The sequence below is a fragment of the Armigeres subalbatus genome, chromosome 1 (assembly GCF_024139115.2).
Source record: "Armigeres subalbatus isolate Guangzhou_Male chromosome 1, GZ_Asu_2, whole genome shotgun sequence".
Classification (NCBI taxonomy): Eukaryota; Metazoa; Arthropoda; class Insecta; order Diptera; family Culicidae; genus Armigeres; species Armigeres subalbatus.
In genome coordinates, this window is record NC_085139.1 from 157,964,077 (window position 1) to 158,108,255 (window position 144,179).

The 144,179-nt window shown below is 42.1% G+C and overlaps 1 protein-coding gene across 1 annotated transcript; it reads left to right on the plus strand.

The window, feature by feature from the left end:
• Positions 1 to 30,708: 30,708 nt before the first annotated feature.
• Positions 30,709 to 120,903, plus strand: LOC134207833 (homeobox protein slou). Its single transcript, XM_062683788.1, has 5 exons — positions 30,709 to 31,908; positions 41,413 to 41,707; positions 119,901 to 120,057; positions 120,131 to 120,254; positions 120,323 to 120,903. The coding sequence occupies exons 1-5, from the start codon at positions 30,985 to 30,987 to the stop codon at positions 120,536 to 120,538; spliced, it is 1,716 nt and encodes a 571-aa protein (XP_062539772.1). The 5' UTR covers positions 30,709 to 30,984; the 3' UTR covers positions 120,539 to 120,903.
• The last annotated feature ends 23,276 nt before the right edge of the window (positions 120,904 to 144,179 follow it).

Genomic DNA, 144,179 nt, shown 5'->3' on the forward strand with positions numbered 1-144,179 from the left:
GATGATTCAACGCGTTGAATATTTGCCATGTGATAGTTCAGTCGGCAGTGACCTGTCAAGGCCTTGACTAAGACACTGCAATTCTGTTTAGACAGATTAGCTAAATAGCTTGCTACTACCGGAGATGGCTCCCGGATGTACAATTTTGTTTGATGACATGAATCCAGACTACTCCAATGCCATTTGTGCTGAGTGACAGCCCAAGAGTTGATCAAAAGCTTCACCCAACACTTGGATATTGGCATAGCTGGCTCAGGACCAATAAAGTCATGCGATGCTCCATTACGAGCTAACTCATCAGCCAATTCGTTTCCAGCTATGGAAGAATGGCCAGGTACCCATATAAGGAGTAAAGTATTAACTGAATTCAGTTCCTCAATTTGAGTTCGACATGCGATTACTAACATCGACCTTGAGTTGACCGAGGCGAGAGCTTTAATAGCTGCTTGGCAATCTGAACAGAAGTATACTACTTTGCTCATAATGCGTTGCTGCAGTGCAGATTGCACTCCACACATGATGGCAAATATTTCCGCTTGAAAGACAGTGCAGTGTGTACCCAGTGAGTGTGACTGTTCCAATCTCAGCTCAAGCGAATAGACGCCTGCACCTGCTCTACCTTCGAGGAGGGAGCCGTCAGTGTAACAAACAATGCTGTCCGACATACTTCTCTCCAAATAGCCAGATGTCCACTCATCCCGCGAGGGGAATTGTGTTGAAAATGTCCTATAAGGAAAACTACTAACGTGTGTGAGATCACTTGGAGCAAGGAAAATTTTGTCCCAATTAACCATAAGCGGTAACAACGAAGTGTGTGTAGAACTGCGGTTTACAGGATTCTCTTCCATAAAACCGAGTACCCATAGTCGGTAAGTACAAGAAAATGCTTCTTGTTTGAGATGTATGTGTAGTGGGGCCACGTCGAAGAGAACTTCGAGAGCAGCCGTGGGAGTTGAAGAGAACGCATCAGTCATTGCCATTAGGCACATCCTTTGAAGATGGACTAATTTAGACTGAATTGTCCTCACTTCCCCCTTTTGCCGCCACACAAGATATCCATAAGCCAAAATTGGTCGTACAACTGTTATATAAATCCATTTGATATATTTGGGTTTAAGACCCCAAGTTTTACCAAAGGTTCGTCGGCATTGGCCGAAAGCCATACACGCCTTTTTGATTCTGAACTCAATGTTAGGAGTCCAGGAAAGTTTTGAATCCAAAATTAGACCCACGTACTTTACTTGATCAGTTACATTGATTTCAGAACCAAAAAGATGTAATGGACGAATACCATTACGATTACGTTTTTCCGTGAAAAGAACAATAGATGTTTTATTCGAATTGACCGAAAGGCCATATTGGCGACACCAACTTTCAACTACCTGAAGAGCATTTTGCATCAGGTCGAATAAGGTAGTAATGCACAAACCCACTATCAATGTAAGATAGTCGTGGGCAAATCCATAGGTAGGAAAACCGCCATTATTGAGTAACTTCAATAGCGTATCTGCAACGAGATTCCACAAAAGTGGAGATAATACTCCCCCTTGAGGGCATCCGCAGACACTTAATTTCCTAATCGCTGCTTGACGTAATGTCGAGTAGAGATGTCGGTTTTTAAGCATCTGGTGAATCCATTTGGTAATTATATTAGGTAGCCCATGACAACGTGCGGCTTCCAATATTGCATCGAAAGACACGTTGTCAAAAGCACCCTCAATATCTAAGAACGCACCCAAGCATGATTGCTTTTGAGCAAATGCTTTTTCGATGTCGTAGACAACCTTGTGTAGAAGAGTCACGGTGGACTTTCCAGATTGGTAAGCATGTTGATTAACATGAAGAGGCATGTTTGCCAAACAGTCATCACGAATGTGATGATCGATAATGCGTTCTAAGCATTTCAGAAGAAATGAGGTCAGACTGATGGGTCTAAAACTCTTTGCTTCTTCATACGAAGCACGTCCTCCTTTTGGGATAAACTTTACAATGACATCCCGCCAGGATATGGGAATATACCCAGTAGCAAAACTGCATACTAAAAGCTTTTTCAAAACATGTTTGATATGTTCAAAACCTCTCTGAAGTAGAACGGGATAAATCCCATCCTCCCCTGGAGATTTGTAGGGAGCAAAACTGTTAAGTGCCCATTGAATCGATTCAGTAGTTATGATTCTACGTGATTGAGCCCAAGACCCATAGCTACATGAAAAGACATCAGGATCATCCGAAGATGTTATATCGACACATCCAGGGAAGTGCGTATCAAATAAGTGCTCTAACGATTCTTCATCAGAAGAAGTGTAGTCGCCATTTGGCTTGCGAATTTCGCCAACTTGGAAATCCTTGGATCTCGCAAGAATTTTATTCAAACTTGAAAGAATCCGTCCCTGCTGAATGGCGTCTGTTCCAACTCCTTCTGCACTGTTTCCTTAGCTTAGCCAAATCGGAATTCCACCATGGGGTTCCTCTTGAGGTTTTTACAGAACGTAAAGGGCAAGCTTCTTCGAAAGCTTCCACGATGTGCAACGTTGTAGTATCAACTGCATCATCCAAGTCGGTAGGAGTTTCTATAGAAGGTAGATATCCATGAAATTTGGTAGAGAGCAACTCTGTGAAAAGATCCCAGTTTGTTGAACGAGGATTTCTAAAACGCAAGGTCTGCGAATTAACATTCAAATTATCAAAGTAAATGTAGCGATGGTCAGATATCGATTCCTCATCTGACACATGCCAATTCGTCAACTCGTGACTGGTTCTATTGGAGCAAAGGGTTATGTCTAACACCATACCATAAAGTTTGGGCGATTGCCTATGTTAAGTAAACTAAGTTCGGTACTACTTAAGTATTCCATCAAGCTGGAGCCTCTCAGATTGATATCCGGGCTACCCCAGATGATGTGATGAGCATGAGCATCACTGCCGACAATTAGCGGAAGGGCTTTTGAAGTGCAATATATGGCAACTCGTTTGAAAGCATCCGTAGGGGATGGTTCATCATGTGGTAAATAAACCGAACAATAGACGTATTTCCTGACGGGGGTTTCGCCAGTTGCATCAATTGTAACAGCACATACATCTCTGGTTGTTAGTTCAGAGATAAGTGTAGCAACAATAGCATTGTTAACAAGCACACATGCACGCGGCATTGATCGAGAGTTTGCCATTTCTTTACTGAAAGCAGCAAAAACCGGGTTCACTAGGTTACCTAGGTAGAAGCTACCCTTGCGAAAATAGAGTTCCTGCACCAAAGCCACTTGGGATTTGCCATTTTGCATAAGTCTACAAAGATTAATCGTTGCTGTTCTTTTATGCTGAAGATTGATTTGAGCTATCTTAACTGAAGCCATTGCAAATTAAGATAATGCACTCCACAACTTCAGCATTAATATGAACAGCAACGATGAAACCAAATTGGTATCTTTTCAAGAAAGTCAAAGACGAAACACAGAGTACAATGTGTATAACGCATAAAGCGAATCCATATAGGTGACAATTTGTTGAAAAACTAAATAAAAACATGCTCATAATCCCACCCTTATTTAACCTCAAGTTGAGATTGAATAAGAGTAGCCGATTATTTCGGAGAAGCAAAAAGTCAACTACGCCATAGCTCCGGTTAGCGCAGTAAGGGCTAGATACTGTGAAGGGTGCCCTGGTGCTTCACAGGCTCCGTTAGCGGTTAGGTTCTTTTTAGACCCCCCTAACCATTCATTCATAGGCACGGTAAGCATAAAGCCGCATCACACCAAGAATTTGGGGTCACCTGTATGGTGGATTTCTACCACCGGATCAGGCAATCCGTAGCGTTATTCTTAGCCAGATAACTGGCTGCCGACACCACACAGCTAGATGTTCCGTAGGACCAGCAGAAAAATCATTGTACTTAAAACATGTTCTCATCTCAACGATAGTATATATCCCCTTCATTATTTTCCCGAGAAAATCACGTTGTTATCATATTTGTTGGTTTCAATATAACGGATTTTCGGAATGTTGTGCTTTTTAATACATGTGAGTTATCGTGTTATGAAAGTTGAAACGAGTCGCGGAAGGTTGAATATCAAATCATCTGAATTTCAATGAGATATTTTTCTCACCACTCATAGATGACCAACGCTACTAACCACCCACACGCAAGTTTATCAGCTTCATTTTTTTTAAATCTTGTATTTCCTAAACTCAGCAGAAGTCATTGATGACGGACGTCGGACACATTCAGCTGGTGATATCAAATGTTATATTTGCAGTAGCCAATTCTAAATCCAGGAAATCCAATTAGCCAGAACAAAAGAAAGCTCTTCCAACCAACAACAAATAGAGTGCCCAAGCCAAACAACAGCCCGCATTTTGAGACAACCCATACTTCAAGGAAATGGAGCGGAGGAAAACCACTTTCGGAAACATTCTAATAAGTTGTGCACACAACTGTCGGAAATGGGAGAAAAAGCTCATTAAATTAATCCCACAGAATCGTTTCCATTGTTCTTGCGAGGGATAAAATAACCCACTCTTCACTAGTCTGCAGGAGAGGTGATGTGTGACTCCACTCCATCTAATGGGAGCCATTCGGAGCAAGTGGGGTAAATTGTTCTTGAAAATTGACCAAAGGAAACAGAACAAGCATCAAAAGCTCTTTCGAAAGCAAAACATTAAGGCATAATAGCAGGCACATGTACACAAAGGCGCTAGCGTTGTTCCAACGGCATAGGTTCTATATTGAAAAGGCTACTTCACTTCCAGTCTTTTCATAGACTAGAGTGCTTTTCTTAATAAAACTTTTTTTCAATCAAACAAATATTTTAGAATTATGCTTCTAAGCATATTGTGATTATCTTGGTAACTTACAATTAACTTAATTTCATGTAGTTATTGGTCGTAAAATTCAACTTTAATAACATATTCAAAACGATTAAATTTATCGACATCCCACGATCCATCTAACTAATCTAAGCTATCTCCACTAACATGCTGTGATAAAAATGTCTCCTATTTCGTTTCCCGCCAACCAGAGCCGTTTATATAAAAGCCTTAATAACTATGTCAAATACGAAATCTCTCCTTCCCAATCACCGACCACTCGAACACCCTCAGCAACGACAGTCCCCATTTCTCTTCAGGACTAAATCAGCACCACGATGTCATGCCATCCCGGTCGACTAACGAACGCTCACGTTATCCAAAAATATCCTATTATATTTTAATATCCGTATGCATTTATCGTAATTTGAATCTAGAGTAAATTGCTCTGTGGAAAATTATGACGCCAAACTGAGCGGAACGTGCCACCGACGAGTGAATATGAGAGCACTGGCGACATTTGGGGACACCATCGGTGATGATGGCGGTAGGGACCAGCAGCGGCAAAAGTACTCACGGGATAATAGTCTACGGTCCAGCAACATCAAATACGAACGGAATCTGCCATCCTGCCATGCGTTTGTGTCGCAGCTAGTCTGTGGCATAGTCGAACAGAATGAACGAAACAGCAAGGAATGCGAATTGAGCCATGCGCAGAACATTCTGGGACCAACACAGCGATAGCACAGCTGTTGAACCAAATCATAGCGAAAAGCGTGCTTCGGACATCGAGCAAATTCGCCCGACGAAGTTCGATTTAGGATAGGAAAATGCGATTCGATACAATGCCAAACAGTACCTACTATAGTATACCGAACAAACTGACAGCAGGGGAATTTCTAGGTTTACCGATATAATCAATATTATAATTAGCAGAAAGCAGTATTTGATGTTTGGGAATACTGATTTTCAGTAGTTTACGTTGCTAATTTCGTTATAATCAGCATAAAGTAGCCGAGTATACTGTAATTGAATAGTTTTGACGACCATTTCAGCTTTAAAAAGTACCGAACATCGACTCAGTAATTAAGTGTGAGCAATCTCCAGAACAGGAAATAAATTTCCTTACCATTTCCATTTCAATGCTGTATCTTCAACTTGATTAGTCTAGCAGTAACTGTTAGAATTAGAAATGTAGGAAAAACTTGTTTCTTGTTTACTGAATTCCGAAAATATTCACCTTCATCGAAACAATATTTGAAAAGTGTAGAAGAGAACACCTTCCTCCCTACTTGGCACTAAATATTGTTTCGCGAAATGATCCTGATTTTAAGCAAACCTGCGTTTTGAAATCTTTCGCAATTTATTTATCATTTTTTTATTAATTAATTAATTTATTTATTTATTCATTTATTTATTTATTTCATGTATTTATTTATTTATCTATTTAATTATTTGTTTCAAATGATCTATTCGGACAAATATTCTTTTCAGCCGAATGGCCCTTTCGCCCAAATGACCATTTTGGGCAAACAACCCTTTCGGTCGGCACGCTTTCGGCCAAACGACCCATTCGGCCAAATGACCCTTTCGGCCAAACGTCCCTTTCGGCCTAATGATCCTTTTGGCCAAATGACCCTTTCGGCCGAACGACCCTTTCGGCCAAATGGCCCTTTTAGAAAAACGACCTTTCCTGCTAAACGACCCTTTCGGCCAAACAATCATTTTGGCCAAATGACCCTTTCGGCCAAATGACCTTTTCGGCCAATTGACCCTTTCGGCCTAATGACCCTTTCGGCCAAACGATCCTTTCGGCCATATGACACTTTCGGTCAAATGACCCTTTCGGCCAAACGACGCTTTCGGCCAAATTACCCTTTCGGCCAGATGGGTTTCGGCCTAATGGTTTGTTCGTCCAAGTGGCATTCGACCAAATGGCTTTCGACCGAATAGGTTTCGGCCAAACTACCCTTCCCGCGTAGATGATCAGGGGTCCGCGACGTTAGGCATAAGGACGTTAGGCATAAGTACGTTAGGCATAAGTACGTTAGGCATAATGGACGATAGGCATAATGAACGTTAGGCATAATTCTGCCTTCTTTATATCATAGGATGTTCTTTGGATCATTTCATGCCTAACGCACATTATACCTAAGGTCCGTTATGCCTAACGTCTTTATGCCTAACGGGGTATACCGATGATCAGGATGAGAAAGTTTTGATTACATCAACATTCTTTGCGCTCCAAAGTTGAAGGAGAATTTGTTTTGAGTATCAAAACTTGCAAAGATAAATGTAATAACTGAAGTCTATAATGAGCAATTAAAATGTTTATATTTGGAAGGGAGATAATCTCGACTGCTGAAATTCTGAACGGGCTTTATGCGTTGAATTTGTGGAAAGAAAATGTGTTGTTAATTGCAGTTATTCGAGGCACTATGGTACAAGGGTTTCATAAAAGCCCGAAGCCCCGTGAAATCATCGGGAAAGAAATCAAGCCGAAGAGACATTCTACAAATGTCGAGACAGGAGTGAAGCTTATGAATTTTTGGAGACAGTTGATGTTGAGGAGGAGTGTTGGAGGAACCAGCCATTAATACAACATCAAAGTGGTGCTACTAACGACAGTATGCAAACGAGAATGGTGGCTACGGATAACCGATACCCCGTGAACGATTGCCATAGGCAACAATCTCAGCCACCTACTTAATTTAATTTAGTTTAGTTCCTTCACTTTCGAATGAAATTCTATATCTCTTGTAGAAGTAGTTTAGTCTTGTAGAAGTACGCACGTGTTTTGTTCTTTCTTCCCGAACCTGATCCAGACTCTGCTAGATCTCGAACAATCATCGTGCCTGAAAGTGTCCAAATGAAAGTAGAAGGAAAAGGTTGGTGGAAGGAGGAATAAAGAAAAAGGTAAAAAAGGAGGAAGAAAGAAGAAGACGAAAGAAAAGAGAAGGAAGGAGGAATGAAGAAGGAGGATGAAGGAAGAAGGAGGAAGAATAAAGAAGGCAGAAAGCAGAATAAATTAAGAAGAAATAAAAAGGAAGGAGAAGGAAGGAAGAAGAAGGAAAAAGAAAGGAAAAAGGAAAAGGAAGAGGAAAGAAGGAACAAGGAAAAAGGGAAAGGAACAAAAGAAGAAAAAGGAAAAAAGAAAGAAGAACAAAGAAGAAGAAAGACTGAATAAGGAAGAAAAAGAAGGAAGTGCAAGAAGGAAAAATGAAAAAGAAAAAACTACGAAGGAACAAGGAAGATGGTAGACGGAAGAAGGATTTTTTGTCTTTATTAGGGAGACTTGCATACCTAGGCTGGCTCGTCTTTATGGAAGAAGGAAGGAATAAAAATTAAATTCTCAGTATAAACTATCACATTTTAATCTCACAGCACTTCCATTTTCGCCATTCTCAAATCCCACTTCCATTTCTTATTTCTCACTTCATTTTTCTCTTTTTTCATTTTTCACTTCCTCCAACTCACTACTCGTACTTTTCGCTTATTTTTGCTCACTTCTCACTTCTTACTTTTTATTTCTCATTTTTTATTTCTCGCTGCTTATTTCTCTCTTCTCATCTCTTATTTTTCACTTCTCACGTCTCAATTCTCACCACTCTTTTCTCACTTCTAATCTCTTATTTTCTTTTTCTTACTACTCCCTTCATTCTACTCACTCACAGTCACTCTACTCACTTTTAATTTCTCACTGATCACTTATCACTCACCGTTCATCACTTTTCTATTTTATATTTTAATTTCTCACTTCTCACTATTCACTTTAAACATTTAAATTTTCAATTCTCACTTCACATACGTTACTTCTCATTTCCCACTTCTTACTTCTCACTCCGCAGTTCACTTCGTACTTCCCACTTCCTATTTCTTCTGTTAGGTGAGGAATATCAAATTTCTCACTTCCCGTTTGACACTTTACAATTCTTATTAGTCACATTTCTCACTTTCCTCTACTCGCCTGAGGATATTTTTTCAACTATTCGGTAAACGGCAAACGTTCGGCTAAATGGCCCGAAAACGTTGAAACGCATCAAAAAATCCATGAAGTTGAATGGATTTTCTGCGCCTGGATGGTCAGCAAAAGATTAAAATTAAAATTAAAATGTTCAAGAGCTGCTTAACCATGTCTGTGACCTTCTCACTCACCGTTAAATGCGATGGGAGTAGGTCGTCCCTGTCCAAGTTCCCGTCCAGAGGACGAATACTTTCGACCGAATCAACACTAGACCAAGAATGTTCAACGGGTCGAATATCTTGTACATCCATTGGGCTTCGATCCGCTAGGTAAGATCCCTTGCGTATTCGAGAACTTTGAATCGGAACATATAGGACTCAGGATGCCACAGTAGACCGGCACAGCCTCGGACAACGTCTACTTTCACAATCGACCATTTCTCTTACAAATCATCTGGAGTATGGAACAGTACTACACTGTCATTCCAGTTTGTGACATACAGACGTGCTTTTTGCTCAAAGTCAAAAGTCAAAAAAGGACAGTACTGCACTTGAGTTGGAACAACAGATATTTTAGTTAAAAGATAAAGATTGTCGCTTCGGTTCCCTTTGTTCTGCTGTCCGCACTATCTTGGATACCGAACTATCAAATCGTATGTATTTTTCCTTCATTGAATAGCACCCTATCCTCGCCAGCAACACGTCGGACAACGACGACAGCAACAATCTTTATCTTGTAACTAAAATATTTTTTGTTGAAACACTTCTTGAGTTTGAATCCTTGCTGATCTTCAATGGGATGTTCCAGTTGGAACATTGGAGATATCGTTGGAGATATCTATCGATCGTATTTTCTGAAGTATTTTCAACACATATTTTACCGCATCTAAATATCACTCAAAATTTATATTTTATCAAACACTTTTTCTCATACTCAATGATTTAATATAGGTATTGAAGATGATCGAAAATTATTCCACGAATTAAATTCATAAACAAGATCTTATTTCTACTACCCTAATAAAATTACTTATCAATTCCTCCGGTCCAGTGGAATCCAGTGGAAGTAAACAATTTTCACCGTAAAGCAAATGTAGCTCTGTCTTCAATTTATATCCGTCGGCATTCACATTTGCATCCAATGTTTGCTTGTTCTAAAAAGGAAAGATGAAAATCATGTTTGCTCTACCATGAGTGAAATCTTCTTCTGTCCTTAGCAATAGCACAACGCACAACTAAGACAAATATGAGTCACAAGCAATCGTCCTAAATGCCGGACCGAATTTTCTTTTCCCAATTGTGCAAATAACACCAGCAACAGAAAAGAAAAAGCTAAATTGAAGCCGAAAATCGCTTTCCTCTTCAGTGTCCCTTGTCCAACCGCCACTCCAAACCGCAAAGCAATGTTTCCAAAATTGCTCGTAAAACTTTCGCACAGCATCATTAAGTGAAAAGAACCCAACCACGTCGTCCTTTGCGCGTTCGTTGGCAACGTCGCCGGGCGACAACGGAAGGACTGGTAGCGGCAGCAACCGGAAAGGAGACGTCCCTCAAGCTATAAACGAATTGGAAAGTAAATATCGCAAATTGGTCTCCACGCACACGCCACATACTTTCCAGACAGCCAATGCAACTTTCTTCTAGTTAACCCACACAGCTGCATACAGCTGTAATTAATGTTCCCCTCGTTACGATTGGTTGACCTTCAAGAGGTGGAGCTAAAACCAGATTTTTTCATCCCCACTACTCGCAACGTGATCTCACCAATACCAATTAACCAGAGTATTCGAAAGCGAAGCTAAACAAAGTAACCATTTTCACTTCCCTCTCATTTCCACAGCATCCTGCGTTCCACTAGGAAGCGAGCTCTTGCTTTATCGCCTGCTCCGTTTGCCAGCAGACCGAACCGGGAGGCGGTAGAGAGCAATTTTCCGAATGAGTGCGTTCAATGCCCACCACTACACAGTGCAATGCGGGTGGAAGCCAAAGCCGTGCGGAGGATATCATATGGAGCATATCATCGTGCACTTTTGTTGATGAGGTTATGTAGTTACTCGTAATTTGCTGTCGTTTACCGCTTTGGCACACTTTCCCACTCTTTACGGGTACAATCCATATCAACGCAAATTGTTCAATTGCCGTCGCTGTTGCTCTGTTTTCACCACAATATGTGGATCCAAACGGTAGATGAATGCGTTATTACTGTACTTTGTAGCGATAATTACCACTCTTTGCACACGGCAACCGTCATTAATCGGCGACAAGTGTTCAATGTTGTTAATTCAGCGTTTAATTTGCTGTCAAGTGTCTATTGAATGCATTCGGTTGTTGATTATCATTCCGCTAAATAACTTAGTTCGAATCATTTGTAATAAGAGTATTTTTTACTTATGTTAAAAGCACAGAGACATGCCAACCAAGAAGGGCTACAAGTATCTCAAATAAAGACATAAAATAAGGGGGTTCCGTAGCGTAATTGGTTACACGTTCGCCTTACAAGCGAATGGTCATGGGTTCGATTCGCTGCCCCTCTTCCAAACCCTCGTCAGTCGCCGGATCCGCAGCCCATACGGTGGCCCATACGCGCCTTACCGGTCACGGCTGCCTGATGACGACTGACAACTTGTTTTTCTCGGAGGCTTTCCTCCAATGTTACCCGGATAAAATGGCAACCGAACAACGCAACGATCATTGGATACACGACACGGACAAAACAGACACAATGGACTCACGATTAAATGGACTGGCAATGAAAACAATAATGAGTAATAGAAATCTAAAAATAGATTCTGTGTGGATTCTGTACAGCAGAATATCACATTAGATCTCGGCACAGTAGTGGTTGAGTAACACAAAAGTGCCTAACAAATAAATAAAGGAATAAATTGAAATAAAGACATAAATAAATAGAATTGCCAAAATTTGTTTGGACCAAACAAAAAAAAATATGGTCTCCAACATGAAATGAGCGAGAACAACGCGATTTATCAAACCTCCTCGGGCCTATCCGGAACAAGTTTTTTCCAACTTGTATACAAGTGCGATAGTTTTGAGTGATATTCTTGCCTACTTCCTGCAATTTGTCCTTCCGAGGAGGGGAGGGTCTCATAATACACCTAACCTTTTTTGTCGCTTCAGTGCACTCTTTGATTCTAACTAGTTTTTTTTTATTGTCTTGATGTACATTTTTAAATAATGTAAATTGGAGCACCAGTTTCTTATTGGGAAGCCATCTTCTGCCAATATCTCCGTCACTTCTCGTTGTCATTTCACTGCATGCTCTTCCGTATCCGCGCCGGACAAAAAGTCATCAACGTACACATTTTTTTCTTTTAAGCTAATCGAACCAAGCACCTGGTCGCCAAATAGAGTGCAGGCGATGTCCCATACGTCATCGTTTTCAACACAACTGCCGGCGACCCTTTGGTCAATTCACACCCTTCTTGTTCAAGGCTTTGCTTTTTCAAAAAGTGTATTGTTTTTCGTAGCTTGCAAGTTTCGCTGTACAAGGCTGAAGCAAAAATGTGTAGCACAACCAACACAGACACCCCCGATCCCCAGATCCTGGCCGTGGAACTGCTAATTTTCGATGTCTCGTACACTCGTCGATCAGCTCCTGGAGTTTTTTCAATGATATCTTCGCTACTTTATAAAGATGCAATACTTTATAACTTTATAAAGATCCCTTCTTTATATAGTTTTATTCTTTATTCTTCTATCCCATACTTTATAAAGATCCCTTCAATAAGAATATCGATGATCCGTCGCTTGTTTTCGAATTGCTCTTGAATAATTCTCCAGGCGTGCAGGTAATTTTTTGCCCTGGATTGTCTTGGCATCCAAGATACCTTTAGCTACTCTTACGAGGGCTTTCTCATAAGTAGGCAATGGCGCTTTCAACAACTGTTGATTATTTTCATGAATAAGGGGTGTGGAGGAGCCCTTGCTGCCTTCAGACCCATTTGTGGCCCCCAATAGAAAATATGAAAAAGGAATTCTCAAAAAAAAAAACATGTTATTGTACCATATACATGTTTCCTGATCATTGGTTTTCTACCAGATTTCTTCTAAAGACAATCGATATAAATTTCGAGTAATATAAATTATTCATATTTTCTTTGTTAATCACGCGTAAGCTCTCACTCACTTTTTGTACATACACACACTATTTTTTTCTTTCTCGAGCTGGGCAAAATTGGACACCGCTGTAGTTCAGTAAAATTGAGAACTGAACTTAACAGAAAATTTGGCTTATTACTGATTTTAGGCAAAATATTGACCGTATCTCAGCAACTGGAACGTCACTTTTACTGAGTTCACGGCAAAAATCATGTTTGCTGAAACTTGGTGGTGCCCACCTAGAGAAAATAAACAAAAATGCTTATTTTCGAGAAAAAATTATCAACGAAAAAAATTAAGTTTGTAAGAAATTTCTTCTGCATCGCGTAATTACATTTGGGCTTAATGATTGACCATGCTCAAAAACAAGACTGTTTAAAAAAAACTTGCTGTTCTACAAAGTTGCCAACTAAACTAAGGCCAGTTTTAAAAGAAGCGGGAATATTTTTTGACACAACTTAATAAGCGATTATAGGGGTGACTATTGCTTCCGTATCTGTTAAGCCCTAAGCTCATTTGCACTTAAATCTGGCCAATGGAAATTCAAACAAACAATCAACTAGATGATTTATATTATAAGTTTTATTTCGGAAACCCACAATGCGTAATCACAGAAAATTGAAACTTACAGCTACAGTTTTTCTTCGCTGAGTTTCCAAAAACGCAATTTGATCAGGTACCGCCAAAAGCAAAACTGAATTAATTTCAACTACACAGTTAACGATCTTACACAGCAACGTGTTCATACTACACGGGATCTTGGCATCGTGCTAGATACAGCTCTTTCCTTCGAATCACATTATTCGGATGTTGTTACTAGAGCTAATAAACAATTGGGGTTCATCTTTAAGATCGCTGATGAATTGCGGGATCTTTTTTGCCTGAATGCACTGTATTGCATACTAGTTCGATCAATTGTCGAATTTGGCTCAGCTATTTGGAGCCCATATCAGAGAGTTTGGGCATCGAGACTGGACCCGTCCAAAAGAAATTTGTTCGCTATGCCCTACGCCATCTTCCTTGGATGCTGTTGACCTACCGCCTTATAAACACCGATGCCAACTGCTGGTATTAGATACTGTGGAGCATAGAAGATCAATGACTCAGGCTGTTTTTGGGGGAAATCGATTATCCTGAAATAATGCTTTCTGTTCTTCAAATATTGTTACCGAATGAGTTAACAATGCAGGTTCCTTCCAAAAAAACCAACCCCTCCACTTACAAACCCCTGGACATCTTCCACAACCGGAGAAATGAAATCAAGCAACCGGCATTTCGGGGCGAAAAGGCGACAACCCGAATATGAACGAAACGAGGAGAGATGAAAAAAATTTAGATTGAATCGTGGACAGTTGAAGCGTAGAGAACAAGAAGTGTAGTCCGCCGCCCCATGGAAAAACGGGCTTACGAACCCGTCGAACATTAACCAAGCCAATAAAAAATGATTTCGAGTCTAACCTCTGCTTCGAAGAACGGGCCAACGAATCTGTCAGACGCAAGTCGGCAAATCCAACCACCGCTCCGGGAAACGCACCATCGAACCCGTCGGACGCCAACCAAGCCACGAAAAGTCTTCGAGTCCAACCTCCACTTCGAGGGACGGGCCAACAAACCCGTCGGAGGACGTAAGGATGTCCAATCCACAGACGTGAGGACGTCAACGGAGGTTGTTACAATGTATGCACCAGAACGAGCACTACGGACAAGAAATTTACACTTTCCACCACGTGAAGCCAATTATGGGCTGCACGATCCTGTTCGGTACATGTCATTAAGCTTCAATGAGTACTACATCAGCGCTTTCGACTTCAATTCCACGGTCAACGCCTTCCGACAACGGCTGGAGCGTATGTTACGCAACGGATCAGGACTCTATTTACGCTTATGTTGTTGATGTATCACGTATTGTGATTGACCAGGGGGAATAACTCCCATCAGCTGGTGGTACTGCTACTTTTGTGTGAGCATCGAGAAACGTTTCTATGGTCACCCAACTAACATTTAATGTCAATGTAAATGTTATTTCAACTCGTCTATACGGCTTCAAGCTGAATATGTGTGCTATACATATGATCAAGAACTTCTATTCAATTCTTTCACCAGCAAATCTGGCGAATCTATTCAGCTGTTTTTGACGTGCCTGCACAACTACTTTACAGCATGTTACACAATTTTTTTTTTCAATCTTTACTAAACCATTTAGTAATATAATTCGTTTCAATGGCGCTTATTCAGATTTTTTGAATCTGTTGAATAAGTTTTATACAGCCACTGAATTCATTTTGATTAAATATTATTTGAGAGAAGAGTAAATTTCGAAGTTTATTTTGATGTTTTTTTTTGTTGTGAAAACTGAAATATCAATTTTGTTGCTACCTAGATTTGAACTCCTGATCTGCTGATTCAATGGCCGCTGCTCTGTCATCACCGTCACTTCGACATATGTAAATAACAAAGAAAATGAAGGACGTGCTTCTTCGCATACCCTATAGGTTATTTTACTAACGCTATTTTCAGATTCATGCTGTAAGAACGTTAGAAAGAGGCCTACATGCTGCTTTTAGCACATAAGCTTAAAAATTATGCTTTCAGCATTATTTAAACCATTATTCAAACATCTATCAGCATGCTCTGTTGGCTAACTTTTATGCATCATCAATCGCTGAAATTGTTTTTAGGCAACATTTTCTCGATCTGTAAAGATGTTACTCTGCTGCTAATCGTTTAACAGTAGCCGTCAACAGAAATATCGCTTCTAAATGGCTTGCTTTCTTACACTATCTGCTAGCATTAATGACAGCGCTTTGTCAGTTGCTATAAGAGCCGGTGAATACTTTGTAGCTGCATTACAGAAATCAATAGCTCATACACAGCCCCGGCCACAAAAATCAAAAGTAAACATTGCGGTTGAGACATTCCATACTGATAAGCTATTTAAAGCAGCAGTATAAGGTTTACTTAAACGTTGTGTAATCTTCAAAGATACAGAAGTTGCTTAAAAGCTTCGTTAGTTCATTTATAGCGCTATTTCGCAATATTGTTAGTGCTATAACAACAGCGAAAACGTTTTCATTGTGAATGCTACTTACCGTAATATGGGAAGTTGCTAACAAGCAACTCAATTACATACATGAGCTCTTAACCGATATGCACAGACTGTGCGATAAGCTTTGTTGCTAATTCAGACAGAGCTGTTTTATAACTAGGGGGAATGACGGCTTTGGCAGGTTTTGTTCTATTATTGGCAGGGGTTTTTTCATGACTGACTTGGCTCAAATTTGGCCTAAACATTCTTTGCATATCAAAGAATATTGTGGCCAAATTTCATAAAATTTGGTCGACAAAAACCCCCTGCCAATAATAGAACAAAACCTGCCAAAGCCGTCTTTCCCCCTATATGAAAGCTGCATAAACGATAAAGCATGAAATATATTCGGCACAAACTGACTAGCTGATAGATATTTGGGTAATAGTCGAGTTGAAGTTTAAGGAATTATTTGGGAAGGCTTTTCCTTTATTCGGCATTGGCTACTTTTATTCAAATATTATACAGCCAAAGGCTAGAAGTTGAAGCTTTTAGCACCAAAATTGTTAGTTGTGCGCAAGGGTGTTATTGTAGAGCTAATCGAATTCAACAAGTTTCCCTTCGTGCAGTTCCGCTTGTTCGTCTGGAGCTAACGAGATGATCTTATCGTGAATATCATTTTACTCGAAGTAAATACTTTCCAACATTTCGTGCATGTACTCGTAGTTCCTACTGAGATAATGTCAACTCCAACTCAGTTTTCATTTCTGCCGCTCGGCAATAACTCGCCCAGCAAAATATAAACTGATATTCCGGCATATGTTATCCACGTGAAAGACAGTCCAGATGCGAGCAACTTTTATAGCGTTTCGAATTGTTACAATACTTACTGAATTCCCCATTTCAAAACATAGAATCGCCTCAAAACAGACCGTAAACTAGGCTCTCGCATTCATGTTCCGATTCATAATCTTTGGAATATTAATCACGATTTCGTGATTTTGTTCTCCGCTTGGTTCCCAGTGTGCCGTTACGCATGCGTTACATACGTTTAGAGGAACATTGTTCGTGATGTCATGATTTTTATTCATGGTGTACATTCGTAAAATGAAATTTGAGTTGTTCTGGAATCCATGGCTGGATGTTGACAATATTTTGTAACATTTACCTTAGAACCCTATTAAATTATTTAAATCTATTTCGCCTTCAATTATACTATAATCGTAAACGACTTAAGCTACTCGAACCTACCAATACTTTCCCATCCCAAACTGCTCGATAAGAATAGTCCATATGTGTAGGCAAGAGAATTGAAACTAGATCTAAAACTTTAAAGAGCACTAAAAGAGGCCAAATAATCGTTCAAGGACACGATCGAACAATCTATAGGTACAAATTTTTACAACACAAATACATTTGGTTGGTGGATCCAAGGTCATGGGACCCTAAAAGAGAAGCCATTCGAAGAACAAAATAACTTTTATTGGAGTGCTTGGATAGTTCGGTATCGCAGATTATAAATTTTATTATTCGCAGTGAATAGCTGATGGTGAAATTCAATTCTAAAAATCAGTTGTAAGTGCCTAGTAGCTAGAAAACCTGAACCTAATAATGTAAAATGTTATTCTTCACTAGCCTAATTAGACGCTAAATCCTTAATTGTCGAATAAGAATAGGCACAAGTGTAAAATAGTTAGGTCAAGATCGAGGTAAGACCACATGGTGTCAAGATTTCCGAATATTTCCGAAAAGTAAGACCCTAAATCACGTAAACAGGTTTCCCATTAACGTGGGTGCTCGGTCGGAGCCCATTGCCTCTAGGAAAGAGAGCGGGAAAGGCTAGTCGTCGGTGAAGTTTTTGTGAATCGCCTTCGTGAAACCGTTTGGGAAATCGGTAACCCGTACTACCCTAGAAGGGAGAAGCTTTCAAGGCAGCCTCGTCGAATTGCCACCCCCCACCCGACGGAAAACTCGATAGCTTAACGTTAAGCTCGATTGGCGGCTGATTCTAACCTCTCGTCAACGGACCGAGAGTAACCGAGTCGTGCACGTGTAACGCATGCAAAGCTTCCTAGCCAGAACCTCAACCAGCCTCAGGTGTCGCATCATCGCCCGTCTCGCCGTAGAGGAAAGCTCACCGAATGCATCGGCGTGGCGTTAAATATAAAGGGTATCGGAAATCAGGTCAGTGATCACTGTTAACAAGAAAAATGAGCTCAATAAGTTAAACTGAAACAAATCCCGGGTTAGGTATTGAATAGATCCATGAAGTAAATTCAATGTGAATACGCGAATCGATTAAAGCCTTGTGATTTTATTTTGATTAAAGTAAGTTTTGCAATCCTATACGAGTAGTTTGCGTTAGTAAAAATTTAAAATAAAGGTTTTCGAAAATGAGCTTGATTGAGATTTTCAGTTAGTAGTTCTACGAAATTGGTAAGAAAGCGTTTCGATTGACTCGCCCACAGATTGGGAGTTTCAGGCCGGGCATCCCTGAAAAAAATCTCCGCTAACGACCTCCTTTAGGAGTGGCGCGTAAGTCGTTTGCAGGTTCAAAAGAAACTTTTCCCTCCGTTATTTAGCAATGCAACGCTCAGTCCGTAGGTAAAAGGTGAGCGTTACAATTTTAGGAACGGATTTTTTTGCGTGCATCGTTTGAGCTCCCTTTCACACTTACTTATGGGTCCTGTACAAAGGGCCGACTTGAAAGATCTCCATCCTGAGCGTTGCCCGGCTATCGCTTTAACCTGTTGCCTGGTTAGATTTCGGTCGACTTCTTTTATTTCTTTATTGAGGCTTCGCCGCCATGAGCCTCTGGGTCTGCCTCTTCTGCGATGCCCCGCTGGGTTCCAGTCTAATGCTTGTTTACAGATTTCGTTTCCGCCCCTACGTAGAGTGTGGCTGACCCAGCCCCACTTCCGATCCCGAATTTCTGTTGCTATTGGCCTCTGGTGACAACGACGATGGAGCTCGTTGTTTGAGATCCAGTTGTGAGGCCACCAGGCCCGAATTATATACCGCAGGCATCTGTTAATGAACACCTGCAGCCGTTGAGTGTTCTCCACTGATACACACCATGTTTCGCTAGCCTATAACAGCACAGATTTCACGTTAGAGTTGAAAATTCGTATTTTTGTGCGTTCACTTATCTGCCTGTTTTTCCAGATATTTCTTAAACTCGCAAAGGCAGCCCTTGCTTTCTTTATCCGTGCGCCTATGTCGATCTTGGTACCAAGATATTGGAAGCTTTCAACATTCTCCACTGGTTGCCCGGCTACTGTGAAACTGGAAGGAGTTACCGTGTTTACATCCAACGATTTGGTTTTGTTGACGTTGATGACTAAACCTGCCGAAGAGGAGCGCTCGGCAAGGTCGTTGAGCTTACTCTGCATATCAGAGCGCCGTTGCGCGAGGAGTGCAACATCATCCGCCAATTCGAAGTCATTTAGGTGCTCCATGGTTATAGGCTGCCATAACAGCCCGCGGTTTGGTTCACGGTCAATCGCATCTACCAGAATCTCGTCGATTACGACGAGGAACAGTAACGGTGATAGAATACATCCTTGCCTCACACCAGCTACGACCCGGATAGGGTCGGACAAGACCCCACTGTGCAGGACTCTACACGAGAAGGCCTCGTACTGTGCCACGATGAGGCCGATGATTTTCTCAGGAACTCCCTTGCGTCTCAGGGCGCCCCACATATTCTCGTGATTGAGACGGTCGAAAGCTTTTTCGTAGTCAATGAATACCAAGTAAAGGGACTCTTGGAATTCGTTGACCTGCTCCAGAATGATGCGGAGCGTGACAATATGGCCCACACAGGATCTTCCGGCACGGAATCCGGCTTGCTGCCGCCGGAGAGTCGCATCGATCTTCTCCTGAATCCGGGCTAGGATAAGCTCCCTTTCACCCATCTTGGATTTCTTCTCCTACTTCTTCAATGTTGGTGTGTCTTCTCCGGGTTCCCCAGCTCGGAATGCTTTTCCTGCTGGCAATTTTCTTGACCCGCAACATAGGTATAACGGATTGAGGACGGAACTACCTTCAGCCATTGGAACGTAAGACAAAATCCTATTCGTCAAGGAATGTCCATGCCTTGTAAACTTTTTGAACAAAATGGCGGCTCTTAACACACACACGACGCCTTTTACACTCGCGCTGTGGTTAGCGCTGTGTGTAGGCACGTACGAACACTCGAAATACAAGTTCCCATAACCGGCACTACTTATCGAAAGAACCGACGTCATTTGACATGAATTCGGATCGATTGGACCAATTTTGTGGTGAATTCACAGCTACGGGATGAGTACACCGCCAGCTTCCGGAGGGGAACAGTGATCAATTTCAGAGGTCCTTGGGCAAAGCTTACCGCCTCTAAACGGTCGAGTTGTAGGCCGGATGCCCAAACGACAAACCCAGGTCACGGTCTTAACACCGAAGGGGGTGTGGGCATTCGCGTAAATGGGGGGGAGCAGGAGGGGCCTGGCCTTCCCAAAACCCACTTGTGCCCCATCATAGAAAATTTGAAAATACCAAAATAGTAAATTTTCTTGTACCACAAAAATATTTTCTCACTCCGCATTGCATCGTATGTTTTCTATGATAAATTTTTCGACAAAGTACCAAACTTGTTATTTCAATTTGTATTTTTTTTTAGATTTTTAATGCCAATCACTTCTATTGCCATTAATTAATTAAGTGTTTGCAAAGTGTTTATTGATTATACCAAGTAAAAAAACAAGATTGTTAAAAAATATACATTCCTGTTCTGACATTCAACTAAAGTTAGATTTAAACAAAGTTGGAACATTATTCGAGCAGAATTTAAAAAAAACTATCCAGTATTTTGCGCTCGGTAATGGCGGCGTGAGTGCCATACAGTTTGACGTTCAAGAGGTAGAAAACATTGGAACTCATCTAGTTTGCTCTGGATAATAAAAAAATCAGAGAACAACAAACGTCAACCAACATGAACAACCGCAAGGATTACCGCTTGGATTTGATTTTAGCTAAATGACTTTTATAATTACCTACATTTCTTTTCATTTCAGGCATAAAATAGGACAATCAACGACCACTTTATGAACGGCCCCTATGAAATATATGCATATTGTGGGTGAAATAGTTAAGGGTTCTAGACATGCGATTACGCCTGCATCTTAGTATGATTGAGCTCCATAGTTTGAAAATAATCAGCCGTTGAATTGTTAGAATATCCTTATGAACATTTTCAAGTCACAAAAGAAGACAATTCACACAATTACAGTTATTTGCTTTTTCTCTGTTCTTGCCTTTATCTGTACAGGAATCCAAATATATGATAATATATATAATAATACGCCGCCATTATTAGCGCAAAATACTGGATAAATGTGACTGTCTACGTATATTATTGCTCTCATACTTGTATACTCCTAAATCCAGCCAATGAGAGTTCAAACGATAATTCATTTGTAAACCTTTCCAAAAAAAGAAGTTCAAGTATGCTGCAAAATAGTTGATCAAATTATTTATAGTAGAATGTCCTTACAAGTCCAGATGATTAGTTTTCACTGTTTAACAAAACTCGGTCTCTTGTAACCTAACAGATATGCATTTGAACCGTATGCTTGAGAAACTGCATATGTAACATTTTTGGACAAAATGAGATTTTTATATAATCTGAATCCTCTTCCAAAAATACATATTCTGGCAAAAAATACGAAAAACAAAATTTTGTTCAGGAATGTATGAATTTTTTTTCGTTTGTTTGAGAAACTACATATGTCCACGTACTTTGAAGAGCAATTATGGAGTACTGCTTTTAGTTTTTGCACTGGAAGTGCCCCAGGGTGTTGAGTTTTGCCAAAAACTATTGATCTGCATTGAAGAAATCGAAAGGTTCGGTGCCAATTTGTTCAAAAACAGTTTTTTGTTGTTTTCTCGAAATTGTGTAAAATGGACTTATGCAGTTTCTCAAACAAATGATTCATTTTTTATGCATGGATGAATAGTAACAAACTTATACAACAATAGAAATTACTCTAATTTTAAAAAAATGTTGAATGATTCCAATAGTTATTTCTCGCGCTTAAAATCATAGGGGAGAAACTGCATTAATCGATTTCTCTTCTTCGATGTTTTCTTTTTATTGATGTGGCGAATTGCGGTAGTGGCGAATTGCGCAGATTTTACTGTATGGTGTGATAAAGGTTGATTGCATCTTGCACTAGAATCAACAATCACGGTTGTAGACCGTAGACAATTGAGTAATTAATAAAATATAAAATCGATAATCGGGGCCCTCCTTAGCCGTGTAGTAAGACGCGCTGGTACAACGCAAGACCATGGTGGCTGGGTTCGATTCCCGGTGCCGGCAATTTTCGGATTGGAAATTGTCTCGACTTCCCTGGGCATAAAAGGATCATCGTGCTAGCCTCATGATATACGAATGCAACAATGGTAACCTAGCTTAGAAACCTCGCAGTTAACAACTGTGGAAGTGCTTAATGAACACTAAGCTGCGAGGCGGCTCTGTCCCAGTGCTTTCGGAGTGTTTGTGGGGATGTAATGCCAATAAGAAGAAGAAAGAAGAAGATAAAATCGAATAAGAGGAATCGATGAACACAGTTACGCCCCTATGATTCTTGGCGCGAGATTTGTTCATTTTAGGGTCTTTTCGAATTTTACTATATTTATGCGCCTGATTTTCCAAACCACCTAAATCGATTTTCCAGCTGTCTTCAAGACGCGCATTGTGATTTTCCAAATCACAATCAATTTCCAGCGGTAAAGACGCGTTTTTTGATTTTCCAAACCAGAATCCATTTTCCAGTGGTCTTCGAGACGCGCTTTGTGATTTTCCAAACCAGAATCCATTTTCCAGCGGTTTTCGAGACGCGCTTTGTAATTTTTCAAACCACAATCCATTTTCCAGCGGTCTTCGAGACGCGCTTTGTGATTTTTCAAATCACAATCCATTTGCCAGCGGTCTTCGAGACGCGCTTTGTGATTTTCCAAACCACAATTTATTTTTCAGCGGTCTTCAAGACGCGCTTTGTGATTTGCCAAATCACAATCCATTTTCCAGCGGTCTTCCAGACGCGCTTTGTTGCAATACAAACCACGTGCCTTGTGATTTTTTTCAATCCATCCAATATTTTAACACATTAGCACATCAGCGTCAGGATCCAAAAAAATAACCTGGCAGGATCACCAAAATGTGTGGCTCCAAATGGCTGGAGCAAAATGTGTTTATTTGTTTATTTGTGTATTCTAATTCAGCTGACAAAAATAGTCTCAATGAATAAAACTTAATTTAAAATTAAACTAATTAGTCACGATTAACAATACGGTAAATGTCAAGTAATCGCTGTCGTAGTGCGTCAGTTGATAAATGGAAATCGAACACATGATAATACTCGTTGGCACGGCAAATGCTGGGTAAAGCGTACCATTGGTACTTCGCGTACCTGAAGGAATAAATAAGACCCCATCTCGCGTTCCTTAGCCTCTTACCCTGCAACTCCTATCCTTATCTCCCCGTGGTGCTGGCCGGGATACGAGCAACCTTAGGGAAGATCGGGTAACCAACCCCGGTGGGAACTATGGTCGTATGCTGACAGGGAAGGGGTTTGCTCCTCTCCGGAGGTTCAAATCTTATTGAGCGTCTGTTCTCCATGTCAGGATCGGCTCACAACAGCGTCTGTTCTCCATGTTAGGGGCGGCTGATCATCGTCCGAGTGCCAGCGAGGGACTCTAAGTGAAACTGTGCACCATGGTCCACCGGAAATAAGGAGGAATGGTCCTCCGGAAATTTAGGGGTTTGTTGTCAGGCCCTGCAAGCCAGCCAAAAAAAAACTCACGCAACGAATAATCAACAAGAGAGTACGGACCAGAACCATCGGCGAAGACCACTGCGACGAAAAGGGACTAGCAATTGGAAACTCGGTTCGTGGAACTGCAAATCTCTCAACTTCATCGGAAGCACACGCATACTCGCCGATGTGCTCAAGGACCGTGGATTCGGCATCGTAGCAGGAGGTTTGTTGGAAGGGATCAATGGTGCGAACGTTTAGAGGTAATCATACCATCTACCAGATAAGGACGCATTCTACGCGCAGCTGGAACGTGAGTACAATAGCTACTCAAGCCACGACGTCAAAATCATCATAGGAGATTTGAACGCTCAGGTTGGCCAAGAGGAGGAGTTTAGACCGACTATTGGGAAGTTCAGCGCATACCGGCTGACGAACGAAAACGGCCTACGACTAATTGATTTCACTGCCTCCAAGAATATGGCCATTCGCAGCACCTACTTCCAACACAGCCTTCCGTATCGGTACACCTGGAGATCACCACTGCAGACAGAATCACAAATTGACCACGTTCTGATTGATGGACGGCACTTCTCCGACATTATCGACGTCAGGACATATCGTGGCGCTAACATCGACTCTGACCACTATCTGGTGATGGTTAAACTGCGCCCAAAACTATCAACAATGTTCGGTACCGACGACCGCCGCGGTACGACCTAGAGCGACTGAAGCAACCTGATGTCGCACTGCATACGTGCAGCATCTCGAGGCAGTGTTGCCGGAAGAGGGTGAGCTCGATGGGGCCCCTCTTGAGGACTGCTGGAATACAGTTAAAGCAGCCATTAACGACGCAGCGGAGAACAACGTCGAGTATATTTGACGAAGTCGACGGAACGATTGGTTCGACGAAGAGTGCAGACAGATTCTGGAGGAGAAGGAAGCGGAGACAGCAGACCCGCCTTTTTCAGGAGAAAAAACGCCGCCTGGAAGAAGCGGAGTGCGAGGAAATGGAACAGCTGTGCCGTTCTCAAGAAACACGCAAGTTCTACCAGAAGCTCAACGCATCCCGCAAAGGCTTCGTGCCGCGAGCCGAAATGCGCCGGGATAAGAAAGGGAGCATCTTGACGGACGAACGTGTGGTGATCGAAAGGTGGAAGCAGCACTACGAGAAACATTTGAATGGCGCTGAGAGTACAGGCAGTGAAAGTCAAGGCAGCGGAGGAGATGACTACGTCAGTTCAGCGGACGATGGAAGCCAACCAGCTCCCACCTTGAGGGAAGTTAAGGATGCCATCAAACAGCTAAAGACCAATAAAGCAGCTGGTAAGGATGGTATCGGAGCTGAGCTCATCAAGATGGGCCCGGAAAAGCTAGCCACTTGCCTGCACAAATTGATAGTCAGAATCTGGGAAACTGAACAGCTACCGGAGGAGTGGAAGGAAGGGGTTATATGCCCCATCTACAAGAAAGGCGACAAGCTGGAGTTTGAGAACTTTCGAGCGATCACCATCCTTAATGCCGCCTACAAAGTGATATCCCAGATCATCTTCCGTCGTCTGTCACCACTAGTGAATGAGTTCGTGGGAAGTTATCAAGCCGGCTCCGTTGACGGCCGCTCGACAACGGACCAGATCTTTACTGTACGGCAAATCCTTCAAAAATGCCGTGAATACCAGGTCCCAACGCATCATCTGTTCGTTGATTTCAAGGCGGCATACGACAGTATAGACCGCGTAGAGCTATGGAAAATTATAGACGAGAACAGCTTCCCTGGGAAGCTTACCAGACTGATCAAACCAACGGTGGATGGTGTGCAAAACTATGTGAAGATTTCGGGCGAACACTCCAGTTCGTTCGTGCCTGTTGTTCAACATTACGCTAGAAGGTGTCATGCGGAGAGCCGGGTGTAACAGCCGGGGTACGATTTTCAAAAGATCCAGTCAATTTATTTGTTTCGCGGATGACATGGACATTGTCGGCCGAACATTTGCAAAGGTGGCAGAACTATACACCCGCCTGAAACGTGAAGCAACAAAAGTTGGACTGGTGGTGAATGCCTCAAAGACAAAGTACATGCTTGTGGGCGGAACAGAGCGCGACAGGGCCCGCCTGTTACGATAGACGGGGATACCTTCGAGGTGGTTGAGGAATTCGTCTACCTCGGATCCTTGCTAACGGCTGATAACAATGTCAGTCATGAAATACGAAGGCGCATCATCTGTGGAAGTCGGGCCTACTACGGGCTCCAGAAGAAACTGCGGTCAAAAAAGATTCGCAACCGCACCAAATGTGTCATGTACAAGACGCTAAAAAGACCGGTTGTCCTAAAGCCTAGTTGTCGATTAGCTGTGGCGATCATATCGTTATAGTGCATCCTGAAAGTAAGATCGCTATCCAAGAGCACACCAAGATCCTTGATGTGCTGAACACGAACGAGGCAATGTTCGAAGAGAACATAGTCGAATAAGATTGGTTTATGTTTGCGGTGATACGAAATTGTGTTGCATTTTTCGATGCTTAGGCTCATCATGTTTATAGTGCACCAGTCAGCAAAAATGTTCAGTAAATTCTGCAAATCACAACAGTTCGACAAAGTTTTCACTATTTTGAATATTTTCGTATCGTCGGCGTAGAAGAGACGGCAACCGGATGGCAGCCACAGGGAAACATCATTCAAAAAAATCGAAAAAAGCAGCGGGCCCAGATTGGTGCCTTGTGGAACACCTATTCGAAAAAAAAAACATCTGATTCAGTAGTGCCAATTTTAACTAGCACAGAACGGTTCGTCAGATACGATCTAAACCAAACAACACTAGTTGTAGAGGCGCCGAGTTTCATCAGTTTAACAAGTAATATTTCGTGGTCCAGGAAACTCGCACTGTTGTTGGGAGAGGCTGAATAACTTTAAAAGCGGAATGCAGAGGCTTCCGGCACAGTGTTTTAAAACAGACGACGGGATGCCATCCGGACCAGCAGCATATGAAAGCTTTAGCTTGCGTGTAGCGGTAATTACCATGTCGTCTGTGATGTGAGGCAATTCAAAGCTAAGCATGTTGACAGCAGCTCTCCGTCGGTTCGCGTGCACGCCACCAAGATCTGACAAGAAGAGGTCGAGTCATGGCTTGCTGCTCACCGATTGACACCGATAATCACACGCTGGTGGTTACTTACTCAAACCCCACAGATAGGTCAGACGACAATATGCCGGGTGACGACTGACGATGGGCCGGACAACGGCTACGAGGCATATCAGATGGTCAATCAATGCAGGATGATAAAACTTTCGACGGCGTGGAGCTTGATGATCGGATGGATGGTGAACTCGCCTCGCCCTCGAGGAAGGGTATGGCTGACGACTTACGATTTGTGGCTTCTGGGTCTCAACGTAGCAAGCGTCTCCCGTACTAGTTCGCCACCGCCAATGGGCGAGATCGAGTTCGGTGATTTGTGCACTCGAAGAAAGACGGCTCCGGTACCTGCGTAAACCGCACAAAACAAAAAACCTTCGTTTGAATGTTTAGCCTTCAAGCGAAACACTTCTATAAGCCATTAATAACAAACCAACTATTACCTTGATTAATTTTCGTTTGATAACACGTTTTAAGGTCACTCCTTACGGAATCCAAGTTTCAAAGTGCTCGCGTTTTCGGGGGCACACCACTCGATACGGAAGCAACGCACAACTGTCATTTTTATTTTTGAACGACGCAGCAAAGCTAAATCAACAAAAATGACAGTTGTACGCCGCCTCCGTGTCAAATGGTGTGCCCCCGAAAACGCGAGCACTTTGAAACTTGGATTCAGTGAGGAGTGTCCTTAATATCTTCAGATCACTTGATTTACGTACGACTACCGATCACCGTAAGTGAGACGCATTGAATCTTTATTCGAGTCTATTTATAATCTACGGCATGAATACCGTAGATAATAAAGAAAAGGATTGGCCAACTGATGAGGCTTACCAGATCATTAAAGCCTGTCCACGTTAAATTTCGGACACCCATAATCCAATGCGATTTTTGAAAATTTTCATAAACCACTGAGAAGATCAATTTACATGACAGCTGAATTTTTTCGCTTCATGTGATACTTCCAGCATGTTTTCATTTTTGTCCAAATTGATAAAATGGCTACAAATCAATTGGACATTGTCTCAGTGCCTATTTTTTTATGTAATTTGCTGTGTTTATTTTTATTTGTTGTTTATTTTTTTGATGTGATTTGCTCATGAAACATGTTGTGTTTGAACGTAAGGTGCTGCGAACAATACTCAGCGGTTAACAGGACAACGGTATCTGGCTGTGTCCCATGAATCACGAGTTGCACCAGGCCAACTGACGAGGGCTGGATATTGTTAAGCTTACGGCAGACTACGGTTTGCTGGACACGTTGTTCGTATGCCGGAAGAACGTCAAGTGAAGATAACATTTAGTAGAGAACCCGAAAGAGGTCGTAGGTTTCGTGGAAGGCCCCGTACACGCTGGCTTTTTGCAGTTGACGAGGACCTGAGGGCGCTCAATGTTCAGGGCGACTAGAAGCGATTGGCCCAGGATCGAGTCCAGTGGAGAAGGATACTTCATTCGGCTTATGTTCATCGAAGAGCTGTAGTCCATTAAGTATCAAGTAAGTAATTTGATACGCAAATAACTATTATACGCAGCACAAGTAGGGTTGGAGTCTCAACTAGAAAGGGCACGCTAGTGAGCAGCTACCGTAAAGGTAGTGTTCGTAGCCGCCGATTAATAGCATCGGTATCTGTACTTCGTTGGGAAAACATGTTACCAAATCATACTGTTATATAATTCCGAATAAATGAACTGAGAAAGCGAAGTACTTGTCCACGAACAATTCACTTCACTCTTTCAGAGATATCCTGAGCAATTCGTTCTTGATCCATGTATCACACAGCCACATATATTTTATCAAAGACATCCCCGTATAGAAACTGCACAAACGATTTCGCTCTCTAAATTAAGAAATACACTTTATTAAAGGTCACCAAACGAGTAGATTTAAAACTGCAGATCACTTAAACTTTTTTCTTGTAGCACTTGCAAAATATATACATCGACCGAATATTTTTTTTTTAGTGGCCGTGTGGTTAACGATGTCAATCGTCAAGACGCATGGGTTATGGAGCGTGGGTTCGATTCCCGCCCCGGTAAGGAGAAAACTTTTTTGTGATTGAAAATTTCTCCACCGGTCCACTGGGTGTTATGTGTCCTGTCCGTTGTATAGGTGTTAAGTGTTCAGTCTGTACGACCTTTGGTCAAAGACGGTGTTCCTGTCTTTTTAATTATTTTCTTGCGGGAACGAACATACTACGTGACAGCAAATACAAAGGCAAGCATCCGCGCGAATGGCTTGCTGCGATCACCATCGCATTTCTTCAAAAATACCAGTTCCTCAAAAATAACATTGCCCGAAATAACTGGCCAGGCAATTCACCAAAGAAGGAGTCACAAACGCTTTTAACATTCGGAGATATTGCATTCGAAGATTTGGTTTTCGTCTAACATTGGTGCATTTCATGCCATTCCATTATGCAACGTATTTAAGCGTATTTATAGCGTGCCTACATGACCATTCCCATTTTTTGTTATACAATTATTACTACATTGTAAGTGATCAGCGTTTTGATTATGCATTTGCTTTTGTCTATTACTTTGTTACGCTTCATACTATAAATATTTCATAAAAGTTTCAAAAACTCATAATAATCCCTTAAATAATTAGAATATGACCCCTCACGAGATCAATTATATTGTATACTCATCACCTTTGATACCCACAATGGATTAGTGTAATGCGAACTATCCGCATCGTTTCATAAACATTACCTATCTATTCCGATAAAGGTAACATCTCCTTGAATAAAACAGCACTTCGTTATCATCCATATTTAGCAGCATAAAAATCTCGCCCATGCAGATAATAGCACAAAACAGAAAGCTAAATCATTTTTCATTTCCATAAAAGTTATCTCAACGCTTAAATACCACATTGTATCAATTACAGTGAGTGGCACTTTTTCATTGCGGAGCTAATTAGGAACAGCTTCGTCTTTACTGTTGATGCCGATGGCAAACAAAGCTCTATTTCTCTCCCGCAATCTCGAAGCTATAAAGTCAAATAGGTATGTTGGCATACACATTAAGGCGAAGGTGAAGGTAATGCAACGACAAAGACGAATCGTTAATTTTAACGAATCGTTCTGTTTTCTCCATTGGCTGCTCCTCAGAATAAATAATAAAAAGCCAAGCGACGGCACCGCCATATTCATCGTTTATAACGATGATGATGATTATACGGGGAAAATTGTCGTGCCAAGAACACACCGAGAATGAAAAACACGGAACGGGTGCCAACCATCGGAGCTCCATCGCAGAGGGGCCGAAAGGAAGGGCATGGATGGAGAAAGCTTTTAAATCGAGTAGCAAGTAAATAGAGCAAATTGCTCTTCAATCCCTCGAAGCTGCGGATGGCCAACCTATGGCGGACCGGGATGCACCGAAACCGGGAGTGCCTGGTGACGCGGGGAAAATAATCTCTTAAGAGAAGCGTATATATTTTAATTACTTATCGTACTTAATTTGATGTAGACATTTTCCGGGCAAAGACGACGATGCCTGCCCAGGAAAATGAAAGTATATCATCACAGCAAGCCGACGTCGCAATTTAGTATGTTGACACAAGTGAGTTTGAAGTGGTTCCTAATAGCTTTACTCTTCGACATAGCAAAGGGTTGCTGTGTATTGGTGAGGCTTTTCCTCGACGAGGAGAAGGGTGGGCGTGGCTTACTGCGCATTGCATTTCAACGTGTTGAGGAGAGAGATCCAATTAGAAATTAAAAATGAAACACGTGCTCATCTGTATTGGTGTGTTACTGAGCACACACTCTCGTACTGTGTGGTTGGAACTGCATGCAGGGAAATTGAGTTTTCCCGATTTTTCAAGGGGGAATGAGACATGAAAATTGTACAAACAGTCAGTCTTCTTTCGGTTATCGCTTGGGTGTAATGCTTCCGGAGTTCTCTCGATTTCGATAGGAACGGATAGTGCGTATCGAATGATTCCAACGAGCGTGAATATTGAAGTGAACATACAGTGGAAATTCGAGATATGTTATCTGTGATTGCTCGGAAATAATGGATGAAGTATTTGTTATTGTGTAGATGATTTCATTTATTTTTCAAATAAAGCTGTTCAAGTGAATTCGGTGTAGTGCTAGTAAACAGTTGTTCCAACTGAAGAGAATAGCTTCAATCGGATACTATGGTTATGATGCAATCTCCAAAATCTGATTCAGGACAGGCGGAAAGCCCGTCTCATTCACAACCCAACTCTCCCCCATCGCCAGCCGAGTCGAATCAAATGAGCCTCGATAAACTATCCACGACATTACTGAAAAGTGCCCCTTTACAAACACCCGTCGCTAGTCAGTTGGAGCACCCGTCGGTCCGGTCGCCTCCACTTCTGCCGAAGTCCGACGGTCTGTTGATTCGATTTCAAGAGCATCCAATGCCCGACGGAAAGCATAATCTTGAGTTGAGAGGGAAACTGCCCACCTTCTCCAAAGAAAACATTACCCTGCGTCAAGTTAATGGTGACCATATTATCTACGCGAAAAGTGAACGTGAATTGTTAGAACCAAGTGCAAAATTTTCCATTGAACGCCTCAAGCAATTAGCCGATCACAACATCAACGCCCGTCTCAGTCCATCCGATTTAGACAAGACTCCATCCGGAAAATACTCGATCGACCACAGTGTGAAATATACCATTCCCAACGAACCCAGTTTACCGCAACCCCACTCGCAGCACTTTTCGCCGTCCCATCCTGTGCCACTGATGCCGACACCGGCGGGACTTCCCGCCTTGCAAAACTTGGGACAACATGCAGCCCTTTCGGCAGCTACCGGCGGTCAGCTCCCAACCTCGACACATCATCCTCACCTACCGCATCATCCCCAGCTGCAGCATCCGTTCGCTATCAAGTATCCGGCGGGCAGTGCGTCACCGCCCGATTTGGAGATCGAACGGTTCAAGATTGCTCGATCGATCAGCAACGGGAAGGAGCTTTCCGACTTTGGCTTCAGGATACAACTCGGTGGCCTGTCGGCCAACTATGCCCACAGTGATACGAGCGAGGAGCTCATAGTAGACGGGAATGAGGATAGTTCGCAGGATGCCGCATCAGTAAGTATTGTTTTTGTTTATAGCAATAGTATACAAGTACAAGTAGCTTTAAAACAATAAAAATAGGGCAAAACTGCTGGAGGATTTTCATTCTAGCTATGTTGTATATAAAATGTTTTATGTTTGAAGAAGACGTTTTATGTTTGTAGACGAAAAGGATTTTATGTTTTTTTTAAATTCCACCAAACGTGTTAATGAAGCAGTTTAGGATAACCACCCATAGGGAAATATTAACGGTTCCGTGGTAATAGAAGACAACTCTTTTTGCTGGCCCGGAGATTCATAGTAGAATTTACGCAAAACATACTTTTGCGTATAAACAATAATGAATGATAGATAAGTGGTCGGGGTTCAGCCAAAACGCACCAAGCGCCAACGAAAAATTACCGATTTTTCTGCTCAAACTTTCGTTTAGCAGATTTTATTGATCGTAAATCGTATCGGATATCCCTCAACCCAATAACTGAGGATATCCTACTGCAAATGTACGTTTAAATTGATATGAAACTATTTCCGTTGTCCTTTTACGAACAAAATTTCACAAGTCAGTCGAAAAGCCGTTTGGCTGAACCCCGATAAGAATGATAGTCTTAGTATACAAGAAAACCAAAAAAAAACGAAAAATGATTCGAACACCTGATTGTTCCGTAGACCATTTTGGAAAATGATAAGTAGGGGAACGGTTCGACACTTCATCTCATAGCTCCTATTTCCATCCCATCAAAAACAAAGTAATGAAATTAAGAAAATTATTTTGAGCTTTTTAGTAGAATGTCTTCACTTGTCATAAGATGAGTTTGTACAATCCTATTGGAATTCCACCACTTAATTGTATCTTGACAGATACGTATTTCGACCTCAACAGTAAGGCCGTCTTCAGTGTCTCGTAAGTCGAGCCAAGTACGAGACACTGAAAACGGCCTTACTGTTGAGGTCGAAATAAGTATCTGTCAAGATACAATTAAGTGGTGGAATTTCAATGGGACTGTACAAACTCGTCTTATGAAAAGTAATGAAAAGGAATTTGGTTTGTTTCTTATTTTTGTGATTTTTTTTCACCAGTCAGCACGCGTGTTAGCAAAAAGAAGCGACGAGATTGGTGCTGTATTTCTTTGTTTTGCGATGAGATGAATAAATGTTCAGTGAGATGGAAAATGGAACAGTTCCCCTATATACAAACCACATTTTTATTTATAAAATATCAACTTTGCGCAATTTTTAACGTGATCATTATCCATAATTTTTGTTAGGGATTGAATCCAAAATAGAATGAGAAAGTCTCTCACTTATCATCTCTGTATACCTAGGGCCCATATACAGATGTGCTCGACTTGCGGTTAGCGGCAGTAAAGTTCTCATAACAATGACCAAATGCTTTCGTTTTTTCACAGCACAAAGCCATAATATGCTTAATGATCTGTACTGATGAAAATATCAACATTCCATCAATGTTTTAGGATATTTGGATTTGAAGTTCTTCTTCTTCTTCTTATTGGCATTACATCCCCACACTGGGGCAGAACCGCCTCGCAGCTTAGTGTTCATTAGGCACTTGCACAGTTATTAACTGCGAGGTTTCTAAGCCAAGTTACCATTTTTGCATTCATGAGGCTAACACGATGATACTTTTATGCCCAGGGAAGTCGAGACAATCCGAAAATTGCCTAGACCGGCACCGGGAATCGAACCCAACCACCCTCAGCATTCTTGCTTTGTCTTGCTTTGTAGCCGCGCGTTTTACCGCACTAAGGCTAAGGAGGGCCCCAATTTGGATTTGAAGTTATTGCCTCAATATGGGGACACTTGATCCCCCATTAGTCATCCATACAACATTTTGGCAAAAAAATATAAATCTGTTCTCAAGCTTCTAATTTTTTGTTGATTTGATAGATTTGATGAAGGGTTGGCAGGAAAAATAATTTATGCGTAGATATCATAGAAGAGGATCAAGTCTCCCCAAATTTTAAAATTGCATGTGCCGTCGAATTCAATCATAAATTATGAGTAATACGGCTACGCAGTCTCATCTAATTGAAACGAGTTTTAATTATCGTCCAACGTTTCGACAGGGGATTAGTGTCTTCTTCAGGGAAAGAGAAATTTGTTCGTTTTTTGTCTTATGTTTTGTCTAACATCAAAATTGGCAGTTTTCGACCCCACCCCCTCGTTACGTGTTGCTCTTTTGGTACGACAAAGTTGTACCGACAGGCTATACCATCACTCCCAAACGAACTTTTGATAGAAGGTTCGGAGACCCATACTCTTATATACAGATCATTGTTTCTTCTCAAAAATTAAAATCGAATAATGTTATGAAAACTCATATGTGAATATGTACGTTATGTGGAAGATATTGATTTGGAAAATGTATTGGAGGTAACCACTTTCCCTTCGATGGGACTCGAACCCATGACCCTACAATACGCTAGACTGGTGCTTTAACCAACTAAGCTACGAAGGACCTCCGTCGGCCTTCGCAAGCTAGCGGCTACTGAACGAGTTCGAGATTCCCAAATTGGACACATAGTCAAATCACTCGCAATCCATTTCTCAAGCCAACACTTCCACATGTGTATAGTACACGTTTACATTAGAGGAGCGTGAGTATTTAGAATGTCTGGCGGCTATCCTAAAAGTTTTGGAGTTCAGCTAACGGTATCTACCGGATTAATCAAGGCTTTCGCAATGTCCTCATCGTCGGTATTCCTCCAATCCTGTTCGATAGATCAATAGATACGCATCATGCAAACTCAATTTTCGTGAATACGGGATCTTCAAGATACTCCAAAATATTTTTGAGTTTAGTTCATGGTATCTCATCATCAGCATTTACCCAATCCGGTGTAATAAGCATATGATCCTCCAATTTGTTTCTGCTCCAAATTTGTTTCTGCGTGCACGGACTTGGATGATCAACTAATCAACGGACTAATCAAGTAGTTCAATCTTTACGGTTTCCAGGGCGTTTTGGTGAATCTGTAGTAGCTAGTAAAAGTGTTGAGTGAAATCCTATCGGCTCAATGGACTTGCTGGGATGTTTGGCTATGCACGTCTGCATCGTTCAGGACTTGGTTGATCGGGTAGATGGCCTGTTTTGAATTCAAGGACGTTTTGGAAAGGCCTTAAAGGCCTGTAGTAGCTTGCAAAAGTAATGAGTAAAATTCTATCAGCTCAATGAACCAATGAGCCCCCGGGCGATTTGGAGAACCTAAAAGGTCTGTAGTAGCTAGTAAACATAATGAGTGGAATTCAATCGGCTCAATTGACCTGCTAGGATGCTTATCAATGCACGGATACATCGTTCAGGACTTGGTTGATCGGGAAGATCGAATGTTTTAAACTCCACGATGTTTTGGAGAACCAGAAAGGCCTATAGTAGATTTTAAAAGTAATGAGTGAAATCTATTGGCTCAATGGACCTGCTGGTATGTTTAGAAATGCACGGATACATCGTTCAGGGCTTGGTTGATCGGGTAGATCGTATATTCTGAACTCCAGGCCGTTTTTGAGACCCTGAAATAAGTTCCGTCAATTCAAAACTCGATAATTTCATGTCTTATGATCACACAGATAGTTTTGGCCATATTCTCTGCTTTGGACATTTTGGAGACACATATTTTCTTATGCATTCGAGGATATATGCTCCTGATTAGTTTGGACGGCCTAGGACATCCGAAAAAAATATTTCAACAACTTTTTAGTTCTTTCTATACTAGTTTTGACATGATCAAGCGGAAAAACCCAAGTCTGTACGTTAAATCAATGTAAAAATAAGTCGTCCTGAAAGGGTTAAATGATAGCACGTTTCGAGACACCCTAATTGGGTTAAGAAGGGTACTTTAAACCATTCAAGAAGATGATTGATTTATTCGCGATAATGGTTAATTACTTATGTTCCCAAATTTTCAACATAGGAAATGTTGGATAGGATGATGATGATGGGTGAGCGATGTTTGACATAAGTACGCTTATCATGAATATGCTAAGCATAATGTACTATATTCAAATGAACGATAAATATTTTTTAAATTTCCCATTTCCCAATTCATTGCACTGAGCATTTCCACAAAAACAACTTTTTCCCCGAAAAAAAGCATATTACCGAAAATGACATTTCTCAGAAAAGAAATTATTATTTACTAAAAAAAATATATTTGCCTAAAAAAACATTCACATATTTCTGATTCTTCACTTTTCGAGAAATATTTTAATTGTGGGTTTTCTGGGAAATTGATCCATTCGGGTAAATTTCATTCGGGGAATTGATTTTCTGATAATTGTCTTGAGAGCATTTTATTCCTAACTTCAGTTATGCTCATCGTCCTTTATGCCTAACACACTTATGCACTGGCGGCGCCAGAGTTTTGGTAAAGGTGGAGTACTAGCATCTTTGACGTAATTGGTTCATCCTTCAGTAACAATAACTATATACTAGACAGGTACCTTCCTTAGCCGTGCGGTAAGATGCACGGCTACAAAGCAAGACCATGCTGAAGGTGGCTGGGTTCGATTCCCGGTCCGGTCTAGGGAATTTTCGGGTTGGATTTTTTCTCGACTTCTCTGGGCATAGAAGTATCATCGTGTTAGCTTTATGATATACGAAAGCAAAAAAGGAAACTTGGCTTAGGAATTTTACAGTTAATAAATATGGAAGACATTAGAGAACACAAGCTGCGAGGCGGGAATGTCCCAGTGGGGGATGTAATGCCAATAAGAAGAAGTAAAATAAGAACTATTATTGGAGGGATCAAGCGATAAATCAATTTTAAAAAAAATGTCAGGAGGTTTCATATATGACGAAATTTCAATTGCATTTTATGGCCTATAAATTGTTTGAAATGTTTTTCCAAGAACTTCCAATGCCTGGGATTACTGAGAAATACGAACAAGTATGATAATGGACTGTAATCGCTACATTTTGGTAAGCAATTTCAGAGTCATAACTGTTTTACTACTGTCAATAAATCTTCAGATGTTCTCAAGAATTGTTTGGGAATTAACTTCTGACATTTTTCCGTAAATATCTTAAATAATTCTTCAGGGAATATATCCAGGATTTTTCACACCAAATTTCATGATAAATTCCTAAAATTAAAAATCCAGTTAATCATTTGAAAGTTATTTCAGGAACGGATACCATCGAAAATTCTATTTTCTCGTGAATTTCTCCAGTGGTTCCTCCGAAATTACCACAGAGAATTCTTTCCAACATTCTAGATCTAGGACAAAATTCTAGGAATTTCCTTAGAGATTACTGACGGAATTTCCGAAAAAAAACTGTATTCAAATTTTGATCTCCTTGATTGATTACTTATTTTGATTTTATTTTGATTTCTTGATTTCTAAATTGTATAAACTGGTCCCGAGCAAAGCTTATTTTATTATCGAAAATAAATAAAAAAAATCAGTTTTCAAATTTGCTCTCAACGACAGCAGAAATATTTTTCAATTTGATGTCACAGTAAGATTTCTGTGCTGTAGATTTTGTTATTTTATTCGTTAAAACGACGAAAAGCGTGCCATCTTAAGTAATCAAAATCAGCAATTTTTCAGCATCTCAACAAGTTATCGATTTCATTTCAAACTTTGCTCGGGACGGGTGCCGGGGGAATGAAATTTCTGACGGAATACCTGGAAAATTTTTGAAAGTTTTGCTGAAAGAATTCCTGAAAGAAATTCCGGAGGAGTTTCTTAAAGAATTCGTAGAAAAACATTTAAGGAATATTCGAAAGAGTTTCTTAAGGAATTTCTGAAGGTTTTTTCTAGATTTATTTGCGGTGGATTTTTGTAACAAACCACTGGAGGAATTTACGATTATATTTTTGAAGGTATGCCTGTAAGAATTTCTGGATGACTATCCGAATTAATTCTTAGGGTTATTTTTTACGAAAAAATGTTTCGAGGATTTTCCGAATGAACTTTCGGATAAATTCATGAAACATCATCTGGATGAATACTTTAAGAAATTTCTGGAGACATTTCTGATGCAACTCTTGAACTAAATTCTCAATATTAAAACCTGCCAGCCTAGCAAGTTTCCCATTATTCAGTAGAAATGGTTTCCCAAAGTAATTGGGCAGGAGACTGAGGCTGATCAAAAAGAATTGAATGCCTTTAGACCGTAAGATCTAGCAAATAAAGCAATTGATGTTAACAGAGGCGAATTTCGCCGGCAGCAAAACAATATTCGCGCTTGTTTTCATCACGGGAAGTCTTAGACCAATACACCTCGAGCAAGCCACATCTAAATGGAAAGAATCCTCGGATGGATCAAGGGCCACCATCCCCATAAAATAACCCAATAAGAAGCCTAAGAAAACGACCGAAACGAGCGAGTAGTCCTACTTCACCTGCTCGCAGAGCAAGATTACTTTTGACAGATATCGAATCATTTTGCATCGATGTCTTATTGGAATTGCTGGATAGCACCAGCCATTTTTATGACTGGGTTATGTGCTAATTTTCGAACTGTCACTTTTAAGTTTAATTCTCCAAATGAGACAGAGCCTAAAGATAGGGGCACTCATTCGCCATGCGCAAGGAAAAAAATAAGGGAACATGTATGTTACTCTGTCCGTTGCATATCAACTTGGAGGCTTCATCGGTTCTCTTCTGCTGCTGCGTGCCACGCGTAACATGCACGGTTTCTTTCACCGGGAACTTTTTGACTTACAGTCAGTTCAGCAATGAAAACGAAAGTTTTCATTCCTTTTTCTTCCACGGACTCCGAAAATGTGGATTCACCGACACGCGGGGTTCATCGGTGTCGAAATTGTGGACTACTCGACGGGATACATCCGTCGGCGGCGTTGAGCTATGGTTTGCGCCTCCCGATCCGAAGGTCGCCGGTTCGAATCCGGTCGGACCGTGTCACGCTCTGCACGCCTTCACTCACGAAAGATGATGATGGAGCCTGGATACCGGTTCCAACACGGTCCGGTTGTTGCCACCCTGCCAAGAGCCCAGGAAAAACATGCGCTGCCCTCTCCGGCCCACGTGTACCACCGAGACGCCGGAAAACCGCGTCAAAAGCAGTCACCAACTGTGTGGGGTGGTGTGTTAGGCATTGCAACTTGCCACAATCTGCAAAAGAAAAGAGAACCCAACCAGTCTTGAACACCATCTATTGCCCCAAGTTTAGTCTTCAGCCTTACCGCCTTATCCGCAAGTTTACACTACCACATAGCCAGAATGCCTAACCACTTGATTACGGTTTAACTAACTACAAGACGGAGATTAATGGAAAAAATCTTAATAAACAAAGTTGGAGCACTTTCATATTTTACTCTATGGTCCACTTTCAAGAACACACCACGATGCAGAAAAGTCTGGAGACTCTCAGATCAAAGCGCGAGATTCTATGGCTATCATCGCCCTCATCTGGCGTCAACAAATCTTGAAAACGATGCGGATAGGTCGATGGCCGGTTCTTAGCAAATAGTCGCTGGGATATTCACTTGAATGGCGGTTATTTTGCGCCATATATTTTAGATTTACATAAGAGAGTGCATAAAATGAACATTATCGGTAAACACTCAAAGTGAGTGTATGAATTGTCCAGGTTGTTATTTGGAAATTCATTCAAAAAATCCTCCTGAAATACTTTTGGAAATTTTTCCATTAATATAGTATCTTCTACATTCCCCACATATTTTTCTCAACCATAACTAACCATTTCAACTCATATCCTAAACATGACTTATATAGCATTTTACACCTTATGACTGAAACCTTCATTAGTTTTAAAATGGAAGATTGAGCTTTCAAAGGAATTCATGTTCGGAATATGAATCAAAGTGGTAATCGTAATGTAAATGTTGCTCAAGCATTGATTACATCAGCTTCCGAATACTCATTCTCTTGTGGAACTTTTTTTAACATTAGTCATCAGAAAATAGTAAAAACTCTAGTGCATTGGTTTTCTTGACATTTTCATTGGGTTTTCCTCTATCAAAGGGTGTTTGTTTATGACTCTATTACCTACCCTTGATTGGATCTGATGAGCTCGGGGGTATTCGACTTAAGGGCCCCAAACAATGTTTTTGATTCTGAAGGGTTAAAGGCTTCGATACTACATTCACAGTCTCTGTGTTGATCTGAAGTATGAGAACGCTCGCCTGTGTCTATGAGGGCGGACGGAATATTTAATAAGTACAATATGGCTAATCTGATGCGTTCATAGTAGATTTAGCACTCGTTTGAGGCCATAAGGGCGGATACAGCATATTCTAAGCTTATTCTTTTTTTTCTTCTCTTCAAGGGATATAATCAAAAAAGTATTTTTGTAAGAATGTAGTGCCTTAAACAAGAAAATCATTCTGGAAAAGCTTGTTAGTCGTCGACTAACCGCGACCTCCCCACAAACACAGGTATAGTGAAGTGGGTTTTTTTCTTATCTTGTTTCTTTGCTACTTTGTATTCCTATCTTAGTTCTTTCTGTTTTTACGTTCTACCAAAACGATTCCTAATGTTATACCTATAATGGCTTATACCAATACTCCAAGGCATCGGCTCAATCAGTTTCGGCATCAACAATAAGTGGGATAATACTGATTTCGACCATGCATCGGCACTGAAGTTCAAACATAGTTTTGCTTCTTCTTATGAGTTCCAAATTCGTTTTTGTACAGAGATCTGATTTCATTGCGTTTGGGATTTCGGAATCTCATCTTTACACATAGCTCTAATCAGTCAGAGGGTTTAGCAGACCCACCCAATTCGTATCCGCTTCTTCCCTAATTAATCAGCGCTCTATAGCTTGGAGATTTAGTTCATTGACTCCATCCAAAAGGTGCAAAAGAGGGTTCATATAAAGGCAAATTATTCCGACCATCACTCATAAGTATTAACAAGATTGTTAAGAACTAGAACACAGTATGGTAGATCTTACTCCGTAATGCACCACCAAAAGGTGTCTACCCAGCATTACAGGCACCGTTAACTACCTGGCTATTTGTTTCACCCCCAGGCAATTCATCCCCTCGGTACGGGTCCCCTGACACCTTGGAATTCGGGGTTAGGGAGGTCATATTGTCAGCTTCAGTGTTGTTCCGAGCCTGGCGATATGACTGGATCTACACCGTTCCGCACTACGATATCCGTTAGCTTCAGTCGCTCTAGGTCATACCTAGGCGGCAGTCGATACCGAACATTGTTGATGACGGATAGTTTTGGGCACAATTTAACCATCACCAAACAATGGTCAAATCTTTGCGCCACAATAAGTTCTGACGTCGATAGTGTCGGAAAAGTGTGGTCTTCAAGCGTACCGATACTGACATATGATTTGAAAATTGATAATGACATTTCGGGTAAAAAATACAACTGACCTAGTTGTCAATAAATAATTTATACAATAATTTATCAAAAACAAAATTGGCCTTAATTAGGATGTATTTAACGTAAAGCGATAAGAGTTGCGCCACGTGTAGATACGCCTTGGTTTAAAAAAAAATGTATCCTCAATTCATACAAGTAAATGTCCTTTCTTCTTCCATTTTCTAGGGATGTCCTGTTGATCTAACCCGTTCCATGGACAGTAGCAGTGCCAAATCCATTACCAGTAGTGAAAAAGAAACCACCCCGAAGCGGTTAGCATTTTCAGTGGAGAACATTCTCGACCCTAACAAGTTCAACGGAAAACATAATCAAAACAACAATAATAGCAGTATTAACAATAACAACACCTGTAGTCAGAACAGCAATTCCAACAATCACAGTGTAAATAGTAGTAACAAATTTTGGAGTGGCTTCGATAGGGATGACAAGCTGGACGACGACCAAAGTGATTCGCGATCAGGTAAGTTGTTGTTTGAGTTCTCGATTTCCATAACGACCCATCAGACTCAACCTAACGAGCCGTCTTCTGCACTGCATCTCCCATCGAAACATCAGAAGGCAAACAGATTTCCTCCGGCTAACATCCAAGTGCGTTCGAATTACACGTATTTGACAAATAGTTTTAGCTGCAGTTTTTTGCAATCGCGAATCGTATCAAGTCGCATCGTCCGAATGGTACTGTCTATCGGCTGCAGCCACACATGCATGGCCTGCTGCAGTTTGCAGGGCCGGGCATTATCTCGTATTGCAAAATACTTCATCCCTTCTAAGCTTACTTCGATGCCCATAGTCGAATGTACTCTGAACCAATAAAAACAGCCTACTCCGTCAAGCTAGATTTTGAACCAAAAACATAAAAAACGCTGACGAAAGAATCGCAGATTCACCGGAAAAGAGAAGCGCTGCTGCATCGGAGCATCCAATGATGGGGCAAATGTGCATGACTGCGACTGCACAGCACGTGTACACAAGCCCCGGTTCTAGGCAGCATGGCGCAGGTATGCGAACGTAACGATTGCTGTGCATCATGCATGCTAAAAAGCAGATAACATTTAGGCAAATAGACGTTCACATCTGCAGGCGATAGCTTAGTCAATTGCTGCCCAGCAGCTTGCATCAACCTGCTTTGAACTTTTGATAGTTTGTACAAAAAAAAAGTGATATTTCGGTGCATGGGACAATTGAATTGCGTTGATTGTACTATATAAATTGTTTACAATTTGTTGGAAGTGGTGGGAGACTGAGATTTGAAAATTTGTCATTTGAGAAGGCCAATTCAAATAAGGTTCTGGTGAAAAACAAAAATCTTAATGTAGTGTTTTTATATTAAACAATTCGGACTTAAAATACTGGCATAACCCTAGGCCCCAATTTGACAATCGTATCTAAATATTCCAATATAATATTTTTGAGCTGGAAATCTACTACGAAGAACAAAAGACATAACTATGATCCCATCCCACCCGAATTTATTGAGCAAAGCTTTCCAGCTGCAGTTCTCCGTTTCCAATATCCTGAATCACCGTATCGCATCATTTGCATAAAAAGTTATCTCTCCACTGCACTCTGACAGCTATTTTTTTGCTTCACACTTTCCGCAGCTCGGAATTGCTTCTTTGTTCGATCCGAAAACCAGTGCCGCGCGCGCGAAATCTGATGCATCCTAAATGACCGGATCCCGCAGATACAGTTGAGCGCGGATGCTCGGGCGCGGAAACAATTTGCTCCTATTTGGCAAATCCCATTTACGTACCATTTTTTCCGATCTTTTTTTAAGGCATCGAAAACTTTTAATGGATCAGTTCCGGGAGCGACATGACAATGAGAGTGGGAATAAAAAAAAGCTCCAATGCAAACCTTCCCAGAGTCCGTGGTCACACAAACGAAGTGGAAAAAAACGTCTCTGCATCGTTCATCCTCCCTTCCGAGATCACACATACACACACAGAGCGAAATTTACATAAATCGAATTGATTTTCCTCCACCCACATCGTCAGTTAGAGTTACCATGCGTACTTTTTCAAAAGTACGAATGGTAACTTTATTTCTTTTCCATGGAACGAAGCTTTTCTTTGAATAGGTGAGGTTCATTACTACAAAAATTACTTCATATAAGGCAGCTGCATGATTTTTTTCCTGTTTGACATCCAACAGAAATTCAAGAATTATTTCTTCTCGAAGATATTGTGCCGCACTTATTGCAGGCGACAACTGAATGGGGGCCTTGCTCCTTCCACATCTTGAATCGACAGAAATTTTGTACGACAGTTCACATGGGTAGCTCGTTTCGATTAAAGATGCACTGTTTCATTTCTGGAACACAGCAGCCCAGTGAAGCTGATTAAGCGAATAACGTACTCTTAAAGGAACTTTTGGTTACTTGGGATAGCACCTTCAAGACTACAAGAACATCCAGCCCGAACCAGGTTTTTAGAATCGGCATTTACCGACCGATCGACTTTGCACAGAAACGACAGTTGATTCTTGGTATCACTTTGTCGATCATTGTCAAGTTATTTTTGCGTTGTTACAAACAAATCAGGCCCTGTGCAGCTGCAGCGACAGGTGGTTGATGAGCATATTCGACGGATCATCATGCACTTCCTCCGACGATGATTTTTCCATTTCGCAGACACCCACACCGGAAACTTAGATTAAATAGTTGCGAAATCTCCAGATGCAATATGACAGCCTGCAGGAGCAAAGGGCTGTTGCGACAACCCGTCGCGTCGATTTGAGGACTAAAAACGACAACCGAGTGGAGATCAAGGGCTTCAGCAATCAACGCCATCAAGTAAATCAAGTGGAATAATCGATGAATGCTCCTCTTATGCCAACGCGCAACGTTGTTTACAAGTTTTTGATCTGCTAAGGTAATGCCAGTTATCAGCTCGGTAACTCAAACGTACTCCTATTCTTTTGCGACGATTGTCTCACAATCACAATATGAGACACAATATGATAAACCTGCTTAAATCATTGCCACCGATCAGCCGTTAGCCGTTAGTGGCGTTCTACTCCCCCTATCTTTTTTTTAACGAAATTAAAAGAAATCTGCAACCAGACACTTGGGAAGGCGTACACAGGTAGTGTGGGGATAACCACTTTCGACCCACTGAAACCAACTCCTTCCTCTCCAGTCATTAAGCAATACTTCAAGGGATGACTATGGGCATTGCGCCCCCTACATGACGTACATAAGTGCACGTATGCGCCTCAACTCTCCTGGTGCTCCCCATGTACCACCTGTGCACAAGACACACTGGCACCACATGTGGCCCAACACTCACCTGCCTACGCCGCTCGAATGATAGCAAGCTGCCGACTCTCAACACAGGCAGTCCTCATTCAGTATGGTGGTCACCCCGTCCTGCAACAGGGTGGCATCACTTGTCTACCAAGCCGGAGGCGACGCTAGGTTAGTGGCTCCTATGCCACTACTACCTCAGCTACTCACCCTCTTTATTCTTCATTTTGTCGTGACAGACAGGGTAGCCACGCAGAAATTCTGCAACTCCCACCACGACTGTTTGTCACGACAACTTGAAGTTGACGCAAGCTATCTACTGCATAGGCATTACTCCATGAGGGCATTAATCTCCTGTATATCTGCTGTCCATGAAAAAATCCTACGGCAGTTATCCGGTGATCCAAACTCACAGCCACTCGCTGCCAGACAAGTCGTGCCCAGAAAGCTACCTGCTCTTTCTGGAGACCCTGTCAAGAGGCCGTTGTTCCTAAGCTGGTATCAACATTTTACCGATCGTGTGCTGTTGCAGCATTGAACCGAGGGTAAATGCTTTGAAGACTATTCGTAGTTAACTGTCGTCTGTTCCGTCCGGAGCAAAACTGTTTAATGATGTGTAGAATCCGATTTCTCGATGTCCAAAAAATGGTTTAGTGCTCAAATTTGTGATTGACTTAGTATTTTTGTATTTTGTATTTTATTGAGGGAAAACCCCGCTGGAGTGGAGTTTGTCAGTTAAAAAAAACTCCTTTTCCAGTAGGCATAAAACCTCTATTTTTTCGGTATCAACAGTTAACAAACCAAATGATACAATGATTTCTTAAAACTAACATCCTTATTACTAACACGTTGAAATCTTACATTATATAATCACCTAACACTAAACAATAATTATTGGGCAGAGGACAGATATCTGGTATACATTTTTTTCAGAGTAGACCGACACAAATTAAAATCGAACACATTATAACATTTGCTAAAAATTCTACACATACTGCTGACGGGCTCATTTTTACCATAATTTGTACGAGACAAGGGAAGACGAAAAAAGTTCACGGAGATCATGGAGACGAACATCAATATTAAGCAAACCGAGTAAACTACAACAATCAATGTTTGAGAGTAGCAGATCTGAGACGAATGATGCTTTGGCAACATCACGGCGTAAAGATAGTGGTTCGAGACCAATTAGCTTGCAGCGATCTTCGTATCTTGGTAGATTTTGAGGGTCACTCCAGGGTAAATGGCGTAGAGCAAAGCGTACGAACTTCCGTTGAATAGACTCGATACGTTGAATTCCGTTTTGGTAGTATGGAGCCCAGACTACAGCTGCATATTCTACAGTTGATCGAACAAGTGAACAATACAGCGTTTTAAGGCAGTGTATGTCAGAGAAATGCTTAGTGACTCTGAACAAAAAACCTAGGTTTCTAGACGCTTTGGCTGAAATAAAGGCTATATGATCCTTAAATGTAAGTTTCGAATCAAGCATAACTCCTAAGTCTTTCACAGTTGTATCTTTTCTTAAGGTAGTTCCGGAAATGTTGAAGTCGTATTGTACGATAGAGCGTTTACGAGCAAAAGAGATGACTGAACATTTTGAAGCATTCAGAACCATTCGATTAATAACACACCATTCAGCGAATAGATTCAGCTGCGACTGCAAGAATACGGCATCAGAATCACAATGAACTACATGGAATAATTTGAAATCGTCAGCATAGGAAACTTTGAGGCAATCGATAGAGAAATGTACATCGTTCAAATAAATTCGAAATATATACGGTCCAAGATGGCTACCTTGAGGAATGCCTGACGTTACATCGAAAGAAGGTGAAAAATAATTGCCAATCTTGACAGACATTTTACGACCAACCAAGTATGAGTTGAGCCAATCTAATATGGTTCCATGAAATCTGAGTCGTTGTAACTTGGCAACTGCAATCCGATGATTAATTTTGTCAAAAGCAGCTGATAGGTCTGTATATATTGCGTCGACTTGTGAACGGCTTTGTAACGAGCGAGCGATGAACGAAGTATAAGATACGAGATTTGTGCAAGTTGATCTCTTAGTCAGGAATCCGTGCTGGTATTCGGAGATATAGTTGGAACAGTTATGCGTAATGAAAGCAAGAACGATGAGCTCAAATAGCTTGGACATTGCACATAAAGAGGCTATACATCGATAGTTCGAAACTTCAGTTTTCGAGCCCTTCTTAAAAACTGGAAAAACATACGATGACTTCCAAACATCAGGAAAAACTCCGGAACATAGAGATGCATTGAAGATTGCTGCCAAGGGTGAACATAAAACAGTAGAACACTTTTTGATGATTAAGGAAGGAATTCCATCTGGACCTGGATTAATAGAGCGTTTCAGTTGTGTACTAACATTCAAAACGGTTTCAGAATTAATTGTAGGATGAGGTCCCACTGAAGCCTTACATTCTGTGCTGCTGTAGATACTTGTTGATCACTGAGATTTTCATTTGAAAAAACACTGCTGAACTGAGTGCGAAATAAATCACAAATATCCTCCATCGATGAAGCTTCCGAATCCCCCAGTGACATAGACGAGGGCTAACCAGACTCTCGTCTTAGGTCGTTAACGTAGTTCCAGAAACGCTTGGGGTTATTTTTTAAATTATTTTGAATGCGATGCTGGTGCGAGCTGAAGAGTGACTTATTCAGCACTTTGTACCGATAGTTTAGTGAAATGTAATGGTATCGAAGGATAGCTGTTGTTTCCGTGAAAATCTGAAAAAACGCCGGCGAACTACGGGGCTGTGATCGGAGAGAAATAATGACGCGTAACAGGTGTGGTTTTACAAATTCAACTGAACTACATCTATATTGTTTCTTCTTTTATACACAGAAAGTAGAGCAAGATAACAATTCGCGGAATGGTTTACAAAGACGACGATTGTCGTAAAGGTGAGAGACAGAAATTCATTAGAAATTTGATTGAAGGTGCAACTTATTGTTAAACAGATAGGAAGTAGTGGCATCCTCATATTCCGCTACAACATAAACCGCCCACCAAATTACCTCGGGGAATTTCAGCACCGTTGCAACCAGCAACATATTCGTCGTCGTCAATGGGAGTCTTCGGATTCGTCGAACATCTCTTCTGGTGATACCGTTTGTAGTTCTAATGGAAATCACTCTAACGCAACCGTCCACTCCTGGAAAAACTTCCACAATACGGCCCAATGGCCACTGCTTGGGCTTCTCATTATCTGCGACGAGTAGAACGAAATCTCCGACCGAAACATTTGGTGCCGAACGCTGCCACTTAGTCATACGTTGAAGAGATAGCACGTAGTCAGACTGCCAACGAACTCGAAATTCTTGAGATAGCCGCTGTACGTATTCCCACCTGTTTAAAGATCCAATGCGACGTTCCAACTGGTTTATCTCAGGTACAATATTTAGCGGTCTACCGATGAGAAAGTGTGCTGCCGTGAGAGGTTGAAGTTCGTTAGGGTCATCAGAGAGTGGAGCAATCGGACGAGAGTTCATGCTAGCTGCCACACCTCGCACCCGGCGGCTGATAATATTAATTGGGCCGGCATAATCAATGCCTGTAATGGAGAATGGTGGATTCGGCTTCAGACGATCCGTAGGTAGTTGACCCATTAGTTGATGTAGAGGGGCTGGTTTCGCACGTACACATTCGACGCAAGCTCTGCACACTTTTCTGGCGGCGCTTGTACCGCGAACAATCCAAAAACGTCGTCGCACAGCTGCCAGGAGCGATTGTGGACCACAGTGCAGTTGCTCATGATGCTCGTGATGAAGGATGAGAGCGGTAAGCGTTGAATTATGAGGAAGCAAGATAGGGTGCATCATATCGTACGACAATTCCGATAGTTGTAGCCTACCGCCCACCCTGAGAAGATGATTTTCATCCAGAAACGGGTTTAGCTGGTGTAGGGGGCTGGAGCGGTTTACCTCTCGCTTCTGCCCCAGTTGGTGGATCTCTTTATTGTAATGCTGATTCTGAACGTGATGTAGATATACTCGCATGGCATTGGCAATTTCCAGTGGTGTCAGACGCTTTGTCGATCGATATTCACGGTGACAGAAGCGTAGCATACGAGCTGTAATGCGTAGAAGTAGTTGGAGATTCGGGTAGTATCTGGTAAGCATCACGTCGAGGAAAGGGTTTTCATAAACAGCTAGGTAGGTTATTGCAACCGACCGTTGCTCTCTTTCTACTTGTCGTTGTTGCGTAATGTCGAGAGCGGCGATAGAGTTTGTTGGGTGAAGGTTGGTTGATTTTCCCCAAGCCGGTCCATGCCACCAAAGAGAGTTGCTAATCATTTGCTCAGGTATCGCTCCGCGAGAGATCAAATCTGCTGGGTTTTTATGAGTGTCGACGTGCTGCCAGTTGATTGCAGGTAGATGAGTAGTGATCTCAGCCACTCGATTGGCGACGAAGGTCTTCCACCGCGACGCACCGCCATATATCCACGATAGTGCCACTGTCGAGTCTGAGTGTGCGCGTACTTCGTGGAAAGAAATAGATGTTGCAGCCATAACATTCGCCATCAGTCGTGCTAGTATCACCGCCGCGCATAGCTCCAAACGAGGTAGTGTTGTTCGTCCATTCCCGATAGGTGCTGTTTTCGATTTTGCACATAATAGGTGTGATGATGCGTTGTTGTACTTGTCCACGGTTTCAATATACACGCACGCACCCATGGCTCGCTCGGAGGCATCACTGTAGCCGTGCAGAGAGATACGGCACGCACCTTGCATGCCGATTACTCGTCGCGGTACCTGCAAATATTGAAGATCGGAAAGATTTTGCACAAACGAGAACCAATTTTGAACCAACTCACCGGGGAGACTTTCGTCCCAGTCCACCTTCAGTTCCCACAATTGTTGCATGACCAGCTTCGCTTTGACGACAATTGGTGCCAGCAATCCTAGCGGGTCGAAGATACTGGCAATTTGTGAAAGCATGGTCCGTCTTGTGGGCTGAAGGATCTTGTTCGGTGTATAGAAAAACTGGAATGCGTCGGTGCACGGCTGCCAGTGGATGCCGAGGGCCTTGATGGTGCGCGTGTCGTTGAGCTCGATTGGTAGTTTCACTTCTCGATCTTCTGCTGGGATGCCATTGAGAACCGCTGGACTATTAGACGCCCACTTCCGCAGGTGGAAACCACCGGCGGCGAATATGGTTGTTAACTGCTGTCGCAAAATTATTGCTTCGTCATCCGTGTCAGCACCAGTGAGGACATCGTCAACGTAAGTGCTCTTTTCTGCCTTTGCAACCGCTGCCGGAAACTGCTCTCTATGGGATTCCAACAGCTGCTGGACACATTTAGTCGCTAAATATGAAGCGCTCTTTGTTCCGTAGGTAACCGTGTTGAGACGATATTCTTTCACCGGCTCGTCACAGGAAAATCGCCATAGAATACGTTGGAAATCACGATCCGTTTCATGTACCTTTTTAGTGATTTTCTCAAGCACCATACACGGAACTGTGGTTCGATAGTCTGAGCAACGGGATGCTACAACTATTTCGACGCATTTATCTACATGAGCGGGAGTTGACGAGATACCTTCTAGATCCATATCGGCCTCCATCAAATCCAGATTTAGTTTTCTACACAAACTTTCACTGATGAAACTTACTTGAGACGCGCAATCCAAGACGGCGCGACAGGTATGCGGCCGCCCTTGCTTATCTAAGACATCAATGGAAACGGTGGCGAGTAGCACGTTAGATGCGTCGAAATTAGCAGTGGAATCAAGAGCCGAAATCAATGAGTGAGCGGCCGCACCATCGCTGGGTCGAGCTTCATACGATGTTGATTCAGCTTGTTGTTCGATGGGGGACACAAGAGCAGCATGCAGCAAGGTGTGGTGGAATTGGCCACATTTCCGACAATTTCCTGATTTGCATGGTTCCCCGAGATGCTGTTTTAAACAGTTGCGACACAACCTTTGTTCCCTAACCGCAGAAAGTCTTTCCTCTGAGTTCATATGAATGAATTTTCCACACTGATAGAGTGGATGGGGCGATCTGTTACACACGTCGCAGTTCGGATACACGTTCGTGGCAACGAATGTTGTTGCTCCCTATACGATGCCTTCATATGAGGCTTGTAGGTAGCAACGGCTCGTTGCTTGACGGGCTGTGAAGATTGCAAAGCAAAACTGCGGGAGTCGATGAACGAAAAGAATGCCTTTAGGGTTAGGGCTGTTTCGGGCATATCAGCAACCCTCTGGTACCAGAGCTGTTTGGTTTCATGGTCGACCTTTTCTATGAGAATGAAGAGTAGCCACGTGTCACGATCCTTTCTCTGCATAGCTTGTAGAGCGCGAACGACTTCATCAGAGACATCATGTAGAGAGCGCACTCCATCAGCAGACGGTGATGTCATCGATGGTTGATTCAGAAAGCGTTCGATGTGCTTGTGGCTATCTCTAGTGGTTTATCGTAGCGTGACTTTTAGCTTTTCCAGAGCAGGAGCGTAAATTGCATCCTCAATTTTGAGATGCAAAATGAGCGACGCCGCTTCACCGGAAAGATTGGTTTTGAGAAAGTATATTTTTGGCTATCTCTTAGGGAAGGGTTCTGATCAACCATGCTACGAAACAGATCGATGAAAGATTGCCACTCGAGATAGTTTCCACTGAACACGGGCAAATTCATGCGCGGTAGTTTTAGATCCGACAACGGTATGGCAGGTACAGCACTTAAAGCAGCAGAAGATGTACTCGCGCCGACGGACATTCGATCTGACATCAACCGAATTAACTCGGCTTGCTGCTGTGCGAGTTGATTTATCACCGCACTGTTCGATCGCTCTTCTCTACTGCCATCACGATCTTTTATCACTCTTAGCACTTTTAATAGTCGATTTTTCAGGGTGATATATACACTTTCGAAATTGCACTGCTGCTCGATAGCATCATTGTATGCAGCATCATCACCACTAGCGTCTAGAATTCTTTTGTGCACTGTACCATAAGCGGCCCAAATATCACCGAGCACTTCTAGCTCCGTTTGAATCTCGGTTTCTTCAGCCGTTTCTGGCTTCAATTTGGCCACCACATCGGATATACGTTTGATCCGAGGATCAAGGGATTTTCGTTCACGGACTAATTTCTCCATCGTACAATAGTTCACTTGGGCACTTTAAGTCTCACAGAGAGTTTTTTCGATCACTGTATCACGGATAGGCAGTTCCACTAATGGCCTTATTGGCGGGCGACGAGGCCTACACTCGCGATACAAACTGATCGATGCGGCGTTTCACGGCGAGAATATCCGCGATCCGGCTCGACAGGACCATATGTTTCCGTGAAAATCTGGAAAAACGCCGGCGAACTACGGGGCTGTGATCGGAGAGAAATAATGACGCGTAACAGGTGTGGTTTTACAAATTCAACTGAACTACATCTATATTGTTTCTTCTTTTATACACAGAAAGTAGAGCAAGATAACAATTGGCGGGAATGGTTTACAAAGACGACGATTGTCGTAAAGGTGAGAGACAGAAATTCATTAGAAATTTGATTGAAGGTGCAACTTATTGTTACACAGATAGGAAGTAGTGGCATCCTCATATTCCGCTACAACAGCTGTTTTAAGACGTTTGAGAGTACGATTGGACCAAGGAGGGTATACAGCGGCATTATGCATTTTCTTAGGAGTGAACTGATCAATAGCATAGATAATAACGTTTGACATTGTCCTTGCGGCAGCACTTGCATCGGAGATGTCGAGAAAGTCGTTCCAATTAATGAGTGACAAAAAGTTATTCATAGCAGAGAAATCTGTCTTACAAAAGTTGTATGAATGAGTTTCGACGGTGTTTTCAAACATGCGTGGCTGACATTGACAAAGCAAAACATGCAGAGCAGGATGGTGCCGACACAATTTGACGTGGGGAGCTGGAGCACGAATAACGAGATCATTCCCAGAGGCTTCCTGGGTGATAAAGCAGAGGTCCAAAATGCGATCATTTTGATTTGAGATGTTACACAATTGAACGAGTCCAGCAGTACAATAGCCATCCAATAGCCGAATGATACACGGATTCATGGTTGAATGGGACGGGACGGCGAAAAAGAATGATCCATTACTTTTAATCCAGTTAATTCCACTGAAGTTGAAATCACCAATTATCAACATTTTATCACTTAACTTCATTTGTGTAGTTATCCAGGTGAGCGAGTCTAAGTGCTGATCGAAAAGAGACGAATCATTCACGCGATCGGGCGGTATGTATATCACACAAATGTAAAGCGTGTGATAGCTAAGAGCAAGCGAGACCCAGAGCTGCTCAACTCCAGAACAGTTAGGTGGAGTCAGACGTCGAGTTTTGAATTTCGAGCGAGCTGCCAAGAGAACTCCTCCACCACTTTTTTTGCTACTATTTAGCATCGATCGATCTTCGCGGTAAACGCAATAGGAGTCGCCAAAAATTTGTTTGGAAAGAGTACAGTTTATAAGCCAACTTTCATTAAATATGTATAAATCGTACGAACCCCCAGAGCAGGCTAGAGCATAGTTACTTATTTGAGAATTGATCCCACCAACATTTTGGTAATAAATCAATAGTTCTTTGCTTATACTAGAGTGGCTTTGGTTAACGTTGGAAACTGATTTTGATTCGGAATCCAAGGTAGCTGGTGCGGAAGCGGGTGTCGACGAGCAGGTGTTCGAGCTAGTGGGGTTATTTGTCGATATTGGGAGTACTGCACTCGAGGAATTTTGCGTGGACGGGGAGTGGAGAGATGATGTTAGATATTCTTGGTGAACTGGGCCTTGTTTGTAGGAATATGTTCTTCGGTCTAAAAAAGGTGAAATGGATACACCGTCTGGCCAAAAACCGTCTGAAAGGATTGTTCTCTCCACAATTTCAGGAACATTCAGTTTAAATGAAATGAATGAAAGAGGTCGGCTACCAGTAACTTGACGGGCTAGTCTATGGCACTGAATTTGACTTGGATCGCAATTAGTTCCGGAGGCTACATAAGAAATTACATTTTCTGCTGATTCGTGAGGCAAGAACCGTGTTATGTAGAACCATTTTTCGTTCAGAACCGGACATGCGACAGCAAGATTGGGTCTGCTAGCCACATGAGATGCAAAGGTGCGGTTAGAAGGAAAAGCATCAGGAGGTCTAATAATCGTGTCGGAAATGACGGTTATGCCAGCGCTATTTCTATTAGGACCTAGCACCTAGTACACTATGCGGGTGGCTGTTATGTTGCTGAGAGTTTTGACTGATAACTGTTCCATTAGTATACATATTAGCTCTAGGTCTACTTATGATAGAAATGGTGTTGATCTGAGCTGGATGCGTATCGGAGTACATGTAAGTGGCTGGTGGAGCATTGGAAGCACACGGTGACGGAAAATCGGTGTGTTCTGAAACAATAGGAACTATAGTGTTTGCTGACATAGTTTTGTTCACTGGAACATCAACTTTCACTATTTTATCGGGTTGCGGTAAAGATGTTCTTGATGCGCTACTCGTCCGAGGTCGTTTGTAGGTATTTTCAGCGATGATGGAATCAAACATGTTACTCAAATTAAGAGGTAGATCCTCGATCGTGCGGTCTGGAAAAAATCTTTCAGGTCCATTTCTATCTCGTAAATCGGGCTGGAACTGATGACAATAGCTGGGACGCGAGAGTAATTAAGCAGTCTGTACTACAAAACCGAAGATGGTGAACAAGAACATTATGAAAGTCTAATCAGCTACGGTCTGGCATGCAAAAATCTTTTCAACCCCCTCGAAGCTGCAGGTCCTCCGATCATCTTCAAGCTACTCTCAATCTTAACTGGTCACTTTTGAAGCCCAGACCCTTATTGTTGACCTGACCACATTCGGGTCTTTCATGGAACAGCTCGTGACATTTCCATGTTGAGCAAACGATTGTGGAGAAAGCGGATGTGACGAGCGCCATCATAAACTTATTTATCCCTGAGACCCGTAATCTGATGAAACGACCCTATGAAGACCATTAGCCCTGTCACGTCGTCTAACATCGAAACCCAAGCTGCGGGACATTGTAAGAACACTGATCATCGACTAAGGAGCCAAAGAGTACGTTCATATGGCATATTCTGAGGAATAGGACAGCTTTGGCCCTGGTAGCTGCTTTGAAACGTTGTATCGCATCCAAGAAAGCTGAAAAAGGTTCGGTTGGTGTGAGAAACAGCAGCATAGGTCCAAGATCATTAATTTAACTCTGACCTTCTAGCTGAGCCTGATCCTCTCGCATCTCTTCCAGCAGTTCTAAGCTCGTTTCGCCAATTTTATCATCAGCGCCGTTATTTGCGAAATATTCCATCTTATGGTGGTGGTTTATTCACCATATTATTGGTTTATGCAACTGGTGGTTTATTCACCTCCTCCACGTACCGTCCGCCATCTGTACCCCACCCTAGATGGTACGCAACACTTCTTTTCGAAAACTCCAAGTGCGTGTTGGTAGAGAACTACCGATTTAATGAGCGTTTTGTAGATAGTCAGTTTGGTACGGCGGCGAACTTTATTCGATCGGAGCGTCTTGCGGAGTCCAAAGTACGTACGATTTCCTGTCGTGATGCGTCTCCGAATTTCTCTGCTGGTATCGTTACACGAATTCGGTCGTATTATCTGCTATGTCGTTTGTAATGGTTTGTAAAGGCGGCTTATTGGGCCTGCGCAAACCTCCTCTCTCGTCGGAGGGTCGCCGTGTCAAATCTGTTAAACGTCCCACCTACCGGTAGCTACCACCAGGACTTGGACTTTGGCGGAGCCTTCTTGCGGATACATGCAGCTTTTTATAGAAGTTTTTCAGAACCCACTTTCAAACCCCACCACATTCTAGGCAGGCGCCAAAACTCGTAGATAGCCTGGGGAAAGATCGTCAAGCCCTTGGACATAGTCCCTGCTGCCCCTATCGTCAAATGTTACCATCGACAATTCGCGCCAATAGAATCAAGCAAGCCAAAAAGCGTCAGAGTTGTAAAATTTACAAAGTAATCCCCAATGTCCCGATAATGGCTCCATTACCGCAGATTACGATGGTTTCCAAAGTTACCCGTTCACCTATGATGAGCTGAACTGCTTCTTGGTAATGTTGATCAAACAGAGACGCAGCGAAGTGACGCCTCTGGAGTGATACGATTTTGGGACCTCGGGAGTGACGCTCAGTCCCAGAAGGGACCAGCCTAGCCCCAAGCTGCTGGTCTAAATCCAACGGCAGCTTCCGGGGTGGGCGCACAAGGCCTCTTTAGTCTGCCTTGTCCCAACGCGTATCCTCAGGGTCTGATTAATCTACGGATTTGTCTCTGTGAGGAATTGACTTCCCTTACTTACCTTAAACACTCAGTAGAACTCCAAACAAGGAAAGAAGGGGACTAGACAATACGGCTCAAACAAACAATTTAGAATTATACAATCCAACAATAGATTTATTTAGGGACGATAATTGAACTTAACTGACGTTGTGGCCATGGTGAACGTTGGTCGAAATGTGGTTTTCTCGGGACTTCACGTTGGTGAGCAGCGACTATCTGGTGGCGTTTTGGCTGCTGGTGGTGGGTAGCTTGCTCTTCACTCGATCCTTGAACACGAGACCAGTTTACTGGGTGACACTAGGCCTGTATTAACGATTGGCCATCAAATGTTCCGCGGATCCGCGGAGTGGTACCGAGCGCGCTTTCTCTTGTGGTCAGGAATCCAAGCGAGTACCGACACTTTCACTTGGCAGGTTACAGTCTTGGTGAATCGTCACTAGGGCCTCTGAACACCGGAAGGAACCTAACCTGCCACTTCTGACCAACACACAAACACTGCAGTCTTTTGCACCACAGTCGCTTGGTTCTTTGTACGATAATGAACTAAGTCGACCTAACGCGACCAGCACTAGCTTTGGGCGTGTCGTACATTGGCCGTTATGGTGCGGTCGAACATTGTTCCGTGCGGAATAAACTTAAGTCCACATATCCACCGTGACGACTAATGGTTATCACACTAGCTAACCACGCGGAACTACTGATACGCAAATGGACGGGCGTAAACGGAACGGTCACCAAACGTCACTCGCCCGGATTGGATTTAAAACTTCTTCGTCAGCCAAGGGCTATTAAATATACAATAAACGTTCACTCAAACATGAAAAGACGGAGCCTAAACATTTATTATACATTTGGACATTTACTTACAATATGACATAAAAAATACAATCTTCTTAGTGAGCCGAATTGACCAAGTGTTTAAGGCAGTAAATTGACTGGTTACAAGAGGTAGGGCACAATCTGACTACGAAGTCCTGCAAGATGGCGGTTAGGCATTTCATTGCACAGAACGTCTTGGGAATGCATGATCTTGTCTGTCAAAAGCGCGCTAGCATCAGCTTCCACCGCAGAAAAGCCGGACGACGAAACGTTTCGCTCCTTCCTGATCGGGGCTGAGTCGATAGTTAACTTGAGACTACTCACATACACCTACAACTTCCCACACAATTATTCACAAACTACAAGTAGAAAAATCCACTGAAATTTACGCTAAGAATCATGCACATAAATGGAACGCCATTATCAGCGTAAATACATGCGTGATATAGCCTAAATGTATACAATATTTGACGTGAAACGTCAATATTGCGTGCAAGTTGTAAGCAAACTTGTTACGAAGAGGACCATTTCAGCGTAGAATAGTGTAAATTTCCGCATCGCAAGTTTTACGCGCTGTTTACTTTTCATTATTTTTTTTCTGTGCATAGGGGTGGTTATACCTATTACACGTACTGCCACAAAATCTGAGATCCCCTCGCCCCCTAAAAACTGTGACGTCATTGTTGAACGACCCGATACCATTGTATTAAAAGTTATTCTAATATTGTTTCTAAATCAGTTAATAATTAGTGAAAAATATTGAACAGTGGACAAATTAATCTTAAACACTAGATACACAACAACACATTCGCGAACAGGAAATTGAAATTAAGTTAAAAATTAAAAGCTGACTAAAAAGCAATACATAAGCGAGATCGTACGAAACATTTTCTTCAGTGCTGTATTAAAAAACAGAAGACACTCAATAGATTTAATTTTAGTCATTTTAGTGCCAGAAGATTAACTTTAGTGCCACCTTCACTCGGAATTATTATTCTATACTAGCTGTATGTACCCGCCCTTGTCCGGGATTGTCAGTTTGATTTCGCAGCTGTTGGAACTGCTAAACCCAGTTGGTAAACGGGGTTATCTTGTTTTGTTTTTGATACTTCCTCAGTTGGTAAGAAGATCAAAAGATTGGTTAAAGAACATCCAACAATCCAATAATTATGAAAACATAAATTCCGGCAAATAAATTCTTGTTATATTGTAGGAAATGATAGTACCAAGAAAAATATGTTCCTCATTTTTGAGGAATTGTTCATTTCAGGGAAATGTCTTATTCAGGAAACTAGCGCAATGTTGACTGCAGACAGAATCACAAATCGACCACGTTCTGATTGATGTACGGCACTTCTCCGACATTATCGACGTCAGAACATATCGTGGCGCTAACATCGACTCGGACCACTATCTGGTGATGGTTAAACTGCGCCCAAAACTATCCGTCATCAACAATGTTCGGTACCGACGACCGCCGCGGTACGACCTAGAGCGACTGAAGCAACCTGATGTCGCCACTGCATACGCGCAGCATCTCGAGGCAGCGTTGCCGGAAGAGGGTGAGCTCGATGGGGCCCCTCTTGAGGGCTGCTGGAGTACAGTTAAAGCAGCCATTAACGACGCAGCGGAGAACAACGTCGGGTATATGGGTCGAAGTCGACGGAACGATTGGTTCGACGAAGAGTGCAGACAGATTCTGGAGGAGAAGGACGCAGCGCGGGCGGTCGCGCTGCAGCAAGGTACCCGGCAGAACGTGGAACGTTATAGACGGAAGCGGAGACAGCAGACCCGCCTTTTCAGGAGAAGAAACGCCGCCTGGAAGAAGCGGAGTGCGAGGAGATGGAACAGCTGTGCCGTTCTCAAGATACACGCAAGTTCTATCAGAAGCTCAACGCATCCCGCAAAGGCTTCGTGCCGCGAGCCGAAATGTGCCGGGATAAGGATGGGAGCATCTTGACGGACGAACGTGTGGTGATCGAAAGGTGGAAGCAGCACTACGAGGAACATCTGAATGGCGCTGAGAGTACAGGCAGTGAAAGTCAAGGTAGCGGAGGAGATGACTACGTCAGTTCAGCGGACGATGGAAGCCAACCAGCCCCCACCTTGAGGGAAGTTAAGGATGCCATTCAACAGCTAAAGACCAATAAAGCAGCTGGTAAGGATGGTATCGGAGCTGAGCTCATCAAGATGGGCCCGGAAAAGCTGGCCACTTGCCTGCACAAACTGATAGTCAGAATCTGGGAAACCGAACAGCTACCGGAGGAGTGGAAGGAAGGGGTTATATGCCCCATCTACAAGAAAGGCGACAAATTGGAGTGTGAGAACTTTCGAGCGATCACCATCCTTAATGCCGCCTACAAAGTGATATCCCAGATCATCTTCCGTCGTCTGTCACCATTAGTGAACGAGTTCGTGGGAAGTTATCAAGCCGGCTTCGTTGACGGCCGCTCGACAACGGACCAGATCTTTACTGTACGGCAAATCCTTCAAAAATGCCGTGAATACCAGGTCCCAACGCACCATCTGTTCGTTGATTTCAAGGCGGCATACGACAGTATAGACCGCGTAGAGCTATGGAAAATTATGGACGAGAACAGCTTCCTGCGAAGCTTACCAGACTGATCAAAGCAACGGTGGATGGTGTGCAAAACTGTGTGAAGATTTCGGGCGAACACTCCAGTTCGTTCGAATCGCGCCGGGGACTAAGACAAGGTGATGGACTTTCGTGCCTGTTGTTCAACATTGCGCTAGAAGGTGTCATGCGGAGAGCCGGGTGTAACAGCCGGGGTACGATTTTCAACAGATCCAGTCAATTTATTTGCTTCGCGGATGACATGGACATTGTCGGCCGAACATTTGCAAAGGTGGCAGAACTGTACACCCGCCTGAAACGTGAAGCAACAAAAGTTGGACTGGCGGTGAATGCGTCAAAGACAAAGTAAATGCTTGTTGGCGGAACCGAGCGCGACAAGGCCCGCCTGGGAAGCAGTGTTACGATAGACGGGGATACCTTCGAGGTGGTCGAGGAATTCGTTTACCTCGGATCCTTGCTAACTGCTGACAACAACGTTAGTCGTGAAATACGAAGGCGCATCATCTGTGGAAGTCGGGCCTACTACGGGCTCCAGAAGAAACTGCGGTCGAAAAAGATTCGCCACCGCACCAAATGTGTCATGTACAAGACGTTAATAAGACCGGTAGTCCTCTACGGACATGAAACATGGACAATGCTCGAGGAGGACTTGCAAGCACTCGGAGTATTCGAGAGACGGGTGCTTAGGACCATCTTTGGCGGAGTGCAAGAAGACGATGTGTGGCGGCGAAGAATGAACCATGAGCTCGCCCAACTCTACGGCGAACCAAGTATCCAGAAGGTAGCTAAAGCCGGAAGGGTACGATGGGCAGGACATGTTGCAAGAATGCCGGACAGCAACCCTGCAAAGATGGTGTTCGCTTCCGATCCGGCAGGTACGAGACGGCGTGGAGCGCAGCGAGCGAGATGGGCAGACCAGGTGCAGAACGACTTGGCGAGCGTGGGGCGTATCGGAGGATGGAGAGATGCGGCCTCGAACCGTGCATTGTGGCGTCAAATTGTTGATTCAGTGTTATCTGTTTAGATGTTAACTAAATAAATGAATGAAGCGCAATGTTGAACAACAGGCACGAAAGTCTTAGTCCCCGGCGCGATTCTAACGAAAGCGGCATTAGGGAGGGCAATCACTCGGAAGCTCTCACACTCCAGCTTGTCGGAATATGAATAGCCAGCTCGAATCTTCTACTTTGAGATCAAAGCCACTTGGGAGAAACAAGAAACGTTGACAGCAAAATCCATCGTCGAATGATATGTAGTTCAGCTTCATGAGTATGAAGATTTTTTTTAAATCATCTTATCCGATACCACCAGATAGGAAAAAGTCATAGTTCAGCAAGATGGATTGTGCTGTGAAAATCTCAATTTATCATAGGAATTACATGGTTTTATCTCAATAATCAAGACGATGGAATATAATTGAATTTAAAAATTAAACAGTCGCATCGTTTTATTTTCAAACGTTGACCCTGGTCACCCTTTCGTCAACTACCCCGAATACTGGAACCAACCGATTTCTGTCTCGCCCAAAAGCTCTCTGTTTACCAACCACCATCGTTGCCCACCGCACATGGCCGAGAATCTGACTGATGTTTTTAATTAAAATATCGATCGATGTGTAAAATTGGGAGGAATAAAAATTAAATTTGTATGTTCGATCGCCACACATTGCCTCCTCCCTCATCCAAATCGATGGAAAGCCATTTCTTCGATGTCCGAGCCAAATCGAGAAAACCAACCGAGACTTGGGTCCGCTGACGGACACAGTTGAGCTGAACGAAGAGAAGCAGGAAAAAATGGTAAAACTCCAAGCTGGACTGACGACGGAACGGGGACCCATTTCGGTTTGGTAGTTAATTGAAAAATTATTGGCTCGAGCAATTTACAAGCGAATCTGCTTTTGGGGTCGTCGGTATCGAGTGTTCGGTCGAATGATTGCCAGTTGCACTAATTAGATTTAGGTTTGCGGTCAGCACTGGTTGCAGAGCCTTGGGCAAAAACTACTGCTCCTCTGTTTAATTATTTATCTCGTGATTGGTGAATTAAAATTGAAATTATTCCCCGATGAGATTGGCTTTCATTTCTTCATGACAGTAATAAGATATTCAAATCGGTTGAAGAAAAAAAGATTCATTCGTAACGCTTAGTTCGTATTTGTATGTGTTTCGAATAAAATCGTCTGACTATAAGTTCATTTTTGTGTGATCCGGATTTTAGAAAAACTGTTTAATTTTTGTACATTATTTAGTTAGGTAAATCAACGAGTTGTGGACATGTTTCAGACGATGTTTTCTCACTTTCCAAATAGTCTGAAAAATCAACAACCGCATCTAAGTGACGGTTTTCACCACATCCACGTTGAAATTAAAACTAAGGGCAAGCTGTTCGAAGTACACGCCATTTATAGACCCCCAGCTTCGAAGCAGAGACGTTTCTATCTGAACTTGAAACCATGATTTCGACAGGTCAGTAGTAATCAGGAAATTTTGCTAGTCGGAGATGTAAACATTCCAGTGAATCTTCCATCAAATAATATTGTTGGGGAATACATTAGGCTTCCTGGAATCCTACCACACATTCGTAACAAACACGATGACAACAAGGAAGCTAGCGGTAACATTCTCGATCACGTAGTTTGCTCTGGGCGACTTGCTTCTAAAGTAATTAACGAAACAATATCTACTGACTTGAGTGATCACTGTCTCATTACCACCACTTTGAACCTTAAAGATGCACCGAGTAAACAAACGTTCACTAAAAAATGTGGTGAATCATGAGCGTTTAAATGAATTATTTATTCAGGCTTGCTTACAGATTCCTGTAACTGATGCTAACAGAAAACTGGAATATGTGATGACAACGTATAATGCATTATTAACGCAATGTACAAATACAGTAACTATAATGACTAGACTAAAAGGCCATTGTCCGTGGATGACTTTTGACTTGATAAAACTGATTCGAATCAAAGAGAAGGCATTAAGCAGGCATCGGAAGAACCCAGGAAACCTAGCAATGCAAGAAGCGTTCCAGCATGCATCAAGATTTAGCTTCAAAAAAGAAAATGCAATGTAAAGGGATTACTATTACGGACAACTGGAGAGAGCAGATATTAAGACTGCATGGAGATTCGTCAACGCCAACCTAGGAAGGAAACGGAACGTCAACAAAATATATCCTCACTGGAGGTGAACGATCAGGAAATTTCGGATTTCAAAACATCTGTACTGTCTTCAATGACTACTTTTTAGCCGTATAGGGCCGTCGCCAGCCAATATCACAAGTGATCATAGCATCGATAAATTCGGTACCCTCGTTCCCTTATCTAGTTCGTTCTATATGACCCCCACAACAATCAATGAAGTAACAATTGTAGTCAACAACTTAGAAGCAAAAAAGTCAGCAGGACCCGATAATATACCCGCCATATTTGTCAAAACCCATCACCAATTTTTCACACAATTCATGATGGAAGTATTCAACGAAATTATTTCCACCGGACAGTATCCAGAATGTTTGAAACTTGCGAGAGTAGTTCCTATACACAAGTCTGGTAATAATAAAGGATCCCAATAACTATCGACCAGTCTCCTGCCTGTCCGTTCTGGATAAAATACTGGAAAGATTGTTGGCCACGAGAATCGTCAGCTTTGTTCAGCGGTTCCAGCTGATCTGCGACCATCAATACGGATTTCGTTCTGGATCAAGTACCCTAACGGCCTGCAGTGATTTAGTCGATAATATATACGATTTACTCGATCGTTAAAAACTGGGTGCAGCACTTTTCATAGACTTGAAAAAAGCGTTCGACACTATTGATCATCGTATGCTAATAACCAAGCTTGATGCGTTGGGATTCCGAAGCGTTGCAAAATCGTTAATAACTAGTTAGTTACGCATAACGAATCGACGCCAATTTGTTTCTATCGGAGAAAGTAAAAGCTCTCTAGGTCTCATTGAAACTGGTGTACCCCAAGGTAGCAACTAGGGCCGATTCTATTCTGCTGTTTATCAACGATATATCCAAGTTACCTCTGAAGGTTAGCTTCGACTATTCGCTGATGATACCTCATTACTTTATGAAGCAAACTGCGTTGCGGATCTACAAAGTCAAATCAAGGAAGACATCGTTGTCCTACAAGACTTTTTCAATACAAATCTGCTTTCTCTAAATCTCGCCAAAACAAAATACATGGTTATCCACTCCCCTCGTAAACGTTTGCCTCCACGAGATACTTTGGAAGTTCATGGATGTCTGATCGAGGAAGTTTATGAATATTCTTTCTTGGACTTATTTTGGACTCGACGATGAAGTGGACTGCACATGTTAATATGCTTAAAAGCAAGTTAAGCTCCATTTGTGGAATATTCCGGAGGATTGTTACCTTTATACCCAGGAAGTGGATGATAAGGCTATATCATACTCTATTCCACTCCAGACTTCTGTATCTGTTTACTTGTTGAGGCTTATCTCGTTGATCTTCAATGAAGGAACTCCAAGTAATTCAAAATAGGTGTTTGAAGATAATCAATGGTAGACCATCGCTATTTCCAACAATCGCACTTTATAAAGAAGCTGCTGATTCAATTTTGCCGATAAAGGCACTTCAGGCTTTTCAAATCCTGGTACAAATACGCAAAATTCTAACCGATCCCTCAACGCACCATAACACAAATATCCAAAGAACTGTTTACAACAGAGAATCAAGATACGAAGGAAGCCTCACCTTAGCAAGATTCAATACGGAGTTTGGTCGCAGAAAATTTGCCTATACCGGGAGCAAGCTGTTTAATGAACTTCCTGCTAACTGTAAAACGGCTTCAAGCCTCAACATGTTCAAAAAATCGTTAAGAAAACATTTGAAAGAGAGCATCCATTTTTACCTCCTATAATATCGCGACCGCACTTTCCATCCACTTTTGAGCATTCACCGCCTTTTCTAATTTGTATCTCCGCCAGCCACCACCCATCATGCATCGCCACCCACCATCACACATTGCCACCTACCGCCATCCATCGCCACCTGCCACCCATATCAACCAATCACCACGCACTGCAAATTACCACCATTCGTCGCAGCTTCCATTACCATCAATTGTAACTCGGTCAACTGAATTTAAATTGTGTTATATCTAATGTAGCAAAACTATGAAGTACCTTCTTTAAAGAGAAAAAATTCTCACTGAAGGTACCAAATATTGTATGTATGATTGAAAAGATGAGGAGGTTTTATGCCTCTGGGAGGGGGTGGTTGAGAGCAACTCCAATCCCAGGGGCTTTTCCCTGCTCCTGAAATAAAGAAATTAAAATAAAAAAAAAAAAAAGTGAAACAACAGGTTTGTACCTATTACAAGAAAGGGTTTGAAAGTATTCCTAGGGATCCAGAAGCAATAATGATTTGTAAGGCTGCCAATGAGGCCCACAGATGACATTTATTTTCCAACATGTCTCACCCCATTTTCCTTCCTTCCTTCATTCCCCCTCCAATCTTAAACCAAAATCATACCCACTACTCCCGTTTCCTTTCGAAATAAATGCAAAACCGATTTAAAATGTTAATCAAACTGTCCTCCTTCACCTCAAAAGGAAACTGACAAATCGCTCTTCAATGAGACAAATTCATCCATGCATGAAACTTTTGGAGCAAGATCCTTTTTTGCGAATTAGCGTTCTAGCTAAATCGCTCTTGTTAACGTCGGCGAGAACAACTCCCTTCTCCCCGTTGAATATGCGCCTTCCTGTGGATAGGCTCCCGCTGCAAATTGAGTGCGATGAAAGGATGGCGACGTTTTCGAAGCAGTGGAGAATGCCAAAGGCTTAATCGAATTAGTGTCATTTCCGGGGGATTTCGGTTCGGTTTTGATGAGGTGATCCTCTCTAAACAGCAGGCAGTGGTCCAGTCGAAGCCAGCAGTCGAAGTTACCGCCACGAGGCCGGTAGCTTGATGGCGTTGCGTTCGGTATTTTAGTTATTCCGGGGATTCACACCACCATTAAATTAATTACACGGATGGAAGAAATCAGCGCTACCGCCTCGACATGGTTCGAATCCTCCGGCACGTTATGGCATTCATTGGCTGTGAGGCAAGCCGTTTAGAATTATAATTTTCAAGCGATTATCGTTTACATGGGGTTGACTACTGCCAAGGGATGGAACACGTGATTGCTGGGGTGTTGAAGAAAAATGGATTTCTTGTCCACATCTCGATCAATTTAAACATTTGAACTAAATGTGGATTAAAAAATCATCATAAATCTTATTTTTAAGATTATCATTCCTGATTCTACGCATGTTGAATTCGTCGGCTGCAATATATTTCCGCGACTGTCAAGACTGAGCTAATAAATTTCCCGAGGATGTGTGACAGCAAAAATGCATTCCTCAATTCTTTTAAATTTTCACGGCGTATCCAACAAATAAAATTTAGTTTAATGCACAATTCTTACGAATTTGCACGAGAAACTTATTCGAATTTCTATTCGGTATTCTCCCAATTTTCAACTTGAAATTCTTGTGAATTATTGTAAGGTGAAGATTAGGTTCTGTATTTTTCAAATTTTCTTGTATTTTTTTCCTTATTTTTCCTTTCTCCTCTTTAAATTTCTCAAAAAAAATCGAATTCTTTGAAATCTTGAATTTTTCACAGCAAATGTTCTACAATTTTCAAAGGGGTTTTTTTCAATTTGCGCGTGAATTTTTTTAAATTTTCATCTGTTTTTTCTTTTTATTTTAATTCTTTTTTTTTTTAATTTCAGAGGGAATTTCTGTGAAATTCTTTTAAGAGTATGACATTTTTTTAAATTGATTTTTTATCGAATTTTCGAAATTCGAAAAACATTTTTTTTTCAAATTTTCACAATTCTTTCTACAGTGGTGGATCGAAATCCATACAGCACCGTAATACCTTAAGAGATATCAATAAATTAATCACATACAGTAGCTTCCTACCCGCCAGAATCCAGCATCCAGGCGCTAACGTGTTTGTGAAAATAGCCAACATGAGTTATTAACCTGAAGTTTGTATGGTGAAAGACATCTAACGCGGATTTCTCAACAGTAGGAACTTTACACGAAAAACAATTTGTTACCAAATATGTAGGAAGGTGTCCGCTACACGCCTACCAAATATTTTTTTCGATTAAGGTGCTTATTTTCGAGGTATTAAACCTTAAATTCATTTCGCCATACTGATTTCCGAGAGTTAACTCTTAGTGTGCCGCAGTAAGGTCTCTCAAAGTAGAACCGCCTACGGTACTTGAAAGGTACTTGACATAATTAATTTGCAAATAATCTATCTTATCCTTTTTAAATACTTGACAGTAAGCTTTTAGGCCATTGAGATGGATAATAGGCTTTGAAATTAAAACAACATAAATCAAAAACAAAACGTGACCCACCAAATAAGAAGTTTCTGGCGCCATTTTTATGCGTGTTGGACATAATCGTATCAAAAGTAAAAGTGTTTGTGTGAAAATTGCGAATAATAAAGTAAGCTCAGTGGAATACAAATTAAAGGCTTTGCTTCTCAAGGTGCGTATTAAATATATAGCTAAAAAATAGCCGTACGGATTTTGATCCTTTGATTCGAAATCCGTCCACGGTGAACGGATTTCGGTTCAGATAAACGTTTCATTTGCATTTAATTTATATTTTCTAGAGAGTTTTTCGTATACTGAGGTGCTTTAGGTAACTCGGGGAGACACTACACACCGTTGTATTTTTTCCTATCTTTTGTCTCTTTCTAGTATTGTCACCTCTTAATTTTGGAGCGGCGTATTTCGGTTTTCAGTTGTTTGATGTAACTGAAAATGTATCAGCATGTAGATTGCGAGTAAGCACGCGTCGGTGATACTTATTTAAAATCATATTTGTTGTAGAAAAAAAAAAGTATTCAATGATGAAAATGATGACGATTTTATGATTGTACGTGCTTCCCGTGTCACCTCAAATGTACGGATTCCGAATTGAAGAAGTTGATGGGACAATGGTCACTGGTATGAACGAAGTATCTCGCGACACATCCGCGCAACCATATTCCAGTCAAGAGTCGTTTGACATGATTTCTTGCTCCAAAGAAGTTTGTGAATATCTGAAAAAAACTAATCGATTGGCTGTAAGATCATGTAGACGAAGAGTGCACACAGACTCAAATTATATTGTTCCTTGACAATTTCGGATTGAAGCATCATAGTGTGGAGCACTTTGGACTCGGTTTCCTCAGGGAAGGTGAATTCCGTTCGTTCGAAAATTCATGTAGCTGAAGGTTCTGTACAATGGGTGTTTCTGCTTCGTCATGTTAGAAAATTGATCCTCCTATGGCATCCTTCGAAGCATTCGTTGCCAGATTACCGCTCGATTCAACAAATCCGTGTGCGGCGAGACTTACAAAGTATGTATTTAATTGGGCAACATGGTCACACTGTTGCCAACGAATGTTTTCTACGTTGAAGAATTTTCCTTCATTCATTGAAGAACGCAAATTGAATTGAGCCAAAAGAACTGATCCATTCGAACCTTGATCGACTCTAGGATTTTGTCTGTTAACTGTGAAGAAAAGAGTGCCCGCACTAGCTCCACCTGGAGAATTGATTGACGCTTCAGCGGCTTTAAATTGGATTTTGACGTTAATGAGGCAACCCAAACTTATCCTTTTAGGCTCCGGATGTACCTACCTATACCTATGATGATCGTACACTACGTATTGTCTGGAGCAAAACCGAATGTAATATCTTGTTCCAGGTCGCTCGTTCTTGGGCCGCCAGTTGCCAGTCTCCCTACACGCCGCCGACTGCATCTTCCACGATGGCACACAGCCAGCGAGTGCGGGGCCTACCCGGAGCCAGAAATTATGGGAACTGGTCGTTTTGCCCCATTAACCCCCGAAAGCAGAATTTTTTCTATGACTGCTACAATTTAAAATAAATTGCAGCTGTTTCTATGTTTTCTGATGCTAAATACGAATGGTATACATTCCGGCCTTGGATCATGACTGAAAGTGGCCATTTTGCCTCTTTACCTCTATAAGCGCATTAATTCTATGACCGCTAAGATTTAAGATCGATTGCGGCTAACTATTTCTATGTTTATGTATGCTCATTCAGTAGAAATTACGAATGATATATATTCTAGCAATGGATTGTGACTAAATTCTCAGTATTTTCTGCTCAAACACACCGAGAGTTCCATAGTATGCATCTTTTAACGTAAATGCTTCATAGCCGTACAGGACGACTGGACGAATCAACGATGTGTACAGAGCTAGTTTTGTCCGTGTCTGTAGGCTGCGAGACTTTAGCTGGCTACGCAAACCGTAGAAAATCCTACTTGCAGCCGTAACACGTCTTTTCACAATGCGGCTAACGTCATTAACACATGTAACGAGTGTTCCAAGATATACAGTGGTGTTCGGAATAATAGTAAATATTTGGGCTAAATGAATAGTTACTAAATTGATTGTAGGTGATAAAGGATACCTAGAAGATTATATAAATAATATGAATTGTGGAATTTGCCATTTAAAATCAAAAATATGCACAGCTATTATTTCGAACAATGTCATTTTTTAGCAAACTGTTCAATAAATTTTATATTTAATGTTTGTCAATTTCAATATTTTTGTAGTTCACTGCTAAAATTTCAGCTCAATCGGTCATCGGGAAGCAAAATTACAGTATGCGAAAGTTGGCTATTTTGTATGAAAATCAGCTTTTGCTGCTATTATTCCGAACACCACTGTTTGAATTCGTCGGCAACCTCAAACCGCATCCCATCCATGTCCACCACGAGACCAACATCGTTTGAACTGTCACGTTCTCTGCCAGCTATCAAGTTTTTGACAGAGTTTATGATAAGTCCTATTTTTCCAGTCTATGTCATCCGCAAAACCAAGCAGCATGTAAAATTTGTTGATTATGGTTCCGTTTTCATACAATTGCACCTTCCAGAGCTATGTTGAATAGCAGATTAGAGAGCGCATCCCCTTGCTTCAATCAATCTAACGTCACGAACGAATCGGATGACTAAATGATATCAAAATGAAATCATAATTTGTTTTCAAATATGAATCATCATGATTGATTACATATTTTGATCTTTGCTGTTGATTTCTAAATTGTATGATCTGACATCAAACTGTGTACTTATTTTGTTATCGGAACCAATATCAAAATTAATTTTCGATTTGCTCTCATCGATAGCAGGAATAGTTTTCGATTTGATGCAGAGTGTAAAATAATCGAAAATTTTGAGTGAAGTTCATTTTTCTTCATTTGTCAGTTCACTTCCGACACATTCATAGTTGGCTCTGGGCAGTTAATATTCAGTTGAATATTAGTCATTGAATATTTATGCACATTTTACAAATTGATAAATTATCTGAAATCTGAGCACGTTTCAAATGAGTAAAGTGATTTATCACACAGAATCCGATTTTCATCCGCGAGGCACTTTCAGCGGTAAACATCAATGATAATTATGTTTTTTTCTGCACATAGTAAACACATTCAGTGACAGTCGATTGAATGAGTTCGTGCAGTAGTCGTCTGACTATGTCAATCATGTTTTGAATATTCATGCGATGTTTGTCAAAATTCGGACCGAAGTTGCTTCATGAAGATGAATATTTTAAGCTCTGATTTGATGTCACAGTAAGATTTTTCTGCTGTAGATTTTGATCTTTTAACCGTTAAAACGACCAAAAGGATGTCAACCTGAGTTATCAAAATTAGGCGATTTCACTACAACAAAATTAGTTAGCGATTTGCTCTCAAGCTTTGCTCGGGTATGGTCCAGGATACAGATTTACGCGGAAAGATGAATTTTACGCCAAAACTATATTTTTTAGAAAAAACTGTTGTTTTACAAAATTGTTGGAAATAGCAAGGCCATCATTATGGTTCTACCAAAAAATAGGATGGCCCATCATATGAAAATTTTTTTTTTTTTTTTGTTTCTCAGAACATTGACATCTTATGTTCTACAAAAATGTAGCGCAGCTTATTCCAATCAATTTAGCTAAAAAAACTTTTTCTGTAGCTTTCAAGTAGGCTGATTTAGAGCAATTTGACCTAATTGGATTAGGGTGTACCTCAAAAAACATTTTTTTTATCTATTTTTTTTTAGATTTCTCAAAAAAGTCGTCTTCAGGTGACTTTTAGAGCTCAAAAAAATGCAACTTTTGATGGGTAAATATGCTCAATATCTATTTTCGATCAAAAGTTATAATCGTTTTTCTGTCAAAATTACATTTTTTTCATAAGATTAGGGCAGACCAAAAGAATATATTAACACGGCATTTGAAAGAGAAATTAATATTTTTTATTATGTCAAAAAATTGGGGATATGTCATTTTTTTATCTCAAGTTTTATCAATTTTACTAATATCATGTTTTTTCAAATAAATTAATATAACTCGACAACGGAAGAGTTACAGACGATATTCTTATAGCAAAACACGCGTTGTCGAGTTATAATAATTTATTTGAAAAAATATGATTTTAGTAAAATTGATATAACTTAAGATAAAAAAAATTACATATGCCCAATTTTTTAGCATAATAAAGAATTTTAATTTCTCTTTCAAATGCCGTGTAAATATATTCTTTTGGTCTGCCCTAACCGGAGATATCAACTTAAGAAAAAAATGTAATTTTGACAGAAAAACGATTATAACTTTTGATCGGAAAAAGATATTGAGCATATCCATCAAAAGTTGCATTTTTTTGAGCTCTAAAAGTCACCTGAAGACGACTTGTTCGAGAAATCTAAAACAAAAAAAGTAGATAAAAAATACTGTTTTTTTGAGGTACACCCTAATCCAATTAGGTAAAATTACTCTAAATCAGCCAACTTTTTGAGCTACATAAAAAGTTTTTTTTAGCAAAATTGATTGGAATAAGCTGCGCTATAACTTTGTAGAACATAACATGTCAATATCCCGAGAAATAAAAATATTTTTAAATTTTTTTTTATATGATGGGCCACCCTATTTTTTGGTAGTACTATAATGATGGCCTAACTATTCCGAACAATTTTGTACAACAACAGTTTTTTCTAAAAAATATAGTTTTGGCGTAAAATGCATCTTTCGGCGTAAATCTGTATCCTGGACCATAGTGCATTGTCACCCACGATGGAAGTAGTGTACAAACAAAATTTGAGTCCACTAGTTGTATTTCCGGAATTTATCAACGATTTGTCACAGAGTAAACATCGTTATTTAGCACAATTGAGTCGAGCCCTTCCTTGAAGATAGGACATATGAGCCCATCAAGTCAGCTCGAAGACTTGAAGACTCTCGCTATCAATCACTTGGTGGATTTTGTTGTTCAACCGGTCACTCCAAACTTTTAGAAGCTCTGCCGGGATTCCGTGCGACCCAGCGGTCTTGTCGTTCTTGCGCTCTCGAACAGCTCCACTGGTTGTCCATCATCCTCAATCCTGATTCTGCTTGTGCCCTCTCTGTCCGATTGTCCATTCAATGATAACTTAAAGACCACCTACCCAGTCAACACAAGATCATATAGGATGTCACATAAGATGCTAAAGTGAAGGCCATATAGGTACTTCCCCATACAATATGTACGTATATCGCCTCCACTTTAGCATCTTAAGTTGCATGATATACAATTTTGTGTGGACTGGGTAGCAGCCACCCCTGCTCGGCCGGTCAACAGATTTCCAGAGCTGTCATTGATCATGATCATGGCGCCAGTCCGCTTCTCTTGCGCATGTTGTTGATTATTTTGTAGAACTTCCGTGTGTCGTTTCTGGCAAAGCTATCCTCTGCCTCCGAGAGCACTTTTTTGTCAAACCCCGTTTCTTACGCCGGTGAAGTTTTTTCCCAGCTGCTCTTAGTTCTTTGTATCGTTCTCTATTTTAGCGTGTAGCCGCCGCTAGCATGCGGCTTCTGGTCTGGTTTTTCTCATCTGTCCCTCTTTGACACTCCACAGCAATCCAGCTTTCTGTTGGTTTTCCTGTGTGGTACCATGTATTTCTGTGGCTGTTGAATTGACCGTCTCGTGGACTTCTTTCGTCGAGGTTTTGAGCGAATTGCTCCGCAACCCTCTCTTCTAACAGTCACTGTATGTTCACTCGCATGGTTCTCTCACGCCTAGAACCGGTGATGCTGGACAGCCTTGCGCGAATCTTACACACCACCACATAGTGGTCAGTGCCAAAATTTGAGCCAGGGAAGGTCCTCACATCTATGCCATCTGAGAAATACCGACCGTCCACCAAAACATGACCGATTTGGAAACACGAAAATCCCAGGACAAAAAAATGTTTTTCACTTCAGGTAATCTAATTGTGTACTGTTTCTGCTTACTAATTTTATTTGTTTTAAACGTGCAGCGTCAATGTAGGTTTTCAATACCTTTCATCAGACATGAAAATATTTGAGATAATAGAACAGCTTCACACTCACACTCGCTTTCACAGCAATGAGGATTGTATATGGGCTTGTGATACACACAGAGAAAGAATCTATAAAGAAGATCCTCGGATTGCGTAATGGATGGCAGATGAGGATTAGCCTTGAAGGAAATTCCCATCTGTATTCGTAGATGAAATAATCCAACAATAGCTCCGTAAGCTTTGCCCTGCTATGAGGCAGATTAAATTGGAGGCCGTCGATCACTTTCGTGAGACCCAAAAATTGAGTCATACGACAAAAATTACAAGGGAAAGTTAGCCTAAAAACTTTTGGTTTTATATAATCGCATAAGTGTAAGATAAAATTTAAGTGATAAATAAAAAAAAATGTCGGAAAATTTTCTTAAAAGTTAATCCAAAGTGCGAGGAGCGAAACACGCATAACTTCCCTTCAACGAAGGGTTTTTTTTGGGGTTTAGGCCCCTTGGGCTTGGGGCTCGGATTGGTATCTTGCCGTGAATCACCTATATCACCAATATCCGGTCATCTAAGTCATCCACTGATGTAGACTGCAGACGCTGCAGTAGACTCGAGGCACATCGTTCGTGAGCTGTAGCCCATCACTTCGCCGGCATCAATGTTTCTTGGTCATCTCTCGGTACCCACCACCACCATCGTGAGAGACCTCACCATATCAGTTCGTCTTACTCTTATCGGAGCAGAGTAGAGACCTTGACGATTACCTCTACGCTCCCGCTCTCTAAGTGGTACCCTGTCTTGACAAACCCTCTACCCATCGACCCATCTACCCTGTCTTGACAAACCCTCTCGTCTTTTTCGACAACGGTGCACCAGAACTCACTACTCTTCGGACCGTTCCAACCGGCTCACATAAGTCATCTTGAGAGAGAATCGCGCATCGTGAGAGAGAGTCGCACTTGCTGCAGCCGCAGAATAGATTCTGAGCCGAGAGCCTCGCCCTCTCGATTTCCATTTATATCTCGGTGAGCAACCGGGTTACCCATCTCGAGACACAGAGAGAGGAACTCACACTAGTTACCGCCGTTGGACAGTTCCACAGCAGGGTACCTCGCCATCGCGACGCTTCGTCACCGATTCTGAGTTGCAGTGAGAGATCGCGTCACAGAGGCCTGTGACAGAGACCAACCAATTTGTTGCATGTGGTGCATCTCGTCCGCCTTCATCTGTCTGTCGTCGATCTGTCGCAACGACGTCCAACTTAAACACAAAGCTTGCAAGTAAGTGATTAGGATCTTTAAGCTCAAAGTAGGATCCCCCAAAAGATTGCAAACCTCCTCAGACCTAGAATACAATTGTTTCTTCGCGAAAGTGTGAACTGTTTTCATGATTAGCTGTTTTTAAATCTGAGATCTTCGTTCTAATTCTTAGTTCGGTTAGATTCCGTTTGGAAGGTCAAAGAATCACGAGTGTTTTAGCCACTTTAGAAAACTCGCCCAAAGATAGGGTCTCATAGCCGGTCCTATAGAAAGCGTCAGCACTCACTCTACACGAACAGCGCTTAAGCTGATGTACGTTGTATGCGGAACACGAACGTTTAAACAGCAATATCTACTATCTACTATTATACATCATTCACAATATTCCTTAATATTTATACTAAAGAGCAGTCTACAGAGAGGTTACGCATACTCCCTTTTATTCCAACACTCCTTCTTGGTGTACACGCCTCCCTTATTTCTTCACAAATGGCCTTCAAATCAACGTTCGTACAACAACGTTTCCAGCACCTTCTCTCCAGTTCCATTATCTCGAATAGGTTATGGGCCCAGTACGCTTCCGCTGCGCATCTTCCGTCTACATAGAGGTGGCGCACACTACCTGATATTCCAGCAGAAAATGCCTCTTTTCGGACTCGACAAAAATCTGTTCCAAAAAACGCACTCTTCCGATACAAACCATAATATTATTTGCTTCTTGACGTCTTTTTTCGAAAGAATCAATTTTAATTAAAATTGAATTGAGTTCCAATTTAAACTCCGTATTATCGAATAAAATCATTTTTTAAACTAAAAATCGGTTTTTCAAAAACATCGATAAATCCCGAGATCCCGAGATTTCCCGGGATTTACGAAAAATTCGTCCCGAGTCCCAGGACAGCGAAAATGGCCGGGAAATGGAAACTCAAGAAGGAATCCAAGAATCTTGATCCTGGTCCGCAGAAAGTCGATCAAATCATTTATTTTATCCAGCAAAAATAGTTCATAGTCGGCTGTACTGAAGTGACAACGATCAACACATGACCGAGGAACTCATTTCTTTTAAATTATAAATTATTAGACCTTTCAGTATAAAAAACAAACCACCCAAGCACCTGCATAACGTCAACTGTGTCACCCGCTTCGTATCCCGTTTCTGAAGGAAAGGAATACATTCATCTTTGTGGAGACTCCATAGAACCCGCAGGCAATCAACGTTATGCGCATGATCCCCCAATACTCCTAGTGGCCGTACTTCCCTAGAAATCACCCCCAACCAAGGAATAACCTTCATGTGGGTAATCATGGGGGAAAAGCGGAAGAGCAAAGTGGAAAACCGTTGTTACTACGTGCTGGTGGCACGAATCGTAGGAAACAGAAACGGGGGCGACAGCGTAAAAACATTGATGCGGCAACGTCTGCCGATGGGGGGAGCAAGGCATTGTTGGTATGTCGTGCAGTGAAATAACAACGATAAAACCAAAACACGGCAGGAACTTGTTTTTTGCGTTGAAAAAATCATCCCCATCAAATGCTACTGGGGAAGGAAACGTGAGATTTGCTTTTTTCATATTTTTCCATTGTGTACCAGTGAACATGTTCGCGCATTCAGGGAGGATCCAACGAGGTGAAAAGTCACCTGAATCGATTTTTGATCTCCGAAACGAGAACGTAGTCTGGTGACATGATTGGAAGAAGTGTCTGTTGACTATTTATGTCATGATCAATGGATGGGTTAGTTGAATGTACCTATTCTTAAGTGGTGGAACAAGGTCGTGAATGATATTTTATATAGGAAGCTTATTTAAAATACTTTCGCATTGCTTACTGCCAACTATTATTTTGAATGAAATATAATTTGTTTCATAGATTTGCAATATTATGTTCTATGTTGCACTCAAGCCAAGTTGAACTATCCAATCGGAAAGATACTTGCTCAATGAATTATAATAGTCTCTATTATCACTAAAATATAACGCGAATGTTTATTAACATTATCTCTTTTGTGCATTTATACACCTGCAGCTCTCTTCCAAATTTTCACCTTCTTTGTTTTCCAAAAGCATCGACTAATTTGCGAATTCAGGTCAATTTATTGCCATCGTTTGCTTCCATTCAGCGCACACATACATCACGACGATAGCCCAATCCAGCACCGAGAGAACACCACGCGAAATTAATTATGGCAATTATAATAAAACCCCACGCTAATTACTCCACTAAATATTATTCAATATTTTATTTATAAATTGTGTATTTAAAATATTTAACGAGACGACAGACGGCACACAAGCGCATACCATCATCGCGCGAGTGCAGCGCAGTCGACAATTACCAGAGCTGCGATCCCACCGAACCGAAATAGGCTGCATAATGTGTGAATAAATAGAGACCCCGTTTCCAGTCTCAAAAATTGCATTTATGTGCCAATTGCAGCGGGCAGCATATGCACTTGCACATTATTGCAAATGATACCCACCATTATAATGCTAATGAGCGATTGCATGGTAAATTGTGCATTCGATTTCCGCAGTTTGAAAATACAGCTGCCCCTATTTATATTCGATTATAATCGATAATTATCGCCAGATGGATTTCACTTACAGATTCTTTTATAAAAAATATTTGGCATATTTAATGTTCAAAATGGCAAATTAGTTATCGTTTCTGCAGTCATCTCATGGTAAGGTGAATCTCCCTAGCTTATTGATCGCTTATTGAGGATGACACATAACGGCTTCTCGAAACGCTTTCCTAAACTTCCTCTCAAGGTTCTCTATGTCCATTTTGCTCCATTTGACAACTCCCAAGCTATAAGTTAATTAAGGAATTACGAACATGTTAACTGTCCGAGTCGGGTCCGCGACGTTAGGCATAAGAACGTTAGGCATAATGGACGTTTGGCATAATTCTGCCTTCCAGTGTTGGTAGAATCATCCTCAAATCTAACTCACAGAAGCCTCATGCGGGAGCTGACTCGCTTGTGATTCTGTATGGAGAGCATCACGCATGAGTTTTTCACGCAGAATCGCATCGTTTCGCTCATTTGCCGAAAAATGATTCCACCCCAAAAATCATGCAATGATGCAAATCGCGAGTCGAATCACGCCTGTCCGCAATGCAAAGACGTGACAGAAACGGCTGAGCACATCCTGTCCACATATCCCCGGTTCGAAACGAAGAGGAGCGTGATGTTGGAGGCATGCGGAATAGACACTACCACCGACAATATCGTCAGAAGAATTTGCCAGAACCCAAGACAGTGAAGAGCGGTAGCAAGAGTGATGTCCAGGATAGCCGACATCCTACAACGAACTTGGTGCACGGAGCAGCAGCAGACCGCGATAGCGGACCATGAGCACTCCGCCGCTGTAGATATATGTCGATTATGAATTGGAACGCTATCAACTTCGTCAGCTTACGGCGACGGATTACGCCTAAAGCCTCAAACGCAATACAACGGAACGGCGACGGAAACGGCAAATTTGACAGAAAATATATGGGCTAACTGCCAAATTTTCCGTTTCCGTCGCCGTTCCGTTGTATTGCGTTTGGGGCTTAAGGCTGGTTTGTACCCTCATAACAAGTACCTTATACAGAGTTGAATTCAAACGACGGTATGCATTACTGGCGCACTGGAAGTTGATTTTGCTCTCAGCTGACTCTTTAACACGATGCTTCAGTTGACTGGTTTTGGGTTCCGAAGTAAAAGTGTACTCCAGACGGACGAAAGTGAATGACCTTTTTTGAGCCACGTTTAGTTGCAGTCATTTTTGAACGATACTGCAGAAACTGTCCGCCATATCAATAACATTTTGGCAATCAGGTAGCCCCAATCAACGATACGGGGGGGACAACAGGCTTCATAATCGATCTTATTGTAATCGGGAACCTGTTCGTAATCCACAGGATGGATGTCGTCAGAGCGGAAAGTGCGTTGAATAAGAAAAATCATTTCTAATGGAGGGTGATGCAAACCGATAGGCAAAAGTGGAACGGTCGTTGTGTTGATGTTGGGTTGCAAACTGTTCGAGCATAAAACTAGATCCAAAATATATGATCTGATTCCAATCTTTCGCCGCATTTCGCACTGGGATGCCGCTTATGAACGGCAACCAGAACACCGCCAAAACTAGATTTGTTACTGTTCATGTAACTGCAATCGCAACGAAATGTACAGTAAGATAGTCCAAAAATCTCCAGTCTCAGTCAGGATAATAACGCCGTAATTGCTTTCGGAAACGGCCAGTAACTGGTTACCAATTTTAGTATGAACACCTCAAACGTTTTGGTAGAAGAACACTCAGTCATCGATCCCAAGTAACATTTTAAGTTTTATAACGCTCTTGAAGACCATAATTTACTCAATGTTCCATTCACGCTTTCATACCAACGGATCGCGTCGCAGATGTTTGGGGTAACCTTTAAACTATAGAAGTGGAATGACTACTAAGTTGTGAGATGAAGACTAAGAAGACTGTGATATAAAACTCAATAACAATTAGGGTAGCATTCTTAACGTCACTAAAAAATAGTTTTGTACTTCTAATACAAGTCCAACCGCATCGTTCACCAATCAAACCCACATTCCTTCCACATTTTGGAATTTAAATTCTACAACCAGTCGCTTTCGGTTTGCATCTGAAACCATCCGGAGCAATGCCCTCATCTACCGACCGACAAACTGTGGGGCATGAACTGTCATAGAGGCATAAAATCCGATTCAATGGTGAATGTATTTGCACTTCATTTGCATAAATATGCAATTGCATGTCGGACCCACCCGGAGCAAGCTGCACAAAACTGCAAGATGATGATGATGATGATGATGACGATGATTTGCAAACTAACTATTCCGATGAATGAAAGCATTCAGAGCTCGAACAGGGAAGTTGGACTGTTCTAAAAGACACCCGATATTGCACCCCGGGTGATGGATCAAGGAATTAATAATTGAATAATTGATCATTTCGACAGATTATCATGGCATCCGGCTCGGAGCGTCCTTCGCCATGTAGTAACCAAACGCACTCACTAATTAAAGGATTTTCGTTCTATTGCCCTAACAAGCTGTTCGGCACCGACGCATACATTCATAACATCCTACACATGTCTAATTAAATAAATGTACCCCCGCAAGTGCGGAGCACTGGGTCCGGAGTTATTCGAAAGAGATTATGGTCTGAATTCCTAATGGTCGAGTGTTTGAGAACAATTCCGGAAATCCCCAGCTGGTCATCTGCTCTGATTGCGATTTTATTATTCACAAAATTGGTGTCCAATTTGTGGAATCTCAGCCTCTCGGAGTGTGGGCCTAGATGAAGAGACTCGGACGTACGAAGATTTGAAGGTAAGGGCCGGCCTTAGTACTAAGAAGTATATGAGTAGCGAATTCCGATGCTAATGTGTAGTTTAACATTTCCGATCTGCAGCGAGTAAATCTATGTTTGAAGACGACAAGAAAAACACTTTTTCCCGGAATAACTGGGGCTACTTAGTGCTTTCACTATAATCTGAGCTTATGACCCGTTTGAATCTCCAATTGTTTTTTTACTGACAAAGAACTCTTTACACACTCGGCGTATTCCAACTTCCTTTTTTAATCGCCTTCCACTATACTCCACACATTGCATTGCGAGCCCCCTGGAAATGAAAATGGTTTTTGGTCATATAGGAATACAACTGTAAAACTAATCCAAATCCAATCCAAACCTAATCAAAATACAATCCAAATCCAATCCAAATCCTGTCCAAATCCAATCCAAATCCAATCCAAATCCAATCCAAATCCAATCCAAATCCAATCCAAATCCAATCCAAATCAAATCCAAATCCAATCCAAATCCAATCCAAATCCAATTCAAATCCAATCAAAATTTAATACAAATCCTATCCAACTCAAACACAAATTCAATACAAATTCAATCCAAATCTATATCCAATCCAAGTCCATTCTAAATCCAATCCAAAACCAATCCAAATCTATTCCAAATGCAATCCAAATCCAATCCAAATCCAATCCAAATCGAATTCAAATCCAATCCAAATCCAATCCAAATCCAAACCAAATCCAATCCAAATCCAATTCAAATCCAAATCCAATCCAAATCCAATCCAAATCCAATCCAAATCGAATCCAAATTCAATGCAAATCCAATCCAAATCGAATCAAAATAAAATCCAAATCCAATCCAAATCCAATCCAAATCCAATCCAAATCCAATCCAAATCCAATCCAAATCCAATCCAAATCCAATCCAAATCCAATCCAAACCAATCCAAACCAATCCAAACCAATCCAAACCAATCCAAACCAATCCAAACCAATCCAAACCAACCAAACCAATCCAAACCAATCCAAACCAATCCAAACCAATCCAAACCAATCCAAACCAATCCAAACCAATCCAAATCAATCAAACCAATCCAAATCCAATCCAAATCCAATCCAAATCCAATCCAAATCCAATCCAAATCCAATCCAAATCCAATCCAAATCCAATCCAAATCCAATCCAAATTCAAAACAAATCCAATCCAAATCCTATACAAATCGAATAAAAATCCAATCCAATACAAATCCAATCCAAATCAAATCCAATCCAAATCCAAATCCAATTAAAATCTAATCCAATCCAAATCCAATCCAAATCCAATCCAATCAAATTCCAATCTAAATCCAATCCAAATCCAATCCAAATCCAATCCAAATCCAATCCGAATCCAATCCAAATCCAATTTAAATCCAATCCAAATCCAATCCAAATCCAATCCAAATCCAATACAAATCCAATTCAAATCCAATCCAATTCCAATTCAAATAAAATCCAAATCTAATCCAAATGCAATCTAAATCCAATTCAAATCTGATCCAAATCCAATCCAATTCAAATCCAATCCAAATCAAATCCAAATCCAATCCAAATCTAATACAAATGCAATCCAAATCCAATTTAAATCAAATCTAAATCCAATCCAAATCCAATACAAATCCAATTCAAATTCAATCCAATTCCAATTTAAATCAAATCTAAATCCAATACAAATCCAATTCAAATTCAATCCAATTCCAATTCAAATAAAATCCAAATTTAATACAAATGCAATCCAAATCCAATTCAAATCTGATCCAAATCTAATCCAAATGCAATCCAAATCCAATCCAAATGCAATCAAAATCCAATCCAAATCCAATCCAAATCCAATCCAAATCTAATCCAAATCCATTCGAAATCCAATCCAAATCCAATACAAATTCAATCCAAATCCAATCCAAATCCAATCCAAATCCAATCCAAATCCAATCCAAACTCAATCCAAATCCAATCCAAATCCAATCCAAATCCTAACCAAATTCAATCCAAATTCAATCCAAATCCGATCCAATTCCAAATCCAATCCAATCCAAATCCAATTCCAATCCAAATCCAGTTCAAATCCAATCTAAGTCCAATCAAAATCCAATCCAAACCAATCCAAATCCAATCCAAATCCAATCCAAATCCAATTCAAATCCAATCCAAATCCAATCCAAATTCAATCAAAATCCAATCCAAATCCAATCCAAATCCAATCTTAATCCAATCCAAATCCAAATTCAATCCAAATCCAAATCTAAATCCAATCCAAATCCAATCTTAATCCAATCCAAATCCAAATCCAATCCAAATCCAATCCGAATCCAATCCAAATCCAATTCAAATTCAATCCAATTCCAATTTAAATCAAATCTAAATCCCAGTCCGAGTTCTGCCCCGGTCGAGTATAGACGCTTACTGGCAATTAATTAAACCAACTACCGCGATCGCGAAAGTGTCATATTACCCCCGACCGAGACCGTGAAAGTGTTGAATCACCAATTACTAGTGCCGTCGACCGAAGCGTAAACAACATACATAGGGCTCTGAACTTGAATAAACCCTGCGCCACCGGCGACACCAACTAGCCAGATGAGTGCATCCAATTTCCCCGACTGAAACCTCTGGGAAACCCCAGAGAAATGATAATGGTGATGGAAAGGATGGAAGAGGATAAAATTTCACGGAGTGTCCCCGATACTTGTGGAAAAACAATCCAAAGTTACTGTGGAAGCGGAACCAGCGCAAAGAAAACGAAGGATGGAAAAATTCTAGTGACGGTGAGGAACGAACACCAGGCAAAAACCTGGCTAAAATTGAAAAATTGTGTGACGAAATTACCGTCAAAGTGTACGAGCACAAAACTTTAAATTCGAGCAAAGTAGTGATAGTCTGCCGAGACTTGAAGGAAGTGAGTGACGACGAGCTTCTGGAAAACCTATCCTCCCAAAGAGTTACGGAAGTCAAACAGTTGATGAAAATGCGCGACAATGTTAAAACTCCGATGGGAGTTTTCGTTCTACGCTTAAAGGAAAAACACCCCCAAAGAAGTTAAAATAGGATACAGTGTGCTAGAAACAAGACCATGGTACCCAGATCCGGTCCATTGTTTTAAGTGACTAAAGTTTGGCCACATTGGGACAAGTTGTTCTAGTGAGAAAAAGTGCGGGAAATGTGGAAAGAACTATCATGAATCGTCAAAAGTGTGTAAATTGTGGGAACGAGCATGAACCATTCTTCATTGGATGCCCCGCCTTTAAAAGAGAAAAGGAAATAGTAAAAGTCAAAGTGGAGAAAAACGTGTCAATCAGGGAAGCCAGAAAAATGATAGAAGATCAAAACTCGAAAAATTACGCAGACCAAAAGAAACAACTAAACGAAGAAATGGAAACCCTAGAAGAAAAGATCAGAGCTGACATCAAAATCAGTTCGAAGTGAAGCTGAAGGAATACAAAGAAGAAATCAAAAAAGTCACAAATGAAAACGAGAAAAAGAAGGAAACCATCGAGGGAAACTTCAAAGTACTGAAGCACAAGTTTGATAATTTGGTATCAGTATACAAAGAGGAAAACAAGAAGAAAAGCAGCCGAGAACGAACTTGAAAGTCTGAAAAAGACAACAGTAAACTACAAGCAACATTAAATTTGTATGCACCCTCCCATAGCGGACAGAAGAACCCAACTAAGCACACAAGAAGTCAAGAGAAGCAGCCAAGTTCACCTCCAAGGAAAAAGGAAACAAAATGAAAGCAGTTACCGAAGAAGTAGGATATATTTCCACAGACCCAGAAAATAACTCAGATGACGGAAACGAGAAAATGAAATCCTAGAAAATAATAGCAAAACCAAAAAGCATTACAAAATAGCACAAACAACACAAGACCACTCAAGTACAATCAGCAGTGAACACCATATAATTTCATGGAATGTAAGAGGCTTAAGAGGAAGAAGGCCTGACCTCAACATCCTTGCAAGCACTTACAATACATTAGCTATTTGCCTTCAAGAAACTATGTGCCAAAATGACAACCAATCAGAAATCAGAAGATTTTCAACATACCATCGTCCAAGAACAAATGGAGCTAGAACAGCAGGCGGTGTAATAATCGCAGCAGAAAACGACATCGATAGTCAAATCATAGATATTGATACAGATTTAGAAGCAATTGCAGTTAACATCGGAGCACCACTGAACGCAAACTTACTAAAAGCATACCTCCCTCCGGGGAACAGATCACAAAAGACGATATTATGGCTTTAATAGAACAAATTCCTGAACCTTTCATCCTGGTAGGTGACATAAATGCCCATCATCCCTTATGGGGATCGGAAAATATCAGCACTAGAGGTACAACAATAGAATCAATAATAAACGAAAAGAACCTGGTAGTTCTGAACAACGGTGAGAAAACCTACATAAACAGCGGCACAGGAATCGGATCTTGCATCGACATTTGCCTCTGCTCTAATCAACTAGCGGGAATATTGGAACTTACCGTCTGTGAGGATTCACACGGAAGTGATCATATTCCACTAATTATGTCGACACCGTCAAAATCGCCAGCAAGTGATCGTATTCCAAGATGGAAAATAGAAGATGCGGATTGGGAAAAATTCCAAAATAACATTAACATTGAGACGAAAAATGACGTCATCGATCAAGTAGAAGAAATAACTAAACAAATAATTATAGCAGCAGAACAATCAATTCCAAAAACTAAACCAACAACTGCTGGAAAACGTGTGCCATGGTGGAGCAAAGAAGTAGCCACAGCTGTAAAAACTAGAAGAAAAGCTCTACGTAAACTTAAAAATAACAAGAACAAACCTCCAAGCCCGCAACTAATATACGAATATCAAGACGCCAATGACAGAGCACAAAAAATCATCACAGAAGCAAAAACTAGTTCTTGGAAAGAATTCGTCAGCAAATTCAACGTTCATACTCCGGCCAAAGAGATGTGGAGCAATTTTAGGAAAATTCAGGGAAAATACCAATCATCAGCTATCAGAGAAATCAACTTTAACGGCCAACGCATGAACACAAACATTGAAATAGCAAACAGCCTAGCCGACCACTTTGGAAAAATATCAAGCGATAAAGAGTACAATCAAAACTTTATACCATTGAAGAACAGGATCGAGCAAACACCTCTCGAAATAAGAAATGAGGATACAGCAGAGTACAACGCACCATTCTCCGAGCTAGCAGAGGCAATGGAAGGATTAAAAGGGTCATCTCCTGGTCCAGACAACATACACTATGCCATGATCACTCATTTGCCAGTAGAATATAAGAACCTCTTGCTGAAAACATACAACTGGTTGTGGAATGAATCCATGTATCCAGTTAGTTGGACCAAATCATTCGTAGTACCTATTTACAAAGGAAAAGGGGAAAGAAACAACCCTGGAAACTATAGACCTATTTACCTAAACAGTTGTCTTGGAAAGATCATGGAAAGAATGATCAACAACAGGCTAATGTTCATCTTAGAAGAAAAAAATCTAATCAATCAACACCAGTATGCCTTTAGGAAAGGTAGATCTACTACCGATTATCTGGGCCATTTTGACAACATCGTGAGAGAAGCAATGCATAAAAAACGGCTAACACAAGCAGTTTTTCTGGATATTAAAAAAGCCTACGACACAACCTGGCGCAGATTAGTTCTGAATAGAATAAGCGAATGGAAAATAGGAGGAAACCTCATCAAATATCTTCAACAAATGCTGATGAAAAGGAGCTTCAAAGTTAAGGTAAACGGCACATACTCCCGCGACACGCTAATGGAAAATGGTTTGTGTCAAGGATCAGTTATAAGCGTGACCCTGTTCTTGATAGCTATAGACACCATATGCTCAGACCTACCACCAAACGTCCAAGTCTTACTTTATGCAGATGACGTAGCTTTGATCTCCAGCGACAGTAACCAGAAGAAAATAGCTAAAAACCTGCAACTTGCTTTGAAAAAAATTGAAGCTTGGGAAACCCACACTGGATTCAAGATCTCAGCCGAAAAATGTGCAACCGTAGTATTCAAAAAAGCGAGATCAAAAAAACAAGCCAACATAAACCTTAAAATTAACAACGGCATAATACCGTACAAGCTCAGTCATAAATGTCTTGGAGTAACACTAGACCAACACCTAACATTCAAAATACACATCGAAGAAATAAAGGCAGCATGCCAGCAAAGAATACAGTTTTTACGTTGCACAACCACCAAACAATGGGGTGCAGACCGGCAAACTTTATCAAAAATATACAAATCAGCTGTACTAGAGAAAATGCTGTACGGCGCGCCAATCATCTCCTCAACCTGTGAATCTACAATGAAGCAGCTAGAGAGCATACATAACCAAGGACTGCGAATAATAACAGGAGCTTTTCAAACCAGCCCAATAGAAAGCCTACAAGCCGAATCGGGTATACCAAGTCTTAGAAGTTTCTTCAGTCAAAGACTCGCTATCTTCGCAACAAAGCAAACTAACAATGAACAGGCTTTAACAAATAGTGCAACAGACGAAGAGAATAACAACAGCTCAGGAGAATTGTGGGCCCAAGGCCCAGCATCAGAGCCAAACAATATCAGAACAAGAAGCAAGAATATTATCGAAAATATTGGAATTCCTCTACCACCAAGCAAATCCCTAAATATACCAAAAACTCCGCCATGGATAAGAAAAGACATTCTAATAGACAAAACAATGATGTCTGCTAGTAGAAACGGGAAAACCCCAAATGAACTTAAAAAACTGTTTGCTGAAAGAATCCACACCAAATATAAGTTCTGCAAGCTGATATACACGGACGGATCAAAAAACGACTCTAAAACGGGATACAGCATAGTAACCGACGAAGGAATCATACGCAAGCGAACCCATAGTCTACTCAGTATTTATAGTGTGGAGAGCCTTGCAATAATAGAGGCCCTGAACTGGATTTCAAACCAGGAAAGAGTAGGCGCATATATTATTTGCACCGATTCTTTAAGTGTTGTCACATCACTAGAAAAGAAGAAAATCAGAACCAGCTTGAAAGACGAGATAGTTCATCTGTACACCAACATAGGGAAGAAAGGTACATCGGTAACATTCATGTGGGTCCCTAGTCACATAGGCATCCCAGGAAATGAGAAAGCGGACAAAGAAGCTAAGAGTGCGCTAGAGATGAGCACAATTACGCGGAAAACAGTTGATCACCGCGAAATAAAACCATCATTAAAAATAGTATGACTAAAAATGGGAACTGAATGGAATTCAACACCCCACAACAAACTTAGAGATAAAAACACTACCAAACCATTCAAAGAGGCGCTAACAGGAAATCGCAAAGAAGATGTCATACTCAGCAGACTACGAATAGGCCACACCCGGCTAACACATGCATACTTACTGGAAAAGGAAGACCCACCAAAGTGCGTAAAATGTAACCACCCACTCACCATTAAACACATTATCGTTCAGTGCCCTGGATACGACGACGCAAGAAAGAAAATCGGACTCCAACCAAACATGAGGGAAGCATTAGCCGACGACAACAGTCAAGCAAAAAGAGTACTGGAGTTCTTTAAAGAAATATCGCTGATCGACGCGATTTGACCCCAAAGTGAAACCTTGAAGAAGAAGATGGAAACACCTTGATGAAGATGAAATCGCTGCAATAACTCTCAAGGAGAAAACGAACGATGTCATACAACGTAGTAATTTAAGCAGTGTCAATAAACTCTGTAAACTCTTGACAGACTCGAATAAAATTTTAAAGAGTCTCTAATAAAAAAAAAAAAAAAAAAAAAAAAAAAAACTAAATCCAATACAAATCCAATTCAAATTCAATCCAATTCCAATTCAAATAAAATCCAAATTTAATACAAATGCAATCCAAATCCAATTCAAATCTGATCCAAATCTAATCCAAATGCAATCCAAATCCAATCCAAATGCAATCAAAATCCAATCCAAATCCAATCCAAATCCAATCCAAATCTAATCCAAATCCATTCGAAATCCAATCCAAATCCAATACAAATTCAATCCAAATCCAATCCAAATCCAATCCAAATCCAATCCAAATCCAATCCAAATCCAATCCAAATCCAATCCAAACTCAATCCAAATCCAATCCAAATCCAATCAAAATCCGAACCAAATTCAATCCAAATCCGATCCAATTCCAAATCAAATCCAATCCAAATCCAATTCCAATCCAAATCCAGCTTAAATCCAATCTAAGTCCAATCAAAATCCAATCCAAACCAATCCAAATCCAATAAAAATCCAATCCAAATCCAATTCAAACCAATCCAAACCAATCCAAATTCAATCAAACCAACCAAATCCAATCCAACCAATCTTAATCCAATCCAAACCAAATTCAATCCAATCCAAATCTAAACCAATCCAAATCCAATCTTAATCCAATCCAAATCCAAATCCAATCCAAATCCAATCCGAATCCAATCCAAATCCAATTTAAATCCAATTTAAATTCAATCCAAATCCAATCCAAATCCAATCCAAATCCAATCCAAATCCAATCCAAATCCAATCCAATCCAATCCAAATCCAATCCAAATCCAATCCAATCCAAATCCAACCCGAATCCAACCCAAATCCAATCAAAATCCGATCCAAATCCAATCCAATCCAAATCCAATCCAAATCCAATCTAAAACCAATCCAAATCCAATCCAAAACCAATCCAAATCCAATTCAAATCTAATCCAAATCCAATCCAATTCTAATTCAAATCCAAATCCAATCCAATCCAAATCCAAATCCAATCCAATTCAAATCCAATCCAAATTCAATCCAAATCCAATTCAAATTCAATCCAAATCCAATCCAAATTCAATCCAAATCCAATCCAAATTCAATCCAAATCTAATCCAAATCTAATTCAAATACAATCCAAATACAATCCAATAACAATCCAAATCCTATCCAAATCCAATCCAAATCCAATCCAAATCCAATTCAAATCCAATCGAAATCCAATCTAAATCCAATCCAAATCCAATACAAATCCAATTCAAATCCAATCCAATTCCAATTCAAATAAAATCCAAATCTAATCCAAATGCAATCCAAATCCAATTCAAATCTGATCCAAATCCAATCCAATTCAAATCCAATCCAAATCAAATCCAAATCCAATCCAAATCTAATACAAATGCAATCCAAATCCAATCCAAATCCAATTTAAATCAAATCTAAATCCAATCCAAATCCAATACAAATCCAACTCAAATTCAATCCAATTCCAATTTAAATCAAATCTAAATCCAATACAAAAACAATTCAAATTCAATCCAATTCCAATTCAAATAAAATCCAAATCTAATACAAATGCAATCCAAATCCAATTCAAATCTGATCCAAATCTAATCCAAACTCAATCCAAATCCAATCCAAATGCAATCCAAATCCAATCCAAATCCAATCCAAATCTAATCCAAATCCATTCGAAATCCAATCCAAATCCAATACAAATTCAATCCAAATCCAATCCAAATCTAATCCAAATCCAATCCAAATCCAATCCAAACTCAATCCAAATCCAATCCAAATCCGAACCAAATTCAATCCAAATTCAATCCAAATCCGATCCAATTCCAATTCAAATCCAATCCAAATCCAATTCCAATCCAAATCCAGTTCAAATCCAATCTAAATCCAATCAAAATCCAATCCAAATCCAATCCAAATCCAATCCAAATCCAATCCAAATCCAATCCAAATCCAATCCAAATCCAATCCAAATCCAATTCAAATCCAATCCAAATCCAATCCAAATTCAATCAAAATCCAATCCAAATCCAATCCAAATCCAATCCAAATCCAATCCAAATCCAATCCAAATCCAATCCAAATCCAATCTTAATCCAATCCAAATCCAAATCCAATCCAAATCCAAACCCAATCAAAATCTAATCCAAATCCAATCCAAATCCAATTAAAATACAATCCAAATCCAATAAAAATCCAATCCAAATCCAAACCCAATCAAAATTCAATCCAAATCCATTTAAAATACCATCCAAATCCAATCCAAATCCAATCCAAATCCAATCCAAATCCAATCCAAATCCAATCCAAATCCAATCCAAATCCAATCCAAATCCAATCCAAATCCAATCCAAATTCAATCCAAATCCAATTCAAATTCACTCCAAATCAAATTAAAACGAATAAAAATCCCAAATCCAATTAAAATCAATCCAAACCAATCAAAATCATATCCAAATTCTATCCAAATCCAATTTAAATTCAATCCAAATCCAATCCAAATCTAATCCAAATCCAATCCAAATCGAATCCAAATCCAATCTTAATCCAGTCCAAATCCAATCCAAATACAATCCCAATCCAACCAACATCAAATCCAAATCCAATCCAAATTCAATTCAAATTCCATCCAATTCCAATTCAAATCCAGCCCAAATCCGAGCCAAGTCCAATCCAAATTCAATGCAAATCCAATGCAAATTCAATCAATTTCAAATTAAAACCAATAAAAATTCCATCCAAATCCAATTAAAACCAATCAAAATCCCATTCAAATCCAATCTAAATCTAATCTAAAACCAAATCCAATCAAAATCCCATTCAAAATCCAATTCCAATCTTAATTGGAGTCCTTCTTGCTCCAGAATAAACAAAAAAATACTTCAGTGTCCTCTTGTTCCAAAATAATAAAAAATTTCCTCGAAGTTCTTCTCGATCCGGAAAAAACTAAAACTGCCTCGGAGTCCTTCTCGCTCCGGAGTAGACAAAAATGCCTCGGATTTCTCTCGCTCTGGAATGAACAAAAACGTCTTCTTGATCTGAAAAAAAAAACAACAATTCAAAATGCCTCGGCGCTAAAGGTGACGGAGGATGGTCTATGGACTTTCCATAGATGTTAAGCGTGGCAAGAACTTGAGCCTCAACAGTTCGTCTTACATTACGTCCCAAAACACCCGTTCCATTACAATTATATGTGCGTTATATCTGTTTTACATCTGTCTCGCGAGTAAGTAAAATGTTCTGAAATGCGCATCTCCATTCCATCTACCAAGATCTGCTGTGCCACCATCCATCCTTCATGTTTGCAACGTTGATCTATAGACTGCTTTTTATTGAGTCCTCTTTACCGAGGCTATAGATTCGCACTTAATCAGAAAGTAATATCTCTATGCAGGACTCCTGCGTGGGAACATGAGACATCTGAATGGTATGTGCAAGCATCTACTGACGATCCTCAAAAGAAAATTGGTCATTTGAAAAAGGAACAAATCCACTTTTGATAACCAACCACAAAGATAAGCCACTTGATCTGAGAGATGAAAATAAATCGAAGTAGTGGATAGATGGTGCTGAGTGTCCCATTTATATAACGGAAAATTCGTGGAATCGCTGCACATACAATTCTTAACCCTTAAATGCGTAATGTTGTTTTAAAACAACAAACCGAAAACACGCTTATTGTTAATGAATTCAATGGTTATTTACGTTAAAAATATTTTCGACGATTTCTAAAAAAAAATTGACTTGCGCCTGTAAGGGTTAAGATTTCCATTCACTTATTTGTATATTTTTTTTAGTACTTTATTAACGTGATTTTTTATCTTAAAAGTAAGTTCATCACGGTATCTTCCAAACTGGTTCTGGTTCTGGTTCACATTGTAGTAATAGACTGTTGAGAACAATATGCGTAAAATATTTAATAACGGTAAGAAGAATAGTAATCTTGTCGGAAACGATGTTTTGAGGAATATCTTAGAAATTAATCCAATGCCTAATACGGTATCCCCAATAGAATTCCGAGATAAACAAATAATGCTGTACGAAACAGTTGAATCGGTACAACAAAGAGAACCACAAAAATGTGACCTTAAACAAATACCCCCGATACAAAAGAAATAAAATAACAAACGTGCCTCAGAATCCGTTATCATTTGCTGGTTAAACTTGCATGTAACCAAATTCAACTTAACACTTTGTTTGTACTCCTAATCATTTTCCCAATCAATCAATTTTATAACAAACGACGCTTCCTAAATGCTGTTTCAATTTATTCAAACACCCATTTTTCCCCAATCCGGACCTGTGTCGAGGTAAATGACTTAAAGTGAGACTCCAATAACGTTTGTTATGGCAGCACACGCTGAAACTTTGTCCTTCGCCTCCAGGAACGGAACTCTGAATGGTAATTATGCAACATAAACACCACCCACCACCCTCAAGTCCCCTGATCGCAAAACTCTTGTCGGCGTCGTCGTCGTCGTCGTTGTCGTCGTCATCGCCATCTTCATTTGCGTTCCGCTATCAGCATGTTTCGTTATCGATCCCAACGGACCGGTTCCGGAGTATTTTGTGTTTAATATTAATTCTCTCATTTTTGCCCCCGAAAGATGGAACTTTCTCCTACGCTATTACACCACCCCACCAGACCGAGACCGGCGGCCACGTCACGGCAACAAACGGGGCACAAACACATCCGCTCGCATTTACAGACATATCCACTTATACTACAAAACCGCAGAGTATGTGTCCCACGGTGCGCTTCGAGCAGGGGAAGTAGGAACTCTTTCCCCCCGCTTAGGAGAGATAACTTAAACGAATACAGCAATCATACAGCAAGCCATGACTATGAGGCAGACAGAATGGTTGCGAGGAGTGGGGGAGAGATCCAATTATCCACACCCGCCTACTTCGGTTAACTGCGAGCCTAGGGGAATATCAACCCAGTCAGTGTCGAAGTAAGTCTGTGTAAGTGCTATGGGTACCATGTTTTAGTGGAAAACCCAGTCGAGCGCTGGTTGATGGTGCAAAAGCGTCCCACGAGGAAAGTGTGATCGCTGTAATTTCCAAATTTAAATTTTTGTTTGTTCATTTTCCCGTTTTCGTCCACGTCTGCTACGGGTTTATCTTGACTTGCCAGCTTATGTTGGACCGTAGCGTAGCGTTCAAGAGAGTCGGGTTGGGGTAGAGTCTGCCCGAAAATAACGCCATCGTCGAGCACAAAGACGTAAAATTAAACTCAGTTTGCAGCCGAAGCTATCAAAACTAGGGGATGGAGCCGTTTAGCCAACCGTGGCACTAAATCTGGAAGTTTATGGTTTGGCTGAACGTTGGCGGTGGTAGCTCTAGCACCGTGTTAATTAATCGAAATTTTATAATTATCGTCCTCCTCTCAGTTTACCAACGGAAAGTGCCATTTCCGACCAACGAACGGTGTGTCATTATGGCGTGAGTTTGGAGTTTTGGCAAAGGCACGGCTCTGCCACGTGGGGTTTCCGTTGTGCTGATATGATAATAAGTTTAGTTTTCACACAAAACACATGGTGATGATAAATTTATAGTTTAATTACGGCTCGTTATTTGCAGCTCATGTAGCGTCGTCGTTGTCGCCGCTTCGGTTGCCACTCTTGCGGTTGCGATGATGGGGGTGATTATGGGGCAACTTCACTCATTAGAAGCAGCAAGCGGCAACATTTACGCGTGATTAGCTCCGGGAGCCGCAGGTAGATTGAGGGACATTACCACAAATGAGCTGATTGAACAATTTGCACTGTAATTATTTGTTTGCATAATCTTCGTACACGGCACATCAACTTTTTGCTTGGGTCTTCAATTGGACGAACAGTCTATCTATGAAGTAGAATGCGTTTCGCCGGACCGGGATGAACAATTCGGGAGATTTTTCCTGAAAATTCGGAAGAAGGTCCACAGTATCCCACAGTACCAGTTTTCGGCCAGGGGTTCTTGGTTGGTGGTCGTACAAAACTCGTCGTGTTGTTAAGACCAAAAGGAAAGCCCTCGTAACGCTAGGAGGCTTCCCCTGGGCACCGAAAAAGCTAAGTGCATTGAAAAACAAAAACACTACGAATGCAGAACCTTCATCCAAGATGCCAAAAGGAAACATCGGAAAGACTTCCTTGACTCGACGCAATTCGCCTGATCTTTGGGGGAATATCAATGCACTAAGTAATAGGCACATATCTTCACCTATCCACATCGACAGTCAGGCTTTTTCCGATTAGTGGCGGCTCAGCCATGCCATTCCGATCCCCAAAAACAGTATCCCCTCCTGCTGGTTCCTGGCGAATCAAGCTGATCTGCTGTGTATCGAAGGTCGTCGAAAGGTTAGTCAACCGTAGACTGGGTGAAAAGCTTGAATCTGACGAATGAAACGGTTTACGCCTTCCATCCGAGGTATGAGGCCAGTTCGTACTTCGCCTTCGACTAAGGGAAACACGTTGATCTAGTTTCTCTCAATATTTCTATGACGTTTAACCGCACTTGAACCCCACTATAGCTTAAGCAGCTGTTCACAACTTCCTCTCCCGCTAGTCCTTCCGGAGCTTTATCAGCAATTCCGCCTCCAGGACCTGCACAGAAGATACTAGAGTCCAGCAGGCTGGCCTGACAGTGACTCTGTTTCAGTGGGCCATGAACGGGATCTTCAATTACCTCCCCAAAACATCTACTTCTTCGTCTACGCGGTTGATATCTTTATGTGGTCTTTAGAGACATTCTGGTGCGAACACGTATCCGAACCCAAGCATCGATTAATGCAGATTATCGGTCTTGTTGGTCTTCTTCGCCATGTCGCGTCAGACAATGCGTCCGCGGGTAAATGTAACGTTTCTCCGGCCCTAGTCTCAAGATTAATGGGCAGCTGATCTCAAATCGGAAACTCGTCAAGGCCTTCAGAGTCTTCATCGATCGAAAACTGTCGTTTATCCCTTATTTTAGAGTGGTCAAAGCCGGGTGCAGATCAAGGATTAACTGAGTTAAAACCCTATCAAGAACAAATAACAGGGCCACTCAGTATCGTATCGGCCAAGCGTAGATTGACAGAAGAATGCTTTACGGACTAGAGCTGACTTGTCTAGCTCGGCTAGAGCTTGTCAGCATACTCTCCCGAGTCTTCAACCAGTACCTCTGCATAGCTCCCGAGGCGATTTAAAAGAGGGGACAACACGGAAGCTGTACGAAGATCAGTCGTCGAATTCGGTTCGCGGCAAGGGTTCGACTTAGGTGGTTCAGGAAACAACCTAACAGCTCTGTTTATTAGCGCCATCACTGTCCCCGACATACCGATCCTAGTCCTGACTGATTCCGCCAATTTCATCGAGGCAACCAGGCCATTCTTGATTGCGAACAACAGTTGACAAACTTTGTGTAGCAGCTACGGAGAGTTAAAGTATCCACTGCACCTTGGAACGCCCAGTCTCAAGGACCAGCAAGTTAACTGTCGTCTTCTCACTTTCCACTCTCAATTTTTAACTTAATTTCGGTGGTAATCCCTTCCGGACCGTTTGTGAAATCTGCAATGTACAAAACTCATATGAAAAGTTTTTGGTATTTCACCTCTTATGTTATAGATCTCATCGCTCATGCTCGGGCCAAGTTAAGGAATCCCGACGAGCACCCGAGATGCCTTGTCCTTTAAAAAATGGTGAACAAACTTTTGTTGAGTTTCTGTGCAATTCGATGTCAGGACATTCAGTTTTTCAGCCGAACACCCTATCACCTGCACCAAACACGCTAGCTTTTACCATATGATGTTACGGTAGAATAACATTACCATATATTACATAACACACCAAGGCAACAATGATTACTTTGTCTCATAACCTCAGGACCCAAACAAAAATATTTGATGACGGTCAATAAAAAACAGCACTAGCTTGTTGGATGAAAATGCTTGCCAGCATGCTAGTCTTTGTAATTTGCCACTCAATGGCGCAAAACGTAAATCCACTTCTACATTTTCAACAATTTAAATTTGATACCCGCTTAAAATTTAATACCGGACTTTGTATGCTAAAACAAATGTGTAGCTGCAACTTTCCGACAAATTCAACCCAAAACAATATCTGGATGTAGATTTCACAGGCCATCTATCAACGAAAAATGTTGATTTTTGCGTATAAAATCTGTTGAAATCCATAGAAGATCGGTTCAAATTATTAAACAATGTTCTAGATGGTTTTCAAGGGGAAGGGTTGTTTGGCCGAATGCCACTAGGCTGAACAAACCATTAGGCCGAAACCCATCTGGCCGTAAGTCATTTGGCCGAAAGGGTCATTTGGCCGAAAGGGTCGTTTGGCCGGAAGGGTCATTTTACCGAAAGGGTCATTAGGCCGAAAAAATCATTTGACCGAAAGGGTCATTTGGCACAAAGGGTCGTTTGGCCGAAAAAGTCATTTGGCCAAAAAGGTCATTTGAAAAGTGAGATATTAGTTATAAATTAGACATCTCATTTCTCACTCCTCATTTCTCACTTCTTGTGAAAAGTGAAAAGTGAGTAGTGCGAAGTGGGTAATGAAACGTCTATTTTCGGCCAAATGACCCTTTCGGCCAAACGACCCTTTCGGCCAAATGACCCTTTCGGCCTAATGGTCTGTTCGGCCAAATGGTATATTCGGTCAAACAACTTTCGGCCTAGTGGCATTCGGCCAAATGACGTTTGGCCAAACGGCCCTTCCCCAGTTTTCAATGATGGGAATAGCTTTCATTTAGTTATTGTTGCAATAAATTTCGTTTATCCTACTGAGAGTTATAATTTGTTTAAGGACAAAAACATGTAAAAAAGTAGAAGGTTGTATCCGAGACTCGACCGCCAATTGGACGAAGAATTACGTAAAGTTTTAGATATGACTTTGATTTTTGCAGCATCTCCTTACAACGCGCATTTGTGATGCTGCCGACGGAAACTTTCTGCTGTCTCCAAGCGTTTATGATTTGCACTTTGAAGAAAATTCGACTCGTCTCACCCTTTTCTTGTGTATAATGGTGGTTCTAAAAAGAATCGTTTTCTTTTTATAATGCACCTTTCCAATCTAGTCTAATCTAATCTAATAAATAACTATCCAATCCAATCCAATCACGAACAGCAACAAAATCAAAACCATAATCTTAAGAGAAATTTTCAAATCAAACTATCCAACCCTTCCATTTCATGAAATGCTGGAGGATTTTCTTTAAGCAAAGCGCCAAGCTGCCTCCTTGACGGCCAATCGATGATTTTGTCGGCAAAGGCCACCCGATGATTCACTTTATCCTGGGACTACCGGCGTCGTCTTTGCGACTGCTGAACGCTACCCTCGTGTTTGTGAAGTCTTGGACGAACTGTAGATTAGAGCTCAGTTCGTGAGTTGCACGATTTTGATGCCTGTGCTTGCGGTGCACGTACGGGTTTGGTTGGTTTACCGATTTTTAACAGTGTCTCGCAAATATATTTTTTATAGTTTAGCGCTTTGAATACATTGTTTTTAATGGTTGCAAAAAAAACTTTAAACAGTTCGCCGATCGATCAATATCTAAACCTCCAAAATTTGTAGGAAGATGCCTGAGTTATTAGCATATACTTCCTGACCATTTTTTATGATGGTCTTAAATTTGAATCTGCAGAAGGCCCCAAAATCTTCCCGAAGGACCTAATATCACATAAAAAAAATTAAACTGAAAAAACTTTGCTGATTCAATTAAAATTAGTTAGCATTTTGTGATGGTAATTCATAATAAAGAACAATATAAGAGATTGCCACAATTCGTAAATATAAATAACAAGTGATGTTTTTTAAATGAGATTTATAGAACAACTCAAAGGGTCAACATGTTTTTGTTAGACAAAATTCCTAATCCGACTGTCATTATAATCTTAGTCGCTGTTCGTATTATAACTCACGAGCCCATCTTCACGGTCAGCAGTAAACGAGCAATCATCTGGAAAATAATCATTCAGAGAACGCGACTCTCGATCTAGCGTCAGCCATCCTAAGACGTTAATTAATTAGCTGTAATTAATGGAGCCAGACACCTTTCCCAAGAAAACCAGCTAATTAGTCACGATTTGCGATACCGCAACAGTATATGGCACCCCATAGCATGGGCAGTCAAATCACAAATTCAACGCTCCTACCGCCGGTGCAGTGACTCCCAGCAGCTACGAACTGCATTGGCATCTGCCGGGCGCAGTCCATTTCACGGTCAGTTAATTTCGCCGATAATTATTTCGATGTAAATTAATTATATTATCAACACTTTGGCATTGAAACAAAAACACTAGAACGGTGCTACGACTACAACCGCCCATCGCATCCGCTCGACCATGCTACCATCATCAGCCGGCAGGACAAACCGCTTCTAATGCTGTGTAGCCGATGGGGTTGACTAACTGCCGCGACTAGCTCCGATCGTTTGTCTACAAAGCCGCAGACCGGGGAACGTACATATGTGGATAGAGAGAGATGCACGCAGTTGCTAGATGCTATATTTGAGTGCAATTTAGAAGGATAGTCAATGGTAAAAATAAATTACTCCGTATCAACTAACATGCGGCCGAGGTGGATCGGGCAGAGCAATGACCAACCGTTAGCGGGTACTTCATTTATGTATGTTCGGAAGTGGTGGAGACCATCAACGTCAACCTCAAACGATTGCATTACAAACCACTAGAGCGGCGGTGAGCACGATGTGAACTAATGGGGTTCCGGTCGTGGCATCCGACGCCACGCCTCGTCTGTTCATCGTAAAAGCATGGGCGATATATTTATGGCGCTGAATTGTTCGGCTGGCATTGACTCAAGCAGTAGTAAAACTGTGACAATATATTACTGGCTTTTATGGACCAATTAAATAAAACTGATGGCTTAACACACGAGGTGAATTGTTTTAGGAGAAATGTGAATTGTTGGTAAAGAGGAACAAAAATTCAAAATATTGTGTTTGGACCGCAAGTGCATTGACTGCTTGTGAATCTGGAAACAAGAGGGTTACGCTACCGCTGACGCCTTTTTACAACGATGCGACCGCAGGTAATGCCGTAATTTGGACTATTATTTGTAGGATTGAATTTGAATGCAATCTATTTTATCTCAATCTTAAATTATTCCTTTTGTAATTCTGATTAGTGTTCCTTTTTAATTTTTGATAGCGAAAAAATGGGCAAGATTTCGCGTCGAATGCAACCTGTTGCAAGCAATTCGGATAAGGTTGAGTACAAAAAAGTGTTTGTGTCTCATATTTTTTGTACACACACATACATACATACAGACAGACATCACCACAATTCGTCGAGCTGAGTAAAAGATATTTTAGTTGCCAGATAAAGATTGTCGCTGTCGTCGCTGTCCGGAACATCTTTTGCTGGCGATGATAGGGGAGCTAAATGTCAAAGAAGGAAAATCCATACGATTTGACAGCTTGGTACCCAACATGTTCCGGACAGCAGAACAAAGGGAACCGAAGCGACAATCTTTATCTAGTAACTAAAATATCATTAAGCTGAGTCGATTGGTATATAACACTATCATCAGAGGAAAAATAGTGTCATAAAAAATTAACCCGGCGAAGTATAGCAACCGAAATTTAATTTCGAAGATTTCAAAAAGTATCAAAACTAGTGCTCTCCCGGAATTTTATTGAATTTTTTGGATTGGGCTCGAAAAGCAGAGATTCGCCTTGGTTAACGAGTTGCCAATGCGATAGGAAAGCAAGCGATGTTTTTTTTTACATCTTTCATCTTCTGTCTTCTATGTATAAAAATTAGTTTGCATTTATTTTGAGGCAATATAACTCACGAACGGATGGACCCATTTACAAGACTTCCTCGCCAAACGGTTCGTCTTGGGAGCACTTGTGTTTGTATATACGAAAGATAAAACATTCCGACGGAAAAGTTGAACAAATTAAAAAAATACTCTGCTTTCATGAGTGCTGAAGAAAACTGAAATCCATCTAGAGGGCGACGACTAAACGATTAACATTTAGGACCAAAAAAACAACCCGGAGGATCGGTTAAATTTGTCTAGTAGGATATAAAAAACGAGCATTTCGTTCATTTCCAATTCTAGCAGCTACCCAAGTAGCACACTTGTCACATATCAGTCTTTGTGACTCATATGCGACCAAATCCAGTCGCATTGGAGTTGCTGCAACAAAATCGATCTTAACTGTGCTACTAGGGTATTGCTTGAATAGTCATGTTGAAGACATTACGGATGATTGAAATGGAAACGATATGGAAGTTTATGATTAGTCATATCGATTGCTGGAACATGAGAAATACAGAGGAAGATACAAATTAGAAGAATGGTTCGAGCCTGGGATTGAATCCACGACCTCCTGCGTTTGAAGCAGAAGCGGTTATTCTCTTGCTTTAAGCCACTTTCAAATCAACTGTTGATTTTTTTAAAATATTTGTTTACCCGCATGGACAGCGTTCACTATTCTCCTAGCGTATTAAACTGTATTTGATCTCCGGCTTCAGATCATCATAAAGATTTTAAAGTGAAAGGGAGTTTCACTTCTTTGGTCGCATCATTAATTTATATCAAGATGTTTCTAAACCGAAGTTGCCTGCTATTTCCTTGGTGTTGCACAACGATTGGTGTCTTGGTGTCACCGAACGATTTTCACATTTGTAATGGACAGTTGAAATACAGAAACCGTCAGATTCTACTTCCAAAGCTGACGGTTAGGCGCAAATGTTACAGATTTTTATTGTGACTTGGATAACAACGTCAGGGTAGAGAGCTCTAAGGGCCTGCTCAAATATTACGTAACGCGAAAAACCCCCACCCCCTTGTAACAAACCGTAACAATTTTCAGAACCACCCCCACCCCTATGCGTAACGCGTAACAAATGCTATTTTTTGAAAAAGATCTTAATTTCAGTAGAATTTAAAGGACAGTGCAATAAATAATTATCTATTGTATATTTCATGCTACTTCAAAGATAATGAATATTTTTTAATTTTTCAAAATATTTTTTCGCTATGCGAACGATTTGTTACGCGTAACAATATTTCTAATGACCCCCCCCCCCCCAACCAATTGTAACAAAAATCAAACAACCCCCCACCCCCTATTGCGTTACGTAATATTTGAACAGACCCTAATCATAGATAAAACATCGTATTCAGGTAAGAAAGGCAAACAAACTGGCAGCACTTCCGAGGTAACCGATGTGAACAATCGCTTTCGCGCACTGCCACAACCGTTCACGTTGTTCAGTTTGGTTTGTTTACCTACCAATCGTAGCTGATGAGTGAGGCAGTGGTGCAGGAAGTTACATTTCAATGTAGGGTGACGTGCTGGTGGGATTTTTGGATACCAGACGAGCAGAAACAGAAGAGCTATATTGACTTGGGTGAAAAAGTGGTGAGGACTAGGCGTACTCAGAAGGTGGAATTGCTGTTCGAGTTGAAGAAGGATCCCACAGTCAGGAGCTCGGCCTTCCGGGAGCTCATTGCTAATTCCTTAGGTAGTGAAGGAAACGTAAGAGCTTTAATGTAGGAGGCAGTGGTCGAGTGCAGAGACCTGGACGAGATCATTACGGTAGATGAACTTATGGATATACTGACCTCACAATGCACGTTGGGCAAAGTTCAGATGAACATTCGGCTGAGGAAAGCGGGTGGCTTCCAATGCCCTGCCTACAAGAAAGCGATGGCGGGCCGAGATTAATGGATATCATTCAATCAAACCTCAATCATTGCGACACTGCACAGAAACTATAGTGGTAATCAACAACAGAAGCAATGTGTGACGTGGCAATCATTGATGTACCGTATCGGATCCCTTCTGAAAACGGCCACTGGGTGGCGGATGCTACGGGGATTGCGGCTATCCAAGTGATGGGCAGGTTCCCTATCCAAGAGGTGGTAGACAGTTCAAGCGAAGGTTTCGTAATCGCCAAAATTAACGGTATCTTTGTTAGTAGCTGTTAGGCACCCCTAAGGTGGACTTTGGAGTAGTACAACCGGATGCTGGACTCACTCACGGAAAAGCTGATCGGCCGAAAACCGGTGATCATCGGAGGCGATTTCAATGCTTGGGCAGTGGATTGGGGAAGCAGACTGACTAACGCCAGAGGTTACAGTTTGGTGGAGGCGCTGGCTAAGCTGGAAGTAAGATTGGGCAACGAATGTACCGTTAGTACATTTCGCAGAGATGGCAGTGAGTCCATCATCGATGCAGTCCATGCGTTCTGCAGTCCATCGATGACGATGAACGTGAACTGGAGAGATTGTGAAGTCTATACCTATAGCGATCACCAGGTGATCCGGTATAGTATTGGAACACGAACGCCGACGGTACGACGGGAGATAAGGGAGATAAAACGAATGACTTCGAGCGGACAGCGGTGCTACAAATCTTGACACAGACCAGCTGACGGAAACGCTAGCGAGGACTTGCAAGCGATGAGACGATACCAGAGAAATAAGAGCCAACGAGCAGCCGGCGGCCAAGTTACTGACAACCTTCGCGCTGCCCGTGTCAGATGCAGGAGACACTTTCAAAGGGCAAGGTCTGAAATGGTCAAAGAGGGGCGGAAGATAGTTTTTCGTGAAGCAATTTCAAACGGGCGATCAAAATCAGCGAGTCCAATTGCTTCAAGGAGTGCTGCCGAGAAGCTGACGCTGATCCTTGTCTTAACAAAGCTAATCGAGTCTTAACAAAGATGAACAGGGGTCCAATGACGCCAGCCGAAACGTGTCCGGACAAGCTGAAGATCATCGTGGACGGTCGGACGGCTGTGGGAAGACATGGTTCTACGACACCGTATGAAGATGAAGACCGAGTAACACAGTAACTTGCACGTATGCAAGTCTCCAATGACGAGCTATCATCAGTGGCAAAAGGTTTGAAGATAAGAAAGCTCCGGGTCAAGAGCAATTTTGGCGTTTTCGGACTTGTTCAAGATGGTGCTGCAGAAGTGTTTAGTAGATAGTAACTTTCCAGATAAGTGGAAAATCCAGAAACTGGTGCTGCTGCCGAAACCAGGGAATCCAGCATCGTATAGGCCCATATGTCTGCTGGATACACTAGGGAAGCTTCTGGAGAGGCAGATCAACTGTGGATGCATTCAGGACAGCCATTGAAGATGCAGAGAGGGCGTCCAAAAAGAACAGAAGGGGCAATCGGTTCTGCGCGGTAGTGATCCCTGACTTCCTGTGTAAGATCCTTATGAACCTCTTCCAGAATCGGATTCTGGTTTACGACACGATCTCCAAGGGTCCATACTAGGCTCAACATCATAGAATATTATGTACAACGGGGTGCTGACGCTAAAGTTGTCCAAAGGTGTAAAGATTTACAGATTCGCGGATGATGTCGTTGTAACGATAACCGGTGAGTCGGTGGAGGAGGTCAAAATGCGTTTCAGTCAAGGTACAATCAAGTGGTGGAATTAAATGAGATAGTACGAACTCGTCTTATGACAAGTGAATAACGCATGGCAGAAAAAAATATCATGAGCTACCGTAACATGTTTCCAAGCGATGTGTCTTAAGAGTCTCAAATTTGTTACCGTACAGGGTAACAATGGTCGACGCACTTGCTTGAACTACTAATGAATATACTAATCAAATTGACAATACAAAAACAAACATTGTGAGACTATTGCATGAAGTACCCAAAAGGTAGAATAGGTATTAAGTGAAATACGTATAATGCCTATTCTACCTTAATCGTGTAATTACTAAATTTCATCGTATGCGATATATGGCTCACATCTCGCCCTCGAACACGGCGATGGCACCCCGTCTGGTGAAGGAAGAAATGTAGGAGAAAAGAGAGGAGGAGAGGAGTGAAAAAAAACTGGACTTGACGAGGAGTCGTGGAGAAGACACCGAAGTAGGAAGACCTTTTTTCCGTAGTGAGCAATTTTTCCCAGAAAGTTTTTTGCCGAAGTCAGCACGTTTTTTCTAAAATTTGGCCGAGAAAGTGGTGGCCTTGAACCCGAGTGCGAGACGCGCGAAAGCTGCCGGTAGTTTTGCCGTGAGATCCAGGTGTGCACTACCCTACCTATCCGACCCAAAATCCCGGGTGCCACGTGTATCGACGAATTGTTAGATTCGAACCCTGGGGAAGCTGTAAGCGGTGAGTGGCCGTTTTCTTGATCCCGATACGAAGCACGGTCCGCTGGGTTCCAGATTAGATGGTTCGTACTGGGAAGCGGAGCCATTTGATCGGAGAAAAGTAGCCTTCGAACAGTTAAACCGGTTTCTGCACGGGGACGGCCGCCATTGCTTCGACACCCCGGAAACCACGAGGCGCAAGTTCGTTTGGCCGAAAGAACCGCAGTGCGAGGAGGCAAAACGCTTGGAGGTACGGAGCGTCGACACCGGATTCATCGGCGAGTTCCACACATCAAGTCAAGCCCAAATCAAGCTATTCCTACCCAACTCCACGAGGTTGCCAAGCATTCGTCGTAGTATCGTCGACCGTTCATTTGCATCGCTGTGGAAGTAGTTACCAGCCCGCCGCCCGCTTTCGCCGGACGGAACTCACCCTAAGGGAACCGAATCATCGTCCAATCCAGTCCAGTTCAACATCGCGGAGGGGAGCCGAAGAGGACTATCGATCTACGGCACGCTCCCTCCGATTACTACCCGCACTATTCATCGACAGTTCAGCGACATCACCGAAGATCAACAATGCCGAGGGCAAGGCTACAAATCCTACCCCGCCCGAAGTGTAATCCCAACATCCAAAGGTATGTCGCTTGTCCACGTCAGCCCAAAACAACACCATCTATCGGCCGCAACGCTATACTAATCCTAAAACACTAACCTTAACCAACTAAAATGATAAAATAATAATAAAAAAAGTAAAAAAATGTACATCTCATTCCTTTTTTCTGAGCATTGAAAGGTTCTTGGTGCAAGTCCGTTGGTTTTCCCTGTACCGTCCACTTCAGCTACATCTTGGTCTGTGTGTCCCTTGAGCAGGTAGTAAGCCGACCCTGAGTACAAATTCCCCAAAAGGTGAGCTAGTTTGGGACGTGTGGACGTCCACTGCATAGACGTGTGGACGTCGCCGGCAGTTACAAATTATGACAATGTGGATATCAAACTTGATTGTTGGTTCAGATATAATCCATATATACAAATCTACCGAAATGGTATGCAAAGCGACGAAAAAAGCTACATTTTATTGGACATAAACACATGGATAATTTTTTCCACTTTACAACATGTTCTATGGAATTCACTACCGAATTATATGAAAAATCAGGAATCTTTGTGTTCAGGCGGCAATGTATGGAGTATTTTAATTAGTCAAGAATTATTTGGGCGTTTTAGTATTTCAAAGTATTGAAATAGATGTTATGATAAGTGATGCTTTCCAAATCTGTACCATAAAGCTATGTAGCATAAAAAGACATTAGTCTTAAGCTATCAGAGAAATATACAAATCAAATTAAATCAACATGCAAGGTTATATGCCTTCGCGAAGTTGTATCATAAGTTTTCCTGAAAAACTTTGTCCAAGACACCGTAATTTCAGTACTTTTGGAGATTTATTGCTTTTTATGCCAACAAGCTTTGAACATATTCGACGTACATATAAGCATCAGGGTTTGAATCCAAAGGAGAATGAGAGAATCTCTCACTTATCATGTCTGTATACACTCTCGATAGGTAGCATACCGTGCGAGACGTTTTTCGGTAGCTGTTACGATAATGAACTGATACGGGGGGCTACAACCCATGATAAATTTCTTTCGCATTTTTTTTTCGCTTATCCGAATCAGTTTTTTTCCAACTTGTATGCAAGTGCGATAGTTCTGTTTTCATGGCTTGTTATGATTCGAAGAGGGGTTTACCTCTCTTTTATCGTTGTTTGTTATCTATTGAGAGCGATTTATGCAAACCCTGATAAGCATACAAGCTTATGGAGACGCATGGTTCATCAACTCCTTGTGATGGGAGATTGGTTTTTGGTTTGCATAGTAGGTAATGCTTTTTGATGAAACATTCCTTACATTCGCTTACAACTCTAGTAATAGCCACCAAAAGGCGTATTTTAATATTATTTCAACTTTCGGGAACATGCAGAAAATGTAGAAATGAATATGAAAAAGATATGATGAAAAAACATTTTTATGGGGTTGTCAGCATAAAACGTAAAATAATCTCCAAAAGTATAACGGTATTACGAGCTTGGTGTCTTCGACAAAGTTTTTCAGTAGAACTTTTGCTACAACTTTTATGAAGAATCAAACCATATATTTTGTGATGTGCAAAATTGATTTTTCATCTCAGTTTTAGGGGGATTGATCATTAAGCTGAATACCTCCAAAGAAGCGCATTAACTTACTGTTAAAATGTCTTGAGGACACCATTACGCTAAATTGAATAATAAAGGTGCTTTAAAATAAACGCGCTAAAAACGATGTTAGCCACTGCAATGGGACAAAAAATGACAAAATGGCATCAATTTGATTTTTTTTTTCTTCACTTAATAAGTCTTAAAAGAACAAGCTCATAGCTCATAGCTCAAATTATTAATCAGTTATTGTAAATAGCGAAACCTGATGTTTGAATGATATTTCAGTGGATATTTTTGTTATTTTGGCCTGTTATTTTAGGAAAAAAATAGAAATTTTCCACAAAAAATTAGAAATGAGCAATTAATACAGTGTTGGAAATAAAACAAGTGAACAAAGTTGTTTCGCGTAAATTACGCAGTATAAATTGTAGATTATGCACGTCTAAAACAGTTTTGAGCATCTCTATATGAGAGGCCCTCCTTAGCCGTGCGGTAAGACGCGCGGCTACAAAGCAAGACCATGCTGAGGGTGGCTGGGTTCGATTCCCGATGCCGGTCTAGGCATTTTCCGGATTGGAAATTGTCTCGACTTCCCTGGGCATAAAAGTATCATCATGTTAGCCTCATGATATACGAATGCACAAATGGTAACCTGGCTTAGAAACCTCGCAGGTAATAACTGTGGAAGTGCTTAATAAAAACTAAACTGCGAGGCAGCTCTGTCCCAGTGTGGGCATGTAATGCCAATAAGAAGAAAAAAGATATGAGAATAATGTATTATTGTAACTTATCTCACAACTACTTATTTACAGTATATGTAATTTTATTTTTGTGCCGTTGACGTATTTCTGAGTTCATACTGTTGAGGACTTGAAAATAAAAAAGTGAACAAAACAGTTTCCCCCACACCTTGTGAGATAACACAGCTTTTAAAAATTTGGGTTTGGACTGATCGTATAGCCTTTACGTAAACTTAGTATACGGGAAAGGCAAAAACGAAAGGATTCAGGAGGTTCTTCTTCTTCTTCTTTGTTGGCATTACATCCCCACACTGGGACAGAGCCGCCTCGCAGCTTAGTGTTCATTAAGCACTTCCACAGTTATTAACTGCGAGGTTTCTAAGCCTAGTTACCATTTCTGCATTCGTATATCATGAGGCTAACACGATGATACTTTTATGCCCAGGGAAGTCGAGACAATTTCCAATCCGAAAATTGTCTAGACCGGCACCGGGAATCGAACCCAGCCACCCTCAGCATGGTCTTGCTTTGTAGCCGCGCATCTTACCGCACGGCTAAGGAGGGATTCAGGAGGTACAGATCTCTATTTTGAATAATATGACAACATGAGTATTGAAAAATTTTGGTAAATGCACTCCTACCATTCGCATTTAACAGAATCGACATCTAACACACCGCACCACAAAGATTGTCTCCTAATGAGATATTATATTTCTCACAAATCATCTTACACCCAGTAACGAGTCCCTCGGGAAATTTTCATCTGTTGTGAAGCGCCTCTCCGCCAGAGCTGCGTTGCAACGCTTATTAACGCTACAAGTGTTGTGACCGAAGGCTTTGCACGTTGGTTGCTCGGTCCCAGCAGGAATCGTCAACGCGCGTCCGAACCGAACCAGGATACCACCGGGGACGAAGCGAATGACAGAAGAAGACAAATTATTGTCTCGTGTGCGTTTGTCACATTAGTGCTAAATGTTCGGTTCGGCCCATACCGGGTGAGTTAGATACCTCCCGATATATGGAACGCAATTCTACTCGTTACGCTCGGCATGGTGGACACATGGTCCTTTCTTCATTGGAATCGTATTGAATTAATTTCCTATATCGTATAGCGTGCCGGAACCGCCAGGGGTTGGAATCGTTTAACGAGAGGTTTGGTTTTGTTTTGCTGACATTAGGAGCCGAACTCCTGGTCCACCGAGAATTGACATGGTGTGGATTGTTCACGCTAATTGAAAATCAGAAGCTTTCAATTATTTTCGTTTCACTCGTGAATGAATGACAATCAAGACTGGAGAGCGTAGGCGCAAGATTGATTGATGGAACGTATTTTGTTGCAAGATGTAAATTGCGCCGTGTTCGGCTATTAAGCTGATAGCCATCTAAGAAAGGTCATTAGGTGGAGTAACGATATGAAAAGTAAATATATGCGAAAATGATTCGCGAAGCTTCGCTGATTAAACATCGTTAAACCGAGATAGATATTTCAAGTGGATTCTTATTGTTATCACTATCCATGTGATTGAAGAATATTATAATACTGACCATTAGGATAATTGAAAATTGCAAGCAGAGTTCAAATATTTGAACTCTGCAACTTCTAGCTCGAAATACACATCTCATTCTCGGTACAAGAAACATCCTCTTACAACTTCTATGCAATAGATTGAATCTTCAGTGTCAACATCTTAATTTCAAAACCATCCCATCGTCAAGAAACCGACATCAATGAGCGACGAAAGAGGAAATATAACTTTGTTAACAGTTTCGTCTTGTTCACGATACCTTCTGCCACTTGAGCAACAAATAACCCGTTCAACGCCGGCTCATTCTCGGCTCCCTTCCAGTCTACTTCCATCAGCTTCAGCACCGACCTAAGGGAATTGATATGTTTGCTGTGATAATAAAATGTTGGGGAATTTATTTATAATGCTGCTTCCGCTCTTACCATGGTTGGTCGTTGTCTACACATTACCGATGATGGCTTTGAACATCACAAAACTTTATGGACGGGAGCCGCCGCCGTAGGCTCCCGGAACCATGATGGCAAACGACGCGACCGAGCCGCCATCATCCGACGAGATCGAGAACGCGCGCGCGAAAATGATAACGACGGTGATGAAATCATAAAATAATTGCCATAAATAATAATCTTTTCAGAGCCGCTGAAACGAGCTGAAGGAAACGCGATAGGTACAATGCGTTATAACGGCCAATAAGCGATGATGGGTCGGGTTGCGAACAGAGTGACAGTAGCGTGTACATATGGGCTTTGGAAGGGGGAAAGCCTAATTAGTTTAAAATCCTAGAAGTATACTATGTATACGAATGTCGGAAATTCGTGATTCGTGAAAACTATAATATATGTTTACACTAAAGTGAAATATCAATGTTGACGATTTTTTCTTTAAAATGGTAACTCAAAGTGCATGTCTTGTAGGATCAATATTGTAACTATACAATGAAGTTAGAGTAATCCTACCTTGTGCCCCTTGATGGTGACATACACAGCGGTGCAGGATTTAGTGAAATACTTACAAGTACCCAGGAGTTGCTTCAAACTGCTATTTTTTATAATCCCAAGAAACTTACTTACGCTTTTTGATGCGGATTTTACAAAATCGTTATGAAGTAACGAAGTCTTCTTGAATCTGCATGAATTCTTACGAACTTTGAAACCTTGATTTTATCTTATATTTTTGTGCAACAGTAAACTACTCCAGATATTATTTTGACAAAATGTTAAATAAGTCCCAAATGTCATTTGATATAATGTTATTTCAATGACATTTTGGCACTCACAACTCTGATTACAGTTTTACGACCCGTAACGCTGGGTAGACACCTTTACGTGGTGTGTTACGGAGAAAGATCTACCACGGTTACATTGCCAGTTACAGGCAAATCCTGACCTAATGAATACCTTCCTCATTATCCAACTCCGTGGTACCTATGAGAGTGTTGCTAAGTCGGTGGCCTCTCGTTAAGTAAGTACCACATCAGCACTTCCTTCCTCTCCCTAGTTACGGTGAAGATGGGCGTGGCCAGGAGTAGTAATCCTCATGCTTTTCCCCTGTCATAAGACGAGTTTATACCATCCCATTGAATTCCACCACTTAATTGTATCTTGACAGATACGTATTTCGACCTCAACAGTAAGGCCGTCGCCGTCGAAATACGTATCTGTCAAGATACAATTAAGTGGTGGAATTCAATGGGATTGTATAAACTCGTCTTATGACAAGTGAAGACATTCCACTAAAAAGCTCAAAATAATTTTCTTATCTCATGCTTTTGTTATTTTTGTCTAAGACTGGAATCAAGGACCACTCCCTTTTTTGATTTTGTTACCAAAACACGGTTACAATACCTTCGTTGAGAATCAACGTACTTTCATCCAAAAATAACAACTACAAAAAAACTAACAAAATTTTACGAGCGAAATTTTATCGGGTAACCCAACCCCGAGGGCGAAGTCGAAAGAAAAAGAAGGAAGAGAGGGTGAAAAAGTCAGTCGGGAATAGACTATTAAGGTAGTGAGACGTGTCTCTCAAGTCGCCAACAACACCGACAAGCAAGTGAAAAAAAAATCGCCATCTTTACCGCCAGGTTTGGCCGAAGTCCACGCTCCTAGAAGATTGTGCCTAGGTAACGACCGGCGGAGAAATACGAAGCTATCGCCCTCAGAGGATTTCCGTTGAACAGAAAAGGACGACATCGGACCAAGCGTTTGGTGTGGCCTCCGACCTCCGCGACAAAGCCGTTCGCCTTCCACCATTGTGGGGATCTGTTCTGCGTGGACACGTGGCCGATTTCCACTTTTCCAAGAAACCGTAGTGCTTCCGTCATCGTTGGCTTCTCGTCGGTACAAGCCCGGAACCGACACCAGGTCGAGCCCGATTCCCTTCCGACGGCCATTTCAAGAACTCTGCTAACCTCTATCATCGCTGGCTTCGCGTCAGTACCTACCGGTGACCGATAACAGGTCGATCACAAACCCCGCCCGACCTCTGCCACCCGGCAGGCCTCTTCCATCGCTGGCGTCCTGTCGGTACCTGCCGGTAACCGACAGCAGATCGATCCCGAACCCCGACGACCATCTCAAGAACCCTGTAAGCCTTGCCATCGCTAGCGTCTTGTCGGTACAAGCCCGTAGCCGACACCAGGTCGAGCCCGATTTTCGTCCGAGGGCCAATTCAAGAACCCTGCTAATCTCTATCATAGCTGGCTTCGCATCAGTACCTACCGGTGTCCGGTATCAGGTCGATCCCGAACCCCGCCCGGCCTCTATCACCCTGTAGGCCTCTTTCGTCGCTAGCGTCCTGTCGGTACCTGCCGGTGACCAACATCAGATCGATCCCGAACCCCGTCCGACCACCATCTCAAGAACCCTGCAACCTTTGCCATCGCTGGCGTCTCGTCGGTACCGATCGGTGCCCGATATCAGGTCGATCCCGAACCCCACCCGGCCTCGCCACCCTGCAGGCCTCTGCTATCGCTGGGGTCCCGCCGACACCAGCCCGTAATCGACTTCAGATCAAGCCCGAATCCCGTTCGACGACCATCTCAAGAACCTGGCCGACTCCGGCCCGATACGGTGGCCACAGCAACGCCAGCTGTCTGTAGAACATTCCAGAACAACACCGTGGCAAGTATCAAGGTGAAATTAGGTTCCAAAGATCGATCTTCTCACGTAAGCATGCCACCCATATGAGCCCCAACTCCTCAATCGACCGCAACGTTTCTAACCCTAACCACTAACCCTATACAAATAAGGGAATAAACATAAAGCTAAGATGAATTAAAACAGTCAATGCTTCTTTAATTAGCTAGTTAATTCCTTGCATGTCCGTACGTTGGTCCTTGTACCGTCCACTTCCAATTGTTGGTTTTCGTGTGTTCCTTTGAGCAGGTTGGTGTCGACCCTGAGTGATTTGTATCGGTGAGCTAGTTAGGGACGTTTGGGCGTCCACTCTACAGACGTGTGGACGTCACGGAGAGTTACAATTTATGATAGCATTCTAGATAAGGATCTCAAAAGTAAAACATGAGTATCCCTAGTGTCTAATCTACGAATTACACTGTAACAATGCTAATGCTAATGCACAGCTCAAATAACAGTTTTCAGTAATATCGTGTTAGACAATTTAGCGGCTGGCATAATGGATATCACCGTGCATACCAACGAGGACAGAATTGCGGCGTGTTCCGAACGCGTCAGGTGGAGGCAAGCGACACCTGACCTCCAAGGCATTTGGTCGGTATGGATCACGGTGCAGCTGAGCCTGAAGAGCGATAAGCTGAGAAGCTGCCTTCTATAGAACTATAGTTCAAAGCAGAGAGAAAAGGGCGTCAGGGCGATCCAAGCTGCTGCCAAACGTTAGTGGGAAGACGGCCAGCCTGCAACAGTCTAAACTCGTACCAAAACTCCCTGGCAACTTGTCAGCAGAGAAAAGCGGAAGGTTGACGCTCCTCAGCCTGCAAGGAAACTCGGGGGACAGAAGCTAAACTTTGTTGGTAATAACCGTCCAAAAAAGGTACACCAAATTTCTGAATCCACCCGAGGTACTGAAAAACTTTCGGCACATGCGAAGCGTCAGACACACCACACGCAAAAAAGCGTTCTGGAATTCGTGAACCAGCAGGATTCGGGAACACCAGTCACGTTTTCCAGAACGTTCCAGAAAACGTGACTGTATTCCCGAATATGTGACTATTGTTCCCGAAAAAATACACCATGAACTCGTTAATTCACGAATTCATGAACGCTTTTTTTTTCGTGCAAGGACAAAAAAGTGATCTTGGCACTGAAACGTGGGGTCAGGGGTCAGGCTTTACTTGGGGTCAGGGGTCAGGAGCTGTCGAAGCTCTTTTTTATTCATTTTTATTTAATATCTTTTTTGTTTAAAACATATTTTTGCTTACATTTTAAGCGTTCGGCCTTATGGTCCTTCAAATTTGTGTTTTTCCTATTACATTTATAGTTAGTAGTGTTTGTATCGCATTTTGTCAATTAAAAAGAACAAATCCTACAGTAAAGCCTATTACGGGCATTGGTTTGAAATGGCTTAAAACTATAATTTGATAACTTTACTAGTATGTACACTAATTATTTACAATATAAAATTTGATAACCTAATTTAGAACCAGTGCCTTAATAGCATCATGATCGGAGATGGTGAAACGAACCCTGAACTTCTCTTTACACTCACCAAAGCGCTCTTGTTGTCGGAAAATAAGCTTGCTGTCGAGAGTCAAGCCAAGGTAGTCGGCCTCATTGGCCCATTCCACAGTCGTGCCATTGAGGATGATTTTACAGTCCCCAGGCGGAACATGTTTAAGGGATTTAGAGTGCGGGAAAATGATGACCTGGTTCTTCGCCGCGTTTATACAGATCTTCCAGCTGGTGAGGTACTCTGTCAGGGCATCCAGGCTTCGTTGGATTTTTGCCACTAGCGCTCTGAGCACTCTACCGTTGTACACGATGGAGGTGTCATCTGCGAACAGAGACAGAATGCCGCCTTCTTCCGGCATGTCGGAGGTGAACAGATTGAAAAGCAGTGGCCCGAAGATACTGCCCTGGGGGACGCCTGCGACGATGTTGTGCGCATTGGAACTCGCTTCGCTGATAGAGACCCAGAATGTCCTTGCCGACAGGCAATTTTTGATGATTTTCACCAGTTAGCTGGGAAGATTGTAGCGTTGTAGTTTGTACACCAAGCCAATGCCTTCTCGACATCAAGTAAGGCTATGGCGGATGTTTTAGATACAAACTTGTTCCGTCTGATGACGTTGGTAACTTGGGTAAGTTGTAGTACAGTTGATCGACCACGTCGGAAACCAAACTGTTCCTCGAGCAAGATGTTGAGATTTTCGCAGACTCAAGTAACCGGTGATGAATAGGTTTGATAATCGAGAACTATTGGGCGAAGGAAGGATCCTTCCCAGGCTTCCTGGTGGGGATGACTTTCGCTGGCTTCCAGGACGATGGAAAGTGACTGAGTCTGAGACACTAATTAAAGATCAGCAAAAGGTGCTCAAAGAACGGATCACTCATGTGTTTGAGTTCAAGATTCAGGATACTGTCAAGGCCTGGGGCCTTTATGTTCTTCGATGATTTGATATGGGCCGTCAATTCGCCAGCTGAGATCTCCAACTCCTCCGAGAAGTCGTTGGGAGTCAGGTGAATGTTGTTTGCATGCTCGTTAACGGCTGCTTCGTGTGGACTGACGATGTTCTGTCCGAAATTGTGCGAACTGACGAAATGACGACCTATTTAAGCAACCTTCTCTGTAGGAGTTATCAAGCGATTCATATAGACATTGCTGTCTAGAGGGATCAAAGGTACAATGGGCCGAAGCTTAGATTTTAGTATTTTGGTCATTTTCCAGAACGGCTTAGCACAGTCTGAGAGAGCGCGGATCATATTCGAGAAATCGTTATTTCTGAGATCCTGCATTCTGGCCTGGATAATTTTTGTGATTCGATTGCAGCGTGCCTTATGCTCAGACAGTCCAGTACGCTGAAACTGCCTGCGAGTGACATTCCCCTTAGCAGCACAATCCACACCAATTTGGTTGCAGCAACTCAAATGTGATCAAATTTGGTTGTATAGGGGTTACAGTAACTTTTGTGCAACATGTGTGCTGCTCGGGCCGCAATCGAACCAAATCTTTGGTGAATGTATCGATTGTTAGAGTGTTGCTTACCTGCCGAGCCGTAAATACATGTTGTTCCCGGGCCAACGAGATCGCCTCCTCGATGGAGCGCAGCTGCCGATCGATTGCTTCAGGCGTTTCCGGCCGCGCCTCGTAGTCGACGATGTCGTCCACGCACCTTTGGAACCGGCCCCAGTCTACTCGATGATAGTTTCGCCGGGACAGCTGATGACGATTAACCGAGGAGCCCACTTCCGCCACCACCGGGTAGTGATCCGAGCTGAGCTCCTGGTAGACAACCGGCGGCGAGATGTGGTCGTTCATGTTGGTTATGTATAGGTCGAGGGTTACGTGGACACCGGACCAACTCAGCCGAGTGGGGGAATCCGGGCTCAAGATCGTGTAGTGGCCTTCCTCCATGTCGTTGCTCTAGATGGTGCCGTGCCGTCAGCATCAGTTCCTCCGGAGTGTAGAGCAGATCAGATTCATCCGGTGGGACGGCTTCGTTCTCCGACTGCCGACGGAGCCCAGGAGGAGGGAGCGGCGGCCATTCGCTGGTGGGTGGTTCCGATGATGCTGGAGCTTGGACCGACGCAGCTGCCGCTGCCAGTCGCTTGTGCGGTTGTAACGGTGGTAGTATTGAAATCGCACGACGGGGTGCCGGGATGGCTGAAAAGTTTACCTCGTTGACTACGGGAACACGGTTCTTCTTCGGAAGGGTTCTGGTGGAAGCCTTCTACCGGATATCCAGGAAGTCGGCTCGCTTTGGGCAGCCCTTTGTGATGAGCTTTCGATGCTACTATGCCGAGCAATGTAGTACACCAACTGTGAAATTCCATGAGGTGCTTCGAACAGCAAAACTGGTCCTTCACAAGGCCATTAGTAGCAACAACTATTACAGAGCACCTATGTATATGCTTGAACGAGCAAACAGGTAGCCGGAATGTCCTGGCCTAGATCCCACGGGCTGTCGATGGGCCGGAACGCACTGCTGAGGCTTGATCAGATGGTTGAAAGATACTGCTCAGGTTCAGTTGGGACGCCACGACCGGATTCTACTGCTGCGACTGCACTGCGGGAAAGGGCGACCGGATAAAATCGGAATGCAATGCCCTAGCTTCCAAGGGTTGTCGAATGGCCGAAGTACACTGGCCCAACATCTCCGTTGCCGAAATGTTTCGCTAGGGCTTCTGCGGGTAGTCCCGGGACAGCCCAACGCTTGGTTGACTTGGGTACTATTTATAGTTATTTCGTTTTGTTAATTTAGACGGTTACAGCGTATAGGTCAATCTGTCTAAACAAAACTACGGTAAATTCAGTTATAAGAAGGAGACTTTTATAAGACTTTTCACCAGCCCGCTATTAATCGTGATCATTTGAATCCTATGTCGGAGAAACTTCTTCCTGCATTTTCGCAAACTGTAGCAACTATTCCGTAATTGTGGCATCCACCTGGGTTGATTGAGCTGCTTAGACGATAGATATATTTGGATCGGCACGATTTCTCTTATGATATGTTCACGCGAACAGAATTATCGATTGAAGCATAATTCTAACATGATTCCACCCTAGCAACACAATCCGGACCCCTTTGGTTACATCAACTCTTATCTGACTGAATTCGGTTGTATAAAGGTCAAAGAAAACATGTTTGCTACTCAGGCAGTCCAAGGCAGTAATCAATGCATTGATAATTTAGTAACCTCATCTGTTGAGGTCATATTCAATGCTAGATGTTGGTTAAGCTCTTCCATCGCTAGAGATTGATGTCTCTGAGGCTTATTATTACATTGCAGAAATCGGAAAATGGAAGTGAAAACATGAGTTAAGAGTTAAGAGTAAGAAAACTAACTGGCTAGAATGTGAGAAATGTCGAGCCATCATTGTCCTTATTGTTGTCTACAAAACTCTGTCCAAGGTTATCTCAGGCCTCATTCCACTGATGGCAAACAAAACCGTGGGAAATTATTAGGTTTTATTGATGGGCGCTCGACAACGAATAAGATCTACCCATATTTTTAATTGCTTTATTAAAGTGATTTTTCTTATTACTAGAGTTCATCACTGCTTTAAAATGAGATAATGGGAGAGAATATCTATCAAATTAGTAAATAAATATAATGTCATTTAAGCCAGTTCGAAAGTGTCTCAATGGACGAAATGGTCCTTGTACGGCTGGAGAACTGCTTCAAAAGTCATTAACTACGGGAACACGGTTCTTCTTCGGAAGGGTTCTGGTGGAAGCCTTCTACCGGATATCCAGGAAGTCGGCTCGCTTTGGGCAGCCCTTTGTGATGAGCTTTCGATGCTATTATGCCGAGCAATGTAGTACACCAGCTGTGAAATTCCATGAGGTGCTTCGAACAGCAAAACTGGTCCTTCACAAGGCCATTAGTAGTAACAACTATTACAGAGCACCTATGTATATGCTTGAACGAGCAAACAGGTAGCCGGAATGTCCTGGCCTAGATCCCACGGGCTGTCGATGGGCCGGAACGCACTGCTGAGGCTTGATCAGATGGTTGAAAGATACTGCTCAGGTTCAGTTGGGACGCCACGACCGGATTCTACTGCTGCGACTGCACTGCGGGAAAGGGCGACCGGATAAAATCGGAATGCAATGCCCTAGCTTCCAAGGGTTGTCGAATGGCCGAAGTACACTGGCCCAACATCTCCGTTGCCGAAATGTTTCGCTAGGGCTTCTGCAGGGTAGTCCTGGACAGCCCAACGCTTGGTTGACTTGGGTACTATTTATAGTTATTTCGTTTTGTTAATTTAGACGGTTACAGCGTATAGGTCAATCTGTCTAAACAAAACTACGGTAAATTCAGTTATAAGAAGGAGACTTTTATAAGACTTTTCACCAGCCCGCTATTAATCGTGATCATTTGAATCCTATGTCGGAGAAACTTCTTCCTGCATTTTCGCAAACTGTAGCAACTATTCCGTAATTGTGGCATCCACCTGGGTTGATTGAGCTGCTTAGACGATAGATATATTTGGATCGGCACGATTTCTCTTATGATATGTTCACGCGAACAGAATTATCGATTGAAGCATAATTCTAACATGATTCCACCCTAGCAACACAATCCGGACCCCTTTGGTTACATCAACTCTTATCTGACTGAATTCGGTTGTATAAAGGTCAAAGAAAACATGTTTGCTACTCGGGCAGTCCAAGGCAGTAATCAATGCATTGATAATTTAGTAACCTCATCTGTTGAGGTCATATTCAATGCTAGATGTTGGTTAAGCTCTTCCATCGCTAGAGATTGATGTCTCTGAGGCTTATTATTACATTGCAGAAATCGGAAAATGGAAGTGAAAACATGAGTTAAGAGTTAAGAGTAAGAAAACTAACTGGCTAGAATGTGAGAAATGTCGAGCCATCATTGTCCTTATTGTTGTCTACAAAACTCTGTCCAAGGTTATCTCAGGCCTCATTCCACTGATGGCAAAACAAAACCGTGGGAAATTATTAGGTTTTATTGATGGGCGCTCGACAACGAATAAGATCTACCCATATTTTTAATTGCTTTATTAAAGTGATTTTTCTTATTACTAGAGTTCATCACTGCTTTAAAATGAGATAATGGGAGAGAATATCTATCAAATTAGTAAATAAATATAATGTCATTTAAGCCAGTTCGAAAGTGTCTCAATGGACGAAATGGTCCTTGTACGGCTGGAGAACTGCTTCAAAAGTCATTAACTTGTCATTTTTATAAACCTGGGAAATGAATACTTTCTTATATTTGATAAAAAAAAACTAAACTTCCGATTCAGTTTCTACGATGAAGCATTGGGCAACCTGTTCCATGAGAGTCGAACAAAATGCACGCGTGAACAGACATCTAAATAGCTTGAGCTTGAGCTGAGCTTGATTGACTGCCCGTAGTTGCTACTCCATTATGACCAGATCAGCTGTCCTTGCACAGAGAACCAACCGATGATTGCTAGAGATCTCATTTGTTAGGTCACACGGGCGCCTGCCACGTCAGAATGCAAGTCATTGTAGGGAAGGGGGAGGAAATGATGACGTAATCATTCGCCCACTGCAAGCCGAATATACCTCTGCATGTGCCACGAGTTCGTGTGGAATTTCTTGGATTTTTTGGGTTAGGTTCGAGGAGCAGTGGTTCGTCTTGGTTAACGAGCTGCTAATGTGACAGATAGGAGAAATCAACTGATAGAATAATTTCTTATTGGATATAATAAATGAGCTTTCTTTTTGTTCTTTTCCAATTCTAGCAGTTACTACTAGAATAATTAAGTTGAAAGTATAACAGAAATGGAAGCGGTATGGACGTCCATTTCGAGTTCTAGTGATTGCTAAAACATGAGAAATATAGAGAAAGCTACAAAGTAGGAGAATGGAACGGGCCTGTGATTGAACTCATGACCTCCTTCGTATGAGGCAGAAGCAGTAGCCATATGACAACCAAATCCGTTTCGCGTGAACAGACATCTAAATAACATAAAAAACTGACGAAATGATTTGTCTTCGGCAATCAAATGACAAAAATGATCAGGGAATCAATTTTTCTGAAATGCGCTTACGAAACAAGCGATAAAAGAGAACCAACGACAAAGCTTTGTTTTTGTCGGAGATAATAATGACAAAGATCCGAAAATTTTTGTCAGCAACAAAAGAGAAGACAATTTTGTTGCTAACTTTTCATCCCGTTATTTTGCATTATATCTAGAGCAAATTTCGGTTTTATGCGATCATAGTTTCTGCTTTAATGAAAATATTCGAGAATCCAACAATGATTACAATATTAGCATCGTATTCGCGGAAATATCAGAACATGCAAGGCAAATGATTCTTGTCATATTGTGTTTGGGTTCTGATAAAGGTTTGTCGCTAGGTGCGTTTGTCAGTAACAAACTCTGTTGACGACAAAGGGTATATTGTTAGGCGTTGCTCGAATATTGATTCCCTGAAAATGATTTTGAAATATTACGAAGTTAGTTAGCATTAGACCTCTTTGACTATTTATGAACGTAATTCTCTCTGATTCAGTTGCAACAGCATCTTCTTGGACGTTCCATGTACGACTGTCAAACTGCTTCGAAAAGAATTATGTAACGGTGTCACCAAAGGCCTGGTGCAGAGGTTTCTACTCTCTTCAAAGTCCCGCCAGTAAACCTAAATGAGGGATTTTATTGATTGGCGCTCGAATAAGAACTTAATAGTGCTGCCCTAACGCATAATTAGCTCTTCAACTTCAAGTCGGCTTGCGTAGCATTGAACAATGGAGGAAGTTGGATGGGAATGGCTTTCCCTGGAAGCTCACAAGACTAGTTAGCGCATGGAGGTATGTCTAGATTTCGGGCGCTCAATACACCGTCGGTGTATTTTTGGCTAGGGGACGGCCTAAACTTAGTGGCCCTCCTTAGCCGTGCGGTAAGACGCGCGGCTACAAAGCAAGACCATGCTAAGGGTGGCTGGGTTCGATTCCCGGTGCCGGTCTAGGCAATTTTCGGATTGGAAATTGTCTCGATTTCCCTGGGCATAAAAGTATCATCGTGCTAGCCTCATGATATACGAATGCAACATGGTAACCTGGCTTAGAAACCTCGCAGTTGATAACTGTGGGAGTGCTTAATGAACACTACGCTGCGAGACGGCTCTGTCCCAGTGTGGGGATGTAATGCCAATAAGAAGAAGAAGATATCATGAGGCTAGCACGATGATACTTTTATGCCCAGGGAAGTCGAGACAATTTCCAACCTGAAAATTGCCTAGACCGGCACCGGGAATCGAACCCAGCCACCCTCAGCATGGTCTTGCTTTGTAGCCGCGCGTCTTACCGCACGGCTAAGGAGGGCCCCTGTTTTAGATAATTCAATCGAAATGTTAGAATGCTGTTTCTACTGAATAACATTCTAATACGGACCATTGAATCACTTACTTTAATCATCAATACACCAACTTGGTGACGCAAGCCCTGCATTGATTCCATCACATAAACATCGCTTACGGCTATTTTGAGCCACCCTCCTAACACACATCATTGAACAAACAGCACACAGAATAATGTCTCTTACGCTCATTGAGTCTGATGAGGATGACGATGCCACGCGCTGTTGAAGCGTGAAATTAATTAATGATCTGTTTACTGATTTTTCTTTTCCGTTCTTGCTCTGACTCTTTCTCGGCACTTGCTTGCGCTGGCTGGTTGGCTGCTGCTCGATAATGGTTTCCACTGGGTTCGTTCCGTTGTTCGGGCAACTGCAGCGAAAGACATGAACGAGCTCGACCAGGAGGATATGGGCGATGACACGATGGGCAGCGACATCGATGACCACGCCAGCGAAACCGATTCGAAGAAGGATGGCGCCAGCAGTCGGTCCGGCGATGGGAAGTCCCAGGGGAACAGTTCCAAACCCAGGAGGTAAGTTACCCCAGATTGGGCAATTGATTTCGTTCACCTTGCACGGTTATCATTTGTCCCCTTTTTCTTCCAGGGCACGCACTGCATTTACGTACGAGCAACTGGTTTCGCTTGAAAACAAATTCAAGACTACCCGATATCTATCGGTTTGCGAGAGACTGAATCTAGCATTAAGTTTGAGCCTTACTGAAACACAGGTAATACTATTTTCCCACTTTGGCACTTCTTTCGGTATGTATCACTAAAATTACTCTTTATCCCTCAGGTGAAAATCTGGTTTCAAAATCGCCGCACCAAATGGAAAAAGCAAAACCCCGGAATGGATGTGAACAGCCCGACGGTGCCTCCCCCGAACGGCGGATCGTTCGGCCCAGGGTCGTACGCCAGTAGCCTTCTCTATCCACATGCCGTGCCATATCCGCCATACGGACCGTACTTCCATCCGCTCGGTGGCCACCACCTGGGTCATTCCCATTCGTAAACCGAGGCGATCATCTGTTGCAATTATTATGATTCTTTGTTTCACCGTTCTAGGCCGAAGATTTAATCTCGTTCAAATGAAATTGAAAGCAGAAAAGTGGTCGGGTTGTGCAAAATGTAAAAAAAATCTAGAGAAAGGGACTGTTATTTCCCCTATTCAAAATCAAAAAATCAACCTAAATCTATTATCAAGTGCTTCGATGCAATGTACAGAGAACCGTAGCTGCTAAAATAGGTTTATCGCTAGGAAGAATAACTTTTAGTCAATTCAATAAGGTCTTGTAAAAATTGTACATAGCGGAAGTCGATATCAGAAAAGATAATTTTCTCCAATATTTCGGAAATAAATAATTGAAAACACTTAAAGCCTGTAAACTACTTCATAGAGATATCACATTTCGAAAAATTCAAACTACAACATTTATTCCCAAGGTTAAGAGTGATTTTCTTCTTAATATTTAAACGCATTATCAAATTCACTAGCGATGAACTAGAAATTCTTCCATATCGAATGCAACTTGTTGCGACAAAATCGGTTAAGGATTAGTATATGAAAAGTTGGCTTATGTTTTTCTTAGTTATTGTGCACATACATGCACACGGACAGACAAACATTTGCTCATTTCGGCGAGCTGAACCGATTGGTATATAAAGCTATAAGCTAAAATAAAGTTAAAGCCTTTTACTCCCCACAGAGCTTCCCGCTATGTTTTTGAGCTGGACGCCTACATCGAATCTTTCTACACACTAACCTGGATTCACGGTTTAACTTGCTTTCCGAGGTGAGGTGTCACAAGTAATGTTTGCCTTTCTTGTACAACAAAGCTGTACCAAAAGGTTATCTTTTCACCCCAAAACGAACTCTTCTTTTTCTTCTTCAATGGCTCCACATTCCAACTGGAACTTGGCATGCTTTTCAACTTAGTATTCTATTAGCAACTCCTCAGTTATTAATTGAAAGCTTTTCTATGCCCTCCTTTACATAAGTATGTATCTTGTGTGTCAAGTACAATGGATGCACTATGCCTAGGGTGTCTAGAAAGTTTCCAACCCGAAAACATCCTAGACCGGACGGAGAGTCGAACTCGCCATTCCCGGTTAAACAATCCTACGCCTTTGCTCGCAAGACTACTGAAGACCCCACAAACGAACTCACTCTCAACCAAAAACGAGGCTCTCTCTTGACCACCCATGCTTAAACCAACTCTCTGTAAGGACTACGACGATAAGCGCACATTATTCGAACATCTTCTTCTTCTTCTTATTGGTATCATATCCCCCAGTGGGACATTTCCGCCTCGCAGTTTAGTGTTCTATGAGCACTTCCGCAATTATTATCTGCGAAGTTTCTTTTATATTAAATTATAATCGGACATAGGCTCATGTAGCACACGCGGTCGGAGAAGCCTCTCGGTCAAGCACAACTGACTCTACCCATTCGGAACATCACTGCCGGCAGAAGGCAATGAGCTGGAGACAGCTTAGAACTCCGGATAAACAAGCAATTCATGGTAATCCTCCAGAAGCAAGTCGGTAGTAGTGTCCGGCACACTGTCCACAAACCACCTTGGACCTGCAAGGCCCAGTCAATCAACACGTGTTCGTGCTACAAATGAACCTGCCGTACACTGCGAGTCGAACACCTTTAAATACCAAGGCAGACGAACGTACAAATCCTGTGGCTGGTGTCCCCGGGCCCAATTAAAAATGAATTACGTATGAATGGAGTAAGGAGCAGTGCATAGGTTCATTATTTGACGGTTGAGCGGTGCTTAAATTTATTTTGAATGAACTCGATGTATGAAACTGAAACAGTGTTCATATTTAGTAAACAGCGCACCGCTCAAACGTCATTATGTTCATCCGATGTACCTCCTAATCACATTACACGGAAGAAAAAAAGTACCCAGCGTTGAGTTTTTTTAAACTTATTTTTGAGTTATTTTTTCTCTTCTCTTTCATCCACTCTTTCTTCTGTTGTCAAAAACAAAAGCCAATTTTGAGTTTTATTACCTGAGGTCGAAATTGAGTGAATTAAACTTAAATTTGGGTAAATAAATTTTCCGTTGGGTACTTTTTAACATGGGAGTAAAGGCAAACTACTTCGACCCTACTTACTCAATTTTGCTCTCCCGTACGGATGTTCGAGGTTGGGTGAATTAAACTCACTATTGGGTAGTTTATTTCTTCCGTGTAGGTTCTGCAGCATGACGTCACATTCGAATTCGAATTTTATGACAGTTCATTTATACTGAATTCTGACACCGACAGGGTTCAACTTCGTGATTGGTTGTCTGCCCCCGAGTCCAACGCGAAGTACTACTAAGCTGTCATCAGTTTGAGGTTACGGACAGACGCTGCAGAACCTAGTTATCGGAGGTCCACGGTTTAGCAACGTGTTCACTTTTACTTCAGGGCTTGATTTTGTTGTTATTTAGTTTGTTATTTTTATTTAGTTTGTTATTTAGTTTGCACAGATAACAAAATTAAATCGAATAAGCCCCAAAATGTGAACGTAACAAATTGCTACACATAAAACATCCCTGAGTCGTCGGAGTCGTCCGCCGCGGCTAAACATTGGGCGGCTACAAGACAGTAGACTAGCCCAAGACTACACGCAGCCGCTGGAAGTGGCACTCCCAACGGAAGAGCAGCTAGACGCAGCATCTCTTGAAGATGGCTGGAGAGATATTCGATCCGCCATTGGAAGCACCGCAACCACTGCACTAGGCACGGTGGCTCCGGATCAGAGAAACGACTGGTATGACGGCGAATGTGAGCAGTTAGTTGAGGAGAAGAATGCAGCATGGGCGAGATTGCTGCAACACCGCACGAGGGCGAACGAGGCACGATACAAACGGGCGCGGAACAGACAAAACTCGATTTTCCGGAGGAAAAAGCGCCAGCAGGAAGATCGAGACCGTGAAGAGACGGAGGAAATGTACCGCGCTAATAACGCACGAAAGTTCTATGAGAAGTTGAACCGTACACGTAAGGGCCACGTGCCACAGGCCGATATGTGTAAGGACATAAACGGGAACCTTCTTACAAAAGAGCGTGAGGTGATCCAAAGGTGGCGGCAGCACTACGAAGAGCACCTGAATGGCGATATGGCAGACAACGGTGGCGGTATGGTAATGAACCTAGGAGCACGCGCGCAGGACACGCGACTTCCGGCTCCGAATCTCCAGGAAATCCAGGAGGAGATCGGCCCGCTGAAAAACAACAAAGCCCGTGGAGTTGACCTACTACCAGGAGAGCTGTTTAAACACGGTGGTGAGTCACTGGCTAGAGCGCTTCACTGGGTGATTACTAAGGTTTGGGGGGATGAGGTTCTGCCGCAGGAGTGGATGGAAGGTGTCGTGTGTCCCATCTACAAAAAGGGCGATAAGCTGGATTGTAGCAACTACCGCGCAATCACATTGCTGAACGCCGCCTACAAGGTAGTCTCCCAAATTTTATGCCGCCGACTAACACCAATTGCAAGAGAGTTCGTGAGGCAGTACCAGGCGGGATTTATGGGTGAACGCTCTACCACAGACCAGGTGTTCGCCATACGTCAGGTATTGCAGAAATGCCACGAATACAATGTGCCCACACATCATCTATTTATCGACTTCAAAGCCGCATATGATACAATCGATCGGGACCAGCTAATGCACGAAAACGGATTTCCGGATAAACTGACACGGTTGAAGGCGACGATGGATCGGGTGATGTGCGTAGTTCGAGTTCAGGGGCATTCTCGAGTCCCTTCGAAACGCGTAGAGGGTTACGGCAAGGTGATGGTCTTTCATGTCTGCTATTCAACATCGCTTTGGAGGGAGTAATACGAAGGGCAGGGATTGACACGAGTGGTACGATTTTCACGAAGTCCGTCCAGTTATTTGGTTTCGCCGACGACATTGATATCATGGCACGTCACTTTGAGAGGATGGAGGAAGCCTACATCAGACTGAAAAAAGAAGCTAAACGGATTGGACTGGTCATCAACACGTCAAAGACGAAGTACATGATAGGAAGAGGCTCAAGAGAGGTCAATGTAAGCCACCCACCACGAGTTTCTATCGGTGGTGACGAAATCGAGGTGGTTGAAGAATTCGTGTACTTGGGCTCACTGGTGACCGCCGATAACGATACCAGCAGAGAAATTCGGAGGCGCACAGTGGCTGGAAATCGTACGTACTTTGGACTCCGTAAGACGCTCCGATCGAATAGAGTTCGCCGCCGTACCAAACTGACTATCTACAAAACGCTTATAAGACCGGTAGTTCTCTACGGACACGAGACCTGGACGATGCTCGTGGAGGACCAACGCGCACTGGGAGTTTTCGAAAGGAAAGTGTTGTGTACCATCTATGGTGGGGTGCAGATGGCGGATGGTACGTGGAGGAGGCGAATGAACCACGAGTTGCATGAGCTGTTGGGAGAACCATTCATCGTTCACACCGCGAAAATCGGAAGACTGCGGTGGGCCGGGCACGTAGCCAGAATGTCGGACAGTAATCCAGAGAAAATGGTTCTCGACAACGATCCGACGGGAACAAGAAGGCGAGGTGCACAGCGGGCAAGGTGGATCGATCAGGTGGAGGACGATTTGCGGACCCTCCGCAGACTGCGTGGTTGGCGAAGTGCAGCCATGGACCGAGCTGAATGGAGAAGACTTTTATGTGCAGTTATTTATCAGACTAAGGCCACTCCGGCCTTAGTCTGATAAATATATATAAATATATAACATTTACGAATGCTTCTCATCGATGTATTATCGAACGATTCTTACTCTCTAGCGAGTTTTAATCAATTGATAATTTGGATTGTGATCGCTTGAGAGTGTTGTTGATCATCGATTATTTGAAAAATTTATTTTTATCAACCTTTTGAAATTTTGGTCTACAAATATTGTACATCATCAGGGTTCGTAATGCTCACTCAATCTCAAGAACGGCTCCGGTGCGCTTTCGAAAGCTAGTGCAAAATTAAGATAGAAAACCACGCGCCCGCAAATTAATATAGTTTTGGACAATAAATTTAAAACGATTATCAAACCAATATCGATATTGGTTTAATAATCGTTTTAAATTTATTGTCCAGAACTATATTAATATGCGGGTACGTGGTATTCAATCTTAATTTTGCACTAGCTTTCGAAAGCGCACCTCATTTCCATGAAAGTACTTTGGAAAACAAACCTGAAAAAATATTATTTTGAATGCATCCTCATCAAGATTTTCATCATCATTTATTTTGTTATTATTTTTCTGCAAATATTTGGTTCTCTTTTTCAAAGCAACATTTTTGACAGCTGCCGCAACCAAATTCCCTTTTTTGCGGGCGGCTTGAAACGGATTTCTAGAGAGGGCCATTTGGCAATATCTTACTCTTATAGTGGTCATCAGAAGGTTGTCCTTTAGTAGTGGGTTTTATTGTCAGCTCCTATAATTTGATCTTGAAAACCATTCCTAGAGCGGAATAAAACTTGATATGTTACTTGGGTATGAAGTTTTGTACTCGGCTTCCCTGTTACTTGATTGCACCATCACCGGAATAAATTGTGAGTTGTCAAAACGTTGAACGATGTTAAATCAAACATGAAGATACACTCAACTTATCTGTAACTTAATTTAAACAAACAATTCAATTTTGAAAGACGCATTGAAGTTACATGGTTATAAAAAATATGCAAAGAAGAAGACAAACAAAGCAGCTGGTAAGGATGGTATCGGAACTGAGCTCATCAAGATGGGCCCACTTGCCTGCACAAACTTATTGTCAGAATCTGGGAAACTAAACAGCTACCGGAGGAGTGGAAGGAAGCGGTCATATGCCCCATCTACAAGAAAGGCGACAAGCTGGAGTGTGAGAACTTTCGAGCGATCACCATCCTCAATCCCGCCTACAAAGTAATATCCCAGATCATCGCCGTCGTCACCAATAGTCCAACAAAAGCAATCAAGCCGGCTTCGTCGTCGGCCGTTCGACAACGGACCAGATCTTTACTGTACGCCAAATCCTTCAAAAATGCCGTGAATACCAGGTCTCAACGCACCATCTGTTCATCGATTTCAAGGCGGCATACGACAAAATAGACCGCGTAGAGCTATGGAATATTATAAACAAAAAAAAAGCTTCCCTGGGAAGCTTACCAAATTGATCAAAGCAACGCAACGGTGGATGGTGTGCAAAACTGTGTGAAGAATTCGGGCGAACACTGCAGTTCATTATGTTAATCTCGGCTAGCCCCATGGCTACACCCTCTCAGGGTCGGCGTTCTACTTGCTGCAAGGATGCTCACTTACCTTCACCTGGGTGACCGAATTCAAAGTGGACAAATCACGATAGAAGCAGACCCACTGATAGGGAAACCAAGGCTGTTTTTCATAGAAAGCACACACACAATTAGACTTGAACATTATTTATTTATATTTTTGTACATTGATAGAAGGGGGGGTTGTTGCGGCCGGTCGGTGGTACCGTTGGGGCCCATGCGGGAATGAGAGAGAGAGGTTGCTTTACTTGCCAGGTTTCATGCGTCTCGGTCAAACGGTTACGTCTCGACTTCCTAAGAGTGTCTACTCGGATTCCAGACCGTCGCTCACTTGGCGTGTTACGACGGCGGCGTTTGGTCTGGTAGGTCCTTGATGCTCTTCGTACCTGGGGTGCCCGCCCAATTTCCAAACCGTGGCTCACGTGATGTGTTACGAAAGGAGTGGTATGGTCTGGTACGGTCCCGGATATCCTTCGTACCCTCAAGGTGCGCTGTTGCTGAGCTGGATAGACCTCGTTCGAGTTCGTCTGCTAACGATCCGATGTTTGGTTGAGCAACTTTGGTCACCGACGTCCCAATCGCTCGCTGACGGGATAGTAGCCCATAGGATTTTGAGCAATAATGAGCGGGGACGAACCCACCGGCCTCACTATCACCCTCACCGCTAAAACTAAGGCTACCGTTGACCGTGTCGTGTGGATCAACGATATCGTGGCTCGTTGGCCACCAGCCCATGCTCGCCGGATGATGTTCATCTCGGGGTCCCAAATACGCAGAAACAGTGGGATTCCTACACGGCTTCTAGTCGATCTTCTTACGTTTGCTTCACTACACGGCATCCTTCATGGTTCGGGTAACATTATCACGACCACTTATCTGGACACCACTTCCACACGCGGAAATCTATCAAACAAATCCGTTTTTAGACAAACTGTTCCGATCGACCGTTTTCGTTGCGTTCTCTCGACTTTCTGCCTACAGTCCTCGTCGTCTCGGCCGTTCTTTCATTTCGCTCTTTTTTTTTCCTTCTCTCTCGTCTCGCACCTTTTCTCTCCCAGAGTTCACCGGAACTAATATCTAACCTCTTTAGTGTTCAAAACTTCTCTATACTTTACGAGGGATAAGACTGCTACCTTTCTGATTTGCATTAATTTTAATTCGGGATTAATTCGACAAAAGGGGTAACTGCAAAAACTAGCAATTCTCGGGTACTTATTCAAAAGGACGTATGTGATTTTGTAAACAAATATTCAAACGTCGATTTGTCCAATCTGATAGCACTCCCACGCAAACCATGACCCCGAACAGGTAGGGGCAACCTTCGACTACCTGTTGGTGGTGTTGGTTTGCATGGGAGTGCCATCAGATTGGACAAATCGACGTTTGAATCTTTGTTTACAAAATCACATAAGTAAGTCCTTTTGAATAAGTACCTGAGAATTATTCTATAAATGTAACAACAGTGCTTAACTAATACGTGTTTTGACGTTTTTGCTATTACTAACTTCTTACCGTGCTGAACTAACATCAATCATGTCTAACATCCTGGTTTCTATTTCATGAGTTGACTACCATGTTTCCAAATTGTTCCGATCAGTCGGTAACAATTAGAATCGCGCCGGGGACTAGGACAAGTTGATGGACTTTCGTGCCTAGAAGGTGCCATGCGGAGAGCCAGGTGTAATAGCCGGGGTGCGATTTTCAACATATCCAGTCAATTTATTTGCTTCACGGATGACGTGGACTTTGTTGGCCGAAAATTTGCAAAGGTGGCAGAACTGAAACGTGAAGCAACAAAAGTTGCACTGGTGGTGAATGCGTCGAAGACAAAGTACGGGACCGAGCGCGACATGGCCCACCTGGGAAGCAGTTTTACGATTGACGGGGATACCTTCGAAGTGGTCGAAGAATTCGTTTACCTTGGATTCTTACTTACGGCTGATAATAATGTTAGTCGTGAAATACGAAGGCGCATCATCAATGGAAGACTACGGGCTCCAGAAGAAATTGCGGATAAAAAGATTCACACCAACACCAAACGAGTGCTGTCATATTTGGCGGTGTGCAAGAAGACGGTGTGTGGCGGCGAAGGATGAATCACGAGCTCGCTCAGCTCTACGAAGAACTCAGTACCCAGAAGGTAGCTAAAGCCAAAAAGCACGATGGGCAAGACATGGGCAGAGATGCGGCCTCGAACCGTGGCGTCGAATTGTTGATTCAGCGTTATCTGCTTAGATGTAAGATAAATAAATTAAATTAAATTGATCTTATTTCATAGAAACATGCCGTTTATATTGCAAGTATTTTGATTAAATTTCCTTTGAATGATTCTTTTTATTTGCGCCATCCTCGTGATCCAATATTCGCCACCCCTTTGTTGCTCCGTTAAAATTAATGTTTCAAACGGATATTGAATCTTTAGGCAACGCTTGTTGTGCGCTCACATGTCTTGGCTTAGCGTAACTTAGCTTAGAATGTATAAAGCATTATTGCATTATTGCAAAACAATCAAAGGAATTTCGCCAGTGGCGATAATTCAAATCACAAAAATTGCGGTGCTATGTTTCGCCATCTTTTATTTAACTAATTTAAGATGAAATATTTTATAAAACATGAACTATTTTATATCAAAACATTAGTAATCGAATTTTATGAATATTGTGTTTAATATTGTGTACGTATATTGCTCCTAAGGTTGACGGTTTGATCAATTTTCCGGCATTGGTTTATTTTGCCCCGTTCTTCAAATTGACAAAAACGGCTTGGCATCGAGACTACTACTTTTAGTTGCATTTTTCATAAGAAATCAATGATTTATAATAAGAACATTTTTAGATATCGATTGTCTAATAAACTTGGTAAAATATTGCACTGAATCATTAAAAAATCTATTTGTTTAGTTTCTAAAGTGGCGAAATATAGTACATCTACCCTAGTGGTATCCAATCGTCGAAGTATACCTTCACAATGAACAGTATTATGCTAATTATTTTAACATTTTAAATGTTCGTGTTCTGCTTCAACAAGATTTCAATATAACATATTAAACATCTATCACAGACGAACCCTCCCGTTGTTCTCCTGATAGAATAATTGAGTGGATCTGTAAGGCGACAGATTTTTATAAACATCCGAAGCAATAAATATCCTTTTTTAGCTACTGCCCTCCGGCTGCTACCCTAATTTACTTTAATTGCACATTTAAACTGCCATTGCCGGAAGCACCACAAAGCAAACATCATTCGATTAGATGCGTCGTCGTCGTGTTGCACGCACAAATACACCAAGCGATTCGCCATCTATCATCGAACGAGTAGAAAAGCGGCGAGGTCGTTGCGTCACGGCACGGCGCGCCGGCCAGGACTCAAAATTGAACATCTTTTCAAACGTGTTTGATATGGGTGACCGAATTCAAAGTGGACAAATCACGATAGAAGCAGACCCACTGATAGGGAAACCAAGGCTGTTTTTCATAGAAAGAATATAGCACACACACACAATTAGACTTGAACATTATTTATTTATATTTTTGTACATTGATAGAAAGGGGGGGTTGTTGCGGCCGGCCGGTGGTACCGTTGGGGCCCATGCGGGAATGAGAGAGAGAGAGGTTGCTTTACTTGCCAGGTTTCATGCGTCTCGGTCAAACGGTTAAGTCTCGACTTCCTAAGAGTGTCTATTCGGATTCCAGACCGTCGCTCACTTGGCGTGTTACGACGGGGGCGTTTGGTCTGGTACGGTCCTTGATGCTCTTCGTACCTGGGGTGCCCGCCCAATTTCCAAACCGTGGCTCACGTGACGTGTTACGAAAGGAGGGGTATGGTCTGGTACGGTCCCGGATATCCTTCGTACCCTCAAGGTGCGCTGTTGCTGAGCTGGATAGACCTCGTTCGAGTTCGTCTGCTAACGATCCGATGTTTGGTTGAGCAACTTTGGTCACCGACGTCCCAATCGCTCGCTGACGGGATAGTAGCCCATAGGATTTTGAGCAATAATGAGCGGGGACGAACCCACCGGGCCTCACTATCACCCTCACCGCTAAAACTAAGGCTACCGTTGACCGTGGCGTGTGGCTCAACGATATCGTAGCTCGTTGGTCACCAGTGACAGGCTCGTCGGATGATTTTCACCTCGGGGTCCCAAATACGCAGAAACAGTGGGATTCCCACACGGCTTCTAGTCGATCTTCTTACGTTGGCTTCACTACACGGCGTCCTTCGGGGTTCGGGTGACTTTATCACGACCACTTATCTGGACACCACTTCCACACGCGGGAATCTATCAAAACATTCCGTTTTTTAGGAGAAACTGGTTCCGATCGACCGTTTTCGTTGCGTTCTCTCGACTTTCTCCCACAGTCCTCGTCGTCTCGGCCGTTCTTTCATTTCGCTCTTTTTTTTTCCTTCTCTCTCGTCTCGCACCTTTTCTCTCCCAGAGTTCACCGGAACTAATATCTAACCTCTTTAGTGTTCAAAACTTCTCTATACTTTACGAGGGATAAGACTGCTACCTTTCTGATTTGCATTAATTTTAATTCGGGATTAATTCGACAAAAGGGGTAACTGCAAAAACTAGCAATTCTCGGGTACTTATTCAAAAGGACGTATGTGATTTTGTAAACAAATATTCAAACGTCGATTTGTGCAATCTGATAGCACTCCCACGCAAACCATGACCCCGAACAGGTAGGGGCAACCTTCGACTACCTGTTGGTGGTGTTGGTTTGCGTGGGAGTGCCATCAGATTGGACAAATCGACGTTTGAATCTTTGTTTACAAAATCACATAAGTAAGTCCTTTTGAATAAGTACCCGAGAATTATTCTATAAATGTAACAACAGTGCTTAACTAATACGTGTTTTGACGTTTTTTTGCTATTACTAACTTCTTACCGTGCTGAACTAACATCAATCATGTCTAACATCCTGGTTTCTATTTCATGAGTTGACTACCATGTTTCCAAATTGTTCCGATCAGTCGGTAACAATTAGAATCGCGCCGGGGACTAGGACAAGTTGATGGACTTTCGTGCCTAGAAGGTGCCATGCGGAGAGCCAGGTGTAATAGCCGGGGTGCGATTTTCAACATATCCAGTCAATTTATTTGCTTCACGGATGACGTGGACTTTGTTGGCCGAAAATTTGCAAAGGTGGCAGAACTGAAACGTGAAGCAACAAAAGTTGCACTGGTGGTGAATGCGTCGAAGACAAAGTACGGGACCGAGCGCGACATGGCCCACCTGGGAAGCAGTTTTACGATTGACGGGGATACCTTCGAAGTGGTCGAAGAATTCGTTTACCTTGGATTCTTACTTACGGCTGATAATAATGTTAGTCGTGAAATACGAAGGCGCATCATCAATGGAAGACTACGGGCTCCAGAAGAAATTGCGGATAAAAAGATTCACACCAACACCAAACGAGTGCTATCATATTTGGCGGTGTGCAAGAAGACGGTGTGTGGCGGCGAAGGATGAATCACGAGCTCGCTCAGTTCTACGAAGAACTCAGTACCCAGAAGGTAGCTAAAGCCAAAAAGTACGATGGGCAAGACATGGGCAGAGATGCGGCCTCGAACCGTGGCGTCGAATTGTTGATTCAGCGGTATCTGCTTAGATGTAAGATAAATAAATTAAATGAAATTGTTCTTATTTCATAGAAACATGCCGTTGACATTGCAAGTATTTTGATTAAATTTCCTCCACATGCTTTTTTTTATTTTCGCCACCCTCGTGATCCAGTATTCGCCACCCCTTTGTTGCTCCGTTAAAATTATTGTTTCAAACGGATATTGAATCCTTAGGCAACGCTTGTTGTGCGCTCACATGTCTTGGCTTAGCGTAACTTAGCTTAGAATGTATAAAGCATTATTGCATTATTGCAAAACAATCAAAGGAATTTCGCCAGTGGCGATAATTGAAATCACAAAATTTGCGGTGCTATATTTCGCCATCTTTTATTTAACTAATTTAAGATGAACTATTTTATATTTATTTAACTAAAACATGAACTATTTTATATCAAAACATTAGTAATCGAATTTTATGAATATTGTGCTTAATATTGTGTACGTATATTGCTCCTAAGGTTGAGGGTTTGATCAGTTTTCCGGCATTGGTTTATTTTGCCCTGTTCTTCAAATTGACAAAAATGGCTTGGCATCGAGACTACTACTTTTAGTTGCATTTTTCATAAGAAATCAATGATTTATAATAAGAACATTTTTAGATATCGATTGTCAAATAAAATTGGTAAAATATTGCACTGAATCATTAAAAAATCTATTTGTTTAGTTTCTAAAGTGGCAAAATAGGGTACATCTACCCTAGTGGTATCCAATCGTCGAAGTATACCATCAAAATGAACAGTATTATGCTAATTATTTTAACATTTTAAATGTTCGTGTTCTGCTTCAACAAAATTTAAATATAACATATTAAACATCTATCACAGACGAACCCTCCCGTTGTTCTACTGATAGAATAATTGAGTGGATCTGTAAGGCGACAGATTTTTATAAACATCCGAAGCAATAAATATCCTTTTTTAGCTACTGCCCTCCGGCTGCTACCCTAATTTACTTTAATTGCACATTTAAACTGCCATTGCCGGAAGCACCACAAAGCAAACATCATTCGATTAGATGCGTCGTCGTCGTGTTGCACGCACAAATACACCAAGCGATTCGCCATCTATCATCGAACGGGTAGAAAAGCGGCGAGGTCGTTGCGTCACGGCACGGCGCGCCGGCCAGGACTCAAAATTGAACATCTTTTCAAACGTGTTTGATATTACCCCCTTCGCTTGCAACTGTTGTTTGCACCCGGTAGTCCCACGGGATTTTCACAAAAGAGGAAAACTAGACGAGCCGTGTTGAGAGGAGCCCAACTGCGTTTTTGAGCGGTTTTAATTTCTTTCGACTAGGCTTGGTGTGTTCATTAAAAATTGATGATTGATGTAATTACTGTTGTAGGCAAAAAATCTGTCATTCACTGGGTTGATTGCATTATTTTTGTCCATATCCCGATACCCCTTTGTACTTTTACATTTTTTTAAGAGTCTAATAATATGAAACTAAAAGGCTTTATTATCTTTAATGTGTCAAAATTGTTCCAATATCGATTTGTTTGAGAAACTGCATATATTCATTCAACACAATTCCGAGAAAACAACAATAAACTGTGTTCGAACCGTATCTTTTAATTCCTTCGATTTTTGGTAAAACTCAAAATCTTCGGGCACTTTCAGCTCGAAAACTGCAAGAAGTACTCCATAATTGCTCTTCAAAGTGCATGTACATATCTCAAACTAACTAAAAGATGTTCGAACATTTTTGAACAAACAAAAAAAAAATCTTGATTTTTGCCAGAGGACGAATTTTTGAACGAGGATTCAGAATATAAAAAAAAAAATTCGGAAAAATGCCACATATGCAGTTTCTCAAACAAACTGTTCAAATGTACTATGTTAACATCGTCAGTAACGATGTCGCCGAGTCAGCTTAAATATGGCATTCCCCAAAGCTAAGGCTGTACTGTCGAGTTCCGCTGGGATAGTAAACCGCAACAATGGTGACTTCATTGACCGCGGCTCAAGCTATACTTCTACGTCCTCGATGATCTTAAGTTGAAACTTTAAAGTACCTCTGAATATTTAATTCTACAAAAATATACAACAAGCCTCAATTATTTTCAAACATGTAATACCAGTAAGTAAACTTCCAAAATCATTGAAACAAACAGCTTGATATAAATAGTTCGCCAGAGTGATCGAAAACTATTGTCCTATCTGTCACTGACAAATTTGATTACAGTGCAGCATGCGAAAAACAAATCAGGCAGCAAATAAATTTCAATACCGGCGTAGAGCAGCACCTGACAATCCCCACAACGAGCAACAAAATTAGACATATATCATGGGTCGAGTTCTTGGTTGGCCCTTCCCTTCTCACGGTTTTGCGGTTGCATGTTTGTTTTCCCGTCCCTACCCGGAGGGCCACCATGAAATTAAGAGTTAATTTTTAATTGGATCCTAGTTGCGAATCCCCTCAAATGGAACACCCCGGCAGCGGAGGTGACGAGAGACGAATGGCCAAGACGGCAACTCGGATGTTGATTAATTAGGTAATTTAGTTACCTTAATGACTCTAATTATAATCCTAAAAGTTGGTCTTCAGCGAAAGCTTTATTCACGTTCCTCCACTCAGTTGGGCGAACTGTTTCTACATCTTTGCATCCTCTCCTCGTTGTGAAATTGGCGAGACAGAGTGAAATTTACAAGAATGGAGATATCTGCTACAGAGAAACTGGGGAAAGACCGGTCATTATTTCAGTCCTGTTTTCCAATGGTAGCATGGGAGTAATCACTGAGGGTTAGAAGACGAATCGTAGAGCATACCTATTCAGATATTTATTAATTCGTGTACCTCAAACAGTTGAAACAAGGGAATGGTAATTTGATTTGAAAGTTACAAAAACAAATCTCTCATTCTCGAAGTGTGCGAAGTTTGTATCTCCCGGAATTTCTAGAAATCAAACGAAATCAAATATGACCTACTTGGCACCATAATTTATTCGGACCACATGGTAACGATAGTGAAAAAAGTTATAAAGCCAAATGAATCTTCATTCACCACTGCATTTAGGATGCTGTAAACTGTACTGCAACGAAGCAATATGAAACGACTTGAAATTACAAACCGATTCCATGTAAAAAGAAATACGCATTCACCGTCAAAACTAATGATAAAGAAATCAAGTATAGCTTATTCAAACCCCTATTAAGGATTTGGCGCATGCTTTCTCCAACAGCGCAAGCGGTTCATTCAGCTCTTCCATAAACCGTCCTCTGATACACCCTATCATAGATGGTATGCAGCACTTTTCTTTCATATACACCCTATTCTGTTTTTACACGGATTTTGTGTACCGTGTACCGTGTAAAAAAAATCCCACACAAAATTTTTGCAAAGTTGCTCCATTTTGAATGATTCGTCGAGAAATCAGAAAACTTTTTTTACACGGATTTTCAAATTTTGAACTGAAAACTTTTTTTACACGGAACGTACCCCCGTGTAAAAAAAGAATCGGGTGTACTCCAAATGCGCGTTAGTCCTCCACGAGCATTGTCCAAGTCTCGTCTCTGCAAAAGACTCCCGGTCAATGTGCGTTTTGTAGATCGTTCATTTGATCCAACGATGAACTTCAAGCGTTCAAAATATATCGCGGAACCCAAAGTAAGTATGATTTCCTGCCACTATCAGTCTCCGAATTTTACTGTTGGTATCTTTCTCGACGGTCGCCAGTGAGTCAAGTAAACGAACACGATATCCACCTCAATTTCGTCACCACCGATACAAACTCGTGGTGGGTAGCTCACATTGCCTTCTATTGAGCCTCTCCCTACGCTGCCTGTAATCGCATATCGCAAGGTTTAACGAAAAATCATCCTGAAGTTGATCAACCAAGCATGGTCTGATCAAATCTTGCCGGACGAATGGCATAAAAGCCATGCTGTACCCATCCCCAAGAACCGAAATTGAAATGCCGCAATATCTGTTCCTATATAACTAACCTTTTGTGTCTCCAAGATCGTGGAGAGAAACCGATGGTAGGTTCGGCTTTCGCCAACGCGCGTTCCGTCCGGGGTACCGAAAGCATATGGATCTAGTTTTCTTGGATATCTCCAAGCTCTTCAACAGAACTTGGACTTTCTTCATCTTCCAACAGTTAAAAGAGTGGGAATTTTCCGGCAAACTCCTTGCTTCTGTCGAAAATTTCCTCTAATGGCACTCTTTCATTTATGTTTGATAATCAAAGTTCGAAGACCTTTCCAGAGGAAACAGGAATTTCACAGGGCTCCGTTCTAGCTGTCACGTTATTCCTCGTGGCTATGAACGGGGAGTTTCATTCTCTCCCCACCAACATATCTATGTTTATGCTCTATGCGGAAAACATTCTGCTGGTTGTCGTTGGCGCCACGCCCGCCAGTACACGGATCAACGTACATTCCGCTGCCAGTGCCGTCCTCCGTTAGGCCAGCTCGATAGGCTTTACTATGGCAGTCAGCATATGCGTACGAGAACGTACGAAAACCTACCTGGTACCTGGTTGGCTACAGCGTCGATACACCTATGCCTGGCGTATTGTCGGTCTTGGGCGATGTTCCTCCAGTTTCCCCGAACGTTCAGGGTTCCCAGGTCCGATACTCCTAAACGTTGTGGAGTTCAGTCCATCAGATCAATCAAGGCTTTTGCAATGTCCTCATCGCCGGTATACACCCAATCTGATTCAATAAGCATAAACACATCATGAAAACCCCATTTTTCTTGAATACGAGATGCTCAAGCTGCTTCAAAACGATCTGGAGTTCAGCCCACGGTATACCCGAATCAACCAAGGATTTTACAATGCCCTCATCGCTGGTATACACCCAATCTGGTTCAATTGGCATATACGCGTCATGCTAACCCTACTTATTTGAATACGAGTTGCACAAGGTACTCCAAAACGTTCTGGAGTTCAGTCCAATGTATCTATCAGATCAATCAAGGCTTTTGCAATGTACTCATGGTCGGTATATACCCATTCTGGTTCAATAAGCATATACGCATCATGCAAATCCAATTTTCTTGAAACGGGATGCTCAAGGTACTCCAAAACGTTCTGGAATTCAGCCCACGGTATCTACCGGATCATCAAGGCTTTGGCAGTGTCCTCATCATCGGTATGCACCGCATCCAGTTCAATAAGCATGTACGCATCACGCAAATCCAATTTTCTTGAATACGAGATGCTCAAGGTGCTCCAAAACGTTCTGGAGTTCAGTCTACGGTATAACCGGATCAACCAAGGTTTCTACAATGTTCTCATCGCCGGTATACACCTAATCTGTTTCAATTGGCATATACTCGTCATGCTAACCCTACTTTCTTGAATACGAGTTGCACAAGGTACTCCAAAACGTTCTGGAGTTCAGCCCAATGTATCTATCAGATCAATAACTATTGCTTCCACGAGTCGATACCTTAGCAGCATACATGATCCACTTAGCTTACTGCTGCTCATAAATGACCAGATTTAGTCACCAACAAGTTACTGCAACCATTTTTGTCCGACTTGAGCAACTCGGGTATCGAATCGTAGAACATCGAATCATGGAGGCCATGATGTAGCTTGTGAAAATAATGAATGAAATCGTATTGGCTCAATGAACCTGCTGTAATGTTTAGCGCTAAACAGAAACATCGTTCAGCACTTGGTTGATCGGATAGAGCGCACTTTCTGAACCCCAGGTTGGTTTGAAGAAACATAAAGGCCTGTAGCAGCTTGTAAAAGTATTGAGTGAAATCTTATCGGCTCAATGGACCTGCTGAGACGTTTAGCAATTCACATATATATTGTTCAGGGCTTGGTTGATCGGGTAGATTGCATGTTTTGAACTTCAAGCCGTTTTGGAGAGCCTGAAAGGCCTGTAGTAGTTTGTAAAAGTAATGAGTGAGCGGCTCAATGGACCTGCTGGGATGTTTAGCAATGCACGGATACATCGTTTAGGACTTGATTGATCGCGTGGATTAGTGGGAAGGGGGGGTTTGCTCCTCTCCGGAGGTGCAAATCTTATTGAGCGTCTGTTCTCCATGTCAGGATCGGCTCACAACAGCGTCTGTTCTCCATGTTAGGGACGGCTGATCATCGTCCGAGTGCCAGCGAGGGACTCTAAGTGAAACTGTGCACCATGGTCCACCGGAAATAAGGAGGAATGGTCCTCCGGAAATTTAGGGGGTTTGGTGTCAGGCCCTGCTAGCCAGCCTTTAAAAAATCATAAGCAACGAACAACTACGACTAGCGATTGGAAACTCGGTTCGTGGAACTGCAAATCTCTCAACTTCATCGGGAGCACACGCATACTCGCCGATGTGCTCAAGGACCGTGGATTCGGCATCTTAGCGCTGCAGGAGGTTTGTTGGAAGGGATCAATGGTGCGAACGTTTAGAGGTAATCATACCATCTACCAGAGCTGCGGCAGCACACACGAGCTGGGAACAGCTTTCATAGTGATGGGCGATATGCAAAGGCGCGTGATCGGGTGGTGGCCGATCAATAAAAGAATGTGCAGGTTGAGGATCAAAGGCCGGTTCTTCAACTTCAGCATAATCAACGTCCATAGCCCACACTCCGGAAGCACTGATGATGATAAGGACGCATTCTACGCGCAGCTGGAACGTGAGTACGACAGCTGCCCAAGCCACGACGTCAAAATCATCATAGGAGATTTGAACGCTCAGGTTGGCCAAGAGGAGGAGTTTAGACCGACTATTGGAAAGTTCAACGCTCACCGGCTGACGAACGAAAACTGCCTACGACTAATTGATTTCGCCGCCTCCAAGAAAATGGCCATTCGCAGCACCTACTTCCAACACAGCCGTACCGGTACACCTGGAGATCACCACTGCAGACAGAATCACAAATCGACCACGTTCTGATTGATGGACGGCACTTCTCCGACATTATCGACGTCAGGACATATCGTGGCGCTAACATCGACTGTGACCACTATCTGGTGATGGTTAAACTGCGCCCAAAACTATCCGTCATCAACAATGTTCGATACCGACGACCGCCGCGGTACGACCTAGAGCGACTGAAGCAACCTGATGTCGTCACTGCATACGCGCAGCATCTCGAGGCAGCGTTGCCGGAAGAGGGTGAGCTCGATGGGGCCCCTCTGCTGAAATACAGTCAAAGCAGCCATTAACGACGCAGCGGAGAACAACGTCGGGTATATGGGTCGAAGTCGACGGAACTATTGGTTCGACGAAGAGTGCAGACAGATTCTGGAGGAGAAGGACGCAGCGCGGGCGGTCGCGCTGCAGCAAGGTACCCGGCAGAACGTGGAACGTTATAGACGGAAGCGGAGACAGCAGACCCGCCTTTTTCAGGAGAAGAAACGCCGCCTGGAAGAAACGGAGTGCGAGGAGATGGAACAGCTGTGCCGTTCTCAAGAAACACGCAAGTTCTATCAGAAGCTCAACGCATCCCGCATCTTGACGGACGAACGTGTGATGATCGAAAGGTGAAAGCAGCACTACGAGGAACATTTGAATGGCGCGGAGAGTACAGGCAGTGAAAGTCAAGGCAGCGAAGGAGATGACTACGTCAGATCAACGGACGATGGAAGCCAACCAACTCCACCTTGAGTGAAGTTAAGGATGCCATCCAACAGCTAAAGACCAATAAAGCAGCTGGTAAGGATGGTATCGGAGCTGAGCTCATCAAGATGGGCCCGGAAAAGCTGGCCACTTGCCTGCACAAACTGATAGTCAGAATCTGGGAAACCGAACAGCTACCGAAGGAGTGGAAGGAAGGGGTTATATGCCCCATCTACAAGAAAGGCGACAAACTGGAGTGTGAGAACTTTCGAGCGATCACCATCCCTAATGCCGCCTACAAAGTGATATCCCAGATCATCTTCCGTCGTCTGTCACCATTAGTGAACGAGTTCGTGGGAAGTTATCAAGCCGGCTTCGTTGGCGGCCGCTCGACAACGGACCAGATCTTTACTGTACGGCAAATCCTTCAAAAATGCCGTGAATACCAGGTCCCAACGCACCATCTGTTCGTTGATTTCAAGGCGGCATACGACAGTATAGACCGCGCAGAGCTATGGAAAATTATGGACGAGAACAGCTTCCCTGGGAAGCTTACCAGACTGATCAAAGCAACGGTGGATGGTGTGCAAAACTGTGTGAAGATTTCGGGCGAACACTCCAGTTCGTTCGAATCGCGCCGGGGACCAAGACAAGGTGATGGCCTTTCGTGCCTGTTGTTCAACATTGCGCTAGAAGGTGTCATGCGGTGAGCCGGGTGTAACAGCCGGGGTACGATTTTCAACAGATCCAGTCAATTTATTTGCTTCGCGGATGACATGGACATTGTCGGCCGAACATTTGCAAAGGTGGCAGAACTGTACACCCGCCTGAAACGTGAAGCAACAAAAGTTGGACTGGTGGTGAATGCGTCAAAGACAAAGTATATGCTTGTGGGCGGAACCGAGCGCGAAAGGGGCCCGCCTGGGAAGCAGTGTTACGATAGACGGGGATACCTTCGAGGTGGTCGAGGAATTCGTATACCTCGGATCCTTGCTAACGGCTGACAACAACGTTAGTCGTGAAATACGAAGGCGCATCATCTGTGGAAGTCGGGCCTACTACGGGCTCCAGAAGAAACTGCGATCGAAAAAGATTCGCCACCGCACCAAATGTCTCATGTACAAGACGCTTTAAGCGTTAAGACCGGATGTCCTCTACGGACATGAAACATGGACAATGCTCGAGGAGGACTTGCAAGCACTCGGAGTATTCGAGAGACGGGTGCTTAGGGCCATCTTTGGCGGTGTGCAAGAAGACGGTGTGTGGCGGCGAAGAATGAACCATGAGCTCGCCAAACTCTACGGCGAACCCAGTATCCAGAAGGTAGCTAAAGCCAGAAGGGTACGATGGGCAGGACATGTTGCAAGAATGCCGGACAGCAACCCTGCAAAGATGGTGTTCGCTTCCGATCCGGCAGGTACGAGACGGCGTGGAGCGCAGCGAGCGAGATGGGCAGACCAGGTGCAAAACGACTTGGCGAGCGTGGGGCGTATCCGAGGATGGAGAGATGCGGCTTCGAACCGTGCATTGTGGCGTCAAATTGTTGATTCAGTTTTATCTGTTTAGATGTTAACTAAATAAATGAAAAAAATGAAAGATTAGTGGTACTCAGCACTTTGGGCTTTTTTCCCTTAATTTGCTTGTCACACAATAAAAAATGCTTTCACCTTACAAGTTAGTACTTGGACGAAAGCTAAAATATATCTATTAGCTGAGGATATTAAAACGAATATTGGTGTTAAAATCATTCCGTACGACTTGATCAAAGTAAAATTACGTCTTACCGCACGACTAAGGAGGGCCCCGTAGTAGCTACTAAACATAATTACTTAAATTCTTTCGGCTCAATGGACCTGCTGGAATATCAAGAAATGCACGAATACATTGTTTAGGACTTGGTTGATCAGGTAGATCGCATGTGACTCCATGACGTTTTGGAGAACCAGAAAGGCCTGTACTAGTTTGTAAAAGCAATGAGTGAAAACTCATCGGCTCAATGAACCTGCTGTAATGTTTCGCGTTGCACGTACACATTGTTCAAAACTTGGTTGATCGGGTAGATCGCATCTGTTGAACTCCCGGGCCTTTTGGAAAACCTAAAAGAACTGTTGTAGCTTGTAAACATAATGAGGGAAATCCTATCAGCTCAATGAACCTGCTGGGATATTTAGCAATACACGGAAACACACACATGTTTGGAACTCCAGGACGTTTTGAAGACCCGAAAAGGCCCGTAGAAGTTTGAAAAAGTAATAAGTGAAAACCTATCGGCTCAATGCACCTGCTGGGATGTTTAGAAATTCACGGATACATCGTTCAGGGCTTGGTTTGTAGGGTAGATTGCATATTTTGAACTCCAGGACGTTTTGGAGACCCTGAAATAGGTTAGGTTAATTCAAAACTCGATAATTTCATGTCTTATAATCACATAGACATTTTTTTTTACATATTTTGAACTTTGGACATTTTGTTTCTAGAGATATTTTCTTATGCATTCGAGGATATGAACCCCAGAACAGTTCGGACGGCCTAGGACATCCGAAAAAAAATATTTCAACACTTTTTTAGCTCTTTCTATACTAGTTTTGGCAGGATCGAGCAGAAAACTCCAAATCTGTACGCTAAATCCATGTAAAAAAAAACGTCGTCTGAAAGGGTTAATACCATTCCCAACAAAAAGATTGTGAAACTCATAGGAGTTGAGTCATTGGCCGGAGCCTCTCGTTCCTTCCGCACTTCCGCGAAGTCAAAATAAGTTGTCGGACCAGAGTTAACCTTGTTCGGACCTTGTCTAAGCCTCATCGAACCGTCATTAAAGATCGCCTACTCTACGGTCTGAAACTGGCTCTCCTCACTGAAGGGGACCAGATTCAGCGCACGATGGGATTCGTCGGTCTCCACCCAGTGGCGCTAGTCCACTGGCTTGGAGCGAGGAGCTGACACTTCTTATCAACCATTATAAACAGCTCCAAAGCTTCCAATTTCTTCAGGGGTGATAATTCCATGGTTCTTAGATGGTCGGTGGCCGAGATCCTTAACAGGGATTTCCACAACCGCGAACATAGGTTTACGGATGGGTCTGTTAGGGACCGTGGAGTTGGCCTTGGGGTTACCTGGGCCGGATTCAATGCCACAGAGAGCCTCCCGGATATTTGCACCATCTTCTCGGCCGAAGCAGTCAGGAAACTAATCCTTGTCCTATTTGGCTCTGCCATCGTCATTTCCGAGCGAGCCCAAGCATCCCTGGATCCAAAGTATCTTACCAAACATGCTACCAAATACGACCTTCGCTTGGATCTCGTGGCACTTCGGATGGCCTGGAAACATCACGACAGATCTCCTTGTCGGAGTCGGCTATCAGGACCAGCGTTTCAAGTCATCCGTCCCGTTGGGTGGCCCTAAAACTTTGATGGGAGCCCTTTTCATACAACCTGCGACCTACCTACCTGTGATGCCTACCAAATTATCGAATTTGAAAAATAAATGATTCTATTAAATTAAAATTTGCCAATGGAAGGTCCCACGGTTGGACCTGAGGGCAGGGTTAGCAGAAATCGGTCTCAATAGATAACGAACAATGATAAAAGAGAGGCAAAAACTGTTCCGAAACATTACAAGCCAAGAAAAAAGTTGATCGAACTTGTATACAAGTGCGAAAAAACAGAATCGGATAGGCAAACCACCACCATCAATTGAAGGTGACCATCCTGCTTCCTCCCCTGTCCCTGCCCTGGTCTTGGTACTTTCGACTAGCAAAGAATTTAAAATTCAAAAATTCACACAAATAAAGGAAGAAAAACCCAGATTAATCCACCTAGCAGTGATGATGCCTTTCTCGTGCATTATAAAATATATAGAAAAAATCACTTTAAAAAGGTCAAAAAAGCTCTTTGGGTGAATAGATCACATTTTTTCGATCATTTTTAATATTTTTGCCTTGCCACCATTCAAAAACAATTGTTTTTTGATTTTTTTCCAAGGGGACCTGTGGGAAAAAACAATGATTTTCAATAATTCCGAAAAGCAATGATCATGCCCATTTTCAATAGCAAACAATTCCCTGTCGAATGCAACTTGTTGCGAGTAAATCGGATAATTCAAAGTTCTAAAACGTGTGTCTACAAAATTTGTACACATACACATACATACACAAAAAACAGACGTCACCTCAGTTTGTCGAGCTGAGTAGATCGGTATATAACACTATGGGTCTCCGGGCCTTCTATCAAAAG

What these genes read in the sequence shown, in the direction of transcription:
- LOC134207833 (XM_062683788.1), top strand. Translation starts at nt 30,985, where the DNA reads ATGGTTATGATGCAATCTCCAAAATCTGATTCAGGACAGGCGGAAAGC. An exon ending in GTTCGCAGGATGCCGCATCA is followed by an intron (nt 31,909 to 41,412) that starts GTAAGTATTGTT and finishes TCCATTTTCTAG; the next exon opens with GGATGTCCTGTTGATCTAAC. An exon ending in CCAAAGTGATTCGCGATCAG is followed by an intron (nt 41,708 to 119,900) that starts GTAAGTTGTTGT and finishes GGGCAACTGCAG; the next exon opens with CGAAAGACATGAACGAGCTC.